The 128,172-nt window shown below is 41.4% G+C and overlaps 3 protein-coding genes and 1 non-coding gene across 4 annotated transcripts in view; 2 read left to right on the forward strand and 2 right to left on the reverse strand.

The window, feature by feature from the left end:
- NELFA (negative elongation factor complex member A) overlaps nucleotides 1-2,251 on the forward strand; it is a 20,996-nt gene extending 18,745 nt beyond the window's left edge. Inside the window, exon 11 of the mRNA XM_058803921.1 lies at nucleotides 353-2,251. Within this exon, the coding sequence (XP_058659904.1) occupies nucleotides 353-537 (185 nt within the window). The 3' untranslated portion in view covers nucleotides 538-2,251. The remainder of the gene's footprint in view (nucleotides 1-352) is intronic.
- An 11,120-nt stretch (nucleotides 2,252-13,371) lies between these two features.
- On the forward strand, nucleotides 13,372-26,996 carry LOC131557188 (multiple epidermal growth factor-like domains protein 9). Its single transcript, XM_058804253.1, has 9 exons — nucleotides 13,372-13,564; nucleotides 16,428-16,889; nucleotides 18,175-18,310; nucleotides 21,148-21,236; nucleotides 22,128-22,191; nucleotides 22,858-22,946; nucleotides 24,039-24,151; nucleotides 24,583-24,739; nucleotides 26,772-26,996. The coding sequence occupies exons 1-9, from the start codon at nucleotides 13,510-13,512 to the stop codon at nucleotides 26,918-26,920; spliced, it is 1,314 nt and encodes a 437-aa protein (XP_058660236.1). The 5' UTR covers nucleotides 13,372-13,509; the 3' UTR covers nucleotides 26,921-26,996.
- A 2,310-nt stretch (nucleotides 26,997-29,306) lies between these two features.
- On the reverse strand, nucleotides 29,307-104,583 carry NSD2 (nuclear receptor binding SET domain protein 2). The gene is made up of 22 exons (XM_058804395.1): nucleotides 104,470-104,583; nucleotides 89,930-90,555; nucleotides 74,045-74,210; nucleotides 69,860-70,026; nucleotides 68,882-69,373; nucleotides 64,439-64,583; nucleotides 61,791-61,909; nucleotides 58,562-58,643; nucleotides 57,491-57,615; nucleotides 44,546-44,677; nucleotides 43,376-43,499; nucleotides 42,168-42,368; nucleotides 41,309-41,488; nucleotides 40,106-40,262; nucleotides 39,169-39,374; nucleotides 38,597-38,700; nucleotides 38,112-38,381; nucleotides 37,902-38,018; nucleotides 35,995-36,136; nucleotides 35,231-35,337; nucleotides 33,774-33,978; nucleotides 29,307-32,879 (listed from the first exon to the last, which is right to left on the reverse strand). The coding sequence occupies exons 2-22, from the start codon at nucleotides 90,524-90,526 to the stop codon at nucleotides 32,614-32,616; spliced, it is 4,104 nt and encodes a 1,367-aa protein (XP_058660378.1). The 5' UTR covers nucleotides 90,527-90,555; nucleotides 104,470-104,583; the 3' UTR covers nucleotides 29,307-32,613.
- On the reverse strand, nucleotides 36,283-36,411 carry LOC131557336 (small Cajal body-specific RNA 23). The gene has a single exon (XR_009274733.1). It is a non-coding gene; the product is annotated as a small Cajal body-specific RNA 23 (non-coding RNA).
- Nucleotides 104,584-128,172: the final 23,589 nt, after the last annotated feature.

Below are 128,172 nucleotides of genomic sequence, written 5' to 3' on the forward strand. Positions count from 1 at the left end.
TCTGGGTAGTTCGTTTACCAATTCCATTTAAATTATAATCTTCTCTTCTGACTCTTGAGGTAGAGAGAAATGACACTGGCAGGCTTTACTCCCTCTCTTACTGTTCTTGCAATTATGTTAGCCTTGAGCTTTGTCTTTTGGGGTCTGGTTTTGTTATTTTTAAAACTTGGTCTCAGGAGTATGGAGGAGGAAAATCTTTGTCTGGTTTGCTCACCTTTGGGTTTGAGAGTTGTTGATTGTGTTTTGTGGGGATTTTTTTAAGCATAAGAACCCCCTGTCTTGTCTAATATACTGTTGTATATACTAATGTACTGTTGAAATGTATAACGTGTTTCTCGCCTTGTTTCTGCAGAGAATCCTTGCCAAGAACAAGGTGACATCATCCAAATTAAACTTAGTGAACATACAGAAGATTTACCAAAGGCAGATGGCACGGGCAGCACCACTATGTTGGTTGACACAGTCTTTGAAATGAACTATGCTACTGGTGAATGGACCAGATTCAAGAAGTACAAACCTATAACTAATGTTTCCTAAGAGATGCAGCAGCAGCAGACTGGACCAAATCAAGTTTAGAGTCAACCAGCTCATAGAGTATGTCAACTGTACAAAATGGCATTCATGTGTACATTTCTTTTTACCCTCCAGAGCAGAAGCTTTGCTCTTCAACCAAACTGAGCTCAGTGAACACAGATGTGTTTGATGGTGTCAAACTCACTTAATTTCTTTTTTTATTAATCTTGGGAGAGGGAAAGATGATCTTGGGGGAGGGGGGGACATTGTTGGTGTGTTTTTGTTCAGGATGCTGAAAAAGGAGATCACAGCTGAAAGGTTACAGATGGGAGCAGCTTACTGCTAAGTACCAGAAGAGAAGACTACTGCGCAGTCACTCACGGTTTACTGTTAACTGAGGGCACAGATCTTTATTATAAAAACATTTTCCTTGGCAGCATGAGTTCTGTCATAAGAATGGATGTATGAAGCACTACAGGTCGGTACTTGATAATTTTGTATTTCAGCTGCAGTATAACTATTGCAGATGGTAGATGTCAGTGTCTAAAGGTACCCACTGTATGTTTAGCTTATTTATGCTTGGGTCATAGGATGAGATTGAGCAGCTTTGTTTTAGCAGTGGGAACAAAATGACCTCGACCCCCTTATGCATCTGAAGGAGATCGCTTTATTGTAGAAATCACATTATTTTAAACCTTTAATCTCAACCTGACATAACTGAAACCAACCTGAGACCTAACAGAGTTTAACAGAAAGAAGGCACCCATTGGCTGGCTCAGCTGCCGTGCTGCAGTCCCCGTGTCCTATCATCCAATCAACTTCCTGCTCTTATGCTGTCCACTGTTCCTCCAGCCAATCACAATCTCACCCCAGCTGTCACTCAGCTGACTCTCACCTCGCTCCTAACTGCCTCTCATCCCTCCAGCCTGCAGCTGTGCCTTTCCCATGGGGCCTTCTGGAGAGCATAAGCCTTAATCACTTTAATAATCATTACCCCATATCCTACATCTCCCCCCCCTCTTTTTTATTAAGCAATGAAAACTTACTAGGAAAAACCTAAGCAATTCCTAAGACATTAGTAACAGTGACAACAATAATAACTATTACAGCTTTTCAAAAACTGTAAGATAGGCTTCTCTGGTGTGAGTAGTAACACTTAACAGGAACATAATTCAGTTTTGAATAAAATTAACAAGGTGAAGCTTACATCTGCCTATATGCTTTGCTATCACCCAGGATCTCCCAAGAGCCTTCTTTTCACAATGAGGACTTGGAAAGTCTCTTCTGGATGAAGCTTCCCTGTTTACCTCAAAGGGGTCTAGATTTTGCAAAGCTAGTGAGTCTTATTTTTGATATCACCTGGGTTTGATAGCAAACATCTGGGTTTGATAGCATACTTTTCCTTGCCAGTCAAGGCCATGGCTTGGCCAGAGCTGCAACCTAGACTGGGAAAGCTTTCCTATCATATCCTTAAAAGAAATCTTCAGTAATAACTCACAGAACAGCTGGCTTTGTCATAAATAACTTGTAAATAACTATAACTATGTACATATATATACAGCTCCTTTGAAAGTACCATTTACCTTTTTGTCACAAACCAATTCAAAACTATCAAAGGAAACATCTCTTTGCCTTAGCCAAACCTGCAGCCTCCAGGCAGGTTTGCTCCTCTGAGGAAGCAAGGCAGAGGTACAAGATCCTGGTGGCTTGCAGCAACAACGCTGGGGCTCGCTGTAAGGGTGGCATGGCAGTGCCTGTGCCAGGGGAGCCGCCTGCTCACTGCTGGCAGCCCCATGCCCCAGAACAGTGTGGTCTGCTCCCTCTGGTTGCCTCTGCTGCTGGTGGCCCTGTGTCCTGACTGCCACTTCTGGTGGATGTACGAGACAAGTGTTCTGGTGACAGCCAGTGGGCTGGCTGTGCTGGTTTTGCTGGGCCACGCTTCATGCATGATGTTGCCATACTTGATGAGATGGCAGTCCCCGATGTGCCTGTGGCTGGCCATAGGCCACCTGCAGCGAGCTGAGTGATGTCAGTGTGACCACCAGGCCCACCCTGACCCCACCCAGCCAGCACTCCCTGGATGTGTGTCCAAAACTGGAAGTGCGCAGCTCAAGCCCCTGCCAGACAGTTAATATTATGAGCAGTAATTCCCACATTTTGGCATGCTCTAACCATATCTGCTATATCACAAGTACGTAGGTTACCAGCAGTGAGCAGTGCTTTGTTCCAGTCTTCATTTGCATTTGTAAATGCAAGCTGCTGCCGCAGAATAAGGCCAGAGTTATTCTGTGTTCTGGTCTCATCATCATTGACTTGCCAGGAGAGCGTGGCATGCAGTCTGTCCAGGAACTGTGCAAACAACTCCGCTGAACCTTGTAAAATCTCAGCAAAAGACATATTAGAGTTGATACCCATCCCTGGGAGTCGCTGCAGGGCCTGCAGGGCTAGGTGAGTGATGATATCACATACATCACAGGGGTAGGCTGCCTGCACTGCAGGAATTGCAAAGTGACCCTCTGCAGTCAGCGGCCCAATGGCGACTGGTGCGTTTCTATCCTGCAGCGCTTCCCCCTGGGTTGTACATAGCTCAGTAATCAGTTAGCCTGACTGCAAACTGCATTCTTTACTTTACAGTCTAGCTCTTGTTACGCTGGGTGTTGGTTCAGTGCATGTATTGCTGGGCAGGCTGAAATGACCACCAAGTCACCCTCCTTCATGGTGGCTTCCCAGCTTTGCTGCCAACGCTGGACTACTGCACTGCCATCTTGGGCTGGGAGTGAGTCTGCCACCTGCTCGTGATGTGGGAGTTGCGCGCCAAAGGGGCCAGAACGCAGGGAGTTTTATCGGGGTAAGACAGCTCTGTGGGGCTTGGGTTAGTCTCGGGATAAGGGAATTCAGCAGGGTTTGGGTCCATCTTGGGGTCGTATATGGGTTTGGGGGAATTAACTTCCAAAGCCGCGTAATGGCCAAATTTGCATGACTTCCTTTAATGGCTGCCATGGTTGCCTCCCATGTAGCAAGGTGCCTGCAAGCCACCCTAGTGATATCAAAAAGTCTCTGCCCTATTGCTTGCCAGGTTTCTGATCAAAGGCACCCACTAAAGGGAAAATCTGTAACTTGATTAGACACCCAGTCCAGCAGGGTGCTTAGTTTCACATCAGCCATATTAATAGATTGTTGATGTAGGAGCTGCCTGACCTGGCCCAAGCTCCTGCTTTGTTTCAGGGATATTCCACCTCCCATACTTTCTCCCGCTGGTCTACTCACCCTCCCAGTGAGGTGCACACACTTTAAATTCCAGAGTTCCTTCCCAAACGCTTCCTGCATCCTGCCTGGCCAGTTCCTTGATCTAGTGGGATGTTTATAGGTCCCTGTTTGGGCCAGCCAGCAGTGGGAACAAAGTGACACAGATCCCCTTATGCATCCAAAGGAGATTGTTTTATTGTAGAAATCAGCCCTTTTTTATACCTTTAGTCTCAACCAAACAGAAACCTGACATAACTGAAACCAAACTGAGGCCTAACAGAACTTAACAGAATGAAGGCACCCATTGGCTGGCTCAGCTGCTGTGCTGCTGTCCGCGTGTCCGGTCATCCAATCAGCTTCCTGCTCTTACGCTGTCAACCGTTCCTCCAGCCAATCACAATCTCACTGCATGTTCCTTCAGCCAGTCACAATCTCACTCCCAGCTGTCACTCAGTGTCTCTCTCCTCCCCCCTCAGCTGACTCCCACCCCTCCAGCCTGCAGCTGTGCCTTTCCCATGGGGCCTCTGGGGAGCATCAGCCTTAATCACTTTAATTACCCCATATCCTACATCTTGTTAACTCTCTGTTTTGTCAATGTACACGCCCAACATGAGTTAATCTTTATTTGGCTTTATTTGAGATAGACAAAAATTGAGTATCATAACTTTCTGAAGAGAAAACCCATCAAAATGATAAAAGTAACTGTGGCTTGTTGCTGCCTGGAAGTGATATTTTCTTGCTATAGCAGTCTTGGGGTAGAAGCTGATCATGGCTCTTGCATAACAAGCCCTTAGCACAGCATCACTTACCTGGAGGAAGGGAAACAACTACATCTCAAAATCAACTAGAGCTTAATTTAAAAATGGCCCTAGAAATGTTGGAGACACATCTGAGTAGAAGTAGTTTTGTTGTCTTGAGGCATTATTAATGCCTCAAGTAGTCAAAAGCTGCTTGATTGCCAAACCCTGACCCAAAAAGTTTTTAATGACTGTAGCTGTGGTTCTTACCAGTATAGTTTTATCAGTATAATTGCTAATGTGACCACAATTATACTGGCATATAAATGTGCCTTGTACTTGTCCCCTGCTAGTAGAAGCACATTTTTATCTTTATAACTGTGTTCATACCACTGGTGTAATCTGGCTTTAATGCTGCAAGCAAAGCTGGCATTTACTGAGAGGATTTATGTGCATTAGTCAGGATTCCTTCTTGGGACACAGCTTCACCATTTGAAGGAGTCTTGAATTCAGTGTCTGGTTTCTGCCAGTACTTGTGTGTGGAGCTGTGCTTGGTTGGGAATGCTGCTTAGGAGGAAGAAATACAAAGATGAGTAGCAGAGTGGTGATGTGTTGAGGAGTACCTTGGGCTGACTTAAAGATTCATGTTGAAGTGGAACCTTTAGGACTAAATGGGGCTTTTTTCTTTTTTTTTTTTTTGTTCCTTTTTTCTGAAAAAAAAAAAAAAACAGACCAAATCCCATAGTACACTTGTATACTAATAAAAACATTTAGATGTTTGATTAGAATTTTTTTTAATTGGGGAATTTTTATTGCATTTTAATCTTTGTTTCTCAATCAAACTACCCACCAGGACAGGGCAAGTATAAATAATATTTTTTAAAAATGCCCTGTATTCTACAGTGTTTTAAGATGTGACCAAAAGTGTAGATTTCTTAACTTTATTTCAGCAAATACACAGAATGTTCTAGCTCCTGTAACAGGCAGGGGGATGTTTGATGGTAGCTGCTGCTGTTACAGAGTGTTGTGCATGATTTAGTGTGAAAGTTACTCACATATAACTGTCACATGGGGCTGTCCTCCCCAGAATTGCCCATTTCAGAAACAACGTAGATTGCAATTTGCAATTTTGATTCCAACTTCTCTTTTTAAACAGTTTGACAAGTGAGGGTGAGTAGTGAGTTTTAGTTTTTAGGAGTTTAGTAGAATGTATTATGGTTATAACTTATTTGGTTTTAAAGTGTTACACAGTGAGGGCTAATGATAGGATAAGAAAGTATTCATCTTTTAGAAGAAAGGTTTAAAGAAAAGTGACATTCCTTTTGTTGTCTGCATTCAGGTTTTGAAGTTTCCTTGTGATGACCAGTTTTCTGTACATGTGTATGATACTTCTGTCTTAACTGTTCCTGCTTGCTGGATGAGCTGCAAGTATCACATACAGTTGTTAAGAATGAGCATTTAGAAAATGGGCTGGATTGAGGGGCATGTACTGTCATTGTAAACTGTGGATGCAAAACTTGTGCAGTTCAGTTGTGGTTAGGAGCTGCTGTGTGGTGGCTCTTTTGGCTTGCTTGAGATTAATGGTGGTCCCTCAGTACACTTTCTGGGGCCACAGAGGCCTGCATTTCAGAGCTGTGCTTTGGGAGGAGACAGCTGTCCCTCTGCTCTTCAAGAAGCCCTTCTAGAATGCAGTGGAGTCATTTGAGTGCAGTAGTATGTAGGAAGCTTAACCATGCTGCTGTTTGTAATTGCTGCATAATGCAGTTGGTCTCCAGGCCTGTTTGTCTAAAGTCAGTCATAGGCAGTAAATGGAAATTTTAAGTAGAAATATAGTATATTTTTAATTCCATAAACTCATTATGATGAGACAGTTTAACACTGCAAAATTAATTTTTTTAGTCGCTCTATGACCCTCAATACCAGAGGATTACTTCAACTTGATCTGTGAATCAATTAAGTGTCTAAATGCCTAAAGAAGGGGAAGTTTCTGCAACATTGTTAAAGTGATACAGTGAGAAGTAAAACTACATGGAGTTCTTTGGTTCAGCGAACTAAATCATCAAATCTGTGGTTTGGAAGTAGGAATAATGCCAGACAAATCAGAAAGGGAAACTTCAATATTGAAATTCCAATATATTGGAATTGTTATATACAGAACAAAGTCTGGCCTTGGAACTTAATGTTTTCTGTCTTGAATACTCAGTCACTTGAATGTGTAGCTATTCAGTGAGGCTTGGTGTGTGCTGGAAGGTTAAACAAAAGCATTTCTTTACTCTAGAATGACTTGCAGATTTATTGAGTTGACCAGAGAAGTAATTCAGAGTTTTCTTAAAGCTTTGCTTTTATCCTTTCCTCATGCCTTTATCCAAGCATGATGTTTTAGGAAATAGCAAGCCCAAACTTAAGAACTTTGGGCTTGAACTGCACCTCATCAAGGGGGATGTCCCATTCTCTCTGGCCCTTGCTTGTAGGGAAGCTCCTATCTGTGCAAGCCTAGGCACGATATGAATTAGGTTCTTTGATTTGAGTATGAAATACTGCAGAAAGAATCAATGAAAGTGGCTTGTGATTTCCCTGTCCTGTCCAGACTTTTTCTTAGGGGAGAAAGAGCACATTCATCGTACCCAGGGCTCTTCAACAAATTGCCCTATGGTGAAGTGCTAGGTTTCTGAAGGCTCCATTTTCTTTCATGTGTGCTGTGAGGACCAGAAAGAGTGAAATGAGTGTAACGAAGAAAGGGAGCCCAAGAAGGATGCTGAAATCACAGATTCCATCTTTCTGTTCATTCTTTTGCTACTCTAATGCTTTGTAGTTATCTCCATACAAACCAGTCTAGGCTTAGTACAGTTAACATTCTAGTATTGGGCTGGTATTTTGTGGGTTAACCTGATTTTCAGTGCTGGCTTTGCCATTTATCTTTCAGTTCAATACCCTGGCATCCTGGATACCGTGGGGAGGAGCCTTTGGTAGTTGCTTGATATCTCCATGTGGAATTGATAACTTCTCTCACTAAGTTGTGTCAAAGTGCAGACTACTTGTCTAGATAAAAGAGTCTTGAGACTTTGGCATCATGCAGTTTAAGAGTGAATCACATTTTCATAGTAAGGTCCGACTGGAAAAAAAAAAAGACTAAAAATTGTTAAGCCAGAGCCCTCTGGGAATCTGGTGCCTTTAACAAAAACTGTCATTTTGTAAAATGTCACATCTATAGCATAGCCCATATGTTTTCTATTGGTTTTTGTTTGGTTTTTTTTGTACAGATGTAAATTCAAAATATGCTGTCTTTGGGTACGTATTTTCAGTGTAATACAGTATGTATAATAAAAAATTTAGATTTTCTAAGGAAGTGGACTGATGCTCTTCTTAATAACCAAGTTGTTCATTGTACTGACAGTGGTACCACCAGCCTGAGACCAAACAGCCAAATTGCCTGATATTGTGTATCTTTCAGATTTGTGGCATTGTTTCTGTATTTCATTTGTGCATTTCAGAGTTAGCAGTTCAAAGCTGGCAAGTGCTGGTTTTGCTGGTTTAGGATATATGTGAGTAGATTTACTTCACTACCTGCTCTTGGCTCTGTGTGTGGGTTCACAGGAAGCTGGTGAGCCCTGGGTGCTGTGTCTGTGGTGTGTGGGTGTGCCTGTGCTGAGATCTGATGGTGTGAGGAACATCTGCCATGCCCAGGTTCTGAGGATGGGGTGTGGAAGTGTGGAATAAACCCTGTTCTTCAGCACTGCCTTTATCTCAACTGGGGCAGTGGTGGCTTCTCTCAGTTTAGTGCTGCAGAAGGTGAGTGTGTTTTGGGATTGGTGGTTTTTAGTGTAGGGTTTGTTGTGGGTGTTTAGAGACTGTTTTCATGCTCATGTACTGTTCCTAGGGTCTGGTTCTGTGATAAGCATGAAGGTTTGTCTTACAGTGTTATGTGTGTCTGGCCTTATCCCAATTTCCCTATGTGCAGCTGTATGAAATGGCTCTGTTCCACTTGCCTGTGCTGGGACAGTGCCAGACATAGTCAGAAGTTTTTCTTTTCTGTGTCAAGTCGACCTTATCAAATAGCCAGGAAGGGAATTCTGTTCCAGGTCAGCTGCTCTGGTAGAATGCTTGGGACAAAAGCTTTAGGAGAGGCTGACATGCACACTGCATTTGTTATTTCAGAGGGGACCTGCTCCCTGAGATTTCCTGGTGCCCTGACCTGATGCACTCCACATGAACAGGGATGTGCCACTTCACCTGCCTGCTGAGCCTGGCCTAATGCTCAGGATGTTGCTCTAGTGCTAACCCTTAAAACTGATGATGGACCAAACACTGACCTCTTCCAGAGCTGGACAAACCTGTGCCAGATGCTGTCCTGTGTTCTGAGTGCCTTTAGACAGAGCTTGGATATCTGGGACCCCACTCCTCTCCCTGCCACACAGGTGTGTGTACAGGCTCCCCTGAGAGCAGGAAAGGGAGAATGAGGCAAGAAACAAAACCTGACTGTTCTAAAGTAAATGAGGTGACTGTTTCCAGAACCTGCTGTGTTTCAAGACACTCGCATTGTACCATCCCTGGAATTGCTCAAGGCCAGGTTGGATGTGGCTTGGAGCAACCTGGTCTAGTGGAAAGTGTCCCTGCCCACGGCAGGGGAGTTGGAATGGAATGATCTTTAAGGTCCCTTCCAACTGAAAAAATTCTGGGATTCTGCAACCTTTTCCTGAGGAATTTAGGGAGATTCCTTTATTTGGCTTTCAGAATGTGGTTCCTGTGTATTTGGTTTTATAATATACTTATTTTTCCTGGTAAAAATTTAATGTAAACAGAAAGCAACTAGTTTCTCTGAATGGTTGATTGAACCCCTCACTAGCATGTAAGCTTGGCTCTAGTGCCTGCCCCATCATTTGGTGTCACTGAAGTTCACAGTCTCTCTCCTTTGTAATTTTCAACTTTCAATTAAAATTAATTTTTTTTAATTGGTTATTTCCTGACATAGGAGAGTTGGCAAGACAAGCTGGTCTTGTGCTGTGCTAAAATTTTGTGATCATATGCATTGATCCAGAGCTGTTGGCCAGGGAGACCAAAGCTGTGCCTGGATGGAAGGGGTTTCCTCCTTCCCTCCCCCAGATGCTGCAGGTATGAACAGCACAGGCAACACCCCCTGCACTTGCTCTGCCTGAAGCACCAGCTGGGTTTGACCTGCATCCTCAAACTGACTGACACCCCAGACACACTGGTCCATTTATGACCACCTTTTTAACGGATGGGGGGACTAAATAAGAATTGAATGTTCTGTGCTGCTTGTGAGAATATAAACCTCTAGCCTCTGTATATGATTATGGCTGGTTAAACCATCAGATCCCTGCTGCAGTACAGCACCTTTCCTTTGGCCAGCTCTACTCTTTTTTTAATATTCCTTCTAAACCCAGTCACAGAAGAAACACCATTTTTAAAAAAAGGTGAGAGGTTTTTGTTTCAGAGTGACTGTAATAACTTTTACCATTTATTTTTTACTTCAATTCCTCCAGCTCCCTTTTGCCGTTATTCCACCTCCCCAACAGCCACGGCTGCCGGAGGTTCCTGCGGGCGCGGTTTGGGAAGAGCCGCTCCCAAAGGCTGATTTTGGGGGAGGCGGTTTGGGTATCCCCTGCCCGGCGCTGTGGTGCCATCGCGTGGCCGCGCTCGCTCACGGAGAGGTTCCGCCGTCCAGAGCATAAAAACCCTGTCTGTTCCTCGGGGAGCAGTGGTGCTGCTTTTTGATTTTTTTTTTTTTTTTGCCTTTTTTTTTTTTTTTTTTTTTAACCTCTGTAGGAGAATCTTGGGCCTCTCTTGAGCACAAAGCTGTTGATTCCTTGTTAGCCCTGCATCCCTAAAGCCTGGACACCTGTTCTATGGGAGTCAGTGGATATATCGTGGAATAACCTTGCACCAAAAAGAGGGGTCTGGATTCATGGTTGCCTCCCAGCACATCTCGTGGGGTGGTGAATCCCAGGGGGGTCAGGAGTGCTTCTGCTTTTTTGTCTGTGAAGGAGCAAGTGCTACCTGGTACCTCTTCTACACACAGCCAGGTTTGGATAGGAATCACAACCTATATTGCTTGAAGAAAAGTCTTTTCCAAGAAAAAGTCCCAGCTTGCAGTTTGCCTGAATGTGTTGCTCTTTCCCAGCAACAGCAGCAGCTCACCCCACCCCCGGTTTCTAGCTCAGCAACCCTGCCAAAGGACCACAGTCCTGTGCAATAGCTGCTCACAGCACACCAAGCACCCCCATTTTCCCTGGAGTCATGGGGACAGGACAGCTTTGTTGCACCTTGCCTTCCATGGAGCACAACAGTCATTTGCCACTCCAACAGGTGTCTGCTAAGCCTAGGACACCAACAGGGCAGTGAAGTGGGGGATAACCATGGAAAGAGTCTAAGAATACATGGATACAATTATCTGAGTCCAGAGGAGGGCCAGTAAAGTCCTCAGAAGCCTGGAGCACCTCTGCTATGAGGACAGGCTGGGAGAATTGGGGTTGTTTAGCCTGGAGAAGGGAAGACTCCAGGGAGATTTTGCAGCACCTTCTGCTACCTCAAGGGGCTATAAAAGAGCTGGAGAGGGACACAAGGACATGTGATGATAGGGTAGGGAGAAATGGCTTTGAACTGGAAAGGTACAGGATTATATTAGTTATTAGGGGAAAAAAAATCATAACTGTGAGGATGGTGAGGCACTGAAAGTGGTTGCCCAGAGAATCTGTGGCTGCACCATCCCTGGAGGTGTTCAAGCCTGGAGGTTGGATCAGTCTTGAAGCTGCCTGGTCTAGCAGAAGGTGTCCCTATCCATGGCAGGGGGGTTGAAAGGAGATGATATTTAGCAGTACCTTTCAAGCCAAACCACTCTGCTCCTCTGCTTGTAGTTAATACCTTCCTGACCTTAAGGAGTCACCTGGTGACCTGCCATTTTCAGGCTGATGGATGCGACAGCCCACTGTCAGCTCGCACATTCCTCTCCTCTGCACTGTCCCCACTGCAGTGGGACCTCACCTGGGCATTTTCACCCCCACAGCACTTAGTGACCTCCCACTGACAAAAGCTGGGGCAGTGGCAGGTCACAGGTGACACTGAAGGGGTGTTTGAGAGTTTTCCTGCTTGGCGTTTCTTATTCAGCAGGCAGCTCTGCTTGTAAACAATCACTGAGATCTGACCCCAGGTGACTGGCAGGTAGTAATGCAGAGCCCTGTGGTGCTCCTTGGGCTTCTAAAGCCTGGGAAGCTCAGAAATCCAATCTGCCCTCAGCAGATGAAATCTCTGATGGCAAATCCTTTGCTTGCTCAGAGGGATGGATCAGGGCAGCCTTGGACAAGAGCTGTCCTTTCCAGCCTGGGCAAGGCCTGGGAGCTGGCACAAACTGAGGTGTTTGCACAGGATGCTGTGTACTTGGGAGAAGCATCATTGCTCCTGTCTCTGCCCTGTAAGCTCTGAGGGTGGAGGGCACCGTCTGGTTTGTGTGGGGACACAAGGTCTGCCAACCATGGAAGAGCAACAGAACTGACAAGATCAAGGCCCTGTGCCAACCTAGGACATTGTTTTTCATAAACCATGACACTGCTTTTTATTCTCTGTGAACCAACTAGCAAAAGCATTTAATCTCAGTAGAGACAGGCCCAGGCAGGTCAGGAGTTTATGAATTTGTTTTTACTTTTCTGCCCTGAAGTGGCATTAGATTTTCCCCATCAGAAGTGTATTTCCAGCTTGCCCAGTTGCTAAAACAGTTGAGAGGAAAGCAGCCTGTCTCATCTCTCACCTGGGCTCTGATAGCTCACCCAGAAAGGGGGCTCTGAGGGCACAGGAAGGGCTTTAATGCACAATTTCCTTTTCTCTTCCATGTGTTAGGCTGAAACTGACAGTGGAAGTGCTGCCACATCCAATTCTGAACTGCTTTTCCAGAGCAGTGTACATGGGTGCTGTAGCTGCTCAGCAAATGTGTGACTTGGTTATTGGGGGAGTGTGGGAAAGCTCCCCACTCACTAACCAGGGGGTGCAGCTTGTGGGATGGGGGGACTGGTCTGCTGCCAGCTTCCCTGGCAGGATAAACCCCACTGGGTGCTTGCTGGCAGTGTTTTAGCAGTGCCCAGAGCTGCTCCATCCCCAGATGCTGCTCCTGCAGGAATTGTCTCTCACTGCAGAGCCTCAGGCCACCGAGAGTGGGTGGGCAAAGAGGTGACATGTGAGATGTGGCATTCAGCTAAAGGAAATCCTCTCAGAGTGGGGGCTTGGCAATGCTGATTGCTGAACAGTGGGGGCAGAGGGGAAGGGGGGATCTTTCAAAGCAGGGCTACAAGGTAAGAAAATCATGGGGACATCTGTGTCCTCAGGCGGCCCAGCAGGCAGTAGACACTGGAATGCATGGAAAATGGGGTGGGGCCCCATTAAACTTAATGCTCTCACCTCAAAACCATCATCATCATCAGGATCTATGTGCTTGATCCTGGTAACAGCTTGATACATCAAGCCGGACACCGAGGGGGCAATGGGGAGGGAGGGGGAGGGAGATTATGGTTGGGACAGCTCTGTGCTCTCCAGAGGCTGTGTTCTGACTTCTGGTTACAGCATGGTTGGCCCCAGTTAAAATGGGAACTCCTCTGGGGTTGTTTTTCTTGTTTCTCTTCTCTCAGGAAATCCCGTGGGTCTAAGAAATGAAATCCTCTCACTTGACGAGGTCACGGGGGGCTGGCCCACAGCCAGGCTGGGTTCCCATGCTGCTCTGCCCGTTCCTGCCCAGCAGCTCCTCCAGAACGCTCCTCACAGGGATTGCTGCAGCCTGGGAGGGCAGAGCTGCTCCTCTGGGTGCTCTGCCCTGAGGAGGCCGTGTCCTCTCAGACCTGCTGCAGTCTCTGAATATAAACCCCCCTTTGTTGGGCAGAGGGTGACTTGGCTGAGCCACATGATCAGTCAGGTGACAAAATTGGGCACCAAAGCAGAGCAGAATGAGCAGCTGGGTGAGGGCAGGAGCTGCTGATCTCGCCTCTTGACAGGCTGTGTTACTCCTCAGGGAAAAATGAGTGCCTGGCTCTGTCCTCTGCTGTGCAGCTTAACCATGGTGTGCTTAACAGGTAAGGCCTCCCAGCACAGGGATTATCTTCTCTGGGTGGGCACAGAGGGGGTGAAGCCATAGTGGGACTGAGGGAGCCCTGGGGTGAGGCTGTGGGCAGGGCTGGGGGAAGGAGGGAAGTGTTGAGACACAGGCAGTGGTGGAAGCGGGATGCTTGCAGTAAATAAAAAATTTGCTTTTACAGGAAGAAAAGGAAAGAAAAGAAATAGAGCTGTATTGCTCTGCATAGTAAGGATTTGCAGAGGCTTTGTCTTAAAGCCCAAAGAGCAGGATTGTAGGTTGGGAAAGATCAGCTCTCTGTCCTTCCCTGACTTCCTCAAGGCTCCTGTTTGTACCAAGGCGTCACATGCAAAATAACACATCTGTCAGGTTCCCCTGGAGATACTTCAGGTGATTCACAGTGCTCCTCAAAACAAAAAAAGGCTCTAGAAAGCAAAATCACTGTTCCATGACATAGACAGTGTAAGTGCAGGAGAGAAAATGCTTTGTCTGATGAAGCTGAGGTTGTTTGAGTACTGGTTTTCACACCTGTGACTGACTATAACTGGTAAAATACACAAATACTTTACTAGTGCTCAAAACTATTTTTTTCAGCCTTCTGACTTCTTTTTTTCTCTAGAAGTTGTTTAAATTATTAAGAAATACTGGCTACCAAAGGTTATTGATGGCTACTGAAGTTTTGCAAACAACTTTACTACTTTTGGTAACATGTTGTGGAAAACTGCTTTCCATTTTTAAAAATTCCTCTGAAGAGCACCACCATTTCACATTAAATCAAACCAACCAATGAAACATTCAGCTAAAAAAACCCAAAACAACAGAATTCATCCCGCTATGGGCAGCCCAAGTTGTTGAAACCTGTGCAGTGTCTCTGGCTGGCAGGGTTGAGCTGTTGGGGTCAGGAGGAGCTGTGGGAGGTCAGACTTTGATCCCAGAGATCCTTCTGAAAGGTTTTCCCTGGGAATTTGACAGTGCCCTTGCCTTACTGCTAGTGTTTATGTTAGGATCGGTTTAATGGATCTCAGGACTGACTCAGTTTGTTGCCAGAGGTGAGGAAAAAGCAAGCAGACTGGCTTCAACCCCTCAGGCAGGGGAGTCAGATGAGGGGAATTGTGCACCTTGGTCCTGGGTGGAGGTTTGGCTGCAGCAGGAGTGTCCTGGGTGGGCACTGTGGGGCTGCTCTCCCTGCCCTGGGACCAATGCTGGCACCTCTGTCCCTTGGATTTGAGCCTGGGGCAAGCCAGGGTGTTACAAAATGATCACTGCTAGATTTGGTGTCTCTGTTTTAGGGCCACAGCAAGGAAATGAGATATAGTTCAGTTGGTGCTGAACATTATTGGCACAGTGCTAATAATGCAAGGTTGTGGGCTTGATCCACATATGGGCCATTCTCTTTAAGAGCTGGAGTCCACAATCCTCTGTGTGCCTTCCAACTCAGGCTGTTCAGTAAATTCTTTAAAACCTGAGCAGTGGCCCAGATGGCTGGGTGCTCATCTGCTTTACTCAGTAGTTACACCAAGATGGATTTTGGCACAAAGCAGGCGGTCAACAACAGGAGGGAGCACTCCCAGCAAACTGTCTCCATGTGATCACAACCCTATAAAGACTCTTTTATCCACTGTCCTGGTCCTGGTGCAGAACTTTAACTGGAGCTGCCCTCAGCTTGGTCTGCATGTTGGTGTTTGTACCAGGGTCGTGTCCACAGTGCCTGGCCTTGCATGGTGGGTACAGAATTAAGAGAGAAGTTCAAGGCTGGGGGTGGATCAGGGCTGGGGAAGAGCCTGCAGGGATGTGGGTCTGACACCTGGCAGCTTGTGCTGTCACCCCTCCTGTCACCCTGCCCGTGTCCTTCCTCACCCACATCCCAATGTCGGGCATCAGCTGCACCCTCTGACCTCCTGCAAAACCACAAACCAATTTCTCAGGAGTCCTTGTGTTTTCTGTGCCGCTGGGCATGGGTTGGCAAGGGGGTTTAGCAGGTGTGTGCTGCTGGAGAGAGCATTTACACCCCACAGCAGCAGCTCCAGTTGCCTACTGGTGCTGTGTAAGGTTGGGTGTTTTCAGAAGTTGCAGTAAATACTGAGGGAATCCCTGCCCTGAGTTCCTGAACCCAACTGGTGGCACAGAGGAGGAGCTGCCTGGTTTGGTTCTGCTTTTCTTACTTTGCTTAGTACCACACTGCTAAATTAGCAATAACCTGCTTCTTTCCATGCTCAGTTTCAGTTTCCTCTGTTAGAAACTGCAGGACATTACCCATGCTGTGCCAGGGGATGTCTTCCACCAGCAGAGGATGTTCCAGTCCACCCTGTATCACAGCAAAACAACCTGAGCTTTCTCTACAGATTTCAGCAATCCTCATTCTGATGAGGGATTTCAGAATTAAAGCAAGTCTTGGCCCTCAGGCTCACTTCTGGTTACTGGAAGTACCCCTAGAACAGCTTAAAAGAGCCCTGAGCCCATGTCTTTCCTTGGCTGATCTGTTTGAGGGAGATGGGATTCAGCCAGCTACTTGACAAGCTTCTTAAATCAGATTGTCATGAGATCTCAGTAAACAGTCTCTAGGAGCTAACAGAACTGGCTGCTTCAGGCAATTCTCACACCCATGAGTCAGTCCTCCCAGACACTGGCATTTACTTATTTGTGGCCTCATGGACCCACTAATTTATATCCTTGGTAAGTCTCTCGTGTGCCAGACGTGCTCAGATGCTGCCTCAGATCCTTGCTCTGTAGTGGAGCTCAGCAGAGGCGAGTTTCTGGACATCAAAGGCCCATGGTTTAACCAGTTGATAAAGACCTAAATGAGAAGCCATGATTAAAGAGAGAACAATAATTCAACCATTAATTATGTTTTTTTCTTCCCTTAGGTATTGCTTTAGGCCAGACAACCAGCACTGGGGTTCCCATTGGATCCACCCCAGCACCTCCCAGTACAACCAGCACTGGGGTTCCCATTGGATCCACCCCAGCACCTCCCAGTACAGCCCCTGCTCCAGCCTCTGCTTCCCCAGCTGCTGCTGCAACACTCTCAGCTGGACTGACAGCAACCACTGCAAGCCCTGCTGCATCCACAGCAGCTCCATCTGCTGATCCAAGCACAAAAACCCCTGCCCAGGCTCTGCCCTCCACCACGGGGACTGTCCCCACCTCTCAGACTTCAGCACTGGCAGCCACATCCAGCAGTGTCCCAGCGTCCCCTCCAGGAGTGACCCCATCCCCTGGGCTCCCATCATCAGCTCTGCCCCCCAGCACCCCCCAGGCCTCCAACTGCAGCACAGAGAATGTGACAGCCTGTGTCCCCTGCCCCCCAGGGACAGCCCCCACACAAGGTAAGGCTCCCTGCCCTGGCTGCTGGGTTGGAGGAAAAGGGATTTCTCAGGGCTCTTGTTCTTGTCTTGGAAGCTTGGACAGGCAGCAGGAGAGGGATTTAATTAATTTCACCCTCCTGAAATCAAAGGCTTGGTCTTTCCTGGCCTTGTGCTGTGCTTTGGTCTTTCTGAGGCTTCCCCATGGGGTGACAAAGTGGTCAGACTGTGGCACAAAGTGTAACACAAGTCCAGTTTGATTTATTGGCAGAACATCATTCTGGGCTCCAGGGCCAAATACAAGGCCAATATCCAGCTGTCTTGAATGTTTAAAGAGAATCTCTGCTGTGGGAGACAGCCTTTTTCCATGGCCTTGAGAAAATACTTGATCAACCACTACCACCCCCTCCCACAAAAAAAATCTCAGAAAAAGAAAGTAATTCTCCAAAATACAAGCCATGGTTTTTTTTGGTTTGTTTTTTTTTTTTTTTTTTTTTTTTTTTTAATTTTTGCTTATTCCCTGTGCTGCAGGGAACTTTTTAAAAGCAGCTCTAATGCTTTAGGGTGAATCTGCAGAGAACAGGAGCTATCTCTCACCTCCCTTTTATGCAGGATCTTCTTAGTCAGGGCCTTCTCCTCTTGCCTGTGTTGGTGGTGCAGCTGCAGTAAATCCACCCAGTTCCTCTGAGTGGCTGGGATTGGTTTTGTGGAGCAGAGAGGGGTAGAACTTGCCTGCTGGGAATGCCATGGTACCTGTGCTCAAAGAAAAATTGCTTCTGCTTTAGGCAGATCCTTGACTCTGGGGCTTCATTCATCAGGTCAGCTTCTTATAAGCTTAAATTACCAGTGATCTGAATAAGTGTATTGGGGTTTTGGTTTTTGGTTTTTTTTTAATTTTGGGGTTTTTTTTGTTTGGTTGGTTTTTTTTTGTTGTTGCTGGTTTGGTTGGGGTTTTTTGGTTTTGGTTTTATTTTTTTTCTTTTTTATATCTCTTTTTTGTGTGTTGGAGGGAAAACAAGGAAATTTTTCCTGACTGGCCCCTCAAAGAAGGAAAAAGCAGTCAGCTTAATTACTGGAGTTCCACACTGATAGCCTTGACTCCTTAGATCATCTTGTGGCTGTCTGCAGCTTGCTAACAGTGGACAGCAGCATAATTACATGTACATTGCAGTTTCTACCCTCTGTGAGTGCCTTGCCAGGGCAGCTGCATGCCAGAGCTCCTGCCTTTGTGGCAGTGACCTGTCCTGGGTGACACAGGGGTTTCAGTCAAGTCCTGCCCTCCTGATCCTGACTTTCTGCCCCACTTTAGGCACCCTGAGCTGCTCATGCTGCCCGGGGGGAGCGTGCAGTGACCCCGGTGCCTGCAGCCCCTGTGCCCCAGGGCAGCACCAGCCCCAGAGTGGGCAGCCCTCCTGCCTGCCCTGCCCTCAGGGCTCCTACACCAGGTGAGTGCCGAGCCCCTGCGCGTGGGAGCTGCATCATAACCACAAAACTCTTCCCAGCCAGGAAAATCTCCTCCTTTGGGTGTGACAGTGGTCACAGGGGTTCTTGGATCAGGGGAGAGATGGGAATGTCGACTCCATGTTCGGAAGGCCTGATTTATTATTTCATGAGATATCTATTACATTATAACTATACTAAAAAGAATAGAATGGAAAAGAATGAAAACAAAAGCAGCTGGCTCGGACAGAGAGACTCAGCTCTGCCGTGAGTGGTCACTGAATCCAAACATCCACACGAGACCAATCACGGATCCACCTGTTGCATTCCACAGCAGCAAATAACCATTGTTTACATTTTTGTTTCTGAGGCCTCAGCTTCTCAGCAGGAAAAATCCTAAAGAAAAGAATTTTCACAGAAGATGTCTGCGACATTCGGGCTGTATCGCCGGCTGGGGGCTGTGTACAAATCTCAGACGGGACGGGGCTGCTGTGGAACCTGCCTTGAGCTGTTTTATTTGTCAGCATCACTCTCATTACATGGTTATGACAATAGGAAGATGCCATCACTCACATCTCAGGCAGCAGACAAAGAACTTAATGTTACAACTCACTTTATAAGTTTTTTGACCAATCACACAAACCAAAAGCACATTGACAGTAGTTCCATCCAACCACTATAAGCACATACCTTTGGTTAAACACTGCCTGCTTATTTCAAATATGATACCTACTTGTAAGCCTTAAAGTACAATGCACAGAGCTCCATTGTTAAGCTTCAAACTTCCTAATATCTTGCTAGATAAACTTTTCTGTAGCTTAGGGAGTTATTCTAGACAAGCGTTAATACACAGACCATTGTTCTATTTGTCCTTGCTTTTCTACTTTCTAAATAATTTTTCTGCTGACCTATCCCATGGCTGCTGCTTAGCTCTAATCCCAGTTCTGCTGTCTCTGAGGCCTGCCCTTTGCAGCTTTCCCAAAACCCTCTGATTTTGTGGATTCCTACAGGCTGTAGGGAATGTGCTGCCAGGGCTGTTTCTCAGAGGCTGAATTCTCCTCATCAGGAAAGCTTGGTGTGGATGTGCTTGTGCTGAGGCTGTCCCTGTGTGGTCTTCCCTTTTTTACCCTCATGCCTTTTGTCTGCACTGAGGGAACATGTTGTTTTGTGGCGGGGAGGTGTGAGTTTATCTCTTCAGCTTTTCTCTGGGATATGTCTGACCAGCAGGCTCCATCTCCCTGCTTTGCCCAATTCCTTCCTCAATCCCTGTTTTCTTGCCCCTAAGGCATCTCATTACATTTGAGTTGCTGGCATTTAAAGCAATACCCTCAGCTGACAGAGCGTGGAAAAGCTGGCAGGACAGGAGCCCAGCCTTACAATTCCATCAGGCTGCCTGATCCAGGGATGCTGTACAATGTCCCCTGGCTGTGGGGACATGGCATGTGCTGCTCTCTCCACTCCTATTGGATTTTCTCTTGCTATATCCGTGTCTGCAAGCAGTCAGCTGTGTCCTTTATGGGGTGGCAAGGACATCAGGGGTGGGAAGAGCCTCTCAGGGCTGTGTCCATTGAGGAGCTGCTCTGTTTGGCTCAGTCCTGGGCTGTGGGAAGGGTGACCTGATTGTGCAGCTTGTTGGCAGCAGCCCCTGAGCTTGAGGTGCCAGAGGATCTCCCTCTGTGCTCCCCTCTGCGCTCTGTCCTCACAGTTTTTGTGCTGTGAGGACCTGCCTTAAAAATGTGCCCCCAAACTGCTTTAAAAACCAGCCAGGAGCAGAGTCAGGGCACACAGAGCTGCTGCTTTTGGGATGTGGGAGAGGGACCAGAGAGGGCCAGCAGCCCTGCTGGGCTGGGTGTGCCACGGCAGGGACCAAAAGGGGGGATCTGGGGGTGCAGGGGTGCATGGCCATCTCCTGGTGCCTGCCTGGGCCTCAGGGCTTCAAGGGGACCATTTAACGTTTCTGTGCTCTTTGGAGAATTTGGCCTTCCTGCAGCTTTGAGAGGCTCTGGCTGGCCCAGGCCCTGCATCAGTTTGTTTGCAGCAAAGCATTTGCTGTGTTTCCAGTTGCTTTTGTGGGGTTTTGGTTGTTTTTTTGGTTTTGGTTTGGTGGTTTTTGGTGTATTTTTTTTAATTTTATTTTTTCCCTGCAAATCTCATGCAGCCCTGCAGTTTCTGAAGGAATTAAAGATCATGTCCTTGTTTTCCTCCAAAGCATCTCTGAGTATGTTATCAAATTCCTATCCCCACATACTTGTTGAGAGGAATTTGGCTCTGTTAGTGATGGATGTAAAAGCTTCCTCTTTGCCTGCCTTTGCCTCACTCATTTCCTCTCCTCCTCCTGACATGTTCCCTCCCTTTTCCCACAGTCCCTGCTGTTTAAAGTCAGGGCTCTCTCAGGTCACTGCCTGTGGTTTGGGTCCCTTTTTTCAGCTCCTCATTCCCAGCAATGAGGGAGGAGCAGCTCCTTTGGAAATCCCTGAGGGATGCTGAACAGCAAACACCTTCCCTATTCCATTTTCAAGAGTGGATTTAAGAGTCTGACTTAAGCCAAGGACTTTAGGTCTGACCACAGCATATTTTTCAAGACCTTCAATTCAGATGGTCCCTTTCCATATTGCCCACAGGCACAGGGCATCTCTAATCCTAATAACACAGAAAAATTCAGGTTTTTAGTGGACCTTTAATATCCAGGTGAGTTCAAACCAAAGTTTTCCTGCCCGAACTCCTTTTTCACAATTGCTCTATTTCTAGACTAGTCAGTGTCATGTTCTGCTCTGTCTTCTCCAAATGGATGGAGGCTTGGGTGACCTAAAATTGTGTTCCTCTCTGCTCCCTTCCCTCCCAGCCTCCCAAGGAGCTCCGTGTGCCTTCCCTGCCCACCAGGACATTTTACTAATGAGTCTGGGGCTGCAGCCTGCAGGGCCTGTGAGCGAGGTAGGCTTTGGTCTGTGTTCAACCCAAGTGCATTTTCATCACATGATGCTTTTTCCCAGGGGCAGATGCAATTACCAGGTAACTTAAAAGCACTGAAGGGTAAACAAGCTAAAAACAGCCCAGCAGATCTCTTCCCTATTCTGTTTTTTTTTTTAAATGGAAAGAGCAGATCTCAGCCATGCTTGTTTTTGCAACAAGTTAATGCCAACTCTGCAATGAAAAAAGTTTTAGGAAATTCAGTTTTAGCACAATGGGGGAGCATTGTTAGGAAACAAAATATTCTCTATTTCTGATAGCAAAAATGAATATAAACTGTCTTTGTTTTCATTTAGGCAATGTTCTGCATTCTGAATATTAAGTGTAATACTTTCCTTGTTTTCCACACATTAAAACTGGGGTTTTCAAGAGGAGCTGCTTTGCACCTGGCTAATGCCACTGCAACCTGGTGCAGTGTGTTTGCAGATGGGGTAACAGCATGTGCAGAACAGCACCTGCTTATGCAAAACCCCAATTAGCACATGCAGTGCAGCAGCTCCTCTGCACCCAGGCTGGGTCCTGCTTGAGCATTCACAACTGTTCCTTGGAAATCTACCCTCTGAGCTGCTGGGCTGTGCCCAAAACTTGGCTGTCACTTGCTGTGTTTGGGAGGAACACCAGGGGAATCTGCCAGAGCCCTCCATGCATCCCTCAACGTGGCAGGGGTCAGCAGGGAGCTTGCATTGCTCTTTCAGAGCTTTGGACAAATATAACCCCAAATTCCCTGAAATGCCACCTGAAGCGTCTTGTGGGGAGTTGTTTGGTTGTTTGTAAAATGGACATGAGCACAGTGATAACAATGTAGGACAGAGATGTGGAGGTAGCATCCTGAAGCCTTGCCCTTCTCTTTTCCAGGCCATTATAGCTCCAAGCAAAATGCAGCTTTTTGTCTGCCTTGCCAGCCAGGATCATTCTGCAAGTAAGGAGCTCCAGGGGTGCAGGGGGTCACAGGGACAGGGAGGGGGGTTCTTTTAGCCCCCACTGAGCTGGAACCAGGAATGTAGTGCCCAAAGTCCCCTGCCATTTCAGCTCTAGGGTGGGGCTTCCAGCAACCTCCTCAAGTCTCCCTGACCATGCATGGGGGTTGGAGCGAGATCATCCTTGAGTGTTGTCATTAGAGTACGAGAGTTCTATTGTCAATACATTGCAAGGGTTCCACATTGCCAGAGTTTTGTACTTCCTTGATGTTTCTCGCAGGTAGCTCCTCCAGGCACTGACTCTTCCTTGTCCTCACAGCAGCCACTGACTCCAGTTCCCCCAACCAACCAATCCACTCTTTTATAACACTCTTCATCTTATTGGCTACAGCTGTGGCCTGTTAACATCAGGCCTGCTCCTAATCCTTAATAACTGGTTCAGCTGCAACTCTTTAGGGGGTAAGATTACATTGTATGTTCCATCCCGCTACACTTGACGTCCCTTCCAATCAGACCATTCTGTGGTTCTGGGTGACAAACTGCACTGCAGACGGACGGACACCCGCAGTGCAGCAAAGGTGGATCCTGGAGCCTCCAGGCTGTCAGAGCAGGCTGTGGTGGGCTGGGCAGTGCAGATCCCACAGCGTGTCCTGCTCCTCTCCCTGCAGCACCAGCGGCTGCTCCGGCTGCCGGCCCTGCCCTGGGGGACAGGAGGCGCCTCGGGAGGCGGCGGAGACGTGTGAGACCTGCCCGGCAGGTAAGGGAGAGGCTGTGCCCAAAGTGGGGCTGTGCCAAAAGTGGGGAGGCTGTGCCAAAAGTGGGGCTGTGCCCGAGGGGAGGCTGTGCCCAATGTGGGGCTGCGCCCAGTGTGGGGCTGTGCCTGTGCCCAAAGGGAGCACAGCTCCCGCTCCAGGCTCATTCCAGACCCATCTCAGCTGGCCCTGCAGGGTCCCTGCAGGCAGAGCTGGGCCCTGGCATGAGGGATGTGCTGGGGGGTTTGTCTGGGTGCTGGTGGAGGTTGTGCTGTGCCAGGCTGGTTCATGAGTGCCTTGGGGCTGTGTTGGTCCTTGGCACACCCAGGAGCCCAAATCCACAGCTGGTACCGGCTCCAGCAAAGAGCACCTTGCCCGTGGTGGTGGCTTTGCTGAGGAAAGCCCAGCCTTGCTGTCACTGATGGATTTTCTGCAGGGGCAGCCTGGGGTAAAGGGACATGGGGAGGGGATGTGAGGCAATGGCCGAGCTCCCTCCTGTGGTCTCTGAAACACCCCAGGCTGCCCCAGCAGGGCTGGGCAGGGACTCAGCCACCCCCATGGCAGGGACCAGCCTCCCTGGACACAGCCTCAGGCTGTCTCACAGCCCAACTGCACTTTAAACATTGCAGGAAAGCATTTTACCACTGTGAGACTTGGAACTTCTGTGACCTGTCTCTCCCACAAAGGTTGGGAAACTGAGCTGTGCTTTGAAGTCTGCTCAGCAAGTTTCAAACAGCTGGAAAAGGTGTTTGAATCCAGAATTGGAGAGGATGAAACACTGCTGACCTCCAGTTCCCATCTTCCCCTACATTAAAGCCAGAACTCAGTGCTAAACCCTCTCCCACCTACTCCTACTCACACTGCTCTGTTTGCCAAGGTCTCACCCCAAATTTTCTTTAGTCCCTCTGTCCCTGTTTGTTCTGCTCTGACCCTTTGCCACTGAACCAGGACCAAAGTCCAGGCTCAGCTTTTGTTATGCACATGAGCACTTAATGCTCTTTCTCCCCGTGGCTCTGAAAGCTGATTCATTCATATGCAATTGCAGATGTCCTGGGGGTTAGTCTCAAATCTTAATATTGTGCTTATTTGCTGTTCAGGTACATTCAAAGGTGCCAATGACAGCAGATGCAAGGCCTGCAGGACAGGGGAGTACCAACTACAGCGGGGCAAGGAGAGCTGTGAGCTGTGCCCAGAAAATCACTACTGCCCTGTGAGTCCCCTGAGCAGCTGGGACAGCCTGTGCTGCCCAGAGCTGTCCCACACAAGCTAAATACCCCTCAATTAACACTTCCTTTTTTCTTGTTATCTGAGCTTCCTTTCTCTTAAACATAGACAGGGCTCTGATGCAGGGAATAATTAAAATGATGATTGCAGGAGTGTGCTGGAGCTGTCTGCTCTGGCTGGGGCATGAGGGGGTGGTGTGTGCATTAATGAGGGGTTTGAGGTACAGACTTGCTGTGTAACAACCCCTTCTGCTCCTCCCCACACTCCAACACTGAAGGAGCACACAGGGCTGGATTTAATGATGGCAGGGTCATTCCTTCATTTATTTTTTTCACCCCTCTAATCCTAAAATGTCACCTCCCTTTGCCCTGGTCACCTTGTGCAGTTTGCTGGTGCTGATTTACTTCTCTTGGGCAGAGCCCGGGTGTGAAGCCAGTGAAGTGCCCCCCTGATGCCTTCTGCCCCCGGGGCAGCGCGGAGCCCACCTACTGCATGGAGCTGTTCCTGTACAAGGCAGGGGACTCCTGCCAGCTGACCCCTGCCACCGTCATTGTCCTGGCCACCTTCTCAGCAGGTCAGTCTGGGTGCCCTCAGGCACTCTCTGGGTGGTGTGTTCTGTGTTTCTGGACGGCAGGATTTCTAATCAAAGTCCTTCTGCAGCTCTCAGTGCCAGTGCTGTCCCTGGCTCTGAGGGAAGGTGGCACAGTGCTGAATGGTTGTTGTTTGTCCCTGGGAGGCAGGGATGTGTGTGGACCCTCAAACAGGGATTCCTTGGCTGCACCAAAGTAAGAAAAAAGACAGTTTCCTTTTGGTGTGTTTCCTGAAAGCATTCCTGCCTTAAGTCATGCCACAGCCTCCAGCAGAATGGGGAGCTGCTGGCTCATGCAGTGCTGCTGCATTGATGCCAAATGTTGCTTGTACCCAAGAGTCAGGAGCTGCTGAGTGTGGGGAGCATCCCTCCAGATGCACCTGCTGTGAATCAGCTCACTGGGGCAAGCTAATGAGGGGGTGAGCTTTTCAACTGGGAAGCTGCACCATGACTAATCATTCCAAAACAATGAATATGCATTTTGAGTCTTAGGAAAGGGAAAAATAGAGTTCTCTCGTTTTTTAATCAAAGTTGGGGGGAGGTTTAATCAGAGAATTATGATGAAAATGAGCAACTATTGGTGCTGTGGATTGCAAGAAGGTCAGATGAGGAAGCTGGGAGGAGGAATCTGTCTCCTGTGCCCAGAGAGATGAAGACAAATCCCTAAGTGCCCTTACACTACCAGAGATGAGAATCTTGTGTCAAGAGAGCCAAGTCATAGAGATAAGGCATCAGAGGATAAAGAATATCCAACAAGCCTCACATTCACAGTTTCTGTGTTTCAAGTGTATTTTATGTCCTTCCTGAAGACCCATGAAGACTTTTATGTGCTTCCTGAAGACTCCACTTAGCTGGCTGTTGTTGAAAGGAGAGAGGAGAGGTTAAATGCATGTGTTACAAGTCACACAGCAAAGCTGCTTCTCCCCCAAGATGTGTGTTCCCATCACCCTTGTCTCCTGGCAGTGAGCAGGGGACAAGGACAGCAGGGTCTGCAGGAGCTCCAGCAGCACCCTCGGAGGGTGTCCCCATGGGGCTGAATGCCTGGGGGAGCAGATGAGGGCTGTTCTCACAAGCTGCAGCTTGGAGCCATGAGAAAGGCCCTCCCCTGACCCCTATCCCCTTGTGCCAGGCTGTTGTCCAAAAATCTGCCAAAGCAGATGCCATCTGAAGCGAGTGTTAATTTGAAAAAGTAGATTAAACTGAAGGATATGAAAAGACTGCCCAGAGACGGACAATGGCCCATTAAGCAGCATTTGTGATAAACAAGTCTGAGGGTCAGGGAACAGCATTCCTGCCTCTCCCAGAGCTTGCAGCAGAGAGGGGGAAGGAAGGAGCCCACGCAGGAACCCGTGAGTTTTTCACGGCTGGTCTCACAGATCAAGTGTTTGCCATGAGGCTGTCTGCTCACACAACTGAAATTTGGGTGTATTTGTCTGGCCATATTGCATCACAGAGACAGATTTGTGCTCTTCTGTTCAGATCAGTTTTCTCTGGTGATGCTTCTGCCAGAAACAAATGAGCAGAATGTCGCACCACTTGAGATTTGCCAATTACTTCCATGTCTATGCCCAATCCAAAAGTAATTTTTCCTGACAGCCCTGATCTCAGTCTAGACTCAGAGTTAATCTAGGTTAGTTACTACTTCAGTGTGAGTGCTGCACAGAGCAAACTAATTTCTCAGCAAGATCGTTTTGGTGGGGTCTGCAGTGAATAAGATGCCAAGTGGAAAACAGTTCTGGAGAGTAAATGGGAGTAGGAAAGCAAGTTACTGAATTATTTAATTAAAACTTGTCATTATTCCTTGCAGAGTTAAGCTGAAAACTGCCGAAGTTGAGTGTTTTTAGTGCTAGTGGAACCTTTTCCCCCCTCTTTTTGGAGGGGGACAGAGTATGTAGGAGGAAAAAACTCCTTATTTTACCAGAAGAGAATAGCTGAGTTGAGAACCCTTGGAGCAAACATCACCTGATACTTTACTTTCCCATCTGTGAATAACTACCATTCCTCCCTTCCTTTCCAGGAGGAATCCTTGTTGTGTTTCTGATCATCCTGAGGAGCCGACAGGAGCACGGCAGGAGCTCCCTGAAGTCGCCGCTGCTGCCCCGGGGCTCAGGGCTGGGCTCCTACGGGGGCACGGAGCACACGGAGCCCGTCTATGCTGGCTGGTAGCTCTGCCAGGCCAGCAGCCTCTCCTTCCCCTGGGGCAGCACTAATGGGGCTCTGGGCAAGGTGTTTAACCATGAACAACCTACTTCTGTACAGCTAAAATCAGTGCTGGGGAATAAAACTCAGTTTTTGAGTTGTGGCTACTTGTGCAAACCAAGCCAGCCCCTGCTCTGCTGCACTGGGCTGATGGGAAAAGTCTTCCCTTTCCAATTCCCAGCTTCCTTCACAAATACTTTCCTTCATAAATACTTTTCTCTTTGCATCAGGGAGAAAAAAGCCCCAAAAAGCAATCAATCCTACCTGTTTCTCCATTTTAATAGTCAGCTCAACAGAGTGAGGAGTGACTGCTCATTATTGAGGTCCCTTTGATACAACACTCGTTTCCACCCACACACAAACTAACATGAATATACCTCCTTTTAATAACATGCAATTTTTTGTTTTGTTACCCATTCTCAAAGTTTTAGCATAAGCACAAGTCAAGGGAAGGGATCCTAAAGCTCTCCCCTTCCTTTCAGCTGTGGGCAAACGTGCAACAAAAGAAATGGTTGATTCCTGGACCAAAGTCCATTTTGTTTCCTGCTGCCAGGTACAGGTGGTGCTCAGGGTGGAGCTACAAAGGAGCAGCAAGGTGCAGGCACAGAGGATGCCCTGTCCCTTTCTGCATCCTGAGGGGCTGTAGGAGACCCCTGCCCAAATGCCTGGGCAAAGTTCTGTCCCTGGTCCTGGACGCTGCAACCCCACCCAGGAGAGCGGCAGAGTGGTTGTGCCTGTTTGCTGTGGCACTCCAAGCTCTCCTCTGTGCACCCAGCCCAGTGTAACCATCTGGTTAAACTGATATGATTTGTATTTTCCAGAGATGATTCCTGTGTGTGGCTGGTTGACTCTTAATTTGTTGTTTGCTCTGTGTCCCCTGTTATGTTTTTCTCTTAGCCAGCATCCCAGGCAGTCAGAAATGCCCAGAAAAAATTCAACATCACCTCTACTGGAGCCAGTGCCAACTGCTCCATGAAACCAGTACCTGTGGCCTCTTGACCTTCCCACCTTGTTGTCCTTTTCCTGCTGCAGTGATATTCCCACACAGGTGCTGTGTGAGCCCAGCCCAGCCAGCTGTGACCCTGTGTGCCAGTGCTGTGCTTCAGCAGCTCTCCATGGCCAGTAGAAACAGAGTCTCTGTCAAAAGAGCCACGATTTTAAATGGCTCTGCACAGAGGTGGTGGCAGGTGTTACTTCTCTCTGAATCTTGCAGCAGCACAGATGGCTGAAGGAGCCTAGCTGTGGGGGGTTAAGTGGTTCCTGCCCTCAGCTGCTCATTCTCCTCTCCCCAGGGAAGGTGTTAGAAGTTTTTAAAAGAATTTATAGAATTTATCAGTTCTCTGATCTCCATCAGGTGAGGAACTGTGTGCAAGAGTGGCACATCAGCCATTGTGGGTGCCCAGAGAAGCTGTGGCTGCTCATCCCTGGCAGTGTTCAAGGCCAGGTTGGAGCAGCCTGGTCCAGGGGAAGATGTCCCTGTCCATGGCAGGGGGTGGAAGTGGAAGGTCTTTAAGGTCCCTTTCACCCCAAACCATCCTGTGATTCTGTTCTGGATCAGCAGCAGGAGGGATGGTTCCTAAAGCCCTGCCCAGAGCCAGCAGGGGCAGAGCTCCATGCAGCCTCTCCCACTGCTGATTTAGGAGACACATGAAGCTTCTCCCTGGCCCAAGGCTGTGCTTTTCCCCAGAGCAGCACAGGGACACAATCCTGCTGCACAGCACCAGGTGACCTCAGCAGAACCATCAGCCACCAGTATCAAAGATCTCTGAAATGCTTTTATAAAAATTGTAGCTGCTGTCACACACGGGAGACTCCAGAGGGGAAGCCAAACCAGACCCAAAAAAAACTTTGTGAAAAAGCCAAAGAGTCAAACTCAGACTTGAGCAAGCAGGAGCAGCATTTGTGACAGCAAAAGGACCCTGGGGGAGCAGAGCTGGCTGGGCTGGGTAGCCCCAGCTCAGTGGCACAAAAGCCAAAAGTCATGAGCAACAGAGAGCAGCACTGGAAAAAGTGAACTGCAAGAAATGTCAGCAGTTCTGTGACAAGCAAGAGTGTGAAAACAAGCCACAGCACAATCATTATCACCTCTGTCGAAGCATAAAAACAGCATTTCCAGTGCATCTCTTACGTAGGCCTGAAATGCAAGTTTTCCCTATGAGAGAACAAAGCCCTCACTGCCAAACCATGCTTGCTCAGGATGTATCAATTCCACTTTTTTCTTTCAAGGAAAAAAAAAAAAAGTGCCAAAGTAAGTATATAGAGCTGTTTTACAAAAGAGACTTAGCAACTTCTTAAATAACTAGGAATAAAATTCAACATTTAATAAGACATTGAAGTTTCTCAAGCAGTCAGACATGGAATAATGAGACTCAACAATGTGGAAAAATCCCATTAATACATATTTCAAGATATTTTGCTTTTCCAAGTAATTCAAATAAAAAACCTCCTAAAACCTGACCATGAACACAAAGCTATTGAACAAAACAGACATTTACTCTGATTACTTTTTCTAGGCTGTATGAAAATACATCTAACATACTCAACTGAAAATTGTTTCCATGCTTGCTCATGTGATAAAAGAACAACAAATTCTGAAATTGGCTGTCATGTATCAGCTTTTGCTAAAAAAGGAAAGACATTTTGCTACTTTGATGGGCAAGACACAAAGAACATCATTTAAGGCCACATAATATGCCACAGTTAATGTTGTTTAGATTAATTTATAGCAGAAAATCCTTCAAGTTGCTGAATGCTAAAAAGTACTGAGTTGCATCATGAGAAAGCTCAAGTCTTAAGGATTGTTTTACCTTGGATTTGAACAGAGGGAGAAGGAAAACAATGTCACAACTTTTCTTCTGTCTTCTTTTTTAAACAAAACTTCAGCCTGTTTTCCCAGGCTGCAGAGCAACAGTACAGAAGCCTTCATTACAATGCACCTAAACCCCACCTGTCCTGGGACAGGAACCAAAACTCTCCCAGATCACACCTGAGTGCCTGAGCTGAGCCAGGGGGTATCAGGGAGAGAGAATTGGATCCACGTTCCTGCTCAGGAAGGAATTCCCAGAACTCCCAAGTGCCCTCCTGGCCTGCAGCCCCAGGGATGCAGAGTCCCAGGGCCCAGGGCAGGGAGAGGTAGAAGAAGCAGAAGGACAAACAGCCCCTGGCTGAGATCTGTTTATGTGAACAGTCCCTCTGTCCCCACAGACAGACAGACAGACAGACAGACAGAAGGGGTGTCCCTGCTGCATCCTGCTGTGCTGGATGTGCTGGGGAGCCCCGAGAGCCCAGGGCTGCTGGCACTGCAGGCTGTGCCTTCTGCAAGTGGGGATCTGCCTCTTGGGACCTGGGGCATCACAGTTCCACAGTGGCAGAGCTGTTACACATGGAGAGGGAAAAGAAACAAAACAACTAAAACAAAAAGTTAACAAATTATGAAAGCAATGGAATGTAAAGGAAAAATTTTATAATAACTTATTTAAAGGTATTCTTACAAAGCCTTCCTTACATGGTATAGTATTCAAAGAATGGTCCCAATGACATCCAATTCCTTCATTTTGTTTTAAAGCAATGAGGAAAATATTTCTGCTTTACTACCTGACCTCATTTTCCTTCCCTTGAAACCCATTGTTAAAGAAACATCCATAATATAATTTTTTTGGTTTTGATTTTATGCACAGGACTGTTCTTCAGCCCCATGGCAGAGAAAAAGTTTCCCTCAAAATCAATTAAAGAATCTTGAATTTTAACTTGAGTGCAAGGCTTGGCATATCATTTAAAAAAATGCAAACATGTAACACTTCCCCTGATTTTGAACTCTGCTATTTCTTCAAAATAATTTTAAAAAAATTAACCTTCCAACAGTGTTTATAAAAACTGATTCAAAAAACAAAGCATTTTGGTCACCAAACAGAAACCAAAGTGTTCATCACAGGGCAGTGCAACATTTATAACCTCTTTCAATTAATATCTTCTAATAAAACCAGACCTTTTACATGTTGGGAATAAATGGGGGTTTTGGCAATTCCAAAAACTAAATCAAATCCTGAAGAAATACCTTGGGAAAAAAAACCATACACTTCCATGATACAGCAAGGCTTCATTTTCAAAAGGGCTACACAGAGTTCCTGCACTATGAAGGGCAAACTAAGCTAGAACATACTCAAATGGCTCAGTGGACATGGAGGTGCTTATGGAGGGTGGGTCACAATGGCAAAAATCAAAATGTGCTTGGGATGCTGCCTGATCACACACCAAGGATGTGCACTGGGAGGAAAACTGGCACAGATGTTTCTCTTTACTTTTTTTTCCTAGTTCCAGTATTAGCTCTGTCAATAAGTGTTGTATGTTCACCTCACTGTGAGTCACTCAAGCTAACGGGGGTGAGGAATTCAAAACAGCTTTGCTGACACAACACAGCTGTGACAGGATAGTCAAGAGCAGAGCTGCTAGAAATGTAACAAAAAAAAATTAGTCTGTCAAGTAGCCATTTTTGTAGAAACTTTATGCAAAGGAACAGAGTAAGGCTACATTTCAAAATTTAGCATCAAAATTCTTACACACTGCTTCAAAAATCTATTTTCCTTTTGTTTTGAATTTAGTTTTTGCACTTCAATCAAGTTTCGCTTTCTGTTTCATTCATGGGAGTGATTTTGTTCCTTGCTGGGCATTTTTTGCATTATCACAAAGTTGAAATACTTGGACTCCAAGCATTCCAAAGAAAAGTTTGCCTCTGCATTTTACCTCCCATTGAGGAAAAAAAAAAAACCAACAACTACTTTTTTCCAAGTAATAGCTTTTGGAAGGTTTCTTTTTATTAAGACACAAAAATCCTAAAGTACTGGGCCTAGATTGGAAGACAATATCCCTTTAAGTCCTGGGACTAGACTGCAAAAAAATATCCCTTTAAGCCCAGACTTGCACAGCTCTGCAAGATCAAGTAACTTCATATTTTGCTGGGATGAACTACAGGAAAAAACAGTATAGAAAAAAATCTCTTACAGAGTCAGATTCCTCCTCTCTGGTACAGGGTGTGCCTTTCCCACCATGCACCACATTTCTTGGTGGAAGGATATTTATGGTCATGATTGTTTAAGAATAATTTTTGAAGAGCACAAACCCCTTGCTGTGAGTGTGGCTGTAGTGAGGGACACACCTGGGTCAGGACTGGCATTCAAGCACCTGCTCAGAAACACACAAGGCAAGCAAATCTCATTGGGACCACAGACCAAGCCATTTCTTACTCAAAAGGACTTGAGAACTAACGACTTCTTTCAAGGATATACTATTTTAAACATCTGTTGGTTGACAAATACTATCTCAAAAAACTATGTTTACGCCTACATGGTTTGATTTTAACCTACCTCCAACCAAGTATTTTGGAGGGAACATTTTACATTCGTAACAATTCAAGTGTAACTGTAATGCTGAGTAATAAGTTTGGTTTGTCCTGAAGTTTGCTGAACTATGCAGTTCGTTATCAGTGCAGAAGCAGCAGAAGACTGCTGTGGTTGGCTCAGTGGATTTATAAAAAAAACAAAACAAAAAAATCCCCCCCCCCACATTGTAACCTTTACAGAATATATGTAAAATTGTGTCCTTCCCTGGTCATATTCACAACTTATCTACAAGATAGTGTTAGCAGTAGCAACTGCAGTCCATGACTATTTGCATTCAGCTCTCATCCATCTGTTCCTCTTTCTCCTGGGCTTGAACTTGTTCAGTTTTTTGCGGGGTTTCTCAGTCTTCTGAGTTTCCACAGAATCCACCCCAAGAACGTGTTCAGAGCAGCATAACTGTCCATTCAAGGTGGAATTTAGCACTGTCCTGTCTTGGTGCTCCTTGCAGAAAGAGTTTGGGCAGAAGTGGCAGAAAGAAACAGAAGGTTTGCCACAAACATCACAGTGGTGCCAAGGACACTCCCACTTCCCTGCAATCAAAACCAAAGAGCCCATTAGTGGGGAGTAAAACACGGCATCATCTCCTCAAGGGGTTTTGTGTTGGAGCAGCTGAGCAAGGCACAGCTTTCCTGACAAAGCAAATGATAGCAACTACCAGGGCTGATCTCAACACCCAGAATGACACATCTTACTTGTAAAGCTCAGCTGGCAGCTGCAAGGAGCAGACTTGACACACTCATTCAAACACAGCAGTCAGCTCCAGCTAGAAGAAATGACTCGGGCTTCACTCAGTAGCATTTTACAGAACTTGCAGGCTGACAGAGCATCCAAACATCCAGTCAGCTGCTGCCCCCTCTTACTGCAGTCCCCTGTCTGTTGCCAGTCTTGCTCAGGAATGACTGGTGTCTTTCCCTTACAGCTGCTCTTTTGCCCCAGCATACCTTACCAGTCCTTGTTTTACTTGTTTCTGGGATAACAGGCTTTGCCTGCTTCCCTTCCTCATATCTCACCTGCCATGGCTGACTGGAACCAGGTAACTCCTGTGATATCTGGAACTGCAACCTGATGTCTGCTGCTCTTAATTTCCCTACTTGCCTTCTTTCAGAAGCTGCTGTTGCTCTTCTGGCTTGAACTCAAAGGGCTTCACGCATTTCTCAGATATAATCAACTGTCCTGTGGCAGGGCCATGGTGCTCCTACCAGGTGATGTGCTCAATTACCTACATCTGTAAAAGAAATGCCTCAATTTGCCAGAGAGGCGGGAGGAGGCCACCAATTTGTCTTCAAATCCAAGAGGAGCTGCTCCACATGATGCACAAGTGAAATTCCTGCCATACAAACCCAATGTTTTCAGGATGACACCCCTGACAAGGCTGCAGTAACTGAGGTACCTGCACAAGTTAATTAAACAAGTGTAAGACTCACCAAAAGGACGTTTCACCAAACCAAGGCAGGAGAGATGATAAGCTTTAGTACAAGATTTCCTGTCACACAGCACCAGCTGGCCTCCATCACCACAACGAAAACAATCATCTTCAGATTCTTTCTTCCCTTCATTTTTCGTTCTGCGTCTCCGTGTTCTCTTTTTGGTCTTTTTGCCTTTTTCTTCTGAGGCATTAGTGGAAGAATTCTAAAAGAGTAAGATATAAATCTGTAAATTTTCCTTTTGCAAAGGAAAAATATTACACAACCCTGCCAAGCTGTTGGCACACCTGGCAGACCGTGCACACAGCCAAGAACCTGACTTGGGGCAGACCTGCCCAGTGCCTCACTCTACTGATCTGTGCTCACAAAAAACCTACACTGATCCTTGAGGAAAGTCATCCTGAAACCACACCTTCTCCCTACAGAACCTTCCTACTGCAAAAAACCCTTCATCTTCTTGCAACTGACAAAAGGTCTTCCAATTTCCAGTCTAATCTACTTGTGGCTAATTTACCCTCATTATGTACTTGCACCACCAATCACTTCCATATCCATTCTTCTCTTCCAGTTGTGAATACTCATGCTGGAATTACTAAAACCTGTCCCCAGTTTTCTTTGAGTACCAGACAGCAGAACTTCAGGAAATGTAGCTAATGACAGAAAGAATATACCAAACCTCATCCCTATTTCAATCTGACTTCAATTCTGTGCTGCATGCACAGAAGCAGCTTTCAAGTGCTGCTTGCACTTTAACTCTCCTTCACCAAATCATAGAAAATGTTGGATGATTTTTCAACATCCCTACCATCATTCCCTCCCTCTCACCCCAGTAATCACTACCTACTTTCTTTTAAATTAGCCCATTCTATCTACCAATGAAGACAGACCCATAAAACTAAACTGTAACACTGAATTTCTTCATGGTTGTCTGTGTAAATGTTCACAGGCTTATGTGAAACCTCATTTAAGTCCACCTCTTAACAAAAACCAGCTGTGTGGGTTCTGAAGTCTCTCAGTCCACCCTCTGAAGTGGCTGGTCCTGAGCAGTGTGAAGGACCAGAGGGAAGTGCAGCTTTTCAACATCCACAGGTGGTACTTGTGCCTTCCCCCACACTCCTACGCCAGCCCTTCAGTCAGCTCCATCAATCTCTGCTGGATTACAGATTTCAAACTAACCCGGACAGGATTCATACAGATTATTTCTTGATATACTTTGGTAACTTTCTTCCACATTCAAAACTCACATTTTTTATTGTTCAGTTCAAATCAATTTTTTAAAATGAATCTTAGCAAAATAATCACACTGTAAGGTTTAAATGGGGGAAATATAAACTAGAATGTCAGAATAATCCCACTGGCCACAGTTAGGCACATTCTTAGTAATTTAAAGCTTCTACAACCCTTCCCCTGACAAGACTGTCAAAATCTCTTAGTGTATTACTTGATATATTACTTGCCTTTGGTCTGTCCCCAAGAAATCCACTGCAGTTTGGGGCACCACATTTGCAGACTGTTTTTTCATTGCCCAGACAGTCAAGGTTGTAATTAAAAGTCAGCTCCGTCCCTGAGTGTAAAAAGGACAAGGTAACAAATTTTATCAAAATTATTGCAAACAAATACAGCTGCTGCTATCTGTCTGCTGGTTTGGCACTTGTTTGCTGGTATATTGGCATAGGATGTTCCCTCTCTTTACTGCTCATAAGCACTGACAATGATTAACCAGATGCCCATATGTCATGGTATTTTATGCAATTACATTTTAAAATAAATTTGACTTCACAAAACTGTGCTGGTGTTTGTCCTTCACACATATTATATTCATCCATCTATCCAGCTAGATATAGCTGCAGATAGATAGGTATGTGTGTGAGCATGTATGTACACAAACCAGAAAACAGATACTTCTAAACAGCCTCCTACATCCACTCCTTAAGATTTTATGGTTTTGTTATGCATTTGAGAGCTCCAAAAAACCACAAAGTTGCTAAGAATACTTGCCCTAGAAGCAAGGAACAAAAAGCAGCCATGGGACTCACAATTAAAAAACACTAAAAATCTTTCTGATTTTTAGTGATCACAAAGCATCACAAAGCATCTCCTCTGCGTGCTGAGTCCTCTACAAAAATATTTGCACTGGATCAGTTAAACCATGACTGTCCCACCAGCAAATGCACAGAGTTTAACTGAGAGAATGAAAGCAAAGGCAGCTGAGCTGATGTACCTGCAGGAATGTCACACACAGCAAAGAGCCCCACACGAGTGTCTCCATTCACTGTCCACTTGAGGGTCTCACAGTTTGGTTGGCAGCTGTGGTTCATGAACCGGGAATAGTTTCCTTTGGGGCCAGCATCAATAATTCGGTCCTGGAGAACAAACCAGCAACAAACTGAAGGGTTTTGCTCTCCCCCCTCACAAAAACCATGAAAATCATCCATAACTGATTTCAATAGCTGCATTCAGAGCTGACATGGTGTTGCCACCCAGAGCACACAAGCAAGCTGCTGGTACATGTTGTATTGGAAACTGTAGTGTCCCAATGGCCTGGAATGGGACACTCCCAAAGCAATACTCATGCTCTAGCTCACATTTCCTAGCACCCATCAGAGCCACAGGGCAGGATAAGTGTGCTTGTGAGCATTATGGTGGGCATCTTAAGGAACCCCCTTCCCCAGGAAGCTTTAAAAGTCAGACTCAGTCCTCTACCATTTACCTGGCATTCATGGAGCTGTGAAGCATTTAAAAGTATGGTACTTTATGGCATTTACCAAATGCATGATTACTTCCAGAGATTACCAGTTTCTCACCAGATTTCTTTCCCCAAATCAGCCTAGTTTAAATGTAAACAAGCTCTTGGCAAGCTAAAACACCCCATTCCTACAAACAATTGCTCTTAAATTTCTACATCTACCAAATATACCAGACATTAACAAAGTAAAACAAAGCCTGAAATTGCCAGAACTGTCTCTTTGCAGAGCTGCTTGAGAAGGCTTTGCTTATTTATGAAGTATTCTTATAGTTTGTTTCTAGCTGATTTTTATAATGCACATGTGTGACTGTCATGCATATGTGCACACACTTCACTGCACGGGCAGCTCAGCCTCATAATGGCACTGGCAGTTTAGGCAAAATGACAATTTATTAATGACACTAAGAGTCAAATACATGTTCAGTTCAGATGTTTAACACACTGATGTTGTATGTCAATCTAGTAGAGGAGTGAGAAACTTTTAAGTGTTCAGAGCAATGTGGTTTCACCATGCTGTGGTGGGAACTCCTGTGCAGAACTCCTCAGTTACAGGACTCAGGGAAACAGTAGATGTGGAAATACAGAGCAAGAGCCTTGGGAAAAAGAATGGTGGTTGGGACTGAAAAAGTTGCAGGACTGGCAGCCAGCTCTTGTTTTTCTCCTAACTAGTTGTCTTGGGACTGAAGCAATATAATACAGATAATCTACAACTCCTGCTGTCCAGGTTCTTCACTTTCTCCTTCTCCCAAGGAAGAAAATACTCAGAGGTGTGCACAGAGGCACAGGTGCTGAATTATTCTGCTGTGTTAATTAATCGGCTGCAATAATTTGCTGTGAATCAATTTGTGGAGGGTTGGCTCGCTACTAACAGAGAGTGCTTTCAGAAAAAGAATTTCTACAAAAGCACAAGCCTAGTTTTGCCATAAACAATGCAAGGGACAGATGGCTACAAAAAAGATTAAATGCCCTATACAGGACACAGCCTCACAATTTTATTCCACATTCTCTCAAGTGAGAATTTTATTGTCTGTTGATGAAATTTTAGTAAAAGGATTGCAATTCCTTCCACTGTATCACTACTATTTCCCCAAACTTCATTTTAAGACTAGGCTGGTAAGTGCTTTGTACTTACAGGTGCAGGTAAGTACTGTTCTTCATTTCAAGCAACAAAGCACAACCTATAGACCTTAATATGTAATTTATCACATAATACAGAACTAAGGAGATCCATTATGTACATATAGAATGGAGAGAGCAGGCACAGAAGATGCAACGCTGTGAGTATGTGAAAGTGTAGAATGTCAAAGGTAGCAGAGTGCCCTGCCAAGGTGATCAAAATAAGGTTGTAAGTAAATAATGGCAAAAACCATCAAATACCCTACCTTATCAATAGTAAGCATATAGAAGTGGGTGATGTCATTTTCATGTGCATATTTGATTCTTGCCATACACTCCTCTTCATCAATCAGCTCTCCCACATACTCATTGACAAACTCCCCCTGAAAGACACCAAGGATCACTAGTGAAGTATATCCCAAACCCACCAAGAGCACGGCAGCTCACCCACTCTGCAGGGCAAGAACGATTTCTACCTTTTTGATGTCCCTCTTGGCCACCAGCCCCCAGCCCTTGCCATCAGTTTTGATGATCTTTGTCTCGGGGTACTGGCGCTTGGTGAAGCACTGGTTCTGGCAGCGCTCCCCCGCCGGGCACACCTGCGGGTGGCACTCGTACATCAGCATCCGGTTCAGGCACTCCGAGTCAAAGCCACACGGGTTCTCGTCCGTGGGTTTGCAGTTGCACTTGGGAATCTCAGATATGTCAGCAGTGTAGATCTGCACTTTACCACAAGGTTTGTTCACCTGAAATACACATTAAAATAGATCAGATATGACTTTAGAGCAGTTAGTTTTATTGAAAGAGTTACACGGTGGTTGCTAATTTGGTTTTGCACCACTCCAATAAAAGCAAAATTTCACCATCTCATGACTGTAAAAGCACAGTTACCATCATTACAACGTGACCCTGTCTCACTGCTCAGCTCAAACCTTTGAGCACCCATTTCCTCAAACTTTACCTTAATATGTTTGTATGGTGGGGGTTTACGTTCACTCTCCTGGGTTTCTTTGGCTTCTCGCTGTAGTTTTATTTCTCGAAATCGAGTTTCAGCTTCTTGCAAAGCTGAAAAAGATTGCAGAATCAACAGAAATGCCAGAAAGGGGATTGCTCCCCTCCCCAAACTCACTTGCTCATTCCCTTGTGAGTTAAAACAAAGCACTGTCCTAGTCCCATCATTTAATTGTCTTGCAAACAATGCTTCTGAAGTCTTACTGTTCCTAACAGATGTATTAATTCTACTCTTTCAGTCTCCCAGTCTGAGGGAGTCTGAAAGAGTCTACTCTCTTAGTATTTGCTTTAAGCTTTCCAGAAAGTAAAAATCATCAGATAAAAGCTCAGTTAGATGACAGTCTTTTACAAGACATTAAAATAATGTTTTCATGCAAAGACAGTAACAGTGACTGTTGCCCAGGACACTACAAATTTCTTTAATTCAATATTGTAAAACAAAATTTCAAAACCAAGGCTATGTGGGAAGAAAGCAAAGCATGCATATCCCAGGATTATATTTGTTTACTTTTAGCTGTGTACCATTTTTGAAGACTTTTCCAATTCCTTTGATCCCTTGGTATCTACTCCCTCTGTCTCCCTCCATGTAAGGGAACACCCGTGCTTGGTGGGTCCAATAGTAATCCTTAGAACCAAAGAAAAACACAGGAAATTCTCCGATTTCATGCTTCATTTTCTGGATATTTGGGGGAACGTTTTTCGGATGGCAAACTTCTGCAGGCCACCATCTAGCACAGAAGTACAAATAAAAAAATACAGCATTTTAGTCAAGCTCTTTCTGCAAGAGACAGTTTACAAAATCATTTGAAACAGCAGTAACTGATTGTTATTTCCAAGATCCAAGAGGATTTAAAATTATTTTGTCCCCTCTCTTAGCAGAGAGTGAGAGAAGACTAGAAAAGGAAAGTCTGACACTCAGATCTGTGGGACTTCACCTGCCTGCAAGGTAAGCACACACGCAGGACTCCCTGGAGCAAAACCATCATCTTTACAAGACCTGCAAGTATTGTAATTGTTAAAGATCAAGAGAAGGTTGATAACGCCTATTAATGTTTCAAGGATAACCCCCAGCTACTTCTGTCTCACTCAGATCTCACCCAAGTGTCAACATCAACAACCTGAGTGACTGACGTCCCAGCCTGCGAGGGAGAAATTTAGCCAATTACCAGTTACACCAATTTATTGGCAGAGATCTCTGACACAAACAGGGGTTAAAGGCTCCTACACTGGAGGCAGAAGTCAGAAGACTCAAGGAGTCCTGTATGGGTAATGCCTTGGCCAGGAGCAACAGCAAAGCTGCAAATCTTTGAACCTGAAGCTTGCAAGGAGGTGAGGTCCCTAGTTCAGAGAGGAGTCAGAAACCAGTGTGCAGCAAGGCTGGCCTACAGGAGCAACCAGTTGTATGATCCTTACTTAAACATGCCAGTACTGTAAAACAACACAAATTCCTTCATCAGACCTGTAATTTCCCAGTTTAACCCAAATAATATCCTGGAAATGGAGCTTCTTGCCCGCCCTGCAGTCATTGCAGTACCAGCTCCCATCTGGCATTTCGATGTTTAAGCAGTCAGGGTGAAAGGCTGCTGGGCAGGACTCACAGCACAGCAAACTGCCACCTGCACAGACACAGAAAAAAGGTTGGAAAATATCAAGATCAAAGCGTAAGTTTTGCTTTCCAGACAGCTTAGAAATGACACATATGTGGTAGGTTCAGTAGAAAATAAATGGTTAAAACATGCTGACCCTCAGCAACAAATACACCCATCACTTAGCTGGGCACAGCAGCCGAAAGGTCCTGACTAATCTGAATGCCTGGCAGACTCAGGTTAGTAACACATACAAAATAACAAGCAAGCTGGTGATAAAAATGCCAGAAATATGCACAAATTATAATTACTTTGCTGTACTTTAATGACTACAATATGTTTAATGTAATTTTAATATATATCAACATTTCTATGTAAGAAAAATTGTAACCACAACATACTTCTCTTATGATTTTGGGGGTTTTTTCCACCCTTGGGGGGCAGAAGGAACAAGGTTGTTAGTTTGTTCCATGAATTATAAAATGGAAAGTTGGCTGCAGCTTAAAAACTGCTATGCTGCATGTTAATTTGTTAACAAATCAGGTAAAGTTTCACTGCTACAAGTTTAATCAGCACTATGCATTTTGTGGTTGTCAATAAGGAACAGATTTATTGTACAAGATAAAACAAAACACCCTTAATTAGTGGCAACAACTAATACTCATTCAATTTGCAGTCTGCTGCTAAACTAAAAGCAACTCGTAAAATATTTATGGTGTAATATTACATATTAGCAATAAAGAAACACAAAAAGCTTTAGTACATTGAACACAGAGGAAAGGACAGAAAAATACTCATTAGGTGACTCTTGTAAAGAATTAACCGGGCTTTTGGTTGTTGGCTAAAGCCCAAGTAAAAACATTCTTTAATAAATTATTTCTGAAAAAAAAAGGATATTTAAAACACTGAAGCAGCATAAGCAAACTTCACATTATAGCACAAGCTAACAAAGCCTAACTTAATATGCCACATTTCTAATTATTTGCTACGAACAGATCAGAACAACAACACTTGAGCCGAAGAACAAAACGCTTTGACTCCACACTTCAGAAGGAGCTCCCTCCCCAGCTGTTTACCTTTGGAGCACACAAAGCACCAGCTGACATTGACATGGGCATGGTGGCTTTTCCCCTTCATGGCAGTGAAGTGGTTGGTGCAGATGATGCTGTTGGAGGCGATGACGGCGCACCCCGCCGCGATGCAAACGTCCCCGGCGTGGTACGCAACCGGGCAGCGCACGCAGCGCATCATCTTCCCTGCAAAGCACCAACTCACAGGTCACCCTGGGCACAACTGGACACGTGTGGCACAGCACAGCACTGCTGAGGCGCTCTGGGACAAAACTGACTCATCATTTTGGCAAAAAAGAGGTGCTGAGACACCCTATAGACACACACAAAACCGCAGCTGTTGTGTTTTCAATGCTTGCGTATTTGCAACAATACTGAATTTCTGAAAGTTTTTCTTACTCCCAATTTAAAGCTTTCATTATGCATATCAGGGTAGACATGAGTCTTTCTGAGTCATGTAATTTTGTCTGCAAATGTTGCCCAAAGCTAAAAACCTGCACAGAATCAAAATGTCTCCACGTTCATCAAGCCTTGCTGCGGTGTTTGTACATTCTCAGGTCCTGCCCTCAGTGCTTTGCCCCTCTCCTCATCACTTATAGATTGTAGATTTCATTCTCTCTTGAGAAGAAAACATGGTTAACTATGGTTAACTGAAATTTATTTAAAAAGTGAGCACAAACAAGGTAAATACTAAAGCTGACTAAAACTTACTCTATTTCAACATTTAAAAAAATTCTGAATGAATTGATAGTCCATTTATGCCTAGCAAAACTGCAGCTAGCAGCTCTCAAATGGACACATTCTTTACCTTAACATACCATAAATAAATGAATTCATCAGCCATATAAACATAAAATGAAGCTACCTTTTGAAATTCGTGGATGTGAGGGGTTACTAACATGACAACTGAGGCAGCTGTGGAGGGGACACCGAAAGCCCCTGTTCTCGAAGACAGTGAGATGGAATTTTTTCACACAAGCTTCGTGGTAGAATTTGCCACAGTGAGACACAACACAGCGTTTCACATCTGCCTTTCTCTCCTTACACACGAAACAGGTGTGCACACCTAGTGGCAAAATGATAAACAGAATGTAATATCCAAACACATAAATGCATGAGAGAGGTGTTTAAAATTCATGTTATGTATGAGGGAACTGCTTTTGTGGTATGAGGAGGTTTTTTTCAACAAATCAATTGCATTGCTTGATGCAATCTATTTACTCTAGCTCTTTAGTATTAAATACTGATCTGCTCAGATACAAATAAAATAAAGCAAACCCATTTGCAGTTAAAGCATACACAATAACACCCAAAGACTCACCAATCTGATTTTATGTTCTTATAAATAAGCCTCAGAATGCCAGGACAAGTAGGAATTTTTAGTTTTCATTTTTTTTTAAACCAATGGAATAGGATGATGGTCTTGTCTGTGATCTTCTGAAATTTGAAGCAGGACTACAAACCAAAGACAACCATCCTCTAATCTTTTTTCCGGACTAGCTGGAACAGTTTTATTTTGAAGCAGTAGTTCCAACAAGGTTTACTGCATGTACTGAAATGAGCTTATGAGCAAGAACACAAATCTTATGTAAAGTTTTGAGATTAAGAACTTCCAAGCAGTTATTACAGGATTAAAAGCAAATGAAATTAATAGCAATAAGGTAGTCTTTTAACAGGAAAAGCAAGACTGATGCAGACACACAAAGGACTGAAAAAGAACTTAAAACGTTTTGTTCACTGCTCTTTTTTCTACAATTTCTTAAGTCATTGTGACAGACTTTAAACCTCATCTCTAACTGTACTCAGAAAGCAAATAATCTGCAGTTATTAAGGCAATGGCATTCTGATTAAATTAGCCACGTTGTAAGAGAGTTCTCACTGAAAACAAGGTGAACTTTGTAAAATGTGGCACTCTTAGTGGTACTCTATGAACTCCCACCCTGTCACATCCCAAAGGATAAGTAAGGGTTCTCTGAGGATACATACTCTGTCCAGGAGGATATCCTAGATCAATATATGGGAAAACTATAACTTTTTTTTTTTTTTTTAATTAATAGAAAGGGACAAACTTGCCTGATGTACATTCACTACAAATGAATTTTCCTGCTGGTCTTCCAGAGAGCCCAAGGCAGCTCACATGAAAAGCTCGATAGCAAAGTCCTTCACACAGCAGGAGATCACCTGTTTTTTCACACAGCTTTTACAACACAAAGGCATTGAATGTTAAAGAAAAGTTCATATGTGGAAAAAAACTGTTTTCTTTATTCCTTTTCATATACTGCTCCTCAAAATATCTTTTCCCATTGTTGAAATAAAATTTAACAAGTGAAAGATAATTTTATAAGCATTGTCATATGCCCTGAATTCAAGTTGAAACAGGTAACAGAATCATTAAACCACTAGAAATATCCCTCTCAGACCATGGTTCAGGAGTAAATACAACCTGACAGAAAGAAAGGAATAGAAAAAAAAGCTGTAAGAGCTATTCTCTGAGCACACTGATGCATCTGAGTAGGGTTAAAAAGCATCCTTCCTTTCCTTTTCCTTGGCAAAAGGGAATCAGTCCAGTTGGCACAATGATACCTCTATGTCTCAGTGGTTAGCAGTGACACATGCATAACTAAAAATTATCCCAACAACAGCAGTGGCATAATTTAAGGACTACCCAACATTTATAGACAGATACAACCTTATTCCCACTATGTACAAAAAATGGAAATGTAACTGTGTGCCCAGCCTCCCAGAAACAAATTTGATCTGGATTGTGTTATCATTTCATAGTGTAAGAGCCCTTCTAGAGCAGTTTGAGGAAAGGCTTCTGCTTTCAGTGCCTTCCTGCCTGCACAGCACAGCACAGCAGGGCAGTGCTGCCACCTCTGCTGCAGGCACAGCACAAACCCCACTGGGCTGGGCTTCCTCCTCTGTGCTAACAGAGAAACCAGCAGCTCTCCTGCATCATCTGACCAGTCACCTGGCAACACTCATGTGCTTATCCTGAGCTACAAATTATGCTTATCTTACAGACCTGGAAACTCAAGCAGAAAGGCCAAGTCATTTACTGGAGGTCAAGAAAAAAATAATTAGGTATTAAGAATCCCATTTACTGCCATGGCAACCTCATCACTAACAGACATCTCAGACACACATGATAAACCTGTTTCTGGCCTAATATTGTCATTTTTGTTTTTAAAAAGACCTTTTCTAGGAAAGCTCAGGAAACACAGCCCAGCTAAGGTCTCTCACCTGACACACATATTCTTTTTTTGTTCCCACTCCTCGCTCAGATTTTTTGGATGATATAGACACTTCAGTCTGAGTCTCATCAGCACTCTCATAGGGGGACTCTGAGCGCTCATCTCCTTGGCCATCAGAGATCTGAAGATTAAACACAGGTGTTAGAGAAAGCAGGCACACATGGGCAGCTTAGCACAGCATCAGAACTGATGGAAGCACACACACTGCAACTCAGACTAGCAGGTTTAGGCACACTCTTCTGGTTTTGTTTCCCCCACCTTCAAAAAAACCACCTTGATTAAAACCAGAATATGCATTTGTGGAAGTCTCATCAGAAGGATTACACAACAATCCCCCTCACCAGCAGCCAAAACAGAACACCAGAACTTTGCAATATGGCATTTTATTTACACTCAGTTCTAGAATACAGTTAGCAAGAAATGCCTAGTCATAACACAGGGATATCTTCAAATCCCTCGAATAAAGTCTGAGCATGTGATTTATGAGAGAGCAACAGTCAATTTTTAAAAAGAAACTTGGTAAACTCCAAGCTGCAAAGTCTCTGACCCTAATATTCTCCAAGGAAGTGTGAACAGCATATAGAAGAGAGGAAGAAAAGAACAAGCAGCTCTCAATATGTTTAAGGAACATTACAGTCAACAATAAAATCAAAATACTATAGAAGATAGCCCTGTTATGGATAAATATCATATAACAGATATAGATGTAATAAATATGGGGTGTTTTTTAAAATAGCTGGAATTTACTTTAAAAAACCCATCCTAAGTAACATATTTAAAAGAAAATACAGGGTAGTTTTCAGTTCAATAGAATTTAAGGAGGTTAACAGACATCCTTATCAACCAAGTAATTTGTCTCATCTCACATTACACCAGAAGACACAGAATTTCATGCTGTTGCCCCCAGATGATACTCAGTGATTTGTGCCTCACTAAGTACATTCTCCAGGAGAAGATCACAATTTGGAATTGAAGAGGAAGCCTTAATTTCTCTTTCAGCTCATTCTAATGGTTATTCACACATACCATCAACAGCACTGCCTCCTGTCCCTTCTGGGCTGTCTAACTGCAGCTCACAGTTGATGATGCCTTCTCCAGGCATTTCAGCTACGTTTAAAGTCCCTTGGAAGCACACATTTTCCTCCTGTGGAAGCATGCTGTAATTACGCCTGTTCCAATCCTTTTTGTTCCACCCTCTAATTTTCTCCCTAGGGGACTTTTTCCAGCATCGAGAGAGCATTTTAGTGGGGTTTCTCTAAACCTTTTCTGTGCTTTAAAAAGGTTGTTGAAAAATCAAGCACGAGAACTGGAGGCAATAACCCATTATAAATCTTGCAAGTACCATGTCCAAAGCAGCCAATATGATACCACTCTTCTCCACTTCTCTTCTGCTGTGCAAGAATCTCCCCAGGTCTCTTCAATACAGGACTGAAAGTCACTCTAAGCTGCTGTGCTATTTAAGAGATCATTTTTGCCAATAGCCATTTGCCAGGACACAGACACCCCACTTTATATGAAGAATTTACTCTCTGTTTTCAGACACAGAATCTCATATCTATCTACAGTAAACCACCTTTTTCTAAAAATGGCCCAGCTACATGCTGGAGGCAACTACATGCAACCTCCTTATCAACCAATCCATGTAATGTGCAAATTTATCAGAGATTATTGTTTTGAAATCAGAAAGAAAAATCTAAGATCAAACCAGGCCTAGATTTAGTTTTTATAAAATCCCTTTAGAAACCCTAGTTCTGAGTGATTAATTCTCACTGCTGCTGCCAGCTAACTTGCATTCCTCCATTCAACATTTGCTTTCCTTGATCATGTCTAAATATATTTTGTAAATTGGATCAGACTGACAGTTCTTGGTTGGTTGGTGGGTTTTTTCCCCCACATTACTTACAAGGGTATAAATTCATTTCCTCTGTGCAAATTCATACTTCCACTTCACCTAGGAAAATTTCTATAAATGGAGTGATTTGGAGATTCTGCCAGACAATTTCATAAGGGGTTAGAAGAAACTGCAAGTAAAATTATTGCTTTGTTCAGGCACCTGGAAATCTCTGTCTCCTGGAAGGAGCTGTGAAATAGTGACCTGCAAAATTCTTGCTGGGAAGGGGCAGATAAAGGAAGGCAGCGTGGGAGCACGGCAAAACCACAAACCCAATTTCCCTTATGCTTTAAGTAAACTTACACACATGCTCATTTCTGTTTAAACTATTCCCACAGAAACATTAATTAGTGGCACACTGCTCTAACATTTTTAGTAGCTCATTATGTTCTTGTTTGAACTAGCCAGAATTAGTCATGGTTAGAAAAGAAAAAAGGAAAAATAAGACGGAAGGTCTTAGATCTGCATTTCTTTTCCACTTAAAAACAAAACAGAACAAAACAAAGCAAAGCAAAACAAGCAGTCTTGCTGTAACCTGACACTGGGCTTCCCACCTTTCCCCTACAAAATACCTAAACCCAGAGAAAACCCATTTGTGAGCACCCCTTGAGTTAACACAGTATTCCCACCAGCATGAGCCACAGAGCCTGGCCCTTGAGGAAGGTGCTCCTCTTCCCCCAGCTCACTGCTTTTAAAACCAGAGCAGAAAAACAGCACATACCCAGTGATAAATTTATTCAGTTAAGAGAATGAGTCAAAGCAATGTTTCCCAAGATTTTCCTTGGTTTATACACTCTGTTCAACCAAAGGATGCAGACCTCTACATGGAAAGGGAGCCCTATTGGCAGAAGGCAGTTTTTCAGAATCCCCCTAGATATGCGTGACAAAATCCCAGCCACTTGTGAACCTCAGGCTGACATCAATTTTCCTACAGAACAGAGATTTTGCCACCTCAAAGTGAATGCATCAGCCCTCTATTTAAATTAAATGGTTACTGAGCCAAAAAAAGGAACACTGCTGGCAAGAATCAAACCCAACATCACAAATGCAACCACAAAAGCCAAATTCTATCAGCTCATTTCAAGAGAAATCTTGGCAATTTACATCCACCTACAGATTATTGCCAGGTTTCAAGCACAAATACCAACACATGGAGCATGAACAAAATACCCTCAGTTCATCAACTGAATGGCATCCAGGCTGAGGGTATCTTTCAAAATCTCTCCTTTACAGCTGTCAGGAGTCTCACACACTTTACAAATCAAATGCTCTATTAAGCACCAGTTTTGTGTTACACAGACAAGACCAGATACCTGCTCATGGCTGTCTCAAATGCTGTGAGTCACTCCATGCACAAGCAGCTCAGTGATACATCCCTGTAAATCATCTTTACTTTGTGACTGTTCATCCTTGCCACCATGAGCAGAGCTTTAACCATCCTCTCCAAAAGCCATAATCCATGCACAGCTCAGTGATACAACCCTGTGGCCTGGTGCACACTGCAGGATGCATTTCTTCATCCTTGCCACCGTGAGCAGAGCTTTAACATCCTCTCCAAGAGCCATAATCCACACACAGCTCACACACTTCACTAGCAGATTTCACAGCTCAGGGCCCTAATGAAGGGGAAGTGTAGCAGATTTCCTGTCATAAGAAAGGGATGCATTTCTTTAAGATAATTTAATTGGACCCTTATTTGTAACTTGCAGGAAGTGACACACTGTCTACCAGACATCTTTGAGGAAAGCTCCCTCTATGTAGAGAATTGGAATTCAACACCTCAGCTCCTGCAGTTATCCCAGAATAGCCAATGGAAATGTCAGGGAAGTAAAAGAGCATCTGTTCCCTGAGGCCTGTGGAGAAGAGGCTGAGCCAACCCTTCATCCAGTGTTTCTCAGAAATAACACAGAACCTAAGAGAGGAACAGCATGAGGTGGTTGGGAAAACTGCACTTGTACCCCCAGCAAGCTGTAGCAGCCCTAACAGGTTCTGATTCATCTGGGGGACACTGAGTTTTGCAATTAAAATATGTATAGATTGAAACAGTCACTAAGTAAAGATGATTTACAAGAAGATTGCTAGAAATCAGCTCATGCTGACGTGACACAGCCACCTCTGCAATGAAACAGAACACTTCTGGGGAAGTTTTTAACAGTTCACACACCAGAGCCCAAAACACAGCCCTCAATACAATCTGGACAGGTTTGGGGGGGCTTCTTACTTTACTTGTTAAGTCACAAATATACATCTTTCCCTTGTAATCATACCAAAGCTTGTCTTGTCCTTGCTTTTGTAATATAATCCTCCTAGCAAAGAAAATGGTACATAATTAACTCTTCTGAAATTCAGGCTGCGGTTCAAAGTAATCAACCTTTAGATTAATTGCAAAACATGTTAATTGGCAATTTGTAGCTATTTTATTCTGCTTTACATTTGCAGTAATTTCTTATTTCTCATAAAGGCAAAGGACTGTTTTAAAGAGCATAAATTCAGGGGGGAAAATGCCAAGGCTATTCACTTCAGACTTTAAGCAAGTGCCAAGTTTCTGCACTGAAATTGTACCTGAACTCTGCCATCATCTCCTCTTCAGCAGTTACTGCTGCTGTGACAAGGACACCCTTCCTCTGCTGAAGTGAGGATCAGTGCAAGCACCATCACCTTCACACACTGCACATCAGTCAGGCTTTCCTTCCCTTTCCCTTCAACCACTGAACATCAATGTTATTTTTGAGAATTTGCCTGTAGAGGCTTTCACACTTCACTGCCTGAACACTGAGCATGACTGGTATTTCAGAAATCAAATGCAGCTCCTTCTACTGGAAACTCTGCACCTGCATCCACAAGTGAGAAAAAGGGAGGAAAACAGCCTAAAAACCAATTCATGCTCTTCATGTGGGGCAGGCCAGAACTGACTTCAGGGGTTAGTGAGGCTCCAAATAACATTAGTACTCACAGAAATGACCAATTTCCCATCAGGCTCCCAAGGCAATCCTTCCTTTCCCACATGTCTCAGTCATTATTCACTACTTACACACATAAAACTCAAAAGGGAACATGTAGGGACACATTACTGCATTTTTCCAAGTTCCCCATAGCTTTATTATTGAAAAAAATTAACTACTCAGTCAAACTAGGACAAAGTTTTGGCGTCTCTGTAAATTCTTTGTGATTAGCATTGTATTTTTACCCTTCAAAAGACAGAAATTGTAGCAATGGGTCATTAAACAACTGGGTTTACTCATCTCAAGGTATTTTGAGCATACATTTTATACCACTACTGTATTTTTGGAACAGTTACTCAGGCCCACAACGGTACAGGGATCAGCATATAAAGCCTTCAAATCCCCCAAAGTATTTTGAATTTTCTTTTGAACTATATGCTAAAATTCCCTGTTCACAATAACCAAAGAAGTGCCTAAGGGATTCTTTCAGACAAATGCCAACCTATTTTTAGAAAGACTATGTAACAATGCTTGTAAAAACCATCTTCAGCATGAATTCATAACTGAATGAACATGCTTTGCACACTGCAATATTTGATGTACAAAGCCAGATTACATCAACAAGCATTGCTGAACACTGGTAACTGTTTAATTGCTCAGTATAAGGGTGATATTTACTTTTTCTTCCTGCTTCCTGGACTACTTCTGCTTGTTATGTGCAAAAGGGACCTACATGTGCATACAGATGCAAGGACTGTGGGTAGAATAATGGAGTTTCCTTGGCATGATTATATTGAGTAAATAAGTGTTTGGTTTTCAGAGGTTGCCAAGCAGGCTTAGAGGAGGAAATGTGTGCAACCCTACACAATAGTTAGAATAAGAAAACACACTAGAGCATTGAGAGGAATTAAACTGAGTCAGCTATGTGCATTTTCTGAGTTTATATGTTTATATTCTTAATTTTGTCTTTTGTCTGAAGCACTCTAAAATGATTAAAGGGTGGTAGGCAGGAAGTCAATTTGACAGAAGACTCTATACACAGATTTTGTGTACAAAATCACTTCTCAATGTTTTCCTCCTGCAAGACTTCCTCCAGCTGTAACACGAGTCCTGCAGCTGCAAGGCTGAGCCTGAGTGAACTGCACAGCTCACTGCACCACCAATTAAAGGTGCAAGGACAAGCACTAACACAGGGAAACATTTCTCACAGTGCATCTAAATACTAAAGCCAGGTCTACTACAATTTTTAAAGCATTTTTTATAACTAGGTACCTGATTCCAGGCTCAGCCACACACCTTGGCAGAAATGCAAGGCAATTCTTCATTCCCTCTGGCTTTTTACAAGGAAGAGTTAAATGCTAGCTGGGATGTACACTCGGCTTGCATATTTCTAGAACCACGTGGGTGAACTTTGCAAATGGTATTGCTCCTTTCACATCTGGGTGGCTGAAATGTCACTTATTAAAAAAAAAAAGGTAGTGACATATTCTCAGCTGGCATCCAATCATATTGATACAGGATTTAAGCTGTGATAAACTGAAATTTAAAAATTCAAACCATGCTGTGGCTCAAAGGAGCAGATGAAGTCAAATACTGATGTAGACATTTGCTCCACCCACTTGAATTTTTTTCTTTTTTTTCCTCCACTTAAAATTGTCTCCTTCCTTTCAGACAGCTCCAAAATCAGAGTAAATACCAGAGCCAGCAAAATCACTGCTCTGTAATTTCAAAGAAAAAAAGGTTCAGAAATTCTAGGTCTGAAAATAAAGTACCTGTACTCATGCCATCCAGAGCCTGGGAATTTAGGAAGTTATGACAGTAAGAACAAAAAATTGCAAACATTCTGCTTGATCAGCTGGTGACCTGGCTTATATTAAATGTGCCTTTTGTTTTAGATTTAGGATTAAGTCTTCATTTTCAACAGCTGATCTAAGAAAGCATCCTTGCTGGCTCAGTGTTACCCTAGGAGGTGGGGAGGGGGTCATGGTATGTATTTTTTCCTTCCCTTGAAGCACTTCCTGGCTAAAGGCTGTCCTGAAGGACCAGCATCAATATTTGCTAAGGCAAAAACTTCTGTCTCATGGAGCAGAATCAAGTCCCAGATACTATTCACTGTGTGTTGGCAATTGCACAATGAACATCAACACTTCTGTGCTCATCAGCTTCCCTGGGACCTCCCCTCTCCTAGATCCAACTCAGACAAGGTTTTCCTGCCATGCTTGAAGGCTCTAAACAAATTTGGAAATTCAGATTGAAGAAGTTGTTAACATTTGAACATCTATGGTGCCTACACTGGAACAGGCTCCAACAGACGCTACTCCACCAGCCACACACCCCTTTAGACTTTTTCAGCTACCAAAGCACAACTTTTGTCCAAAAAAATTTCTTCAAAAAATCACTTGATCAATTCACTCTGTCTAATAAAAGCCCTTCTTGTATTACTCACATCTGCTTGTGTAACAGCCTTCTTAAGCCTTAAGAATACAAGCTTTGGTCTTAGTCATTCAAGACAACGACGTTCTTCTGTCACGTTCTGTTCAAGCAGTAACAGAAACAACTAAAGGACAAATTTTCTGAGATCCAAAGAAGGTAACCCCTCCCACTTCCCACTGGTTTACTTGAGCATCACTTGCTTTATAATGCAGGCTGTAGGACATCAAAAGGAAACACACCCCACTATGTACATTTATCTTAGAGCTAGGGGTACATAAAATGAAAACAAAGCATGGCAGGAAATTATTTCCTCCTGCTTGCTTGGCAGGCAAGTCTCCTGCAGGGCAGAAGCAGCAGCATTTATAAAAGAAAGGGCCCACAAAGAGTGACCTGCACCTTTTACAGGGATGTCTTAAACAACATCCTCTCAGGTCACCTGCCATGATATATATTATGATAATATGATATTAACATATCATATACAAAAGATACATAGCATCTTTTCACAGGCAATTAAAGAGGCACATCTTCATGAGCTCTGAATGCTGCTGCCCACTAAGTTTCACTTTCCCTAACACTCAGGACACAGCTACAATCTCAGACTTCCTGACAAGACTTTAGAGTCAGTGATTTCTACACCACAGTCCCCCAGGAGGAAGTGGGCTGGGCTGGCTAAGAGCTCTCTATATAAAGCTTGGGGGATGCATGTTCTGATAAACTCTTCCACCTTTCATACAGATAAAACCCAACTGCCTATTTTTTTCTTATTAACAAAATCTGAGCAGCTAGAGGGGTTGGGTTTGTTTTGGTTTAGTTTTTTACTCTAAGAACAACTGATGTAAGAGTAAGTCAATAAGCAACATACAAACAGGTCAGGCTGTATTGAAAAGACAATCTATCGTGCACCCACACAGAGACAGAAAAACTGACAGAGCCAATTGAGTTACAGTTAACATTTCCTTTATTTCATATAAGAATTCCTGAACTGAATGAAGAGTGATATTTTGGCCCATACTGCTAGACTAGATAAATTCTTTAAGTATGCGGTGCCACAGTGTACACAGTACTGTAATAGCAAAAAAAAGACAGCCTGGGACAAGTTTCATTTTTATTATTAGCAGGAGTTAGACGTTTCAGATAAGGATATTATGCATTTCTGAATTTGCCTGGAAAGTTAATTAAAACTATGAGAACATTTTAAAACAGCATAAAATTGCCTACAGATACTCATGATACTTTGGTAGGGGATGCAGAATAAAAACCTACATCATGTAAACATTCAGTTAACAGATACTCTGCACTCTGAAGCCTAAGTAACACACAAGAGGAGAGTAAGTACACAAGAAACTTAATTTTCTACACAGAATGTGCTGTCAAAGAACAAATGTGAAGCTTTGAACTTTTTTCCATGTGAAAATAGAACCATTGTAACAAAACTGTATGGTCTGGTGGGTGATGCAGATCATGTAAAATGTTAGAGGCTTTAGCAGAGGTTTATCAAGGAACAAGTCCAACTACTTGCAGTGTTCCATAAAAATGTACCCCTGATTGCTTACTGGGGAAAAAAAATAAAATCATAGGCATACAGAAACAAACACAGGAAACAACTGTCTGCTAAAACACAGGATGTAAGGTGGCACTATATATTAAGTTATCCTTAAGCAATGTTTAGAAGAGAGAATTATATTTGCAGGAAGCTTGAATGAAATGCTAGAAGCACGGTGATTTTGTTTAACAACCTGCAAGGTCAACAGCAACTGCTTTTTCTTTAAATCAGGAGTTTGTTTAAAATAACACGAATTCCCTTCTTCCTTCCTGTTCTTAGGATCAAAAAGTCAGTTATTTTCACCTTCAGTAAAAGTTTTTAGTTGCATATTCTAGGACAACTAGACTCCAGGGATGATAAATGGAGCTGATGTACTTTTTGAGTTGCAAGCTGTGCATGTCTCATGACTGCTTCCTCAAGCAAACACCTTACCTTTTAAGAGCTGTACATGTTTTCTCCTTTGTGTTTACATGCTAATGCCCATTAAAAATGCAGATAAATGAAATCTGTCTCAAACCAATAATGGGGGGAAAAATCCACTGTTTAATATGAAGAAAAAGAGCATTAAGGCTTGCATTATTATAATTTGCATTGTTAGGCCTTGGAAACACAAAAATTTGTAGCTATAACCAGGAACTGAGCTTGTTTTGACACTGGTTGCCACAGAAGGGAAGAAAGAATTCCTCTAAGGAAGATGTAATGAAATTAAAATAAAAGCACCTCTTCAAATCTTTCCCAGGCTTCTTTAAGCTGCCATCTGCTGGCCAGCTCAGACTTGAGGGTGTGATGAAGGACAGGCTGGCTAACTTAGAGAGTATCACATGTGCTTTATTTTGTCCTCTCTTAGGAAAAGATTACAGTTTTTTGACAAAGTTTGTAAGTAGTACCTATGGTCTGCACCATACTTTGACACTTATCTGCTGTCAACAAATTCATCCAGTTTAATGAAGCCAGACAATAATCACAAAAATTGATTGAAAAGCTAAAGCAGATATGTTTCATGCAAACACACCAGGTGTGCTAATAATCCAGCAGTAATGGTAACGTAAAGTCTTTTTTATTTATTAAAAAAATACTGATTACACTCTTACTGGCACCTACTACATTATTGGGGGGTGGAGGGCCAAGGTAAAACAAGAAATTAAAATACACCATCTGCATCTCTTCTCACAAATATGTGCTTTTGGATGCTTACACCAAGTCTTACATAGCCAGTAAAAAACTACTCCAAGCTTTTGCAGACTCCAGTGTTGAGTATCTTTTTCACATCTGGCCCTACCAGTTGCTCATTAAGAATTATATTTCAACAAAATCATATTTCACATAAGTGACTTGAGTCAAGTGCCTAGAAGTAAAATTGTTTAGTTTCAAAATTAAATGCAGGTATGAAATTCATTTATTCCTGTATAAACACTTCACTGCTTCTGTCCACCCCTCTTACAACAACTTCAAAGCCCAATTTTTTGAAGGGAGTGAACCTTTAATCTCTAATATGTCACATCTATAAATATGTTTGAACAAGTCAACACTCCCACTCTTATCTCCCTCTCAAAGTAATTTATCAACTGAAAATTTGGCCATGCCTGATTTTATAGTATTTCAAATAAACCCCATTTAAAAAATATCCCCTAATAACAACAAAAGGCATTTAAAATATTTTTTTAAATGTCAAATAAGATGCATCTTTCAAACAAGAAAGAACTGAGCACATCTTTCCTAGAACCTGGTTGAAAAGGACAAACATTTAAGGGGTCTGTAGTTAACAACAGTTCTTGACAAGTAACAGTCACATCCAGGTTCCATTCTGGAACAAGCTGTTCACAAAGAGTATGGGAGAAAAAGAAAGGAGAAGGGAAAAAAAAGACCAGATTCCTCCTATATACACCTTGTGGAGATGTATGTGCTTGTAGAATACACAGAATTTTCCCTATACTTGTTAAGAGAGCACCTCAACGAACACTTAGAAGTTTTATAGTGAACACAGAAATGTGAAAGTTAATCATTAAATCTATTTAAAGTTGAGAAGAATTACATCCTACTCAATTAGCTGTGCAAGGCTTTCACCATTACCTGACTGTGTTTATTTTTAAAAAAACTTTCCCTTAATACTGGGAAAGTTTCTCTCCACATGAATGCTCTCAGGACACACACATATTTAGCTGTTTAGACAAGTGCTAAATAAAAATACAAAAGGGGGAAAAGTTTTTAAGAGCCACCCACACAATCCAGAATTTTTGTCTTTCCTTGTTTTGTAGAGCAGGTCAATATTAATTTCTGAAACACATGCCTGAAATTTTTGTTTTATTTAACAGCAAAAATATATCTAACATAGGAAACAAACTGGGCCCAATCCTTAGTTGGTCCAAGTTCAGGTCAGTGTAGCTTTAACCAGTCCAAGGATTTAGTCCATTAATCTACTTCCCCCTGCACCCAGTCTCCCAAAATTATTTAACAAGGTGTGTTTTCAGTTATGCTGTTTGGGACTTTTTTTTTTTTTTGATATTTTAACCCTTTGAAAACAATTCACTTTCTAATTTGTGTACCTGTGTTCTGTGAGCAGTGTATGAAGGTAATTTTTCTCAGATCTTTTACTGTTTAGCAGTAGCTGAGTAAATTAGTGCTAAGTTTTAGAATTTCCATCTCAGCCATACGTAAGATACAACCACATCCTTTCTTACATATGAACCATTATGTTACAACCCAAAATACTACAAAAAAGAGTCTTTTGTTAAGAAAGACTTCTGGATAATTCATTTTATAATCATAATCTTGAGAAAGAGAAGAATCTTTCTTCTGAGTCCCCAATATTTAGAGATGCATAATTTCAGCCAAAACCCCCCTGATTTTTCCTTAAACTAGTCTGGTTGAATAGAGAGCCCCAAATAGACCATTACACAGCAGGTCCCACCAGCAAAGCCAATCCAGCAGAAGCTGGTAAGACAAAAGATGGGAGTCTCTCAACTGAGAAAACAACATAAGTATTACTTTACCTGGCTGCTGCTATGAACATTATTTCCTGTGGGACCCCCTTTGCTTGTTTTATTGGGGTACAGGAGGGAGTATTTATTGAGGTTTTTTAGTTAAAATGTTTTTCCAGTTACAGTAAAGATATACAGCCATTAACATGCAATCTTTTTCCCCTACCCAAAGGTAAACTGTTTACTGAACATTGCCTAGATATTTTAACTGCATTCACTACAGCACCTCATGCATTTGTTAGGGGAGATGAAAGTCTCCAGGAGAGCTGGAAGCCCTATTCCCTTGTTAGCAGGCAAGTATTTTTTCTACAGTTTTTGTAACACAGACTGGGTGAAGCTGTTTGTCTATGGATATTTTACTAAATCCTACCAACTACAGATCCAAACCCACCTGCAAAACAGCATGCATACTTCACCCTCATGCTGCCACTCTTTGGCTGATTGGTTTTAACAGTGTAGATGACTTGGGGAATGGTTTAATGGATTGTATGAATACACTTCTGGTACATACATTTCATTTATTGTATGTCAACTGAGAAGAATCACAGTTCCAAATATGCAGAGCTAAGACTATGATTAGCAAGTATCAAAAAGATACACCCTTCACTGCCTGTTTAACTCTACTGGGGTTGGAGCTATTTGCATCACAGAGAAATAGCACTAAAACAGCCTGAAAATTAATTTGAGTTAAAAGGGGCTCTGCTCAGAAGACTGTCCAGTTCTAGATCAAACAGAGGATTAGGAAATCTGCTTTGATATAAAAGCTATGGCAACATGACAATATTGAGTTACATAATGTAACTAATGTAGTACACTTACATAAAAATCTGTAGAAGAAAATACAGAACACACTGGCATTTTACTTTGCCTCTAATAGAAGGTTACAATTCTAAAACGTTGTTGGTAAATACATTAAAAACCACAATAATATCTCGACGTCCCCAAAGCAGACGTTGGTGTTACAATAAATGATTTGCAATGCACACGGTAACAGATTCACAGAGGCCAAAACTGGAACTTGTCTAGAGCACCAACGTTAGAGAATTCGCCTTTGAGTTTTGCTTTTTTTTTTTTTTTAAACAAGGTTCACACCTGATAATTTCTGTAATTAAATGGCTGTGTGCAAACACCACTTTTTTTTTACCTCATTCTCAGTTAAGGAAGCTGAAGGAGATGAACTCTTGCTAAAAGCAAGAGTTGAAGATTCTGCTGCTGAAGCCCGATTTCGCTTCTTCAGAGGTTTACATGCATCAGACAGATTTTTCGTTGCTGTAAAATAATTTTGGTTTACAAAGTGAAGTTTGGAACTTTAAAATGTTATCTCCCTGAAGCCATTTAAAATATTCCTTCAAATACAAGAAGGAATTATTTAGGTAAGTCTTCTGGGCACCTACATAGGACTGAATGAACATGAAGCTTTTGAAGCCATGTATTTTGGCTTGATTTTAAAAATAAAGGTCTCCATTAATCAAATATGTGCTAAATGTTTTCCCAAATTTTTATAATTTCATTTCTATTAAAATCAAAGTATCTTGTGACTTAAGATCTCTTATAGCAGTTATATGAGAAGGCCTACGTGAGCTCATCACAATCTGAGTACCACTAACACTTTGTTAAGAGAAAATTTATATACAGGAGCCAAGTACCACACATTAGCCATGGCACATCACCACTCCTACACCGTGCAGGACTTGCTGGAGCTCGCTTGTCTTTGGCAAACCACTGTAACACCTGCAGAGACATGCTCTGATAGCAGTTACCTTCAACTTGAGCATCATTAACAAGTCTCACTTTGGTGTTTCCATCCAGGGTTCTACAGAATTCCCTCTAATGCTCCACACTGCCTCCCATCAAGCACCATGTCAAAGAACTAAAACCCAAAGTACCTAATGACACTGATGGCCACTGCACCTGTTTTACTGGGCCAGTGCAGGGGGCAAAGGGGAGCAGCAGGGCTTGTTCCCCGCTCACCAAGACCTGGGGCACCAGCTTTAATCTGGTGCCATCCCACAGGGAACTTGTGAACTGCTGCTCTCAGTCAGCAATGCACAGTTTCAGTCCAGGATCCAGCTGCAGGAGGGCAGTGAAGGAACAGGGCTCCCCCCCAGCTGTGGCACAACTGCAACTGCTCGCTGAGTCAGCGGAATTTAGCCGCTGGCATTTTAAAAGTATTTAATTGAAAAAGTTACATTAAAACTTATTCTGACCACATTACCTGACTGGTTCTTTTGTGAAGAGGAGGTTTCTGTGACCTTAGAAGAGTTTGTTTTTGCTGTTTTGTCATTGCTTGTCTCCCTCTGTCACAAAAAAAAATATGAAAAAATAAAAAAACTCCTAATTTATGAGTGGTTGGATACATCTGGCAATTAGTTCTGGATTTATGTCATTCAAAAGGAAGTGTCTTTACAAATATCTGAATGGTACTGCAGTTAAACTAGCCCCACTTAAGTGAACTTTAAAACTCATTTACAGCACAGGGTACAAACCTATAAACAAATGAGAAATATTAAAGAACACAGTACTTCAGCATCCCACTTATCCATCCCAAATTCAGCATATCAAAAGGGGGAGTGCTAAACACAAAACTTGTAAATTACCCTTACTATTCTTTGTACAAACGGGTCAAATTAAGACCTTTAATTATTAAATTGCAGAATTAGTATAGAAATTTGAGAGTAAACCCTGTGCAGAAATCTAAGTCTCAGAGAGACTTGCTTGCAACTCCATAACTTATAGCAGTGCCATTTTAAAAATTACTATGGTTAAGATTGTTTCAGCATTTCCAAAATAAAACCACTATTTTCAAGGGAAAATGAACAATATCTAAATTTGCTCCAGATTGAGAATTCATGATTAAAAGTTTAGGTCAAAAACAGGGGAAGTTTTTGTCAAATCTTTGTCAAAATGAAGACATTGCTCCTTACACATGCACTATTTTTTTTTCCATTTCTTAAGTTACAAATTCATTCAAATTACTAAAACTGTAGCCTAGAATACTTAACCCTGTCATGCCCACCTGATTAATAAGCACAACTCTACTGAACAGAAAGCTTTACACACATTTCCAATGCTTTACATGCTTTTTCACAAACTTCATCTGACAATCAGATTTACCAAAGATGTGTCGGTGAACACCTCAAAGGCCAGGGAACTGATTTCTTTGTAAAAATAAACACAAATGGCTAGAGATGTGCCATGTTGTGCTTTTACTGAGCTCTGAGCTGCCTACCACCAATGCCACCAGAGGATCCCAGTATGGGTTTGCTAAGATTACTGTTACACTTCTGGGCAAAAATGAAAGAAAAGAGGGTGTCAGGAGGAGGGTGCCAGACTCTTTTCTGGTGCCCAGTGACAAGACAAAGAGTAATGGCCATAAACTAAACCACACAAAGTTCCACCTCAGCATGAGGAAGATTTCTTTACTTTGGGGTGGCAGAGCATTGGAACAGTTGCCCACAGAGGTCGTGGAGTCTCCATCTCAGGAGACATTCCAAACCCACCTGGACACATTCCTGTGTAACCTGCTCTAGATGACCCTGTCTTGGCAGGGGGATTGGACTGGATGATTTCCAGAGGCCCCTTCCAATCCTAAGGATTCTGTGATTCTGTGAAAATGTACAGGATAGTTCATTCTTAAATTTAAAGTACACTTTACAGAACCCCCATTTTGTTAATGTGCATTTCATATACATCATCAAAGCAACAATGAACAAATTAGTTTTTCAAAACCTCCATATGGGCACTAATGGGTTGGTTACTTTATGTGAAAATATTCTGATTTTGTAAATAAGAATTAAGGACAAAGGGAGAGTACAACCCACAACTCTGTGCAAGTAAAATGTCATGAAATCAAAGCTCCTCCTATCCAAAATGATTGTACCTAAAGCCTGCAGGTAAACTGGGAATAGCAGAAGGTGTATGGTTAGTGTTTGCTTTTCTGAATCATTACATATTTTCCCTGTCATTCACTGAATGTTCTACTAAGCAGCAGCATATACAGCTGGAACTGTGAAGGCAGGAAAAAGACTAAGAGAGAATTCCTGAAACAAACTGTAAACCAGATCTGACCTTTCTGTGGAACACAACCCTGCTATATGCATTTAGAGTTTCCAAACCACCTAATATATATACACATCAACCCCCTTGTAAGCAGTTCTGATAAACTGACCAGAGAGAGAACAACATTTTTAAAATGCACATCATAAAGTCAGTGCTATTCATAGCCATTAGTGCTATGAATATTATGGGAATCAATAATCTCATTCAGTTATTTATTTTCCTGCTGGTATATTCACATATATTTGGTGTCACAGCACCAAAGATACCAGAACCTCTCATGAATGAACTAAACTGCAACCACCTTTCATCCTACTTCTGAGAATGTAGGGTAACTGTAGGGTACAAATGCTGGTGGGACAAGAAAGTACCTTTAGAACAGAAAAATGAAGGACTTTATAGGAGGAATTAATTGTAATAAGTAAACTTCATTATTCCATTCATCTCATGTATTACTGTATATGCAAATCAATGACACAAGTTTAAAAAGGTTTGAAAAACTGCTCCTAGAAAGTCACATGAATATGCAATGACTAACCCATTCCAGCAAGAAGTGCAGAAACCACTTTTGGCTCTTCTTTCTCCAGAGGTAACAACATTAAGAATTATCTCTGTCCCTTGCTAATCAGCTCATTAAGCCTATCTGAAATTCTCTTATTTTAATATTAAATTCTAAGACAACAAGTTGTCTTAATATCTACAATATCAACAGAATTAGCAAAACAACCAGCCCACCAAACAAACTGACACCTACAAATAAGACCTCCACAACTCAGTAAAAAAATAAATCTACTGCCTTCTATCAGGTTGTTTCATTTGCTTGCTGTACCACTGAAATTCTGAGCATAAAAGGAGCCTGAAATTTGTGTGATAAATATACTTATACTGCAGAAATATAAATTTACTGCAGTCTCTTAACCCAAGAAAAGGGGCAGCATGCCACTCTAAAGTGTCCTATAGCCTTCCTGTTTCTGAAAAGTAGTTTTTCTGTTTTGCTTTACTTGCTTTCCTCTCTTCTGACTTTTGTCTAAAGTAACTACTGGCTAAAGATATTTCTTTCACATTCTGGTAAAACTAACTCCAAACCAGGAGGAAAGAAAAAGAACTACAGAGCATAACACCACAGAGAGGTCATGCCTCCCTCTGCACATTCCTTTGGGGAACAGTTTAAGTAGCAAGTGCAACTTGTCCTACCTCCATCCTCAGAACCAAAGGGAAAAATCCCCCAGTGGTAAGCTCACATGGATCTCTGAATACTGACAACAGTTTGGTAAAATATATGGACATTTCTTTTTCAATCCTGAAAATGGAAATGCTGACAAACTTAACTACAGCAATGTGACTGGTGCTGCTATAAATCAACCCCAACAAACCAAGGACATAATTACCTTCCGATTATTCTGTTTATCCATCCTGAGTCTTTTCCTAGGTGCTTCCTGAACTTCAAAATCTTCTGTAGGCTCCTTTGTCCTCTTTTTTTGGTTTCTTTTATTTCCATGTAAATTACCTTGGGATGGGGGATGGGGGAAACTCACATGAAAAATAATCTAAAACCCACTTTGAAATTATTTGAACTGATCTAGTTATTTAAGGTACTTTTCTTTCAGTCATTATTTTTAAAACATGGATAAACATTTACACAGTTTGATGACCTCTTAATGCTTAAGGTCTGGTTTCTGGTGCTAAAGACTAAATCTAGAAAAAAATCTAAATCAACTGCTTCATACTCAAGTTATTTTACAAAGATGAGTCTACCTATACAAGCACTAGTTTAAGATCTGAATGTTACTGCCCAACATTTATTTCACATCATCAGACTGCATGTGATTGAGCTGTACAGCTTTTCACTCTCCTGCCACTTTGTAACAGTGTCTTACTACTAAAATTACTTTCTAAGTCCCCTCCTTAAGCCTACTTTAACTGGTGACATCTCTTAAGGGGCCTCTGAAAAAGATAAGATATCACCAACTGTACAGATTAATTCTCTTTCTGGCCTGGCAATTCCAGACTCTAACAAGCTGATTGTATTTTACATGAGACCATAAGATCCCTTTCTTTATGAACTTGAATCCTATGAACAGAACCACATTGGCCATTTTAGACCACAAAGTTATTTATATATTTAGATGGTTGTTCACTGTTAAGTTCAAGCAGCTGCTAAATACCAAAGGTCACTGAGTAATCTACATATCCCTACCACAGGTTCCACTATTGTCTGCACCTCAAAAAGACAGATGAGGGTTTGGAAAGTGGTCTGTTTCATCAAGATGAAATGACAACTTAATTAGACTCTCCAGTACTCTCTAGTTTATGAAGCTACAGAGTATTATTAGTATGAAAACTGCAAGCTCCAGGGGCACAAATATGTAAACTGAAAATTGCCCTACAGCTACAAGCATTCTATTTCAGTGGGAACAAATGTCTGTAAATATTAAAAATATAGCAACTTGAAAATATGGATAATTTTCAAATTAATGTTCTTATCTAAACAATCTAGGACATATTCTATGATCCAACTGAATCCACAAAGCAGACTGAAATGGCTCCAGGAGAACCTGCTACTTACAAAAAGCCAGCAAAAGAAATCCCACAACATTCTTCCAAGTTTAAGATAAGAGGATTTGAGATGGGGAACAAGTGAACTGACATATTTTCTGTAGGTAACTATAAATGTACACAATATATGTACTAGAAACACCTGGTACAGGTACAATTTCAATTACATTTCTTGCAATATGACACTGAGGAAGGTGAACAAAATTCAGCACTACAGTGTTAAGATATTTAATTTGGGATCCATTAAAGTTCTAACGTCAAGGAAGACAACATCTGAGATAAAATAAAGAGATTATGATACGTGGGTGATTACATAAAAAATACACTCAACAGCTACTTATAATGATGAGCTATTTGCACAGAACACAAATTTCAATTACTTCTGGATCTTGATCTCCTTTTAGGTGAGTCTTGAAACACTTTACGTTTGGCCTCTCCAATATTCTTCAATGATGAACCTTGAGAGATACAGAACGTGTTTTTTTTTTTAAACTGATATCCAAATATTTAACACTTAAAATTTTAAGTTAAAAACTTTTCAATTTTCCACAAAATGATGTTATTTCACACACACACACATAGTTAACAAAACTGACTGCCATTTTTATACAAATTTTTCCAAGTCTCACAAACTTTCAAACACTCCCTCTCATTCTTGTCATTGCCCAAAGCAGCACCTGTTGGCTTCTAATACTTCCATATAAGTCTTCTTACAGTGCTGTAAAGCTATTTAAATTTGAAAAATGATAGCTAGTTAAATTTGATAAAGCTCATGCAAATGGCAAACTATCTTCTTCCTCCTCCTTTCTCAAATAAGCAACTCCAAACCCCCTCAAATATTTTGGAAAACAATCGAGACTGTTCATCAAAAACAAACACCAGAAAAAAGCAACAAAAATACAAGGAGAAAAAAATAAAGTATTTGCAAACTTGCACAAAGTCCTAAAAACTTTGAGTAGCACAATAAAATGCCAAATGGCTGAAGGGTACAGAGTAAAGTCTGGAATAGTTCTTCCTGAGTTGATGATGATGTGAAGTAATACACTTTAGGCATATATGAAGAAAAGGTGTAGCACTGATTAAATTTTTTAAACCATTTCTAACTGTTCTATAAAAACAACATCTCAAATTTTACTAGGAGTTAACACTTCACCTTTCCTTCCCACCATCCACTTGTAACAAGCAGTGGAAACAATGGCAGCTGCTTATGGGCAGAAGAAGAATGAGAAATCAGCAATGTCTAAACAGCAGAAGGTTTACATATAACAACTTTTCAGAACAATGAGCAAGAAATGTAGACTTCATGGGTTGCGTTTATTGTAACCATTGGCATTCCTTTGCTATTGGCACAAACACCAAGAATTAAAACTGGAAAACAGTGAAAGCTGTTTTCCCTACAGGGTCTCAAATATGTGCTTAGTTTAATGCCACTATGTATATCAAATTTAGTTAGAGTACACTAGCACAGTTTTACGTTTACCAGAGTCTTCTTCAGATTTGGGAGAGGTCACTATGGCAAACTTTGTGTTATAGCGAGCTTTCTGTTTTTCACTAAGCATGTTCCACTGCGATTCGAGCAGCTCTTCAATCTCCTCACTTGAAGCATCTGGATGTTCAGCAACCACCTATACATGCAGAAATAGGGTTGAATTAAAAAAAGTGGCCATTGGAAAGAATGGTGTACACACTTCCATCACTTTGGAAAACTGGATACAAACAATAGCTAATATTTCTGCTGTAGACAGAACTAGAATAAAGCCTACTGTATCCAGTTTTGCTTTAAATAACCACTTCTCTGTCTGTCTTTTAAGAAAAAATCAACTAGCTTATTCAGAAATATTAAGACTAATTTTGGAAGTATCTATTTGCCTTTTGCCATTCAAAAACTAGAGTAAGTGGAGTAAGTATAAATCTTGTCTTGTGGTCATTAAAAAAAAAAGGGTATTGCTTCTCAATGAAGTTTAAATATAGATCCATAAATGACAGGCAAGCAATACTGGAATATACGTTTGCCTAGAAAGAAATCCATCAATTCAGAGCAAAACTCATTAATCATAGAACTCAGTACACCTAACTCAGCAGAGAGATTTACATAAGTTAGCATCTGATGCAATTTCCCTGTATTGATTCATCTTTTTTATATTATGCATATGAACCCTAGCTGTGCATTTTTTTTAATGCTATAAGCAGGACACATAATATCCATCAACATGGAGTTTAATAGAGTTTCCAGAAGTATACGCCAAAAAAAACAAACCAAAAAACAAAAACAAACAAACAAACAAAACCAAAAAAAACCCAAAAAACCCCAAAAAAACCAATACTAAAAAAAAAAGGAAAAAAAAATCCTCCCAAACTCCTTCAGTATACTCCTACTTCTACTTAAGGAATATCAGATTTGATTAATCATCCAAGTAAAAAAACTCTATGCTTGTGCAGAAATGAAACAGCAAGTTTAAAAACAATTCTTCTCATCTCATTACCCAACATTCCCCAAAATGAGTGATCTAACTGATACCCCAAAAACACAGAGCAAATGAAAAACTAAGTCAAGAAAGCCAGTTGTTCAAAGAGTAACACCATTCAACAGAACAGAAATACAAATTTTCTGGTAAGGTGAAATGAGTAAACCTAATTTCTTAGAATTAATGGTCTTACAACTACATTTCCTGTTACCAAACAGGATGCAAGTGTGACTCTTGCTTTTCCAGGTATTAAAAGAGCTGCAGTACCTTCCTTCCATTGGTCAGTGTCTAGTATGGAAATCCATGCAATAATTTTTCTCTTAGTAGAATTGCCTTGTTTCTACCTGGCATAATCCATCTGCATAAGGCTTGAGGAGTACAACTACCTTTGAAAGCCTCTACTCAATTTAGATTAAAATTCAGCAACTGGATTCACATTACTGAAAGGGAGGAACATAAACCCACAAGATACCCCTTCCACAAATCTCACTTCTTCAGAACACAAAATTAGCATCAATTTTGACTGCTGTCACAAATGTACAGGTCATTGTGCTTAATCTTAATTCTCCAAGAAATAACTAGATTTATTCGGAGAAATGAGATACACATTAACATTACCTCCAGTCTCAACAAAATAAGAATAACTTTCAGCTGACTAGCAGCACTGTGAAATGACAAGGAAAAGACACTGAGAATTCTTAATGGTGAAGGGACCCTTATAAATAAGGCCTGCAAAGAAAAAGCTCCATAGTCTTCTCCAAAGTCTCCATGTTAGTGAAATTATTCCTTAATTTTCCTCACAAGAGACTCAAGGCCCAAATCAATTGATGTAAACAGCATAGCTCTGCCTCTCACTTGAATGACACCTTTATCTCCAGTCAGACACTTCCCTACTATGCTTACTAGCCTTGTATTTTTCACAGGGGAAGCACACAATACAATAGTACAAAACACATCTTCACTCCTTTGGTAACAGCACAAAATACTTAATGCACCACTACAACCACAAAAGTGCTCCAAGCTTTCAGCACTTCCCTCAGGGATGTGGGAAGTGTGTCTCTTAAATCATTAAAAACATTCTCCAGCAGTTAAATAATAATAAAATCAAACCCATATATGAATCTCACTACCACACAAAGCCAGACTCCAAGCAAGACACAGCAGAAATGGCTCCACTGTTAAGAGAGCTTGGTATTATTAGAAGCCCCACAAGATGAGTCTTTAGCCATCCCTTTCACTTCCATCCCTTCCCAAGACTGGGGACAGAGAGCCTCTTCGGGGTCTGTAATGCTCCTTTTTTCTCAGTTTCTACATGCAAATACTAAGAAAGTCATACACTAAACTCTCCAATGCCACCAGTTCAAGCAGCTCAAAACCAGGTTTGTTTTTTAGCCAACATCATCACTCTTTCTAAAGCATCAGATCATCTACAACACAGCAAAACAAACTCTTGGTGAAAGTCATGCAAGTTGAACCAGATAAGCCTAACAGCAGGGGACACTCCAAATCTCAGGTTAGAATCTCCACCTTCCACCAATGGCATGAACCTGCCAGTTTAAAAGCAACATGAAAGGCAAAATATCTAAGTTGGTGTTTTCTCACTTTGCCAGTCAAATTCCAATCATGACAAAGGGAAGACAGGTTCTGATGATCAGTCAGAGGTATCTGCAGCTTTCACAACCTAGTTCTGTTCTACCCACAGAAGTGTTTCTGTACCTGTTAGAATGGATCACACATTCAGGCAGATTTGGGTTTTCATGACAGATTTCATTAAAAGGTATTCTAGGCAGAAATGGTAGGATGTCCTCTCTCTAAAAATACGTAATATTTTTAAACTTATTTCCTTCTACTTCAACTTTGTGCAACATTAGCCACTATCATCAGTGAGAATTTCAAGTTTAAGAAAATTTTTCAATTTCCTGAAATGACACTGAAGAAAATGTATTTCCTCAATTTCATATATTCTAATAGTCTTCATATTTTCCATCTATTAATTTGAAAATTACAGTATAACAACAGGGAACAAAGTGCGGTAAGTGGCACAGAAAATAGAAATACCAGAGACTCAGCACATCTCTCCTCTGCAAGGTGTGTTTGGCTAAGAGTCCATAAAGCCAGCCATCATAATCTCATTTCTTCCAGAGAAGCAACTGTATGTCCCTCAATACTGCAAAAGACTTCTTGCTATGTACATTGAAGGCCAAGGTGATTCCCTCTTGCAATGTCACTTACAGAAGAACTGGGAATAGAACTCATGTGTCTCCAACATGAGACAGATGATTTACCCATACAGCTTTTCAGAATTAGTATGTTAAAATCTGTATTTAATTGTCTGGCTACTAAACCATTTCCTTTCCAGAGCCAGCAAACTGCAATGCCAATACTCTTCTCAACTTAACCAAAGCCACTAAAAGGTTTATGTAATACTGTGCTCATTTTCATTCTCAATATTACCTTAAATTTCAATGATCTAATAAGATCCCAAGTTGAACCACAACTGACTTCCATCCAACAGAATCTGCTTCCCCAATATTCCTTTATAAAGTTTACATCTGTTAATTCTTTTCTAATACAAGTATGGTTGACAATGAAGTCAACCATTCAGTAGCTAAAGAGTATGACAAAGTCAGCGCTAACTTCTTGATCCTTCTGTGAACAATATGTAATAGTACAAGTACAAGAAAACATAAGATATCACACTAGCTTCAGATCATGGAACAGTACTGTAAATGGACTAAAAGACTGAAAGGAAGAAAAATCCTAATTTTAAAGTAATGGTAAGTCCTGTTTTAAAAGTAATGAGCTACACCAGCAGTAGTGCTTTTTACACTTTTAAGTCTTCCTAAAACAAATTGATAATAACATACTGTTTTATTTATTCTACCTTGTATTGGAGTGTGCCTCAAGAGGACCTAGTTTCTGTCCCAGAAGATTGCACACACTGACAGTGATTTTTACAAGCTTTGGTAAGCAGCTTCTTTTGAAGCTCAGCAAAAGGTTCCAGGTAAGTAAATTAAGTTTTGAGGTGTTCAAAGATAAGGGAACACACAGAATCAACTGAGCCATGTCCTCAGAAAGAATGTAAAAGTTGTCTACAAGCAGATTGCCATGAACAGCATAATCTTTGTTACAGTTGCCTGAGCATATATGTATGCATATGTATTGTATTGTACATACACTAAAGACAAAATATGGCTGATACAAAGGACTACTGGTTTATGTGGGAAGATACTAACACAACTTTTGCTCGAAATACAAAAGCAGTTATCACCATCTTGTTTATATAGCTCACATTCCCTTCTTTCTCTATTTCTGTCTAGAATAAGATTTGATGCAGGCATTGTCAAATCCAGATTGTGCAGTAATAACTAATTTTTGTTTACTAAAGTAAAGTAGTTTCTTCAAGTACAGAAATGAGAAGAGGCAATCAACAATAATAACAGCTGAAAGAGACTAACCTCATCTCTGTACTTCTGACAAAAAACCAAAAACTGAGATACTGCATCGCCCTTTCTGCTTCGTGGAGTAGACACTGGAGTTTTCTTCCTATTGAGAGGGGAGCCTATCCCTCTTTTGGATTCTGCCTGTTCAGATGACTTTTGAGGAGTTGTATTCTTATCCTCCAACTGACTGCTCTCTTGCATATCATCAGCAGCAGAGAGTTTTGATGTCCTTCTCCTCCTCTTGCTAGGAATGCCAGACTCCTTCACTGATTTCAGATTTGGAGTGGTTTCTTCATGTGAGTAGGACGACTCATCCATCTCCTCCAAGGGTTCCACAGCAATGCCAACCTCCTTTGCCACTCGAGGGTTGAGGTGGGGTCTGTCCCTGACATAGATGAAGGTGTACTTGGCCTTGCGCTCCTCCACTGTCATGGCCACAGCTTCACTGGCCTGCTGCACACCCATCTCCCACTGCGGCCGCAGCTTCCCCGACACCGGCTTCAGCATCTGCAACACGAGACAGCCCTGTGAGCAATCTGCCCACCTGTGACTGCAAAATGCTGACATTGACATCCAACAACCCCAAGAGACCAATTATCATGCAGGTCTGCAATTCAGAGCTCAAATGGAGCTGTATTTAATAATACTGATACCATAGATGAATCCACGACAAAGCAGAAGAGTCCTAATATTTACTGAGTAACAAACAGTGGGAAATAATTGTCATGCAGGTCTGTGATTCAGAGTTCATATGAAGCTGTACTGGATACAACTGACACCACAGATAAATACATGACAAAGCAGAAGAGTACTGATGTTTACTGAGTAACAAACAGTGGTAAATCACCCCATCCTTTGCATTTATAAATGAAATGTAAGACTCCTGTAAAACAAGCTGTCTTTAAGCTTTTTATAATACCTATTTATATCCGTACATCTCTGTAATGCTAAAATAAAAAGCTCCAAATCTTGCCTGATTTGGGAACCTCTTACCTTTATTTTCTCTGCTTTAGTGAGGGCTTGTCTTGCACTCTCTTGGCATAATTGTTCAAACTGGTCTTTTTCTTTGAAGGGCACCAGGCTCTTCTCAAATATCCAGGCTCGCTCTGGGGCATCTCCAAAAAACTGAACGTGATATTGACGAAAACTCTTCTTCTGTCCTGAAAATTAAAAAAAACCACATGTATTTAAGATCTAGACTCTGGTAAGCCCCTGCAGACTTGAAGTCTGTAAGCTGCTAGAGTTGCCATAACAAAAGCACAAAAAAACTGGATAACCTTTCAAAAACACACTTAAATGAGACTGAAAGTCTCTGAAAGATAATGTATGAAGTCTGACCCAAAAGCTCAATAGTTTAATTCCCAGCAAGAACATGCTTGGCTAAATTAACTTGAGGTTACAATCACCTGTCAGTTTTCCACGTATATTAACTTTACATGTAGGTTTGGGTGTTTCTGAAAATGAATTCAGCATTTAATTTCCAAGGAACACTGAGAAGGTTCCGCAGCTTGGAGAGCTTGTGCACTCAGCCTCCTCCCTAAGTCTCCTAAAATTTATCTTTTTGTATTCTTAAACAGAGACACGTATTTAATCTGCTTTTAACCCGTGCAATCAAAACTTTATATTAATCAAGATTTTTCAGGAATCAAAGAAATCAATATAGGATTTGGCTGGCGGAAGGGAGAGTGGAGGGATAAAAATACAATTTTGACATCTAAATAAGAAGCATTTTTTCTTCTAAAACTAAAAATATTTCCTTTTTTCCCTTAGAAAAACAGGAGGAACATTGTCTCACTGTGGTATGATACAGGCATACAACCTTTGCCTTCCCAAGGTCTCAGCTATTCTACAGAAAATGGGGAAGAAACCACTTTCAAAACTCATAAAAGGGTTCACAGCTAACAATGAATTTCTAAAAGGCAGAGGTAAGAGATCACACTTAAGATCACTTAACACCTTGTTCATTAGAACTTGTAAGTTTGCTAAGTGTTCAAATTATGGTCTTGTTTAAAAATAGAAAAGGTTTTAAGCTGCACTTCTGTGTTTGCAAATTCAATCCTGCTGGATCAAATATGCTCCCTGCAGTACCTGTGGTTCCTCCAGTGTCACCACACCAGTCTGTCCTACACATAGACTAGACAACAGACAAACTCAGGGAAGGATGGACACCCACTAGGTACCAATAACAGCCACAATTCTGTTACTGGTGACTTCAAACTATGTCTAGATTCCATTTGGAATTCCATTATTCATACACTGCATGTCTTCAGGCTTAGTCACCAAATAGATCTAATTGATTGCTTCATACTCTATTTTTGGGGTTTCTAGAGTTAGAAAGAACTTTCTTTTCATGGTGATTCAGCCAATAATGGTGATTATTTTAATAGGGGATTAATCTTGTAAAATATGGCATCTGGAATGGTAATAATGGTATGGGCAAAAATTTTAATATATGCATAAAATTTTAATATGGCATCTGGAATGGTAATAATGGTATGGGCAAAAATTTTAATGTTTTATAACAATTACGAACTTACACTATACATAAAAACATCTATGAGTACTACAAGAACTGTAATGACTCATCTGAGATCAGATATGAGAATCTAGAGGAAGGGCAGAGGGAAAGTCTTGGGATTGTAACCATCACACATCCAATCAGTAATCTAACAGATGTTCCAGAGTTGCCTAGTCAGGAAAAACTGTCTTGCACAGCAATAACTTTGTGCTCATCAAGAAAATGTTTAAGCAGTGACTACAGAGCTCTTATGACTTAATCTGTCTATTTTACCAGGATGCCCTGGCTGCACACAGAGAAGCCACAGCCTAGGATTCCAACCTCCTGTAAAGATCTGCCAAGAGCCCACTTGCCAAGCAGGCAGGCACTGTGCTCCTTTTGCGCTATAATGCTGCACAGCTGTAACTGCCTAATTAAGGACACTAAGTAATAGTTGCTGCCACTAGAGTCACAAACCTAGTGGTGAATGTTCAGGTACCCTCTGAGAGTTGAATTTGTACCAATGCTCCTGGATAAAATAATGACATTCGTTTGTGGCCGCATTTCTCTTCACAGAGAAATGCAAGGCACAACTTCCCAAGGATTTTCTGGGATTCACATTCTCGGCACCTCAGAGAAAGAAAAAACAATTCTTATCTCATTTACTGCTTCTGTGTTTTGGAACAAGTGGAATGCATTGTGGAAGACTGTTTACCTGAAGGGCATTGGTAAATGGATTCTGATGTGAGTGTTTTGATTCACTGACCAATGGAACCCATGTTTGTGTGTCAGGACTGTGGGCTGACAGTCACAAGATTATGGGCAGTTTTGTTGGGTTGCGTGCTTGTGTAGTTTCAATTTAGATGTATTGTAATATAGTACAGAATAGTATAGTAGAATAAAGTAATTAATTAGCCTTCTGATATCAATGGAGTCAGATGCATCATTTCTCCCCATCGTCGGGGTTGCCTTGATTTTCTGATATTCATTAACAGTTGTTACATAGGGAAACTTAATTTTTGGCCCACAGAATCCTGAAGCAACTAATTGTTGGGAGTTTGGGAGAGTATTCTGGGAACCCACCACTTCCCTGGTGCTTCTCTGTATCTGAGCATCTGTGGTTGACCACAGCCAGAGACAGGATATTCAGTGAGATGGGGCTTTAGCCAGACTCACACAGACTTTTTTTACACAGAAATGTACTTCCCACAAGTTGAAAGTTATTAATTTTTATTAAGCCTAATCAGCTGGAATGATCAAATCAAGGGGCAACATCCAGAAATTCAGACTTCTTATAAATACTTGATCCTAAGCCTAAAAATGAAAAATACAGAGACATAGCTCAGTATTTCTACAATTCACTGACAAAAGACCTTTTTATTTCTTGCAAGAAGACTTTTGATAGTGCCTAAATAATAAAGAGTAGGTGGAAGGTAAGACTGAAAATACCTACTGATAAAATACACACATCAGAATGCGTTTATTAGTCAGGATGCCTGCTCAGACACTGACTAAACTCTTCAAGGAAAAGGCAGGCCCAAACCCACTCCAGAGCAAATATGAGAAATGATCATCACTCCCCTTACTTCAAAGAGAGGGAAATTAACATTACAAAGTATGTGAGTCCTTCTTTCTGTTCGTGCTCCACGGGCTGCATTCAGACATTGGGTTTTCCTGGATCTGTTTCTATAGTTTCTGATAAAGATGCACCATGAAGATTCTGGATAATGAACATAAACCCTGCTCCTTTCAAGGAACAGAGCAATTGTTAGGAACAAATACACAGCTCTACTACTCTCAAAATCCATCTCTTTATGTCATATTAGACCTAATAATCCAAAGACTAAAAATGACAGGGACTGCCTGATCCAAACTCTGAAAGACTGCAACAAGGAAAATTTGTCTGAGGAGTCTATAATATTCCAACAACTGTATTAAGAATGCTTGAAAGAGTTCTCAAGAAGCCATTTAGTTTACTACCAATTTTGAATATAGCTATAATCCTAGAGATATTAATCCAATTTGTACTTAAAAACCTCCTACGAATGAGATCAGACCATTTATCTGGGCAATCCATCCCAATGCTTCACTGCTTTCAGCCTTTCCAACTCTTTCTTAATGTGTAGTCTAAATATTTATTGCTACTAAAGCCTCAAAAGTTTCAGGTATCAGGACAGAGAACAAAGGTGCAAATGAGATTAAGAAATTGTACAGATTCATTCCTAAAAATTTCATTAATACTTGGTAGTTCCTGCATTTTAAATCAACTAATATTGTATGTAGATATCAGTACTGACTCCATGAATCAGAGAAAATTTACCTGCCTGAATTATAGATTGCTTTTAGTAAATCACAATCATCAGGAATATTTAATTCCCATCAGCTGTAATAAAATTTTTAGCCTATATCAATTTACCAAGCCTCTCCACAGAAACAATGAAAACACTCTTAGGTTTATTTTTTTCCTTTTTTTAAGAAGACTCCACACAGTTTGACAGCTCACAATTTTGGTATCTTTCAGATAACACTTGAGTTAAAAGACACACTGCTATATACTCAAGAATAGCATTTACATGATTTTAACATTCCTGCTGACAAGTTGCTGATTAACTGCATAGACGAAGAACAGAATTTTTCCAAAGCAATAATTTTGTTTACCTGAAGAAATCTGAATGACATACCTTTTAGTTTAGTGTAGGCATGGAGAACAGGATCAGCAGAAACCATACATGGCCACCATGGGAAGCCAGACACTTTGGACCACACTAGATCTCCTATATTATACTTCAACAGATGGACTTTTTCCTCTTTGATGGTACTCTGAGTTTGATCTCTCTTAGCAGGAGCCTTAAAAAGAAAAAAGAAAAGCCAAACTGATCATCTTTTTTTCAGATATGCATCAGGGGTAATAGAAGGAGGAAAATAAGAAATAGTTCAAAAAAAGTGCTGTCATGTTTGCTAGTAAACAATGATTGCATTTCATGTGTAATGAAAACCTTAAAGTTCAAGTCATAGCTTTTGTTCTCTAAAAGTGAAAAAAATCCACATTCCAATTACAGTTTTGTTTTTAATTAGAAATATTGGCAAGTAAGCTGTGGTTTGCCTTTGTCTTTTCAAATAACTTCTGAGAGACCATCAGGAAGGCTTAATTTGATTTCAAATACATTACCTGAGCACTGGATGAAGATGCAGAAAAGTCAACCTCCCTCTGTATTGAATATTATTAATCAAGTTAAGTGCTATACACACAAATGTACTATTAGATTAAAAAAAAAAAAAAACTCAAAAAACCAAAACCAAACCCCCCAGACTAGAACAGACTGAAATATTGTCTTTATGTCTGAATAGAAACTACAGAAATAACCAGTTTTAAAACCCCAAGCCCTCCATCTTTCAGCTCTTTTTTCACATACTGAGAACTTGTAACATGAACCATTCCCCACATACTTTTGTGAGATTTTTTTTCTGTTCCAGTTCTAACAGTAGACGTTTGTAAGTGCTCCATGGATGCTGTAAAGCTATTTTAGCTATTGGAAAACAATTACAGAACTATTTCCACTTCAAGGGATAGATTTAGCTACAAGGGTGTTTCATGTTCCCCTATGACAGACACATTTTTACTACATAATAACAAAGTTCAGCAACACAGACATTATTCACCAACTAAAACCATTTCACAGAGTTAGCTGCATTTTGTCTCTTTGGATTCATTTGTAATATTTGATATAAATAGACTGCAGCTTTATCTAGGTAAGCATTAACTCTGGAAAAAAGCACAGAAGGTATCTCATTACAAACTTATCACATATTTCATTAAATCACATATTTTGAATCTCCTTTTTAATTTTCTAGTACTAAATTTATATGCAACATTTATCATTCATCTTGTATAATACCAGCTCATCATTCAGAAGGCAGTTAAAATTAATTAGAAGAGGCAAGAGGAAAGAAAGAAGACACTTAAGAGAGCAGAAATCTAGAATTTATAAACCAGTACTTGGAGCATTATGCTGAATCAGAGTAGGTCACTTTACCTTGTACCTATTTTTGAATCCAGCAAATACTCCCATAAATAATAATACATTATATTCCAAACACAAACAACTAAAATCTCTGATGTGCTGCAACTGCATAGAGATTTATTTGCAACTCAAACATGGAGAGGTACATCCAGTCAGACCCCCTAAAACTCAATGTACTTAGAAATCAATTTCTCAAAGCTTTTAAAACTCTGCTTGGTAAACGTACATGAAGCCATGTCCTCTGATTGCTAGGGACAATTACTCATCCAGTGATTCAGCTTTTCTGGTGAATTCAGACTTGGTTCATGTGACTCCAGCTGGAGCTGCATTCCCATGTCTCAAGGTTTTTGGCTCTCTGACGATTCTCTAAGACTGTCAGAAAACCCCTCCTGTGAGCTTGCCTCAAGTCCAGCACTCTCAACAGACCTAAGAGATTCCAAGCAGATGTGAAAAATCAAATGCTCTTTCTAGCACTTAAACATAATGTGAAAAGTTATGCTTAAAAGCCAAAACTTAAGAAGCCCGTATGTCAGGGGCAGGTCTGGAAAAACATTAATCCTAACACAACAAACCAACTTCAGCATTTCAGCTGAAGAGGTAGGATGGAATTTTTTTTCAATGAATCAACTTTTCAGAAATGTGAAAGTTACTCAGGAGTCTGAAACTCATTTTTAATTTATGACTCCTTGTATTCTTCAGAAAGTGCAACTAAGCTACGATTTATGACTCTAGTCTGAGAGGGAGCTGGCTGGAATAATGAAAAGGCTCTAGCAGTGCTTCCAACTGCAGCATAACATAAAACGGGTGGCAGTACAGGGGAGAATATCACATTCCAATGTGTCTACAAGCACTTCACAAAATTTTAGAAAAGCCCAGAATACTTTTACTATACTAGATCCCGATAAAAAAAAAATGACAGGCTCTGATAAAACCTGCAAGGTTTATCCGTGGTGGGTTTGATGTACTTAGGTTTTTTCCTATTGCTAAAACATTCATACTTTAACAGAATGGCCAAATACAGCACAGCATTTGATATCCATGGAGCTCTCATATGAGATTTTTAAGAAGTTTACAGAAAACATCACCACTTGCTCACTTCCATCTTACCTTCCCACACCATTCTGGTTTAGTTTGATTTTCTCATTCTGGGAATTGCTCTGATGTATTCCATAGGTATCCCAACAGTAAACAATGAGGTGCAATTCCTGGCATGCACTTTGGACATGCAGCTGTAGGACACCAACAGTTTATTCAATACTCCTTCTCAGAAACATTTTTGCAAATCAAATGCAGTCACACGTACAGATTTCACAGTCATATGTATAGATTTTACTTCAGTATCCAGGTAGGGTTATTTTAATTATTAATACAAGGGGGGAAAAAATAATTTCTAAACAAATTTGCCACCCAATCCCCTCTCTTCTCATACACTGAGGACTGAAGCTCCTTTATAAGACACTTGTATTCTCTGCATTTTTAAAGAATAGGAGATCACTGTCAAGTTACAAAATGGTATAGAAGAAAAGCAATTCAGCTTGCAGTTTATTTTTCCTCCCAAAGGAAACAGAAATTGTTGTTTAGGGAAGTCTGAACTCCTAACAATATGTGGTCGGACAGCACAGGGCATCTGTGCACCCATGAAGATGGAGAGGCAGGACTAGAATGGAAGTACAGTCCTGTGGGCTGTGTGAGTGCAGGGAAGAAGAGAAGAAGAATGCAGGGAACATCTCCTGCCAGGCCTGACCAATTCTTCCTGTGATGATATTTAAGCAAACAAATTAAGATGGGAAATTCCTGGTTCACAACACAACTGTAAAGAAAGGGAAGATCACACAAAATCAAACTATTTTAAAATATCTTCCTCTCAAATTTTGGCTCCTTCGTGTCTTTTTCATAACTTCTTTGTTCTTGAAATTGTTCTCATTTGTAATTAGATCTCCTACCCATTAATGTCAGCAGCGTCCCTGTGCTGCAGAGGAGCACAAAACACTCTCTGGTTCTGCCACGGCTAAGTAAGTCTAGAGTGCCCTGCATACGCCCCATCCCATTACCTTTAACTGCAGTTTTGCCAGAATTAAAACCATTTAATTGCAGAACTTCCTTGAGCTTTCCATCCTTAGTTACAGGCAAGCTCTGCAGCCTGAGGAGCTCCCCCCTCAGTCACCCCAGCCCCAAACTTTAAACCAGCTACACTAAACATCAGAAAGAGACAGCTTGGGATCAGAGTACTTTTCTACTTTAAGGAATTTGAGGATTTTGTTCCACTTTCAAACAGGAGACTGCAGAGAATTTACAAAGATGGGCAGTGCTGAGGTGGAGGTGATGACTCCCACAGAGACTAATCCTCACACTGGATACACAAACCATTCCACAGGCTTTGCACTACTCAGGATGGCAGACACTGAATTTCCTTTCATTACTTTCTGGAGTAATGAAACAATTGCTTGGAAAGGCAGCTAGATGGACTTCAAGTTATTTTGTCCAGGAGGATGTGGAATGTGAAAATTTAGGAAGTCCTTTACAGCAACTGAGTTTCCCTTTGAGAAATTATGACTAGAGGAGAAGCAGCATCCTCAAAAACTCATCTGGGCCATCAGCTGCAATAGGATGAGAAGAACTGAAAAATAAAACAAAAACTTAACATGCTTTTTCCTCTTTCCTTAACATATGACAGATTTGTTTGTCATTCCCTCAGCACTTTCACAGGCAATGAGTGACAGGCAGATTGACAAGAATTCACAACACTGTTGTCAGCATTCTACCAGCCCAAAGAAGTGGCTTGGCCACAGAAAACACTAGCATTTAATTAACTTTGGCTACATTTGCTCAAAAAAATCCAATCAACTTCCATTTAGTTCTAATCTGCCTGAATATGATGAGACAAGAACACACCATGAATAATAGGTCATTTCAAAGTTTAAAAGTATCTTTAAATTACCAGAACCAAACTCATTAAAGGACACCATCTTTACTGCATAGAGAGCTTTAGGTTTGTTTGTCGACTCTGCTATGAAAATACCATGATGAGTGCTTAGTAAACAAGGGAGAAAGGTAGATTTTTAAAAAACACCTAGAAGGCTTATTAGATGGTGCCAGATTGAGATTACTTTATCCCTTTTAAAAGTACACAGTGGTGTTTTGGGTGTATTTCAGCTATTTTGTGTGTATATGCTCTTGTGCACACATATGCAAGGAATTATAACCCTTCAAAATTATTGCAAATTACCTTTAGCATCAAAGAACTAGTACTTCACTATATAAACTTAAAAAGCTATAGAAATCATAAAAAAAAGTCTTCTGCTGATTGTCACAAAGGGATTAGACAATGTTGAGAACTGGTGAAGTTCTCAAGTCTCAACACCGTAAGAATTTAAGACTGGACAAAAAAAGTATGAACCATTAAGACAAGTGAAGACAGTAAATGCTCTTTTATGTATAATGTTACTAGGAAGTACATATTGAACAGCTTAAGCTGCAGATATCTGGTATTTCCGTTTTCATTTTCATTCTGTACCAAAGAACTTCCACTTTCACTATAGCAGAGGGCTCTGCTACAAACACAGACTGCTGGAGGTCCAGCTGCAGGCCAGGAGAAAAACAAAGCTCCTCACATTACAAAGAAACTAAACCAGAATAACCAAGGCCCCTAAACAGAATATATACAATTAAAATGCATTCTGAATTGAAGTTAGAACATACAAACTTAGTCAAAGCTATTTCTTTTCTATGGAAAAAAATAAGATTTACTATGGAAAAAGCTAAGACTGGTTGCTGACCAAACACACATTATTTTTCTCTTCCTGCTATCTACTTGTGCTGTGCTTTGCCAGCTAAAACTCCTACTGTCTCTCATGATTCTGTGTAATGAAAATAAAAGTGAAAATGCTTTGTTTTGTCTTCCCCGTCTATCAGCACAGATAGAGAACTAAGGAAATGGTAGTACAAAAAATATTCCTTTCAGAGGTTCAGGAGAGGTGGTTGGTGTTTCTAGAGAAGAAGAGAGCAACAGAACAGAAAATATTATTTTTGTAATATTTTACTGCTTGAATTCCCCAATGACTAAGGATATTATAACCTAAAAAAACAACAAACCAAAGTAACAGGACAACAATCCCGTGCCTTCCTTCCTCAAAATACCACAATAACAATTATGTGCTCGTTTAGTGAAAAATTCAGGAATTTCATATGCCAAAAGACAAATCCACATTCAGTCTTCAGCCCAAGGCACACAGGGATGCAGGTACCGTCCCCAAGAGTGATGTTTTGTCATCCCACAGAGAAATGGCTGTTTCTCACTCTGTGACTGGGGACAAAAATCTCATTAAATCAAATCACTTCAAACCACAAAACTACAACCACATCTGATCAAAAGCAGTGCAAACTCCTCTGTATGTACTATTGTCTCAAATAACAAATGTGGCAACTTAAGTCTCATTCTATGTCATCATTCTATGGGATTCTGCCTGTAAAAATACAGTATCCTCCCAACCCTAACTGCCTAAGTGGTTTTAAATTTTTAAGATTATAATGCACACATTATAGTGAATCTGTTTATCCCCAAAGGGCCTGAGAGGCCCTATGTTTATTCAAGTATGTCCCACATTCTAGGATGCAGGGGAGTATATTCAGATACTATGACAAGTGACTGAACACATTAAGAATAAAACTAAAGCTTCTTCACTTGTTATATCCTGTTCACTACCTAATGGAAGAATGCTGTGCAATTACATACTTGCAAACCACTGCCTACAGAGAGAATGTTTCAGGCAGAGGAGTAAAGAGTAAACCAGAACTTCACAAGATTAAGGAAAAATGTGGAATTATTGCTACAAAATGGAGAAGGATGAAGAAACCAAGAAAGAAGCAGTGAACTGGCAAAGTTTTATGCTCCATCTTCAGTAAAAGAAGAGGACACTACAACAGAGCATTCAAAAGACTGCAGCTCCCAAAAGGCCATTGCATCCATATCTGCACAATTAAATCTGCAACAACCTCATAAAATATACAGTGAGGTAAAGACTGCTGAGGGGGAAGAGGACATGAAATGTCTACATCAGAACAGAAAAACAAACAAACTCTATTCTGAACTGGCTTGTTAAGTTTTTTAATTTGTAATTCTTTTATACCAAACTAGAGATTTAACTAAAATCTTATAAATTCAATTTTGAGAGCAATTACATTAAATGTATTTCATCAAGTTACCTTTCACTTTCTTTTATTACTAACCACTTACTTAATTTCTTCTATCACTAAAAGGGGGTCAAATCTGACAGTGTGAAAAATTATGTTTGCAGAAGACAGTATATTCTTATCTTCCTGCCACAACCCAGATTTTTTTTTTTCCTTCGACATGCTTAGATGGTAAAGCTATAAAATAATGTAAAAAAATGCTGAAGAAAATCACTGCAGATCTGAAAACTCTTCTGTGCTGGCTGAGGCTGTTTGAACCACATATTAAGTTTTATCACAATGGGTTTGTTTCCTCCATTTCTTCCCACAAACTCATCTAAAGCAGATAGTGAACAGCAGGCTGAGTGTCACCATGCAAGACGCTTCTCTCCAGGAGGGAAAGTAAACAAAAGAGAATAAAATTCATTGAAGTTTAGACAGGGATATATGGTTTTTTTCAGAATGTAGGTTGTGGATTTTAAAACAAGACAGAAGTTCAAATTTGTCTTTCAAATCAAGCAGTAAACTCCTGGTTCCATTTCAATTCTTTTTTTTTTTCTGGCTTTGGTTCCCTCATTAGCAAGTCTCTAGCAGATGAGAAAATTCCATTTAAAAGCAAATCTGTCTACTGAAATCAGTCTTCCTTTACCCAAACACTATATAAGCAAGTATTTCAGACATAAACTTTAAATGATATTTTAGTAACTAGGACACAACTCTTCTTTCAGAGTAAAGAGCTGAAGAGAAACAGACTCAATCACTCAGCGATTCAGTAAAATGTGAGATCTGGAGCAATTCTCAATCCTCAGTTTTTCTTAAAAATATGGAGATTAGTTTCTTTCAGCTGTGTTACTGAATTTCTGCATTTTCATTTAAATTACCTCCTAAATTTTAAGTTACTGGCTTATTAATGAAAGGTTTTATGTTTCAGAAATTTAAACTAGATAATGTTTGATCACAATGAATATGCCCATCTTTTATAATGTGTATTAGAAAAAGATTTCTGCCTATATCCTGTGTATCTGACCTTCACCCACCCTCAAAGGTTTAAACTTTTGATGTGGTATCTGGGTATAAAAGACAGTGTGGATACAAGATGCTACAGAAATCTGTAAAAACATAACTGCAGAGCCATGAGGAACTCTGGCATGAGAAATGATTATTTCTGAACAATTTCCATATGAACTTCACATAGGATAACAGAGTGAAAGCTAAATCATCTCAGCATACCTACAGATTTTCAGAATGCCATATCCATATGTAGCTTGTTATCTGCATGTTCAAGATGCAAGAATGTTATCTACATTCTTCAAGATCAGAATCTGTAACAGAACCTTATCTTTAGCACTCTTCTACACCCTTACAGAGTTTGCCCAGGACACTTTCTGAACAGGTATCCTCCTCCTGGCAGCTCACAGACATCCAGGACAGCATGGGTACACATTCTGAATCCCAATATTGCCAGAAAACTGAAAAACCCAAGTCTGGACAGCACTGCCTAAAGGCCACTGGATTTACAGGACACTTTTCTGGAGAAGGCAGAGACTTATCTCTGCCTTTCTTTTTTTAATAACAAGAACACTTCTGAAGGCAGCTGACTAAGCTTACACAGAATAAATAATTATTGGGCATAAAAGGGCTCTGTTAGTTGACTAATATTTTGACATAGTCTAAGTATTACTTTGCTTTAGAGATCAGATCTTTAAAATAAATTCCCATACCTAAAAGCAGGCACAAGAACTTTCACAAGTTCTCCTGTTACATTCACCTAGCAGGGCCTTCTCTTCTACAGATGAAATGCCAAATCAGTGGTTAAAAGCCTGAGACAGGTAGGGGAAGACAACCAAGAAAATCCTGAACATTACCTTAACTTGGCAATATTGAAGCTTATTTCTGAAACATCCCTTATTTCCAGCAATAAAAACCTACAGGAAGCCTGGGAAACCCCAACCCCATATGAATATTAAAATAGGGCAATGTTTGCAGTCCAAAATCATGATGAACATAACCAAAGTGCTGTCAATTCTAGCAGAACTAAGATCCCAAATTGTTTCACTTCATCACAAGCATCCACAACATACACTCAAGTTGACATTTATTTACCAAACTAACAAAACAGCAAAAAATAAACAAAATCAAGCTTTTCTAGCATTAGTTGCTGCTATGAGGTCACAAATTCCCTTCTCACACAAGCACAGCAGGGCTTGTTTAACAAAGATATACACAAGACTCAGTTTTCCCTCTTCCAGTGAGCTTTCAAAATAGTAATTTTTAAAAGCAGTTCTTCTGAGAAGGGAATTAATTTCTGATTATTGACAATATACAGTTTTAGCTACTACTATTTTATGATGCATGGGAACACAACTCCTGTGAATACCTATAACATTAGATATTCACAAAAAGCAAAAATATAAGCTAGCCCAGTTGGATCTCTTTATTTATAATAGAAAGATGATGAAAGATGGTAATAGACAAACATAAAATTACTGTCTGTGGACAAAGACCTCTTTTGGAGAACCTGAAGTTCATCTGCCCTACATAAAATCCACTCTAAAACAAGGAAACTTGTAAAGGAGGTTGAACCCACTGCTCCAAGGCAGATCAAAATATTTTGCTTTTGCTACTTTGCCTAAGGGTTACTACAAAATATCTTTCTTTCTTGACAGAAGGGGGCTATAAGGGCCAGAAATTACATCTGGTACAGATCACTAATGTTTCCCAAATATCTGCCTGTAAATCCATCCAAGTAACACAACCCTAAACTGCAGATCTAACTCCTTGCTACATGTGAGACTTACACATGCATTATTTTGGTTAAGCAGAACACTGAGCAGAGCAAGAGAAAGGCTAAAAAACCCCAAACAGTGAAACAAACAGCAAATTCTTTGCCAAACCAACCTATAGTGGTCAACACAGGAGGAGGAAAAGGAAAAGCTGAGATTTTAAATCATTTAAATCATGACATTACCTGTGCAACAACTGACAATAAATCTGGTCAGCTTATAAAACCAGAAACTGCCATTAATCTCTCAACACCATCTGCTGCTGACATGTAAAGGGATGTTAGTTCTTCCAAAGATGGCTTACTCACCACTTTACTTCATCTGTCATGTCCACCATAATGCCCAAAAGACCAAAATAAAAAAGCTCTGGAATGCACAAACCAATGATAAATATGAAAAAATGCAAGAGATGCCGACATTCTTTGAATTGACTTAGCTACATCTGGTTAGCTCTTTTCTACAGAAACCTGGCTCAGGGTTCAGAAGCAGTCAGGAATCAATAATATGCTAAGTATTATTCATAATGAAAAATAATGAAATTGAGAACAATATAGAAAATCATTAACGTGCCACTGTATGCATTCACAAGATATTTATATTTTGAATGTCCTCTATTGTTCTGGTTCCTTATTCTAAAATAAACAAGACAGCAGAACCTAAAGGGCAGCACACAGCACAGTGCAGAAACAGGGTAATACAAAGTAGCATTCTGGAATTGCTTCTAAAATATGTGGAACAACACACCAGTACTGGACAAGCTGAAATTCAAAACAGAGCATGTTTTTGAGCAATCTACACAATGACCAGTAAGAGAAGTCCATGATCCGTATTTCTGTTATTATGGCAGAATCTAGCAAAACAAGTAGGCAGCAAATTGAAAAGGTGAAAGAGCTGCTATATTGCCCTGTTACTTCAGGTACTGGATGCAAGAAGCTCACACTGGCTCAAAAAGAAGCTGAGGCCTCCTTCCATGGATTCAGCCATCTAGAGCCATTAAACACAAAGTCACCAGCTCCAGAAACCTCCGAGTCACAAACTGCTGGAGGCTGAGTAGATCCAAAAGGAGCATCACTCTGTGATTTGCAGTATCTGTATTCCCCATTATGCCTCCTCCACTGAACCCTACCCCGAGCTGAGGTGCTGAATTAAATGGCCCCTTGATCCACCTTGGTAGTGCTATTCTTAGACGGTATTTTTGTAAACACTTCAAGATATTACTTCACATACTCCATTTGGATTCTCCCATCAATGTGTTTATGAAGAGAGAGGACAAAAAAATGTATTTAGGGAACATTTCTTGGCACAACAGTTTTACGTAAAAAATGCACTCAAATCAGCCACTTTTACATACAAGAACAGGAAGTCTGGTATGGAAAGCCTGAACAAATACTCAGGTTTTCTGCAATTAATTTTGTAGCCACTCTGAGAATACTTACATCTTCTAATCTCCCCTCAAACCAGTACAATGCCGTATGCTTTTTAGTGCTTCTTAAAGAACAAGTGGTTCTTTAAGATACTTTCCCAATGAGGCATTAAAAAAAAAAACAATTTAAGTACTGAAGTAACAATTACTGCTGCACATCATGAGCTGCTTAGCACTAACAAGTTCTCATGGCTTAGCTAAATTTAATCTTTTACTAAGGGCTAATGCAAAACAGTACTTCAGAAACTCTTCCAAAAAGGGTAAGAAGTAATTTCTATTGTTTCTGAAGAGATTTCTAGGATTAGTCCTTCTCCTTTGGGATCCTGGTGACATCAGCCAGACAGCCTGTGTCATCACTTGCCTGAAGACAGGATCTGATACCTCAAGACAGTCTATTAAAAAGGAAAACATAACTGGGTTAATTTTATCCTACAACTACAGATCCTGACCCCTGTGGCAGTTTAGCTGCACATTTTGTCACAAGTACAGTAACTGTACTTTACCAGGAATTCCTAACAACTGATGATAAGAAACAATCAAGTCTTTCTCCTGAAAACGCATACTTATTTTACTTGTTTTTATTTTTGAAATTAAGACAAAATGAGCAATCTTGGGGTCTGTCTGTACCATCTGCAATGGGATAATAAAACATTCAATGAACTCAGTTCTCCAATATTATAAAGTGAACTTGTTGCTTTGTGCTGGCCTCTACCTGATTAGATACGAACATCAGAGAAATATCATCACCTTCAGTGGTCCCCAGCTTCCTGTATTTAGTTACCACAGACACTATTAGAAGATCATCCTCAGACTGTTTCAGTTCTACCCCCATTGGGTTTTTAAATCTTTGCTAGTATGTAGATATTGGATATAAGGGAGCTAGCCAGAAAGTTTTTCTCTGTGAAGGTGAAATAGCAACATAAACATATGACAAGGACTAGTGGAATTTCTCCAGCAATTTGCAATTGCCCCCCATGTAGCTACTGCAAGGTCATTATAGGCCATATCCTGCAGAGAGAGAGTGAAAACCTGCCAAGTTCCTGGTATAATACTAGAAGAGTACTACATGAAAAGTGGCTAGGAAGCTATGTGGAAGGTAAAGTTTTTGGATCATGTACATGTATTACACAGCTGGAAACCTTAAACTAGCAAGTAGAGCAGATGTGGACTTCCAGGTTTGTTCTGGACACAGTGCTGCTGCTTTTGTGAGCTACTGCACCCGTGTTGGGAAGCCAGGCCAGGAAGCCCAGCCAAAAGGGCAAACTGCCACTTGTAAGCCCATCCCAGCTTCTGCAGAATGAGCTCAGATGTGCCAGGATCACAGACTGGGCTGCTCCCACGGTCAGAGAGCACAGACCTACCCAGGGACCCCCAGCATGGGAGCTGCACATGTATGTACTCCCTGTTTCCTGTACAGAAACCCTGCATTGCTCTAGGGATCATTCTGGGATTACTTCATATTAATATATGAAATAAACCTCTGCTGTTTTCCTCCAAACAGGATTGCTTCACTTCTAACACGAGCAATGAGTAAGAAAATCTAGTGAAAGCAGTCAGGACAAATCCCAGTTCCAGGATGGCACATGAGCAGCTCCAGGAGGCCACTCTGGATTCTGGCATTGATTCAAACCTCTAATATGTGATACCTGTGGGATCTCAGCACCTCAGGATGGAGGTGCAGAGAGGCCGAGACCACCCTTGGGGGGCTCGGGAATCCTGGAATGTTGCCAGAAGTGTCTGGTGGCAGGATTTTGATCCTACACAGGAGATGAGACCTGTATGAGGACTGGGAGGATTCCACTGGGTGAATGGTGAAGGGATAAGTTAGTTAAAGTGTAAAACACAGGGTTTAGGATTTTGGTACAGGGGGGTCTAGAGAAGTAAGATGGAGGAATTGGGGCGTGTCCTGTCCTTCTTCTTCTTCTTCTTGGCCTCCATCTTCTGTGGTGGTGGTGGCACTTTGGGATTGGTCATTACTAAAAGTGCACCGGTTAACAAGGGTAGAAGGTATTGGGGAGAAATAATAAATATTGTATACGTAACTTCGGGTATAAAGATAAGTGACCGCCCCGGGGGCTCGCAGTGTGCCCATGGCTGACTTGCTGTGCAGACCTCTGTCGGGCTGAAAGAAAATCTTTTAGATAAACAATTAATAAACACCAAGACCGAGACAAGATCAGAAGTCTCTCCTCGTCCTTTGAAGCGTCGGCTCTCCAAGGCCATCCCTGGGCCTTTCCAGGCCACCAGAACAGCAACACAGAAAACCATACAATACCCAGCACCCATAACCCAGAATGTCCAGGGGTGCGCTGCCTTGGCTTTAGAGTTGTGAAACCAAGCCTTATCATGAGAGGCCTGGATTTTAAAGTAAACTCCTAAGGTAGAGAGAAGGGTGAAAAGAGGGAGAGGAGGAGGAAAGAGGCACAGGTTGGACCACTTCATCTCCTTTACCCTGGGAAAATGAAAGCAGTACAGCTGTTTCTCAGAGGCCTGGAAAAGCTGGTGATTATCAACAGAAATCTAACATGAGAGCTGGGCAGATCACATTTACTCCCAGCTGAAAACTAACTCACAGACAATGTTTTAAATAGCTTTCATTTCTGTTAACAAAAGATGCCCAAACAACAAGAAGCCAACAGCAGAGCACTGGAACATTTGTTACACGATATGCCTCTCACCTCAGTGCAATAGTAATCTGCTGTGTCCATCAGACAGAGATCTAATTACCCTACACAAAAGGCAGCATTTGAAACATGGTGATTTTTGTTAAATCAAAAGAGTAAGAGGCTGGACAACAAGAAATTGAGAGAGAAACCAGATGAAAAATAAAACCAGGCAAACAGGTTCTGCATTAACATGTAACCTACAACAAACAGGTACCTGTTTGAGTGCAAAATGAATCAGCTTTTACTCTAAGGATATTTACCTAATTTCCACTTTGCAGCCACAATCAGCCACATAAAACCACAGTATTATGCACTAACATTAAGGCTTTGGATGCTGGCCATGGAGTTTCAGGCTAGAGCCTGAAACCAAAGAACACTGATACTAAGACATTACAGTTATCATCACAGAAAACACATGTATGTCACAAGCCTGACAAGTACACACAGACAAACATTTGAAAAATCTCCTTCACATGTTCCCTCATACTTGCTTTTCCTGCACAGTTGCAAATCCTCACTGTGAAAGAAAAGCCCCAGGTTTTTTTACAATCAAGGAGTTATAAAATAACATCTTGCAACCTTTAAATGCTTCTCCTTTTGACTTTGTGCTTTAAAGTGCACTATGCTAGGAAAAAAAGAAGCCAGAAGTGTGACCCTGTGTTTCAAACTCTCTGAAAGAGCAGGGTTGCAGTATTGCAAGTGCTGAGATGGAGCAGGGGGTTGCCTCGATTGAGTGGTTTGGTAGCTCAGGGGTTTGGCACAGGGGCAAATAACCCTGTCACTCTGCAGCCACTGAGCCCCAGCCACTCTGGGAAACGGTGCGGATGTGGTTTTCTCCTGATCATTTCTGCCCAAAAGACAACTTAAAGCCGGACAAATCTTTCGTTTCATTTTAAATGAACTGTGCACCAGGAAAAATGAAATGCCATACTCAATGGACAACCAGTGTAAAGGGCTTCAGAATCAACTGCATTTGTTGACATATTCAATATCACCTCCTCCTTCTAAAAAAACCAAAATAACAAACCCACACAAATATGCTTCAGTTGTCGATGCTATTAAACATGCCACCTTTTAGTCCAATTTACCCTTATTAACAATGAGCTGGACAAAGAATTACTCAAAATATCTACTCTGCCCATACCTTTTACCCCTGACGAATGATTCAGGAAAGTCTGAACCAGTTAGTGTTAAAACATTCTCCTTAACCAAATTAAAGACAACAAACTCTTGAACAACATTCCTGAAAACATGAGTATTGATAATTTTAGCATAAATCACACATTCAAACCATAAACAAACGATAAATATTTCTGATACCTAGAGACACATTTACCCAGTTCTGTGAAATAATTTATTATTTAGTTTTATTGAAAAGAACTGCAATTAAAATCAGCAATACAGCAACTCTGTTTCTTCTCTGTATGTGTGACCTTGGAAGAAAGTAACAATCAACAAGGCTGTGTTAATGGCAGGACTGGATGGTCTTAGAGACATTTTTCAGCCCATGAGTCCATGATTAACTGCAGCTGACAGAAAACCATAACATAGGTTCTGTGTTTAAGGTGTGCAAAACCAGGACCTTTCAACAATGCAAACCATTCATTAACATTCACCATTGTTATACAACACCATTCTGAATTATTCACTGAGAAATTTAATATACATACAAGTATCCCTGCTATGTAGGGTTTTTCCTCTGAGATAAAGTTATTGCAAACCACATTCCTTTAAATGGAGTCTTGTAATAAAAGCTAAATAAAGGGGGAAAAGGGTTCCCAGCAGAATTCTTATTTACAACTTGGTAAGGCAAATTAAAAAAGTTTAAACATTTCTGCCAATGTTTAAAAGAAGTAAAAAACCAAAGAGCTTGACCACAAAATTAATGACACCAAATACAAGACCTAGATATTTTCAATTAAAATAAGTCACTGGGTTATAGCAAGCAAAACCAGCTCTTTTCAGATCACAAATAGGCAAGGGGACTACATTCCAATTGCCAAAATCTGATGGCAAAGCGGCCAGCTGACTGCTGAGTACGTTTTTCTTTTAATTCAGAACCAGAAATAGAGAAAAAGGAAGGTTTCTTTTCTGAAACATCTGCTTATTAAGAAGCCATAATACCTCATTCTCCAGAAGTTAAAGATCACCTCTACCTCAGTTTCCTTGCTCAGGTGGACATTGTGACTAAGTCTTGGCTACAAGTCTAGAGGAAATTTCTGTTTCATACATCACATACTTCCACATGCCCTGATTTGCTCTGGAGACTTACTTTACTGATATGGAAACTGAATTTATGGGGTATTCCTATCCTGGGGAAGAAACAGGTACCAGAACTAGAGTGCATCTGTTCTTTTTTTGAGACAAAGAGAGGCATAGAAAATGACTCCCCCCATTTGTGAGGCACCTACTAAATGCCTGAAGATGAGCATACAAACACTGAAACTCCTGTATGATTAATAAACCTCACAAAACACAGAAAACATTAAAAAAAAAGTACTACCTTCTTTTCAGTGGTGCTTGAAGTCTTTGACACTAAAGCTGTTTCAACAAGACCCTGCTCAAGTAAGGAGTCATATTTTATGCTTCTTTTTCTGCTTCTCCTCTCCTTGTTTGCTGGCTTTTGTTCATTTTCCTCTGACTGAGACACATCTGCACCATTGTCTCCGCAAATGGAGGACTCAAAAAGAGGCTTCCCATTCATGTAGGTTTTAGTGATTTTCAGCTTTATTTCTGGAGAGCCATTCTTGATAGGAGTAGTGTTGGGGGGTGTTCCAACTCCCTTTATTTCCTGAGGTTCAAAGCGCAGCTTGGCATCCTGGGCCCCGGACTCGCCATTAAACACCCGGGAGGTCAGATCTTTCAATTTATCAGCTGGAATAAATGGAAGAGTCTCATGGCCATTATATTTTTGCATGACACCTTCCTGTAGAGTGGCAGAAAGTTGTGCTTTGCCCAAGTAGACGGAACATTCACGATTCACTTCACAATTCTGAGGTTTCCCGTTGGTATTTCCAAGGATTTCTGGTACCTGCTTCATTTTGATGCAGTTAATTTTTTGAGTTAACAGTTGAGAACTTCTTTTGATGCTAAAGTCCATTCAGCCCAGATGTTTCCAGTCTTACACTGCTATATTAAGACAAAAAGACAAAAAAAATTTTTAACAATAAATGTCAAAAGCTATTAAGTACTCAGATAGACATCAGCACTAATATAAAACTCGATGTACTTCATTAGACTTTTACTAAAAAAAGCTTTGTTTACAATCTTCCAAGGCAAAGTGCCTCAGTATCTGTTAATATGCATTACAAAAAAATTCCAAGAAAAACAGATCTATGAATCATCAATTTTATTAAATTGAAAGTGGAAAGCAAAATCACAGCTTTCATTTTAACAATTTGTTAACCATCTACAGCATGAGTGTTGCTTACAATAGCTACACAAAGGTACTGCACTATATAAAACAAGAGGTTAGACCTAAGTTAATATCATTATTAAAAACATAAACCAGATGAGTTTATCTCCAAGAGGCTGTGCCAGCACAGAAAGCCCCCAGGCTGTGTTCCTGTAGCACCTACACTATGGACAGCAGCATCACAGCTTCCCTTCCTCCCTCTCCAAACTTCAACCATCCATCAAAACACACCCCCTGCAGAAACAACACAGCTCAGACAGTCTCCAGACATTTCTCAAAGCATTCTGGCTGTAAGAATGAATAAAGAGTGAGTCTTTTGGGCCAGGAACACCAGCCCCCTGGGAAACAGCTAACCCATCAGGCCAGTGACCATACTGGACAAAATTTAAATGATCAAAACAACTTCTGGAATTTCAGATTTTTCATGGCAGCAATATCATCTAACACCCACTTTTCATACAGAAATTTGCAAACATACAACAAGCTAAAACTGCAATATTTTCTGCCCTAAACAGGTTCTACAAGGGTTCTAAAAGCTAACCCTGCCTATTTCACATTACACCACTGTAGCAAACAAATCAATCCGGCAGAATGACTACTCTGTGCTCCTAAAGATGATGGTTTCAATTTTTAAAATTCACTTGCATAGATTCTTCATATAACTGGGTCCAGTATATACACAATATAGAAAAATACACCATCAGAAATATTATGAAAACTCAGCACAATAATAATCATATCCATGCTCAAGGTAACCAATTTCATGTATAATTAAGTCCAAGAACTGTCACATCGAATCAAAATTTCATCAGATCTTGTCTCACATGCTCCCAAAAAAGTGCAGCAAAAACCATGATGAATAACTATTGAATTGTCAGTTGCTATGGTAGAAATCACTTCTGAATCTCACCTTGTTTATTAATGCACAGTTATAATGCTTACAACTGGCATATTCCTCCAATTTGCATTTTTGATAGCTCCTACATCAGGAGTAGCAATGGAAACATGTTCATAACTGAGCACTGCTGCAGCCTGCCAAAGCTTCTTAAGGATGTCAAGCTTGAATTCAAAGCAGCTGACGAACATGAAACCTTTTCATTTACAAAGATGCAGAAAAAAATTAAAAATCATTAACACCATCTCTCCTTAGCAAGTGGTCCCATCTCCCTAACACGCTGCTTTAAAATATCTACAAGATAAAAGGGTGTCTTTCCACACAAGCTATCTGGCATTAAACAAGGCAAGGACAGCAAGTGTACCTGAACTCCAAGTGAATCTGCAAGAGAAAAAATTCTCATTTTTCTTTAGCCAGATGAAATCAGAATTATCAATAAAATCTCTGATAAAATGACTAGAAAGCAGCCAACTATATTAACTCTTCTTAAAAGGAATCAGAGATAAAAGGAAACTCAAAACTCAATCAGAACAGAATAAATGACTAAACCTAAAGGGAACTCATGTCCTTTCACGGTATATTCTCTGAAAACATGGACATGAGACAAACCCTTTGCCCAATTAATAACACGGCAGTGTTTCATGTGTGATTCAGCAGATTTAACTGAAATCACATTTCTCTTAAGAAACAACTAGTGACAAATTCTATAAATCTCTGGGCAAAAGGCAAACCTGCTGGGAAGCATATCACACAGTTCGGAGAGCAAAAGTCCTTAGAAAACCCACCAAAACCAAGAACAAAACAACCAAACCAGCGGTCTGTTGCTAAATCTGTACTTCCTTCGCAGGGATCCCTAAGGGAGCAAAGCAGAGGTGGGATTTGGGCACCCGAGCTCCGAATTCCCTGCGGCCGCTGCGCCCTCCAGTGGGCGCCGGGCTCGGCGCGGCTCCTCCCGGCCCAGGAGCAGATTTAGGATGGATCCGTAAACTGATCAGGGCATGGATGGATTTCTGCAGCGGGCCAGCTGCATCTTCTAATCCACACTGTGCTGCTGAATTATAAATCTTACTCTCATCACATAGGTCGTGAAGCTACAAAGTCATCAAGCTTGAGGCACGCCTCCAAAAAAGCAGTGAATAATCCAGTGAGACTCTTGTTACTGGTGCACTCCATCTCAGGACATTGATGAATTAGAACGGGTATCTTAAGAATGTCAAAACATAAAAATTGCCATAGTCACAGAACAACTTAGGCTGGAAGGGATTTCCTCAGATCATCTATTCCCACCCCATGCTTAAACCTGATCAAACTTCTCAAGGCCTTGTCTGAACAACGACCCGTAGATAATCAACTTAAAAACTATGGCTTAAAAAAAAAATCAAGTTATTGTCTTTCTAGCTAATAAACCTAAACGTATACACTCCATATCACAAAAACTAAACAAACCAACCAACAAAAAAAAAAACAAACCAAACCAAACAAAAAATACCAATAAGTGAAAGACCCTGAACTTATATAGCAGTTACCTTGATTTGCTAGATCCATCTGAAGATACACAGATTTCAAGAACTTCAGTGAGTGAAGGTTCAGTTAATGACTCTCACTAATACAGGTCACTAAAAACAGCTGAAAGCACTGAAAAAGGCTTCTCAAATCACTGAAGCCAAGAGACAACAAATCCAGGAGTAATACTGGTAAAAGGAGGAAGTTAATGTACCCACAACAATTGTAAATGGGAAAACGAAGACAAAGGCAGTAATTTGAAACTGTAGGATATCAGAACCAGGAGATACAGATTATAAAACATGGGAAATAGACCATGTTTGTACAAAGATTTAATGGAACAAATAAGTAGAGGCTCAAAGTAAGAGGCAGAATAATGGGCTAAGATAACAGATGTAGGTACCTAACAGAAAATATAGTCCCATGGGGAGATGAGACATCTAGACAGCAATTTGCAGGTTAGTCACCATCTCTAGGACAACCAGTGGGATTGAAATTAGTGAAACACATCTCAGTCTTCCTTGCAAAAAATAAGCTACATTGTGGGGTCTGGGTAAAAGAAAGAAAATCTACACATGGGAATAACAAAGGGTTTCAGGGAAGAAGATCAAAATTGAAGCCAGGTACATTTTGCTATCCAAAACTTCACAGCGACACTATAAGAAGAAGAAAAAGGACCAGGCCCTTTGTGAGAGGAGGGGACAGAGCAGGAAAGAAGGGGCAAGGAGAAAATAACCACCAACCAAGCAGTGCTGCTGTGAGTCTGGAATTAATGCAAGGAGATCTAGAAGACAAGACATGAAGGAATGAAATAAGATAGATCACAGACAAGATCTAGTTGATTCAAGTTGTAAGAGTAAGGTCCTGAAGCAGCTGAGCATACAATTAGATTTGGAGCTAAAATCATGCGCACTCATGCTGGACCACGGTATCACACAGGAGCAAAAGCAATCCCTTATATTTTTCTAGATGACTCTGCATCCATTGAAAAGGCAAGTGGGGGGGAGGGCGGGGAAAGGAAGGGGACAAAAACATCACACGCTAGTAGCAGCTAATGAGCTTAAGCCAGTATCGTCCCATACTGAATGTCTGGTGACCCAACAAGCACCATTTTCACTAACAAAGGTGAAAAAACATTATAACCAGGAGTCTGCTGAATAAACATGATATTTTGGCTTGTGAACCAATAGCTTTCAGTATGGAAAAGAAGATTTCTTATCAGATTAAGGTCTCTAGAATTTTTAATCAGACAATGACAACTGGACAATCCTTGCAGTGGCTTTGTACACGTGCTCATACTAAAAAAACAGGTTCTATATAAGGCAAACTATCTTGCAGACATTTTAAATCATGCATTAATTACTTGAAAGTTCATAATCTGACAGGAGTCACGAGTCAAACGCAGTTAGTGTGCTTGTCAGATTCCTCCTTCACTGGCCAAGCCACTATCATTTATGGGATATTTATTAGCCATTTCTTCCACATCTGCTGTAATTTCAGAGATGCTTTTCCAGTGTGTCAGAAAGAATGCAGTACTCCATTCCTTTCAATTCTGCCAAAGGGAGGGACCTGAGTAAGTAACCATCAACAAGCATCTCTACTAAATATCACTTTTGTTTCATCTAAGGGTTTTCTTACTCTGGTGAATTACTTGGGGCAGGCACAGGGAGGTGGGGGAAAGAAGGGAGGATGACAAACTTCAATACAAATTCACAGTAAGAGAACTTTATCCATTAAAGCTATTTTTATTACCTACAAATCAGGCTTTCAGCTGGCACTAAAAAGCTAATAGTTGGCTGCTGCTTTTTTGTGTTAAGATTGCTTTCTGGTAAGTGTTCTCCATTGTGTTACCAATTTTAAGACAAAAGGTTATTCCTATTTTCAGATCAGAATGAGAGAAAATACTTAACGAGATTAAGAAGGTTACAACACTTTTTCTGCTAATACATTTGAAAACTTGAGTATGCTTACTGATATTATCTTGTATAAAACCCCTAAAATATCAAATAAGAGTAGATGAGTATTTACTCTTGTGTAATACACTCTAATTGTTCTTCACTGCATTAAAACAATGAAAAATTAACACAGGATCTAACTATAATTTTATTTTAGAAGAAAACACAACTAAAAATTGCATTGCAAGATTGGCCAAAAGTTGTCACAAACCAGTTCTAGCCAGAAAATTCAAAAACAGTATCTCTCATGAAGAAATCCTTTACTGTAGTAGCTGAGATAGAATTGAAAATAAATATACCAAACCTTTCTAAAAATGTATGAATCTTAGAAAAATTTTTTATAAAGCATCCCTCCAAAGGAGACGATTTTTAATGTAAAAGCATCTGAAGTAAAGACTTCATTAATATTGCAGAAGATATAACAAGATAAAGGATATTTTGCAAATTCTGTGGAAAAAGTTAGTGTATTTACAGTTGCACTTACTACCCAATATTACCTACAACCAAATATTTTTCTTGGGAAAAAAAAAAAAATCTATCTTTTTAAATTTGTTTTGGATTTGCTTTTTTTCCCCTAATGGATAAAATTTCTGAATTTCAATGACATAGCGTGATACCAACTTGGGCATTTAACAACTGTAGAATGAAAAGCAATTCTTCCCTTTAAATCCACTTGCTACTGCAAAAATAAGCTTACAAAATGGATGGACTTGCTTTCTTGTTCTTCCTTGGGAAATGCTTTTGCAACCAACTCTTTCACGTGAACAAGGCTAGAAGTGTCTGTAAGAGGATTCCTCTCCATTAGTTCCTTTTCTTAAAATCACAGAAATATTTTTTCCACTGCTGCAGAAATTTTATGTTGTCAGTTCCACTCAACACTGCTGGAGGTGAGTGAAGCAATGAGATACATTTGAGTAAAATCAAATTCTTCATAGATATTGTAATTTTGTCTGAAGAGAGACTACACATACCACTGTGGTGGGACCACAGATCAAACAGAAAGGAATTACTTCTCCTCTGCACATAAGCAGGGAGGACACCAGTGCCTAAAATGGTAGACACTAGTGAATATACCACCGGTATTTAATAAATACAAAAAGGCAGCCCCCAAACCTGAGACCTTCCTGTGTCCTGGAGAGCTCCAAAGGGAATGGTCCCTCTCTAGCAAAACAGGACTTAACAATTCAGTACTTGCTCAGTTTATGTCTTTGTTCACCAATGAAATGATGTCTCTCCCTGTCTTTCAGGCGGCTCAGAGATGTGCACCTGGCATCTGCATAGCTTGGGAACAAAGAACCAAACACAATCACACACAATCTCAAATAGCACAGCACTTCAGTGCAGAGCTCCTTATTTATACTGCTTTTTCACCTGGTCTAACACTAATTTCCTATACCTTTTTTAATCCCACTGGCTTTTTTTGTCAGCATCCCACCCCTACTCCTTGCACCACGCTTTCAGGATCTGGATCCTCTGGCTTACATAATATTCACTGCAGCAGATAAACACACTATAATCTGTTTTCTCTTCACTGTGGCCACTGATTCTGCTCTTATTCCCATATGTAGTTGTGACAGCACAGCAATTGCCTGAAGCTTCTCCAAGAGAATCATGAAAATTTCTGGTTGTTTGAATTATGAGGGAATTCAAGGAAGGGAAGATCAAACCTGGGATGACACCACAAAATGTTATAGACAATGAATCAAACTGCAGTGTTAACAAGATGTTATCTGCTACACCTCTACAGAAATCAGTGTTTCCCAGATCTGACCAGACAGCAGCTAACTAATCCAGAGGCTACAATCATTTTGCCTAGACCCTGACAAGTCTGCTATCTTTGTCTACCACAGCATTAAAACTGTTCATCCAAGTGGGTGCATTTAAATGCCAGAAGCACACTTGGTGCCTTGGAATCATTCTAGGAAGCGGCCGTGACACTGGAGACATGTGAGGCTTTGCCAACACTACGAAGGCCCAGCTGTATGTACACAGAGAGGGCAAAATAATCCTGGAGCAGCATTTGGCCACATCTTCTGCTGTTTACAGAAGCAGCAATACACTGCACTCATAGTGTACCTCTCTGATGTGGACAGGTAATGTGTACAAATAGCTGATTTCTTTCACCCAGTAAATTCAGCTTCACGTCTCATGGCATTAGGTAAAGATCTGGAGGGTAAAGGTCTGAGGGTAAAGGTAATTAATCCTGACTCCACAGCACTACAGAATTTAACTCACAGATATGCACCATTCACTAAAAACTGCACATGTCCACATCTGAATGGAACTGACTATAATGTGATCCTGGCCATACCGGGCTAATTCTGATCTCCTTCACACAGATCATAACCATTTACATGCAACTACATTAATAATTCTATCAATGTACTTCCTTGAGGCAAAACACACACACAGAGGGAACTGGCAGATGTATGCCAGGAACACTCAAGCAAGGCCTGAGACTTCAGACATTAGACACTCTTCAAACAAACCCAAATACTTGCTATGAAGTGGCCTTTCTGGTTTGGACATTACCTGAAGCATTTCCCTGTGCTGGAGATTTACCATGCTCCTGCCAAAATGCATTACCATCATTCTCAGAGCTCTTAATTCCTTTTTTATTTCTTTCGCTGCATCTACATCAAAAATCTCTCAGAAAGTGATTAGTGTAACTGTTAGAGGTAAAAGGTCTGGAATTTGAGTTTCTGTAGATAAAGAGTACCTTATCCATTCCACTTGAAGACAGAAAGATAAAACACTTCCCTGTCTAACAAACCAATTCCTTCCTGTCCACTTTCCAAAACTTCTGAGTAGAGAGGTTTGCAGTGGGTATCTCCTGCAATTTTTCGCTTTCCTTTCAGCACAGTACTAGCTTTGCGCATTACTTCACTGTCTTATCAAATTTAGTTCTTTGGACAAATTGTGTTGTACATACTTCTCATGGGAAAATCTAGCTCTGACTGTAGAAATAAGTAGTGTTAAGCAATTGTAGCTGCTCTCCTTATTTGCAGAGTTTCTGAAGGCTCAGCTATCACTACCATTTTGAGCCAGGCTTTCACCTGATGAATAGATATTGCACACCTACTTTCAGCTACACATTTTATGACTGGAACTTGTTTTTTGCACTACTCTGAATTTCAGTCACATTCCACATTTAATCCAGCATTTGTTTCTAGTTTGTTCAGGAGTACTACTAGAAACCAGCTTCTGAGTCTGCATTTTGCAGTCACAGAAAAATCACAACATTAATTTCATTCTGAAGAATGTGATTGAAAGTTGTTGGCAAGCACTCCATATAGGGAAATGATCCATATTCACCTCTTTCACCCTACACTGTGCTACAAGGTTCATACTTTGGCTTAAATCCCTCTGGCTTTATTATCAGACTAGAATCTAGGCATTCTTTACTACAGAGATAACTCCCCAGTTTATATGTTTCACAGTGCCAGTGCAGTCAGGATCTTTGCTCCAATGGAATCCCACCAAGGCTGGCAAGTCCCACAATTAATTTATCTGATATGTGATCTTGGGAACCTCAGCTCCAGAGACTAACCCATGCCACAGCATGAACATTTACACTTCTGCTTATTAGAATGAATAAATATGTGGAATGATTCCCAAACACCATGACAGAAGGCTGCATGACTAAATATTCTTTCTAATGTTTCCTTTATTCTTTAATCAGTAGCTTTTCAAAATATTTCAAATTCCATTTAAATCACATTTCTAACGAGACCTTCCCTAACCTCAGCCTTTTCTCTTAAAGATATTTTTGTCACAGAACATCTCATCTTCTGCTCCTTTTGTATCTCTTGTTTACTATGGCAGAACTCAGAGAACTCAGGGAACAGAACTCACTCCTGTTATGTTCTTTGACTCTGGCAAAGAAAACATGGAATTCTGATTTAGCCCTCAAGGCCAAATACGCCTGAGGATGATTTGTATACCCTGAGTTTGGCTCAGCTGGTTGGAGCATGGTGTGAATAACCCCAACATTGTGGGTTCAGTCCCTGTACAGGCCACTCACTTCAGCATTGGACCCAATGGTCCTTGGGGGTCCCTTCCAACTCAGAATACTCTAGGATTCTGTATAAAACACATTTTTAATGTGTATTTTAGCATGGATGTGAGATACCAATATTTTAGTATTTTGTGTAAGGCACAAGCCAAAGAGATGTCACAAAGACAGTTAAATGGTGATCTCTGTCAGCCAACAGAACAAGACATCCTTGTGCTTCTCCAAAGAGACACAGAAAACCAACAGTATCCTTCATAGCAGAGGAAAAATGGTAAAGCTTCTATGAAAATCAAGTTCAATAGCACATCATGCTGCAGTTTTCCAGTCATTTGCCACCTATGTATCCTCACCCCAAATAGCTCCAATTTGTGCTGGGGAGCTGAATACCAAAGTTCAAAAGAAGATCAAATTGCTATCTTGCACCAAGATGAAAACAGGATAAGCTAAAAGGATGGGAACAAACTAGAAACAGAGCCATCACCTGTTGAGCAATCCTTGCAATTTAAAACATGCTTTAAGTCTCATATATTTTACTAGTTTCACAATAAGTCATATAGAGATCCTGCATCAGTGGTGCCCCAGGGCAAAGTCATTTTGCCCAACACATGAAAACTGTGAAGTACATTAGGTTAGTACTTCAATCTTCCATGCTCACTAAGTGCAATCTGATTGCTGTGAAACATTCAAATACATTTTCAAACACCTACTTTTCACACAGCACACCATGGTACCATAAGAACAACTTCCATGCAATGGTATTATTCCTTAACATTAGCAAGGATAGTACAAATCCTGCTTTTGGTTCAAGCACGATTCATAGGTATTTGTTCATTGCACACAACATGCAGTTTAAAAAATTCAGTTTATGTTAATTGTGTTATATTAATCTACTGTATGCTTTGGACAGAGGTTGCTTATTGAATGTACCACAGATTATCTGGTGCTTAAGTTTAGAGTTGCTCATCAGGAAGGTTAATGCACAGTCCATCATGCACTACTTATCATCACAAGGTATAAATATATATTAGTATATATTCCTGTTCACCATGAACTTTCAGTATTTTTTTAGCTAGCTATTCAACCAAAAGGGCACCAGAGAGGAATATGGCCTACATTTTACTTCTAGAGATTCCAAAAACTTCTCTTCCTGCTGATGCTAGAAAATATAAATTAACTATTAGAGATATTGAGAAACTTGATAAAAGCATTAAAAAGATACCTGATGTATCATTTTAGTAATTTATGTCAGTAACAAGAAAAAGGCAAATACATTTATACAGCTACCTCCAATGACCCCAGGTCATACAAAAGCTAATTTGAAGGTGCAATGAAGGCAGAAAATTTAGGTAGTTTCTCTCTTTTCCTTCAAAAATGTTTTCAGAATCAAAACCTTCCAAGTGACCATTAACTGTATAAAAAAGCTGACTGACCCATTCAAACAACTATGTGAATTTACAACCAGCAGGGTGACTGCTGGCACATCAACAAGGCTGTCCTTACCAGCCCCCTTTCTCCCAAGTTCTCTGCAATTATGCACCAAAGGAAATTTGGACTCAGATATCAAGCTCTGATGGGAAATTATTTTCTCTCTTCACTTACTACCTGAGCACTTAGCCTGGTGCCATGCTCCATCTCCACTTCTCATTTACCACCAAGATTCTAGGACGTCCTTGGTGAAGACATTTCTCAAAGCTGCAGCCTAACTGGAAAGTGATGTTCCCTAGAAAAATGGGGCTTACTGATCCACTTGAGATGAGGCTCTGAGCAACCTGCCCTCGTGAAAGGTGTCTCTGCCCATGGCAGAGGGGTGGAACTAGATGATCTATGAGGTTCTTTCCCATCCAAGCCATTCTCTGATTCTAAGATCTCCATTCTTCATCCCAAGGCCGGATTTGATAATTACACCAGATCCATCACATCTACTCAACCAGGTGGCCATTTCAATTCTCTTTGCAGGAAAGTAATGAAAAAGCTCAAATAGTATAGCTACAAACACAGGACTAAAACATGTAGTCATGAAAGAGCCCAAATAGTATAGCTACAAACACAGGACTAAAACATGTAGTCATCACCCATGGCATGATCATTAGTCCCACCCAAGCAGTTCTCACTCATGCCTGATTGCTGACTGTAAGGGAATCTGTTGTTTTCAGCAATATCACTTAATGGGTGCTTCTCGCTGTGCAGCACACTGCTCTTGATGACAGGTTTAATTTTTTTTCCCCAGAAAAGGCCTGGCCCTTCACCTATCTCTATACAGGAGATACATGCTGTTTTCATGCATTAAACCATCTACATTCTATGCTCAAAACCTAAGAAATGCTGGGTGTTATATAAGCAGGAATGACGAGCAGTGACCAAATCACTGCAAGAACTCTGTTTGTATCTTCTATTCATCACACACCAGATCCCTGACACAGGAATCTGAGCAGAGCAGGTGAACAATGATGCACATGGAGCCCCAGTGCAGTCAACAGGCTTTGATGGACCACAAGGAAACACTCACATTTATCAGGCTGCAGAAACAAGACCTCGCTGGGGAAATGTACTGACACTGGTGGAACAAAAAGCAGGCTCGGTGCAACAGCGAGAGGTGAAAGGGCCACAAACAACAGGACACTGAAAAACAATCTCCTCTTGCCATTCCTTTGCTACTTTATTAGTGCAGTGTTTTGGACACAAACTCACATATATGTGTACATTCCCCACCCAAATACTAGAAAGCCACCCATCAACAGTCATTTTTTGCTTCCAGTCTAAATCCAAGCTGGGTTGGTTTTGCTGTTATATCCAGTCTATGGCACGCAGGCAGTAATTTACATGCAATAATTTCACCTGCAAAATTACCACTGGCTTCAGAAAAGGCACGTAGCCCTACAGACAGAATTTTTTTTATTCTTACCAGCGATTTGTTGGATTCAAATTGAAGTAAAAAGAAATATATTTTATTTTTATTTTCCATCTTCTAAAATACTTTCAATCTAGACCCTTTAAGTATAATGACCTAGTGTCTTCTGACATTTTCAAATAATATTTGATAAAGTAGTAGGTTTTACTGTACTTTTAATACCTGGATTTTTCCAAGCATGTGTGAGGGTGGATAGTCCTATAACCTTCACACCATCTCCAGTAATATTTAGAGCATTTATATTCACATACTGAAAAAACCTGTCAGATTTTCTGATGGTTGCATACTAGACAAAAATCCCTGTATGATTTAATATGTGGGATATAGATAGTTATTGAAGCAACCAAAAATTGCATATACTTTAAGTACTGAACCCTGAGTAGCCCTGCAAAACAGTGATTTAATTCCATTATTTCATCCAACGGTCAAATAATCCACAGTCAAAATTCAGCACACTCTGAAACTGAGGAGTTTATTAATGTTGATATGCTGCATTTCCCAAGCGAAATTCCCACAGCAAACAAGCAAATAATAGCTTCAGCAATAAGTTTGCAGATATTCTACTAACATATGAACATTTCAGTGAAGCACCAATTTATTCTTGCAGCTAAAGCCACACTTTCCATGCGTAAGGAATGTTAGTGTCCTTACATATATAGATATATAAGTCCGTTTAATTCACTAGCAAGGGCTCTTAGCATAATCTATTACAAACTTCACTTCTACCCCAGTGTTTACCTTCCTTGGATATATGCAAAGGCTAAAAGCCAAACACATCTTCCTTCTTCTTTTTATTTTTTTTTAAAGCAGACCTATTTAGCTTACTCAGTGTGTGGTGGACTAGCTCCTAAATTTAACAATCATTATAAACCAATTTTAATATAAATGCCAATAAGAAAATATTCATGCACACGAAATACATGGGCAATGACTGATGCCAGCCTCTTGCTTGCCTTATGCCTGCTAGCAAGAAGCCCATTTTCTCTGAAATGTGTTTAAATATGGTGTTTACCGTCTCTGTACTTCTAGTAGTGTTTACTCCTCCTTTCAGCCGACATATTTAAAAAACAAAAAAACAAAACCAAAAAAGCAAGTATAAATACGTTCAAGAAGTATGGCAAATTCCCTTCTCCACCCCCAGAGCGGTAAAGCCACAGCAGATGAGCTGTAACTATGGCCTTGGGAATACAAGTTCCCCTGGCTCTTTTACCACACAAATATCAATTCAAGTTACAAGAGCCCTGTCCTCTTAATGAATATCGAGCCAACGAGCCCGCACGCCTTGGCAGGAATGTTTCCTTTCCATTTTCCTAACAAGGCTCTCCTCCCATACCGGTCCAGGATGGACTGCAGAAGGGTGTAAGTAAAAGGATCATCACATCAGTGTTTAGTGGAGGAATAAATCAAACATGGCTTCCCCCTCCATACATTTCCAGAGTTACATTCACTCCTGCTGCCGTTCAATCTCACTCCTACCCGGCGGGAAGGGGCAGGAGCAGCCTCCACCTCCCCACACCCTCACCGCCACAGGGGGGACATTTGCAGCCTCGCTACCCCTCAAGGGGGCCGTTTAAATCATGGGGAGGGTTTTTCCCCCCTTCCCATCGGTCGTGTCCTCCCGCTCCGGTTTTCTTTCTGATTTGCACTGATTGATCCCCCGTTCCCCGGGGAGGGAGGTGGGACGGGTGGGCACCTCTCCTTTATGCTGCCCCCGACCTCCCGCAGCGCCGAGGAGGAGGAGGCGGTCGGGGGGAAAGGACGAAGCTGCAACAGCCGGGACTCCGGCTCGGCATCGCTGCTTTCCGCTCCTCCGCCACCCAAGAGTCAGGCCCAGCCGGCGGCACAAATCCTGCGGCAGCCTCCGGGGGGGGACGAGGGGCAGGCGGGGGGACCCGCGGCCCCGCAGCGAGGGCCAGGTAGCGGGGGGAGGAGGGGGGAGCGAACAAAAAAGCCTCCTGCGGGGAACGGGGAAACGGGAGCTGCGGGCTGCCCGGGCAGATGGAGACGGTAAGGACGGTAAGTTTGAAGGGAGCGGAGCCTCGGGAGGGGGAGTCCCCGGGAGAACCGCCGGGGCGGGAGGAAGGCGCGGATGCCCCGCCACGGAACCCCCTGTCCCCCAGGCCGCCTCCGCTGCATTTCTGCCGGGTAGGGCTCGCGGTCCCGGCCCGGGAGAGGGGCTCCCGGTGCCCCCGGCGAGGCGCGCGGCCGGGCGGCAGCATCCCCGCGGGCGGGCGAGCCTCGCCGCCGCCGCTCCCGCCGCTCCCGCCTCCCGCCCGGGGCCTGCGGGAACGTGCCCCGGGTGCCTCCTCCCTTCCCGCGGGGGAGAGCCAGCCGCGCTGCCGGCCTACCGACCTGTGCCCTAGCGCATCCTTCTCCCCGCGGAGCTTGGCGAGGCGGGGGTGGTATCTCGGTGCCGGGGAGCGGCGGGAGCCGAGGCGACACAGCGGCGGCGGCGGATCCGGCGGGTCCTGCGCGGCGGCCCCGCCCCCTCCTCCGGCCAGAACCAGCGCGAAAAATCGGCGCTGCTGATTGGCCGCCGCCGCCGCGCGTCCCCCGGAGCGGCCGTTTCAAATCCCCCCGCGCGGAGCCGCCCGCACGCGCGGCCGCCGGGAGCGGGGCCGGGAGCGGGGCCGTCCCGCAGAAAGGGGAGGCCGGACCGGCTGCCAGGGGAGGGAAGAGGCCGCGGGGCGAGGTGGGGCCAGGCCCGCTCGGGGGAGCCTGGCTCGCCGCCCTCAGGTGGGCGAGAGCGCGTCCAGAGCCCGCCCGCCGCGGTGGGAAACGCTTTTGTAAAAACATCTTTTTGTTATTATTATTTATCCTCTCTGGGATGTGGGGATGAGGCTGTGAGCCGCCCCAGGTGCGCAAGAACGCGTTAAACTCACCACCAATCCACACCCCCCCTTCCCGAAAGTGAAGGTGAAAAAGGTTTAGTTTTAAATATCTTTATATTGTTATTATTTCTCTCCTCCTGGCCGGCTGAAAACTCCTCGCCGCTGGCCTCAGCCACCGTACACGTGCGCTTTCTGAAAATCCTGATTTAAGCCAAATGTTTTGACTTTCCGTACAACTGCACACAATTTGGAGGCTGTCGAATGGTTGTAAGAGCCGAAGTGTGTCTGGCTGCGAACTATCCGGGCTGTCTCTTCTGGAAGTATGGCCTGGGTTACTTTTTTTATTTTTTTTAAGCTTGCATCAAAATAAGTACATGTGCTTGTAATTTGCCAATTGAAAACACAGCTTTTTTCTTTTTCTTTCTTTCTTTCTTTTTTTTTTTAAAGTCAAATCGTTAAACAGCCGTCATGTTACAATAGGAACAAATATGCTCATGAACCGTTGCACCAGATAATGTAAAGCAGGTAATGGCCAGGTTTTTCAAGCTTTCAATGGTTTAATAAAGGATTTATGGAGCACTGAGAGGCTGTGTTTGTGTACAAGGCAGAGAATGGAGTTCCTCGGTGCTATGGATACTGTATTAACCTGGTAGCTAACGACCTGTCGCAACTCCTGCCAAAGGTAAACAGATGATAATTGAGGGAGGGGAACACACCAGCATCATACTTCATGGATAATGGTGAAATTAGGCCATCTGTTACAGAAAGGCTCAGACTGTTTATTTTTTTACGTGATCCTTAATTTACTTTCATATGTTAAAGTTTGTTGATGTTTTTAGGCAAGCTTTTAATGGTGGCTGCATGGCAGTTAGCAGTTGAACAGTGCAAATTTAGTGCTAAATACTTAGTAATGAAAATCTTAATCATTAGCTGATTAAAACTTTAAGCTGAAGATGGCTGGAGGAGATCTGTCTGCAGTGATAAAGGTACCTTAACTTGTTTTACAGCCTTTCTGTGAAAACGAAAATACACTGTCTTTAAGGTGTTAGACAAACAAGATTTAGTTTCCGAATGTCAGTGTTTACAGCACTAAAGAGAAAGATAAAGTGCCATTACATTTTAAAATAGCCAATTTGGATCAAGAGTCGTGACGGTTTTATCCAGCTTCCTTTCTAAAGTTCAGTTAAATGCAGTCAGAGAAAAACTAAAGATCCTTTCTAATTAAAAATAGGGACACCAGTATCAATTCAAATAAACAGAAGTGCAAGTATGTGAATCCTGTTGTTTATGTAAGGGAATATACAGGCTTGCTTTTCTTCATAGTTGAACAGTAAATCTAACATACTAAAAGCACAAAGCATGCCATGTATTCAGGGGTGTTTTCTGTTCTCCCCTCAGAAACCCCCCAACTTCCATAAAAAACATGACTGTCAATAATTTGTGTGATACAAATACTTTATCTATGTTCTCTTGGGAATAAACTTTTTGTACAGGCCCGATGATATAAATTCATCTTTATGTATGACTTACAAAAGAGAAACAAATTTTCATTTTGTACTTATCACTAATGCATAATATCCTACAGATAACACAGTTCCTATGTTTGCCTTCTGTGTCAGTTCTTTAAGGTGTAAGTGGAAGGATTTTGTTATCATGGTCAAGGTGACAAATCTTCCTTAGTCTTTACAGTTCCTGTAGATCACTGGTCTTGTCTGTGAGACCAAGATTTGCAACCATGTAATTGCTTCCTGATAAACCCACCCTGCAGATTTCCACGAAAGCTTATGCTGGGAGTTAACACCTTTAACTGGCATACTACCAGTTTATATTGTAGATAGACACTGGTGCGAACTTGTCTGATGTCTTGACCCTTTAAATAAAAAATGTGCTTGCTGGTTTTTTAATTTTCAAAACAATTGGCTGTTTCCTTGAGCTCTTATTGTGGTAATAAAGACACCTAATTTTTCCACTGCAGTACACAAAGAGGCTGGTTCTTTGCAAGGGGATATAGTTATATGACACTTCTGAAAATTGAGTTCAAGAAAGCTTTAACTTCTCAAGGTATAAATGCATATGCAGTGCAGAATAAGCTTGTGCTGACAAATCACAGGCATGCTGCATTACACTTGGCCTATAGCTTTGAAGTAGTTGAAGGAAATGTCCTCTAATTAGTTTCTAGTAGTCACAATTTCCCAGGCTGAACCTCTTGGACATTTTGTTCTTTCATTATATTTCCTTGTCATTTTAGATTAGAAAATATCTTTTAGCAGTTTTGGTTTCAATGGCCTATCCAAGAAATATCAAAGATGCACAACTAGAGCAAATGAAAGTATTAATTTATAAGTGACACCTATTTCATTTGGTGTCTAAAATTTTATTGCTACTTACTTTCAACTTTTATGGATATATTGTGTTAAATAGTATCACAATTAGTATTAAAAATAATATCTCTCTTTCAACTCAAAGGCATTTAAATAAATGTAGTGGTAGCATACTGTCCTAGAAATATTTAAATATTTTGGAGATTATCAATTAGTTACTAGGCCAAAAGATAATTTGTAATTCAAGCACTTTTTCAAGATCACTTTTTCGGCAGTAACTGAATTGAGTGCCCCTGGCTTTAGGCATGTGCTGGAGTTCTAAAGGTGAAGGAAGTTTTCTTTTGTTGCCTCAGCAGGGACAGTGAGTGCTGGATAAGCCAAGGCCTTGAGCTGCAGTTGCTGGAGTTGCACTGTGTGAGACAGAGGCCAGGAACAGGCAGTGTGTGTGACACTACTCAGTGCAGCAGTGCAGAGCTGCCCCCCTGGAGAGCTGGGTCAGGGCTGTTGGGCACATTTTGGGGTACTTGTTGCCATTGGACACCATGGAGACCAGCAGTCCCTGTGCTGAAGCTTTGCCATTGCCCTGGCAAAAGCAAACAGCAAAGACAGTGCAGCTCATGAGCATGTTTAATCTCGTAGATCTCTGTGGCGGGAGCCCTCTGTTTATGTTCCTCTCCTATATGGATGCTAAGGATTGATTGCTTTCTAAATTCCTGTCTTGTACCCATTTTTATTTTTGTTTTGGGATTTTATATAACGTGTCTAGTGTGTATTTTCCTGCATGCAGATTATCTTGGTGGCAAAGTTAACTCAAAGTAGTGCTAAAGTGAAGTTACATGAGTGTAGTCCATGCGTTAATCAGATATTCCCAAATTAGCAGAGCAGCACAGCATGTTTACAGTGTTTATTGTATTAAGGTGTTAAGTACTGTAATAGCCCATATAGAATCTACAGATGTAGTTTTTTCTTGTTTCACAGACTTTGCCATTTATTAGGGGTGAACACTGAAGGCATTACCAGTTCAAACCATGAATACACTGGTGAAGTTAATGCTGCCCATTGTCCTGTTTTGATGTAGCACTGATGCTGAGATACCTGCTCAGTGTTATCCTTACTATCACCATGACACTTTCATATTGGCAACTGGCAGCACATCACCTTTGACCAGCAATCCATGTTTTTCTTTGGATTAACAGAGAGTAATTGTTGTTTTCAACCTGTCTGAACCTATCCTTAGCTATCTTAAGTATAGCTAGACATGGACACGGATCTTCAGCATGTCAGTCCATATCATCACAACTGTTAAGAAAAATCTTTATCAGCATGTATGTGTTTATGTCTTTGACCATGCAGTGTGTTGCATGCTGTTTCATATGGACAAGCTGCTGATCTAGAATTAAGAAACAATGAAATATGAAATTTAAAATCAGTGTTTCAAAATATTTTATATCAATTGTAGCACATTCATAATGAAATGATAGTAGTAAATGTGTTCTAGAGAACTTGGATATATATTTGTTAATTAATTTGAATGAAAATTCATTGAAAATGGTTACTTGAAAAATTTGATATGCATTAGAATCACTTTTAAATTATCTTGAAAATGAGAAGGTACAGGCTTTTCAGACTTCATGTAACCCCATATAAAAATGGAATAATTGTATTTTTTAATAGAAAATTGATTCCTTGAGAAAAAGAAAATAATCTACTTTGAGAATTTGAAGTAGAATTAGTCTCTGTCCAAATGAGGGACATCTTAAGTGCAGCTACAGTTTATGGCTTAAATACTGATCAGAATAAAATATTACCTCATGAAAACACAGTTAAATGTAAATCTTCTTTGTACTACAAGTTACAGCAGCCTGTTTACCTGGTACACTTTCAGATAGGAGAAGGATGAAGTAAGTGTCCCTTTTGTTGCAAACACTTATTTGTGTTTGCATCATTTGTGTTGAGTAGAAGAAAGGGAAGTGTAATTGAGGGAGCAAAAGGAAGAGGAAAGCTGAACACATCTTCAGGGCAAGACAGAGGCCACGAGAAAGGAAAATTGAGGAGCATGTCCCTGCTGTTTTCCAGTGTTGGGATGATAAAAACCAGCTGTATACCAGTTCTCAGCAGTTAATGTGCTTCAGCTTGGTATAAGGAACTTCAGTGAATCAATAAATTTATCTATAGAAGTTATGTGTCTCTAATTATCTTCCCCATCAGCATGACTTAATTTAAACATTGCTGACATTCAGAATAAAATAAATCTAATCTATGTAGAAACACACAGCTTGAGGATTCAAAACATATTAACTCTGCTATCTATTGATAGCATAGTATTACTGTGTTTTTAAACATAAAGTTAATCTCACTTAGAACTATAAATTTCAAAATACATTTATAATCAGAATGTTTAGCATAACAGAGCAAAAATATAGTTTTTTGCAATATGTTTGGCATGTGTTTCTAGATCTTACAGAGTTAAGCTTTAGCCTTAACAAGCCAAGTCTTACTTTTGAGGAGCTGTAATGTAGGTTTGAATGTTAAATTCTTCTGCATTTCAAATTGCTGACTTATGTTTAATCTTCATGTAATTATTGGTTAGCAATAATCACAATGTGGTAAGTTATATAGCAATGGAAACCTTGAAGAGTTGGGTTTTTTTCATTTTGGCAGAGAAGTGACTATTGACATTTTCACTCTCTCCTGGGGCTGAAGAGTAAAGTTTGTTAAGGGTTGAATAGGCCAGATAGATAAAGCTACTACTGTTTTCAGCAGATGCTAATGCAGTGTTTTATTTTGCATATGTATTAATCTTTGCTGTCTCAGTACAGAGTGGTGAGGGTAACTATGTCGGTCCTAAAGGGTAATTTCATTCTTTTTTAAGGCATGCCATTATTCTGTTAACAGTGATTGCTGTTTTTTTGAATGATTAATTTGATCACATGAACTGTTTCTAATTACGTTGGTGACCGGCAATTTCCTGTACTGAGAAATTGTAGTTGTGATCATATCCTATTTACTCTGTGTATATGCCTAGAGACAAATGCTCACTGACAGGCATTTTCAGAAATTTGCCACTAATTTCAAGAACTGTTTGGAGACTTTTTATAAGATGCTTGGCACTTGTTTTACATTGGTGTTGAGCACGTGCAAATGTACTTGACAAATGAGGGCTGAAACAACTGGATGTGAGGCCAGGATGAGCAGGTTTGCAAATGCAGGCTATTTGCTAAATTATCACCTGTGCTGTCACTGTTGTGAGAACTGAAAGGAGTGGGATGTGTTTCTTGCACATTTTACAATGTTCTTACATTCGAGCTGGATGTGCTTACTGCTGTAAGCTGGGTTTGCTCGCTTCAGTTACTGTTAATGAGACAGAGCGTGCAGTGCCAGCATTGAGAGGCTCCTGCCTGGTGAGCCAGCCCTGGCAGGGAGCAGGGGCTGCTGGGCTGCCTGCAGGAGTCACACACACTGTGTCCAGTGACAGCAGCTGGGCCCTCAAACAGCACTGACAGTAGGAGTCACACTGCACGCAGTGACAGCAGCTCAGCCCTGCACACAGCACTGCCTGCAGGAGTCACACTGTGTCCAGTGACAGCAGCAGCTCAGCCCTGCACACAGCACTGATCCCACTGAGGCAATTCTCGCTCCAGTGCCAAATCTGCATCCAGTTTACAAATAGCAGAAAAACATCAGGCTGTCTCAGCTGCGTTTACAGCAGCTGAATTAAACTGTGATTCAAATGGAGAATGTACCCAGCAGAGGAGAAAGGTGCTGGGCTTGGCCAGGGTGTAGGACACTGTCTGCATGAAGATTCACCCACTCTCTGTTGTCTCACACTGAAGCTGGGCATGGCTGTAGTACCACTGTGCTAAGAATAGCATCATTCCCATGGACACAAACCACTGGGAGTTGAACACTCCCCCTTTTGCAATTGCTACAGCAACTGGGCATGTAGTGCTTGCTGAAGGGCTGATGTTATGTGCGTCTGCTGGGTCCGAGCTGGTTCTTCAAAGCTGTTTACACTGGTTCCACAAGATGTGATAGGCACTTAAATGGCATTCAGAATCAAGGGGTCTGTGATTCAAAGCCCCAACTTCTGTCTCACCCCAAAAGTACCCACAGAAGAGGTACTTTTGCCTCTTAGTAAAAGTACACCACTGATAACATCACCAAGAGCTGCAGTACCAGGATCCTGAAACTGAGCATTCTCTCTGGTAATCTGACATTCAAAGCCTTCAACAGAAGACATTCAAGGCCTTCAAAGGACAACCAAGTGCTCTGCCACAACATACCATCTTAAATATGTTCTACATGTGTTCCTTACTGCACCTACACTTGTAAAACTGTTACATTTGACTTGTATTGGAATGACTCTGGCAAATAGCTGTATTTATCCATAAGTAGTCTGCAGCCCCAATCATGAATGCCCTAATACAGCTGGAATGCCCAGTGCCTGTGGGGACTCTTGTCCAGTGCACTGTAGATCTGCAGGAACAAAGAGCTGCAAGCCTTTTTTATGTGCTCCCTGATGTGCCTGTAACCTGTCCTGAAGGATTTTTACAGGCAGGCCTGTAGGCCTGATCTGGAAATGTCCCTCAGAGTAAATTAAAGAACTTCATCAGATGTTCAGTGGTCATTAGAGTGGAACCTGTGATCCCTGCCCAGTGCACACAGGCTGCCTCTCCAGCTGCACATTGCCCTTCCTGATTTCCTTTGCCACCTCTAAGGCTGGGGCATAGATCTGTTTGTGAATCAGCTCAGGCATTCCTGCAGTTCTCAGCCAGGTGTGCAAAGGAAATCCAGCTCCCTTCATAAGTGCATCAGGAGTTCTGCTTTAGTGCTTTGAGCCAGAGAGCTTCTGGTGCCCAGCTATGATCCATTGTCTGCCTTCATCTGCCTGGTGCCATCCTAGTAAATGATGAGGTGTGTGTTCAGAATTTACCACTGTGCTGACTGTATGAACAGCAAACAGAAATCTGATGGATGCTTTGGAGATGCTTTTCACAATGCAATATAAACATAGTGAGTGGGCCTCATCAGAAGTCTGTGGATATGCCCACACTTGGATAGTTGCTGGGCCTAGCTGATTAAATGGGAAACATTTACCCAAGAGTTATGTTCAAACAGTTTAGGACTCAGAATGGAATTCCACTTTGATAATTGTCAATATTAAAAAAAAAACCTACTTTGACATCTGATAATTACTTTCTAGGTTGGTTTAAATAACCAGTTATCATATTTATTAATTTTCTTTCCATGGCATTGTAGGCAAATTAATTGTATGTTAAGTCTTGAATAATTTAAAGATTAATGACCCAACTATACTTGCCCTTTAAAAAGTCCAAAGGGCAGAGACTGACAAGCCTTACATGTTCATATGGAACCAGCAGAGGAGGCCTCAGCATGTGGGTATCCTGTAAGCAATACTGAAATACAAATGTTAAATAATGATACCTTCTGAAGGTAAGAGCTGTGCTTTTTGCAAACATTTTGCACACTCCTGTGTATATGCCAGGCAGCCAAGGACTCTGGAGTTTGAAAGATGACCCCCTTTTGAACTCTAAGCATCCCATCTCAATATGATTCCTAGGGAGAAAATCTTGTTGCAAGCACTGTGGATTATGTAGGCCCTGTGGAGTTCACTGGTGGGTTTATTTGGCAGGTGGGCCTTATTAACCTGCCAGCAAGGGACTGTTTGACCTGCTAAGGTTTGTAGAGCTTGTAAATAAAGATTCTGTCAGGGAAGAGAGATTCTCTTGTGCTTCAGACTATTTATATCTCTTCTAACTGTGGCTGTTAAAGCTTATAAAGAAACAGAAGGTCTGGGATGTGAGACAGAAAACCCTGAGGGAGTTTTACGTGTTGTATTTGGATTGCTGTGTTAATATCCTAAAATAAACACAGCATGCCAGAAAATGGGGAATATTTTTATTGTAATTATTACTAACTCAAAGACATAATTTATTAGTTATTGAATGGAGCATGGCTGAGCTTGGCTGTAGGGGACAATAAAATAACCTCTTAATTTAACACTAGCAGCTACTGGCAATCAATGGGAACCAGATATTTAACCAGCTTCATTTTCCTCTTTTTTGCTGTATTTTTTTTTGCATTGTTTTCAAGTTTAATAATTACTAGTATTTACATATTTTACAGCTCAGGTTAGTAATTAATACAATAAGTTTACAATGAATTGTAATCATAATAAAACTATGATAGACTCTCCATTAATAGAATAATTTTAATTGGACTGAAATATTATATTGAAAGGCGTGTTGTATTACAGATTAAAAAAAATCCCTTTAAGAAGTCTTTTTGTCTGTCTAGTGCAGGTCTGATTATAAGGTCCTTTCTAACTTTGCAATATGTAATTTTAACAGATGTATCTTATTCAGTGAAAAGACTATGTTATTTTATTTATATTCCTTAAAATGTAAGAAGATGTTTTTCTTTTCCTCAAAAGCTACCAGTCTGGACTAGCTGAATAGTCTCTGGGAAAGGTTTCCTTCTGTTTCAGCAGGCCTACTCAGACACCCAAGTGCTACTGCAGATCAAATGACAGCGAGTTCAGCGTCTGCCAGAGTTGAGCTTTTGAGTCTGTATTCCTTCTTCATTCACTCAAAAGGCAACTTTGGAATATTTCTGCCTTCTGTCCTGATTGCCCTCGACAAATGTTTTTTGACCTTAGTCATGTTGGACTGATTTGGTACTTACACATTTTGTTTTAAAATACTTTATATTGTTACTGGTTTATAGAGAATCTGTTGAATTTACAATTGCAAACATACTGCCTGAAAAATATTTCACTCCAGAGCTGCTGTAGTGGTCCAGGAGAGATCACTAGAGAGGAAGGACAAGCAGGGTATTACTGCTGATGCACACTGGGTAGAGAATGGTTTCCAAATTTTTCTAGTCACCAAAATTAGTGGAAACTGCTTGGGAGAAACATGAAGACAGGCCCTTTCTTCTTTTGTTCCACCTCCTTTCCAGTGGGCATCTACTTTGTGAGCTGGATGCCCTGGCTCCCAGCCCTGCTGTGATGTGGGACTGGCAAACTGCTGTGCACCTGTTCCAGGGGGATTAGCCACTGGTGACAGCCCATACCCAGAATTTCCTCCACAGATGGCATTACCCTTCAACAAGTGAGTCAGAACCATTTGACTTGGAGCTTTTTATAGTTGTTGTTGAGGGTAATGATAATCATCCTAATAAAGTAGTTCTTAACCTCTCATACTGAATAGTTTGCCATTGGTTGAAGAAGATACCAAGCTGACCTTCACTCCCATCCCTATCAGCTTTACCAGCACTGGCAAAACACTGTTAAGCTTGTACAATCATCTGTTGTTACAGTGGGAACTGAGTGTTGTCTGGTGGATGAGATACCAGGCTGAGGGCAGAATTGACTCCACTAATTAATTCACCATTGGGAAATCTAAGACTATATTACTTCCTCTGGTATTTTGATTTTCCTAATGATAAATACATTCATTTGAGAATTCAATGAACAGCTCATGCTGAAAATCAAGTATGCCAGGATTGGTTTGCAGAACTGGGCTTTATGTTAAATTTTCTAGTCCAAAGAATCAAATATTATCTGTATTGTATTACTACAGGTTGATATGCTAATTGATTACAGAAATAATATTCATGGTTTTCTCTTTTGTCTGCCACTTACAAGGCTTTATGTCATTCTAGTAGAACAGAGTTTTTGATATAAATGCTTTATTGTCTTACTTTGAAAATTGTCCATATATAGTTCAGGAAATAAATGTCCTAAATATTATTCCACCCAAACCTCTCTTTTTTCTTTTTATTATTTTCTATTCTCTTTTTCATCTCCTCCCTTTCCCTTTTTTTCTCCTTTTTTCCCCCTCCTTTTCTGCAAGTACATAAAAAGAATCAGGCACTTCCTGCTATCCCTAAGCACAAATTTAGTTCCTGGTATAGCGCCTCTAACGTATTCAGGAAGGAAGGAATAATCATTCTGAGGCTGTAGTGCTTTTACAGTGGCTGCAGTAGCTGCAGCTCAGATTGTAGCTCCTTACTGGAGGAATTGTGTAATGTTTGATCTTTGGTAGTAATAAGGAACAGGCCCATTCATAGGTGAGAATAATATGCATTGTGCAGTACAGTGAAGCAGACAAATGTTCCTGCATAGAGGAGTCTACCATCTGGTAGAATAAAGTCATTCATACTAGCCACAAAATTCACTGAATAACAATAATTTTTTTCTAAAATAAACCGCTCCATTTCCTGGCTAGGACAAAGTAAGACTGATTAGGTACCACTTGTAAAAGGTGAATTTTATGAAAGAAGAGGATGTAAGTGCTCTAGAGGAGAAGGATTTGCAGGAGAAGCATGATAAGATAAAGATATGTATAAAATAGGACTGGGAAATGGCTAAGTGGGAACTGTGAGCTGAGTGTGTGGGAGGAAAGGAGGCAAGCATTCATTTCACCAAACATTAAGAACAGAAAAAAGGAACGGGTAGAGGGCAGATTTTTTTGTTAGTCTACTTTAAATTGACCTGTTGATTTCAGTTCCTGCAGGGCATTAAGACTGTGTTCAGTGGGCTTTTAATGTGCATTTATCAACCAGCTTGTTGTGAATAGTTTCTACCTGCTCCTTCTTCTAACTACTCACTTTACCTCACCAAAAAAAACCAAGTGACAACCAGCCTGATTCACCTTTCAATTTAAGAAGATTCTATTTGATTTAGATCCAGCTGCTTTGCTTTAAAGATATCAGCTGTTAATTTTAAGCAGCACACTGTAGGGCTGCTCTAGCTTTTACCTGTGAGCAGTCAGGTCCAACATGCCCTCACACCCTTACAAGCCTTCTCCTGGCTCCCATGGCAGCAGATGTGAGGACAGAACAGCACGGAGTGGGTTACAGTCTCGGTGTGGGAGGGAAACAGCTGCCTGGTAAAGCAGCTTTTTGTGGAGTATATCAAGTTCTGGCCCTGTTTTGCCATAAATTAGCTGGTTTAATAAACATTCCCTGCAGCCTTTAGTAAACAGACTGTTTCATGCTTGAACTTACTAACATGCTCTTATCTTTGCTATAAAATGTATATAATCATGAGAGATTTCCGAGTGACAGAGTGGATTTGTGAAAACATCCGCATAATGTTTTTCCACTTGCTTTCAGCTCCGTTCATGGATTTGCTGGCTGAGACAATGTTTGGAGTAAAGTCACATGATCAATCTGCATTTTCTTGCAGTCTTCCTGAGCTTTTGCACCATTCTTTTTCATGCCAGGTATTCTGTTATCTATAGATCCAGGCTCCTTCTTTTAAGGGTAATAAATCAAAATTATACAGTGTTTAGGATTTCAGTCAGAGAGATTATGTCAGAATTAGAACATTCCTGAGTGAAGGTCATATAAATCAATCCTTCAGTTATTCCATTTTCAGTTTCATTGTAATGAACAGTCCCCGCTTGCAGTGAGAAGGCTTATGGTGCTAGAATACTGATAAGATGATACTGCATTGAGAGTACATTTTCGACTATTGGATGAAATCTGCAATGCGATACATGACATATATGCAAGGGTCTGAGTTGAAAAGCCTTGAAATTGTCAAATTATAGCAGTCTAGGGATGAGACTGGTTTGCAAAATCATTGAATCCTCTTTATAGCAGAAAAAAAAAATTAATGTGCAAAGTAATAACAGAGGATTTGCAGTAGAAATGTAAAAGCATTTTACATTTTACACACCACTCTTTCAAGCTATCATGTTAAACAGGTTAATGGTATATTGTTGTGCATGCTTAACACAGGGGTGTGATTTTTACCTGGGTGTAATGCACAATAACTAACATCACTTTTCCTACTTAAAATACTTGACAAGTGATGTTGCTTGTAATAACATCATGTAGCTAAGCAGCCATTTTAATTGCTTGCAGAATTGCAATACTGAGAAGGAACTTGGCGTTGGGATCAGACTAATGGGATTTGGTGTATGCTGCCAATTACTCAGGTTATTGTCTAAATTCCCTGATCAAACATACACCCTATATGTACTTCCTAATGTATATATTGAACAGGACAGTATAAAGCAAATACTACTCTTTGAACACACTCCCACTCACTTTACCCTGGGGAAATTGCTAAAACATGCATATCTCTATTTATTTACTATACACAGCCCTCCACTGACATGCCAATATTCCAGGGGCCTGTACATTCCAGTCTATTTACTCCCTTCCCTAGCTCTGCACCCCCACCAGTTTCCCCCTGGGTCAGACATATTTGGTTACCACTCAGCCCTGATTTCCATGTGGCTTCCTCCAGTTCCTGTGTGCCCCTGCCCTGTGCAGAAGTGCAGCTGGAGGCCACAGGGAGGAGGAGGAGGAGCTCTCCAGGGTTCTGCTCAACTTGAGGTGCAAGGATCTGGGGAGAAGTTCCTCAAACCTGGCCTTCAATCCAGCAGCTTCAGTCAGCTTGTAGAAACCCCCAATAGTATCATACTGGTAAAAGTTCTACACTGGAAGGTTAAAAATGGAAAAGGGAATTCTGACAACTCCTTATTTACCTGCCTGCATTGTGATTTTCTGTGTAGTGCCCTGAGTGTGGGGCTTGCAGTCCTCCTCCACTTGGTGTTTCTGAAGGGATAGTAGACCAGTGGAGGTGGCAACGATGGCTGTGGAGGAGGTGACGGACTTCCAGAAGCAATGATGAAACTGTGAACTCACCAGAAGGGGGCCTGCAGCTGATGGTTTCAATGTCTGAGGATCCATTCAGGATCATCCATCATGCTGGGAATTGCAGGTAGCCCTGAAGCAATGTGAAACATAGCTTTTAACCAAAATTTTTAATAGGAGTTTTTAAGGAGGTGCCTTCAACATGATATTTCTGGTTTTACTGGGAATCTAACAGCATCACCTTTTTATTGGCAGCTTCAGCAGGAACATGTGAAAGAGTTGGCCTCTCCGTGCTACCTGATGGATTGACCTGGACTTGGGCTACACAGGGAAAATATTTGCACAGTTTTTACCTTGCACTGAGCCTGCTGCTCCTGATTGTAGGAACTGAAGGATGATAAGCTTAGGACAAAGCCCAAGGACCACAAAGGCCAGTGATGATAACCATGTGAAAAACAGAGGAGCCAGAAGGAATACGGAAGAGATAAAGGGGCACAACAAGAAGGGCTCTGGGATATTATGCAGCTCTTCAGGAAACAATGACAGATGTTAAGCAGCTCATTAGGAAGGAAAAAATCTCTCCATAATACCAGACTTGATCAAAACCAGCCTGAATGTCAATGTGGCTACGTGAGCATGGCCTGTGTGTGCCTCTGCAGTGCAGAGGCTTGGAGGCAGGTTTGCCACCAGCACACATGAGCTGGGACACAGCGATGCACAAGTAACCTTGGTGACAGAGGCAGGACTGAAACAGTGAATTCACAGCTCCCAGCTCTGTGCTCAGACCCCCAGACTCTGTTCTCTGTGTGTTTATCAGCAGCAATGAAATACAAGTCACTGCTGCAGGCAGCAATGCTCTATGCTCACCCTATTCCTCATACTCCTTCCTTAAACACTCATTTCTGACTATGAGCAGAGATTGGATAAAGGGACTCACAGGCCTTTGGTTTAGCCCAGGGTAGTCATTCTAGTTTCCATGATGCCAAATGAAGCCCTCATCCAACCTAAATAAAGAACAGGATGTGGCACTGTTAGTTTCTTTGTTTACAGTGTCTTAATAAATTCTAGAACAAATATACTCCATTTGAATGCAAAAGAACATTCTCTTACTGTCAGCTCTACAAGCTGCTCTTGAAAGCTGATAGTCACTGAATTCTTTTTGTCCTGTACATCACTGCAAGGAAAGCTGTGAAGACAAAACCTGTAAATTTCTTCTGCAGTACCTCTTCCCTGCCTCCACATCCTGCCTCAGCACTGTCTGCAGTTCTTACCTTCAGCAGGTTTATGAAATGTCTCAGCTGAATAAAATTATATTGTAACTGATACAGGAGCAGGATTGGAATTAATTTCATCATTATTACAGTGAAATGAAATTAGTTATACTGACAACTCAGTTATGAAGGGAGCAAAAGCTACAATATTTTTATACCCATGTTAGTAAAACAACTTGATAATCCTAATGTGCTGTATAGAACAATTATTTTTGTATGATGCTGTTTCACAAAATAATGTAAACATATGGATTGCATAGGTGTTTCTAGGCACAGAATTTGCTCACAATAAATAATATGTGATCTTACTTTGCTTCAGTAAAATTCCAGTTTATCTTCATTTTATTCATTTGCTTTGTGATACCTAAGTTTGCCATAATAAAGATTCCTGGAGTTCTAATTAGTGATTTTAGTGGAACACCATTTACCACAGTGATTTGAGAAAAGGTCAGTGCCTCCAGGAACCTGAAAAATACTTGGATTGTTGCACATTGTATTTCATGTTGGTTTAGTTAGATAATTCACAGTTTTAAACAGAAAGGTAACATATAATGATTAATATGATGCCTTCTATCACTGGAGGAATATATTATCAAAGCCTGTCCTAAAAATTTCTTTCAACCAGATCTGTCATTTTTCATTTGGACAATATTGACTTCTTCATCTTTTTGTTTGAAATGTGCTTTACCACACACACACACAAGAAACCCCAGAGTAGTCAGAGAAAGGAGATACCTTTGAGAATCATCCCTAATATATTTCCATTAATCTAAATGCAGTAACAGCCATAGTATCCAGCCTATATGCTCTGCAAGGAGAGAAATACAGTTCCATACACAAAAGGCATGGTCTGGTTAAATCAATTTCTATAGCATCTTGTCTCCACATATTTCAGAGTACTATCCTTCTCAATTAATGTCAGCTCTGCTCTGGGAATACTCTTTGGTAGTTAACTGTTGCTGTTAGAGAGCTAACTTCTGACTGAACACAGCTGGCTTATGTATTTTGCTGTTAATAGTTGTGGTAATGGAACAACAAATTCAGGGGGAAGAAACTACTAGGCAGAATGCAGAAGATTTTCAACTCAAATAAATCAACTTTAAGGATAAGAAACCCCAAATGTAAATTTCCTTTGACTGACTCCTGATAAAAAAAATAAATTACAAACTTAAGGTAGGTCTTATGATTTTATTTTTCCCAGATTTTGAAGCCTTCAACACATTGGGGGTTGCACACAGGCCTCTGTGCAAACACCACTAATCTCTAGAATATTTAAATTTAAATTCATTCTTTGGCGCTTCTTTACTTTCATTTCCACTTACATCAAAGTCAAACAGAAACCCCTCAAACAGCCCAACTCCTCACAGAGCACAAGAACGGAGAAGGAGCAGATACAAAGTACAGGGAAGGCATGAAGAAAACATACAATGCATGTGTGAGGAACATCACAGATGAAAGAAGAAAGCCAGCTGAAGAAAGCCAGCTGAAGAAAGGAGATGAAGGAAGGCAAGTGCAAGGCAGATTTTTAACACATCTCAGTCTTGCTGTGGCTTTTATGGGTGATTAATTACCCACTAGAGGGAGATCGACTGTAACTTGTTGCCAGGGGGATTATGGCAGAAGTTGGACTTGGTAAAGTGCAAAGGGGAAACCCTGTGGTAAGAAAGCAAGAGAAGCTTCATGTTCCTTTCCTTGGTAGAGTTTCATTCTGTGTAAGTTACCAAGCACACTGAGGTCTCTTCCCTTCCTGACCTGGCTTTCACTATATTTCTACACAAAAAATCCCCACCTTTATCAACCTGTTTGTTCTGTTGGTGAGAGGAACACGTGGAGTTTAAGGGTGGCAGAAAGAGTGCAGTGCTTGTTGGGACTACACTGCCATCGGCCCCCAGCATGGGGAGAGCCATGCACAACTCAGTCAAGGGCTGGAGACCCCCTGACAGGGACCCTTTGGTCCACCTCAAACACCTCCGTGGTTCCAGGTGAGGACTTGTGTCTCACAGCATTATTAGCTGCCCATGGGTAATCATTTATGGTCTCTTACTCTCACCTCTGTTTGTGCAGGACAGAGGAAGCTTTTAACATTCAAAGCAGGCTTAGGCATGTCCTTTCCTCAAGGGAAACCAAGAAAGGAAGTAGTAATGGATGCTTAGAATTGGAAACAGATTATAGGAAAAGTAGCTCCTACCCATTTGTGTCATTCATGCTTCTAAAAATCAGTAGTTTAGGGATTTCCTAATTTCCAAAGAGGACACTGCAGCCAGACAAGCATGTGTCAGGGACTTCATTAAGCCTAGCTCCCTTGAGTGTATCTATTTTCTTGTTGAACCTATTTATTTATATTTTGAGAACATCCTGAGACAATGAGTTTATATGAAAATATATTTCCTTCTGTTATTTTTTAAACCCTACTTCCAGATAAACTGGTTTAATTAATATGGCATTATGAGCAGCAATAATAACCATTTTTTATTCACTTTCCTCCCACCTTCATTATTTTCCAGACCTCTGTATGTCCCCTTCCTGTTGCAGAACAGAATTCTAACCCCACTCTGGCTCCACTGATACTAGGATCTTTGAATTATATGAAGGCTTTTCAGAGTAAAGCTATTAGAAATGCAAGTGGTCTTAACTCTAACCTTGCCTTTCTGCATAAGAACTGTTGGAAACAGAAGGACATACTGTGAACTTGGAAAAGATGCATAATTATTTCCACACAGGAAGTTTGCAGTTGATAGTTTGGTGTCACAGATAGAAATGACTAGTCTAACATGCCATGAACTAAGCAAGAGCCAAACCAATTATCTAATGCTGTGAACCCTCAGGGTCAAATACAGTCTCTGCTACCATGTGCAATGCCAGAAAAGTTTGCTGACAAACACCAGCCATCAAAAACACTTCTTCCTCACAAACTCCATGTCATAGTTTCCAAAGTGGCCTGTGGTTACATCCTGCTTACCTTCAAATTCCCTCAAAAATACTACAGGAGGTTCTGAGGACTACTGGTTCAATAACTCTGGTTTAATAATTATTAAAAACATGGCATGACTTTATTTATGAGTGGCCTGATATGATCCTTAAACAAATCAGGTTAAGGTAAATGTAAAGCAATGAATTTGCAAAATCCAAATATAAGCAACACATTCACATTGCTTATCCAAAGCAATCCACAGAAAAGAAATAGGGTATACAGGACATTTGCAGACCTAGCAGAGCAGCTGGCTGTGCTCTGTAAGAAAACTAGGCACAGGTGCTGGGATTGTGCCCAGGGCCCTGATTCCCAGCTGGCACGCTGAAAGAGGCTTCAGGGAGAGTTAGATGTCTGTTCCTTGCGAGGAGAGGCCTCGCAGAGGGGAGAAGGTTGTTCCCTTGGCACAACAGGGAAGCTCTGCTGGCTAAGCCAGCTTTTTGTTGATATCTGTTGGGCATATTTCCTTTTTCAGATGCTGGATTAGTGATTAGAAAAGAAAATGATTGATATGTGTCATATAGGAATGAGTGTGAGGCTTGCCACCCTGACTGATGAGCAGGCTGGACGGCTCACTTTTACCTGCTGCACAGATTAGTCCCAATGAGCTCCTGTCACTCTATCCAGCTGATGAACTCCTAGATATCTGCAGACCCCAGATAAGCCTTCAGTTTGTACACAAAATTCCCTCTTGAAATTGCTTTCAGAGGCGAGTGCCTGCTTTGGGGGTTTTTACTTCCCCTGGACACTGATCAAATCCAATGGCAAAGCTCTCTTACGTCAACTTGGTATTTTCTTACATACACGACTTGCTAGCCACGATTTGTACACACATGCAACAGGATTAAAGCATATAATGTGTTACTGAGAAAATACCTAATTGCTTAAAGGTAACAGGATGTTTGGGGGTGAATGCCTCCCAAGTCTGTCTCTAGGGGATACTATAATAATAATAAAGTGAATAGAGGCCTAAGACAGGCAGGAGAGAGATTGCTGATTACATGGGAAAGCCCAGACAAAGCGTCTTCTGTTTCTGGTGCCTGAAATTCAGCCACACAAGAAAAAGGCAGGATACTGGCAAAGCACCACTGGGATGTACTTGTGCTGATGGCTCTTTTTTGTTTTTCTATAGCTTCACATCACATTTTAACAGGTATTTCCCCTCAAGATTCTCATATAGCTACAAATCAAGTCTTGTCAACAGAGCTGCCACTTCACCTGACTTGGAGGTCACCATTCTTTTTGTCTCACAAAAACAAAGACTAAAATGTTAATTTTTATCTCTGTCCAAGACTTTTATGATGCTATCTGGCAAGAAACAGGATTTGATGTTACAAGTACATAACTGCACTGATCCTTTACCACTCTGTGTGAATGTCTCTGATAGCAAAGGGTCATGGCATGCATTTGCATCTGTAGAATTGGGGCCCAATAGCTTAGGTCCTGCTGAGGTCAAGGCACAGAGATCTAGACAAACACTGATTTGGAAAATTTACAGTAGAGAGCATGGTTGTAGAAAGGGAAAGTGCACTGACCATTCCAAAGGAACCAACTCCTTTTTTAAATCTCTTAATCTGCTTTTCATTATCTCTGTGGGGAGGCCTCTTGAGAAAAGCAGCTCTTTGACTTGAATAAAGGAGGGGCTGTGGGCTTGCATGCTGGAATGGGGAGGTCATTGTAAGGCAGCGTGGAAGATAGGAATGTCAGTCAGGTCAAGGAGAACAGGATGGAAAAGTGTGAGATCTCTGTTACAGGCTTGGTCTGGATTATGAAAGGTAGAAGGTTTAAAGGTGAAAGGTAAATAAGAGAGAGTGAATTCAAAGGTTGGAAAGACACTTTCTGGTAGGGTTATTCAGCCTGACTGCAAGGGAAAATATGAGCCAGGACTGATAAGATCATCAGCAAAACCAGCAAGAAAGAGGTAACGACACCAGAGGCCCGAGGGGGCTAAATTCTACACAGGAATTTTAAGCATCAGGCTTCAGCAAATGAACATATCCATCTCCAAAATTTTTCATTTGCTCTTTTAACAGAACTGCTTAGCTCTGCTCACTTCCTCTGAGGCAGAGAAAACACGAATATGCCTGGGGGACAATGGGACAATGTTGCATTTTGCCTGCATCAAGTCATATACAGCTGTGTGCATGTGCTGGCTGTAACCTGCTCCCCACCAAACCAGTACTTACTGTAAGCAGCCTTGCAAAACTGCTAAAGAAAGTTACATTGCTGCCATTAAAATGGCCCTTGGAAGTAGTACTTTTTCTCCTTTTTAGAATACAAAGGTAAAAATGCTCCTAAAATGGTATTTTTTTATTGGACACAACTGAAAGGTATCTGTTTTGCAGGGACCTCCTGTCTTTCCAGTACTCCTATAACACTGCTTGACTTTACCAAGAATTTTGTGATATACAAGAAGTGCAGGACCAGGTCTACAAAGTCTGGGATGGTGTGGAGGAGAGCCTCCCCAGTCACATGCATTTCTTGTTTTGTTTCTCGATGGATACATAAAAGCAGTGGTGGCAGATTTAGGGCTTTTATTGACAATAACACAGCATTTGGTGTTTTCTTAAAGACCTAACTCCGAGAGGCAGATAATGACATAAAATTGTTGGCTTTCTGCGTTTCTGATTACAGACAGGAACTTGCAAACCCTACAGCCTAAAAAATCCTGGAGACCAAGAATAACTCTAAATGCATAGTTTTTAATCCTGTCATTCATAAAATCAAACTGATTCATTTGGAGGCACAACAGGTTACTTAAATACAGCACCGATGATTTTGCAGCAAAATCTGTCTTTCTCATATCAGCTGGAGCCAACAGGCATGTTTGTAACACTACAGACTCCTTTTTCCTCTCCCTCTGTATTTCTCATTTCTCAAAATCAATTTGCTTTTTATAGCTACATTCAGGGTTTTTTTTGGTTGTGCATGTAGCCTGAACACTGCCTGCCTTCCCTCTGCTTGATCCTGCCTTGGCCAGAACCTTGTGGCTTTCTCCCCATGTGTTCCTCCAGTGCTCCAGTCTCTGTGCAGCTTCTCCTGTTTCACATAAGCTCCATCTGCTGGGAAAAGGGAGAACCTCGGTCGTTTTCATTCTGAGCTGCAAATGCTTTTCCCTCAATTTGGAAAGATTTTCAAAATTACCTGTTTCTGCTCCCCCAGCTGTGCTCTTGGCCCACCTGCATGCCAAATTTAACTAATGACAACCTAATACATTATTTGTATGACATTTTGTGTTGCTAATTCAGGTCATGCCTAAGCAATCTTTTAAAATACCACTTTTTGACTTGAATTTGAGCAGGTAGTTAATTATCCTTGAAGGGGAATGACTGAAGCATATTATTTCCATCCAGGCACTCTCTGTGTGGTTCTTCAGGGCAGTGTTTGCAAAGGTACCCAGGGCAGCCTGTTTCTGTGCTAATGTGTAGCCAGTGCTGCTTGGTTTTGGCACATTTACAGACAGAAGTGAACTTGTGACCTGGATGTACATACAGCAAATCTGTAATCCAGCCACCACTTGAACTTTTACCTTTGGGTGTAACATTGACAGAGCAACAGGCTTCACTATCCCATGAATCTCTCCTAAAAATCCCTGATCATGAATGGAAGTATTTTCTTTAAAAAACTACTAATAATCTGTTGCCTTTCTCCCTGGAATAGAAACTTAATGCAAGTTGCTACACAGTAATGTCTTTTCCCCCCCTTTCTTCACATTTACGCTGAACACTGGTGAATAAAGATGAGGTTAATCCCGTATTGTTAAACCTATTCAGGGAGACAACCTGGGGGTTGCCATGGAAACAGATCCTACAGCCTAAAAACATAATTCTACTCAGAAGGACTGTCTATGGACCTGTACTGAACGTAGCTTATTGAGTCACGCTGCGTACACAAACACGATGTTGCAGCAGTGAAATGGCAAAGGTGCCTCCCAGCTCATCAGATGTTAAGTACGCCCCCACCTCCTCCCGCTTACAGCCAGAGCACCAAACACTGCCCCCCTCCCCCTCCTGAATCCCACCCCCCGGCCCTTCCTGCCAGCTCCGTGTGTCCCCGCGTGTAGCGGGGAACCCAGCCCGTGTCTGTGTCCCTGGCAGCAGTGTCACAGATTCGGTACTGTCACACAGCCACTGTCACAGGCTACAGGGCACCTCAAGCTGGGAGTGGGGGGAGCTGCCACCAATCCTCAAAAACATCAACAGGATCTAGGAGAGCTTCCTGGGCCCTGTCTTCAGGGAAGGGGTGACCAACTTACAGTTCTCCTCCTCGTTCATATAAACACTTGCCCCCCAATTTCTAGACAGATTTCTAAACTGCCTCAATAAGAATTACAGATTCATCTGCTCCTTTGTCATGTCTATGCAGGCTCTGCAGAGCCCTAGGGTTGTTCTGTGCTTTTATAGGTCTTATGCATCATACCTCTCTCAGACAAGTGAAACAGTCCTGCCTCTGTGATATCACTGGGGTCTGCTCACACAGCAATAAAATACATTTCAGTATTCACACAGCCTATAAAAACCATCAAAATGTCCTTATATTTGGAAGTTGTTTTGAATTGGCTTAGACAACTCCTACCTTGCTTTTGCTTCTATTTAATATCCAGGCAAAAAGAAATATTTAACATGAAATAGTAATCTTAGTTTTGTTCAAATATTACATTTATTTTAATGATTCTGAGATCCCTATTATATCCATCAAGAAAGAAGGCTTTGTATTTCTTCCTTTTAGTCTCTTTCATCCTGTTCCTGCTGGAAAACATATTTTTCAGCAAGATGGCTGACAACTTTTCCAGACAACATGATTGCTTGAAGAACCAGGTCTAAAATGGCTGTGTAGCTGTTGATTTTTTTTTACAGAACCCCAAAACCCTAGTAACAATGAGGTGTCATGTTTTATTCTGGGGAGAAGTGTTTTCTCTGTGAGCTGCTGGGCTGTTGTTCTGGCTGCAGTAGAAGATGTTTTTCTTTAAAACAAAAACTGACTCCTGTGGAAGGCCCATATGACCTACAGTCACTCAGTGTTCTCCTGTGGGAGCAATTTGTACAAATACTTGAAAATTCTAAATTCTCAGTCCTTCCCTAAGCATTACTTCACAATGCTTGGTAAATGAACACAAACAATTAGTATTTTTAAACTGTATCTATTTGGGAAATTTTCATAGAGTGTATAATCAATCCTTTTCATATACAGTAGCAAACCCTGTAACTTCCAGGTATAAACAAATCTGGAACAAAAGACTGTACAAAAACATAACGAATTCAGCTCTGAAAAGACCCATGCATCTACATTGTCTGCTACTCTGAATACTAATGAATTTAATGAAACTATTGAAAGGCTGGTTACTTGTCTGCATAAATGTATTGAGACCTCTGTAATCATCTGTTTGCTGTCTGAAACCGCTTGTCAATAGTTTAATGACTTCAGAGCATATTATTCTTCTTGTATAGGCTTCTTATAATGTTTCTACATAATTAAGCAGCTTTGTTAGAGGAACTGCCATTAGTTGCCCCATTTCATTTGGTTTTGTTATCAGCCAACCAGAGAGAAAAAAAGAATAACAAGAGAAAGATATAAACGCAGTCTAGTGAGAGATGTGAAGATTGGGAAGATGTTGTTTGTTTGGTTTTTTTATGCCATTAACGTAAAACACTATTGCCAAGTTGCACATTTTAAACAATTTTAACCATTTAAATGGAGAACATATTTAAATACTTGGAAAACAAATACAGCTGACTAAAAATCTTGCAGTGCATTTGAGAGCCTAAAAATTTAAAAGCAGCTCTAATAAGTATATAAATAGTAATACCCATTAATTTTTTAATGATCACTAAATGTGAACAACACTAGCATTTCTATAGCCATAGTGAGAAAAGCATTGTGATTTTTTTTTTATATCCAGACAATTTCATAGTCCATCTTCATGAATACTTTTGAATTTAAAAATAAAAGTAATATAAATTTCATCTAAATTTTTTTGTACTTTGGAGAAACCCTGAGCCTCTTCTTTAAATACATAAAAGAGCTCCATA

The sequence above is a fragment of the Ammospiza caudacuta genome, chromosome 4 (assembly GCF_027887145.1).
Source record: "Ammospiza caudacuta isolate bAmmCau1 chromosome 4, bAmmCau1.pri, whole genome shotgun sequence".
Lineage (NCBI taxonomy): Eukaryota > Metazoa > Chordata > Aves > Passeriformes > Passerellidae > Ammospiza > Ammospiza caudacuta.

Excerpts from the sequence above, each read along its gene's own strand:
- LOC131557188 (XM_058804253.1), top strand. The coding sequence starts at position 13,510 with ATGAGTGCCTGGCTCTGTCCTCTGCTGTGCAGCTTAACCATGGTGTGC. Across the intron at positions 22,192-22,857 it reads CAGCCAGGATCATTCTGCAA|CACCAGCGGCTGCTCCGGCT; the intron begins GTAAGGAGCTCC and ends CTCTCCCTGCAG. Across the intron at positions 24,740-26,771 it reads CCTGGCCACCTTCTCAGCAG|GAGGAATCCTTGTTGTGTTT; the intron begins GTCAGTCTGGGT and ends CTTCCTTTCCAG.
- NSD2 (XM_058804395.1), bottom strand. The coding sequence starts at position 90,526 with ATGGACTTTAGCATCAAAAGAAGTTCTCAACTGTTAACTCAAAAAATT. Across the intron at positions 41,489-42,167 it reads ACATCCACGAATTTCAAAAG|GGAAGATGATGCGCTGCGTG; the intron begins GTAGCTTCATTT and ends GGTGCTTTGCAG. Across the intron at positions 35,338-35,994 it reads TGTGTGTGACATTCCTGCAG|GGACGGAGCTGACTTTTAAT; the intron begins GTACATCAGCTC and ends TTTTACACTCAG.